The sequence below is a fragment of the Puma concolor genome, chromosome A1 (assembly GCF_028749965.1).
Source record: "Puma concolor isolate L17-30 chromosome A1, mPumCon1.1.hap2, whole genome shotgun sequence".
Lineage (NCBI taxonomy): Eukaryota > Metazoa > Chordata > Mammalia > Carnivora > Felidae > Puma > Puma concolor.
In genome coordinates this window covers 209,478,055-209,622,233 of record NC_141667.1, presented here as the reverse complement: position 1 = coordinate 209,622,233, position 144,179 = coordinate 209,478,055, and the positions used below count along the sequence as shown (strand labels likewise).

At 34.4% G+C, this 144,179-nt stretch overlaps 1 protein-coding gene across 1 annotated transcript; it reads left to right on the top strand.

Annotated features, from left to right (window-relative positions):
* Positions 1 to 33,237: 33,237 nt before the first annotated feature.
* Positions 33,238 to 113,280, top strand: LOC112860807 (NEDD8 ultimate buster 1). The gene is given in 15 exon segments (XM_025924025.2): positions 33,238 to 33,480; positions 40,505 to 40,582; positions 46,019 to 46,074; positions 111,820 to 112,109; positions 112,112 to 112,158; positions 112,161 to 112,303; positions 112,305 to 112,358; positions 112,360 to 112,408; positions 112,411 to 112,484; positions 112,486 to 112,811; positions 112,814 to 112,852; positions 112,855 to 113,020; positions 113,022 to 113,131; positions 113,134 to 113,174; positions 113,176 to 113,280. Coding segments are annotated over 15 exon segments (1,821 nt in total).
* The last annotated feature ends 30,899 nt before the right edge of the window (positions 113,281 to 144,179 follow it).

Genomic DNA, 144,179 nt, shown 5'->3' with positions numbered 1-144,179 from the left:
AAATGTTCTATTATTATTCTAATAATTTCCATTACTATTTGTCATAACTACACTTTGTATGAGCCAAGAAAGAAATCAAATATTCTTTTCCTTATTCTGAATTACAAAAAAAGACCTCAAATCAACAAATGCTGTTCGAAATTTATGATTGATGCTGTTCTACAAATTTTACAGCTCATGTAGCACAACCATTGTACTGTAGCCAAATCTCACAGGAGCTCTTTTAATCTTCTGCATCCACTGAGAAGATGGCAAGAATATAATCCTCAAAGCAGAGTAGAGCTAGGATAAAACACAAGTCCCAAACTCACTGGTCCACAGTTCACAGTAGGCTGAAATCAACAGTCACTCTTGGCCTTCTTTTTCTTTCAGCTCTGTCCAAGGGCCATTATACTGCGGCAGAAATATAACTTGAAGATAGTCAAAGGGGAATAAGAAGATCTAATTCAGATCTTTGCAAGCTAACACTGATTTAATTTTCCTTTCACAGCTGCGGTGGTATGAATTTTTTTGTTTGAGCTATTTTGGCAGTTTGACATTGAATACTCAAGTTTTCACACTCAACTTTCATACCCCAAAATGATCATGGCTTATTGTCATTTGGGATATTACTCAGAGATGAGTGTGACTCTTGTGCAAGCTTACTAATTAAGTATATGTAGCTAATTATAAAGTTTATATAATTCAGTGCATTTAGTGAATTGTATCTATTTCTGCATTCATTTTGATCTTTTCAATGTGAACAAAACTGAGTTTCTTTGGTTTAAATATATTCTCCCAAAGAAAGTTCATTAATAATATTGGTCATAAAGATGAAGAATATGTGATAGAGTAAGTAAATAATAGCACCTCAGTTTTTTACAAGCGTGGCATGGTTTGATTATGCATATCCCGAGCTCTATATGAGAACAAGTAAACTGGCTCATAAAGATGTTTTAGACAGGTTGTATAGGAATATACTCAAGTGTGGGTGTTTGAAAAGGTATCATATATTACTTATCATTAAGATATTAATACTTAATATCATTTAATTACTAAGTTTATTGCAGACTTGATATCTCAAAATTAAACAGTCTAAATGCTAAATATTAGAAGAATGGTTAAGTAAAATATATCATTAAAATAAAATATATGTAGCCTTTAGAAGTGAGGTTTATGGAGATTATTACAACATATATTAGTTGAAATGATTTTAGTTGCAATTCCAAAAACCAGACTCAAATTGCCTTAAACAATAATGAATTTATGGACCCATGAAATAGAAGAGTTTAGAACTAGTGCAGGACTTCAGGCATGGCTTGATCCAGAAGCCCATAATATCATCTGATCTTTGTCCACGTTACTCTGCATTTTTTTCAAGCTTATCTTTATGTGTGGCCAATTCCTTAGACTGGTATCCATTATGATAGCCAAATAGCTTCAGGATTCCAAAGTTTCAAATAATTGAACTAACCCTTGGGCCAAGAGATGTAATGTGCTAATTGTTTTAGTCTAGGTGAGGTTGGCAAATTTTTTTCTACTTCGGGCATTCTTCCAGGTACTGCCTCCATTCTCCTCCCAAAAAGTGACCTCTCTCCTTACTTCTAAAGCCATAGATTAGTTTCAACTACTTTTGAATTTCTATAAAGAAGCATTCTTTGGTGTCTGGCTTATTTCACTCCAAATTATGTTGTTTTTGTTTGTTTATTTTTAATTTCAGTATAGTTAACGTACAGAGCTACATTAGTTTCAGGTATACAGTACAATAATTCAACAATTCTACAGATTACTCATTGCTCATCACAGTAAGTATACTCTTAATCCACATCACCTATTTCACATATCCCTTCACTCACTTCCCCTCTGTTGACCATCTGTTTATTCTCTACAGTTAAGAATCTATTATTTGGTTTGTCTCTTTTTCCTTTGTTCATTTGTTTTATTTATTTTCTTTTTATTTTAAATTGTTTTTAAGTTTATTTATTTTGAGAGAGAGAGGGATCACAAGGTGGAGAGGAACAGAGAGGGGGTGAGAGAGAGAATCCCAAGCAGGCTCTGCACTGTCAGCGCAGAGCCCAATGTGGGGCTTGAACTCATGAACTGTGAGATCATGACCTGAGCCGAAATCAAGCATCTCAACCAAATGAGCCACACAGGTGCTCTCATTTGTTTTATTTCTTGTATTCCATGTATGAGTGAAGTCAAATTGTATTTGTCTTTATGTGACTGACTTATTTCACTTAGTGTTATACTCTCTAGCTCCATCCAGGTTGTTAAAAAAAGGCAAAATTTCACTCTTTTTATGGCTGAGTGATATTCCATTGTATATGCATATGTTGTATGTCTAGGTCTATGTCTGTTTATCTACCTATCTTTCTATCTATCTTCCTATCTATCTATGCCACTTATTTATCCATTTACCTAATTGAAGGAAACTTGGGTTGTGTCTATAATTTGGCTATTGTAAATAATGCTGCAATAAACATAGGGGTACATATGTCTTTTTGAATTGTGTTTTGTATTCTTTGGGTAAATACCCAGTAGTGGAATTCCTGGATTATAGGGTAATTCTATTTTAATTTATTGAGAAACCTCCATACTTTTTTCCACAGTGGCTGCACCACCACCAGTGCATAAGTGTTCCTTTTTCTCCACATCCTTGCCAACGGTTATTGTTTCTTGTGTTTTGGATTTTAGCCATTCTGACAGGTGTGAGGTGATATCTCATTGTAGTTTTGTTTTACATTTCCCTGATGATGAGTGATGTTGACAGTCTTTCCATGTGTCTGTTGGCCATCTGTATGTCTTCTTTGGAGAAATGTCTGTTCATGTCTTCTGCCCAGTATTAGGATTATTTGCTTTTTTTGGTGTTGAGTTGTGAAAGTTCTTTATATACTTTGGATACTAACCCTTTATTGGACATGTCATTTGCAAATATTTTCTCCCATTCAGGAGGCTGTCTTTTAGTTTTGTTGATTGTTTCCTTCACTGGGCAGGAGGTTTTTATTTTGATGCAGTCCCAATAGTTTATTTTTACTTTTGTTTCCCTTGCCTCAGGAGACGTATTTAGAAAAATGTTGCTATGGCCCATGTCAAAGAAATTACTGCCTGTGCTCTCTTCTAGGATTCTTATGGTTTCAGGTCTCACATTTAGGTCCTTAATCCATTTTGAGTTTATTTTTGTGTATGGTGTGAGAGTGTGGTCCAGTTTCATTCTTTCATTCTAAATGTATCATATTTTTATCTCTTCAGAATGTAAATTCTTCAAAACTTGGACAATGAAAAGCAGTAGACTAAATGTGTGGGTGAGTTGGTGCATTGCTGTCACTGTTCATGTTCAGTGATGTTTGATATAAGTGGAATATTTTTAGTATACATTACCATCAATTATGGGAAATAACCATGCTATTTCAAAACTGATAATAGTGATATTTAAGGGAAAATGTAATGTTAAAATTTTGAAATGTCATCTAAGGAGAAATGAAATAGTAACAGTAACTTCCTAGTTATTATTATTATTTTTTTTAAATGAGAGAAATTCAGTGCACGGAAAGGAGAAAATAATTTTGGTGGGAAGTATTATTTGCAATTCCATGATGTTAAGAAAAGTAATGATAGAGGAGGTGAAGAATATGTCTATGTAGAGCATTTTCATTAAGTGGAAAAAGCTTGAACTTGAAAGCTGTCAATGAATAAGGATTTTTTTCAGAGTTTAATTTTTTTGAAAAGGTGACTTTTTTCATATAATTATTTAAAGGGTACATTCACGTGGGATGATTGATAATAATAAAAATTAAAAGATCAAATATGTAATATGTCATTTATACACATGCAATTATATGATCCACTATGACCATTTTAAATGTTTTTTGCTCACCTTTCTGAATATTTTAAAGTATATACTTGTAGACTTTGAAGAACATATTAAACTATAGAAAGTTAAAATTGGAGTATTAAAAGATAATTTTTGGCAAGTCAACAATTAAATGAATCTCTGAAGTTGTTCCAGTGTTACTTCCTGTGTTAGACCTATGTTCTATGATTTGCCATTTTGCATTCCAAACCGTAGTCTGATTTGAAATGTTTAATTTATCCTTAAGTAATTATAAGCATTGTAGATATAAGTACATCTCTAAAATCAGTTTAAGAAATAGCATTAAGAAGTACATATTGCAAAATATAGTCTCTGTCTGTGGAACCTTATTTTCTGCATTTCTCATGGAACTCTTTCTCAGCATAGATAGTGCTGTAGTGTTCACATTACATTTCTCAGAGCCATCACAGCTAGATAATTCCCTATGTATCAGTGAATGACGATAATCCTGTGTTGAATTTCAATATCTCCAGTTCTAAGTAATTCAGTAGAGAGTAAAGGTCTATTCTAGATGTACTTTCCTTCAAGCAATGCCACACACTACAGTCATTCAAAAACCTCAGAGACCAATGGCTCAGCAGTACACAGCTCAAACTGGCAATATGCCTGTAGCAGCATTAACTTTTGATTTTTTCTGGTGCTTGTTTTCTATTTTTAATAGTGTACACAAGTGTCAGAATTCTGGCTGTCATATAACGGTAATACTCAAATGCAGTGAGATCCATGACTTACTGCAACCTGTCTGCTTTTCCCCAGCCCTTTCTTAAACACATAACTTATCTGTAACAATTATGATTGACAGATCGTCCCTTAATAATTTTTATACATTTTGAAGGGATGGTGGAACTAAAAAAGGAAAAACACCTTTCAGAGAATGTGCAGTGGATAAGGTGCTACGTGGCTTTCAGCCTGTGGATTTTGTCTAGTTATGCTTGCTGACCAAAGTCCGGTTCAAATACTCTGGAAGATTTTTCTGTGCATCCAGAAGCAAATAAAAATACTGAGAGCCCTGATAACAGATGCTTGATAATCTCAGTAATGAAAGGACGAGGAGATATAAAAATCCCTGAAAAAACTATTTACTTTTTTGAAAGCATATGAAACTAGAGATCAGCCAATAATTCATGCTAACATTGAGAGAAATAGTTCAGGGAATGGTAAGCAGAGAGTTTTATCTATAGATATATTTGAATGTACATAGTTACATGAGAAATGGAATATAGCTACACATCACCCACATGAACTCAGCTTTAAAAAGAAACTGAGAGGGGCGCCTGGGTGGCGCAGTCGGTTAAGCGTCCGACTTCAGCCAGGTCACGATCTTGCGGTCCGTGAGTTCAAGCCCCGCGTCAGGCTCTGGGCTGATGGCTCAGAGCCTGGAGCCTGTTTCAGATTCTGTGTCTCCCTCTCTCTCTGCCCCTCCCCTGTTCATGCTCTGTCTCTCTCAGTCCCAAAAATAAATAAACATTGAAAAAAAAAAATAAAATAAAATAAAAAGAAACTGAGCAATCTAAATAATTTTCTGAATACCCATTTACTCAAACATAAACAATTGTATCATACTATTATCCCTCGATCTTTTTCTTGAAGGTTATTTACTTTTAATTTAAAGATAATTCTAATTAGTTTAGTAATTTGGTTTCCAGTCACATAAACATGACACTCAGGGAAAACAGCAAGAGAAAGGAAGAAATTCTGGGAAAAATAGCCTGTATAATGAGGAAGTGAGTGATCACTGACAACAAAAGGAGGGGAACACAAAAACACAAAAAGCAACATTGTAAGATAATTTTGCACCAAGCTAAATGGCCCTGTATCTTACAGAAGACCCCAAGGCTATAACTGTAGGAATTTCAGCACAGTTACATAATTGCTTCTCAGAGTAACAACCTTGAATATTCAAAAATATTTCAATACTTTTCCTGAGAAATTTAGAAGAATATACAGCTCTCTCTATATATGCATATATGTGTAAAATTTATAAAATGGAAATAGGTTTTTGTTCATATCTTCTAAATTTAAACTCAAGTATTGAACTGCATAGCTGGATAATGAATATTAAATAGAAAATTACCCAAAGGAAAGGGAGGGGGGGGTTATCAGTCCAAAATTTTCTTATAATTCATTTACAAAAAATGACAAAGTTGGGAAAATATTTTTATTTAATAATCTATAAATAACTCCCACATTTTTGTAATTAGAATATTGGAATGATTCATAAAAGGGTGTTTGTAAGTGCCTCAGTGATTGAAGCAAACATATACTAAATTTATGCAACACCTACGCCTTGCCCATTTGAGCATCAGGAGATTGCTGAGTGGATGTTTTGGTAATGTAAGCCTCTGAGGAGAAAACATCCCGACCTGAGGGTATTTTCAGTGAATCTGTGTTCTGTTTTGATATTGAAGCAGAAGAGAGGTAGAATGGACACTGATAGAGTTATCAACTGTAAAGCAAGACCCTGGAAATAGGTGATTGCTTGGGAAATTTCAGTGTTGTCATAGAAATCTCTGTAGCAGGAATATACCTCAAGATTGCCTCATACAACTAGGATGCCTAAGGATGGCTTCAGGCATTGTTCAACTAAAGGGAACAAACAATATGATCAGGACTTTCTTGCCATCTCTTGGTCCTGCTCTTCTCTACACACTGATTTCATGCTTTTATGCTGTAAATGTCTCCTTGTGGTTATGTAAGATAGTCACTGGAAGTAGCTTCAAGTAAAGTCACTTTACATTTCTAATAATGGGTCCTCAAAGGCAATAGATAAGTTTTCTTAACTGGTTCTTGCAGAGAAGGCTTGGAAAGGATTTTGATTAGTCTGGCTCAGGTTATCTGTCTCTTTTTGAACAAATCTCTGTGATCTGAGGAATATGAAACCAACAGACAGTCTGAGTTCAATGCTCACTCCTTGAATGTGTTTTGGAACAGAGCACCATGACTGAAAGCTCCACCAGGTCCACAACTGGGAGAAGAGCAATTTTCCTAAAGAAGAAATGCAAGAAGATATGAGCTGTGTACAGTTCACGGCCTCTTGGAACATTGGTCCTCAAAGGAACAATAAATAAGTGCTTTAAATAGAAGGGAGGATATTTGGCACTTTATAGAAGAAAGCAAACCCATATCCTATGAAAGATACTGAGAGATGGGCTGTTCAAGTCTGAAATGTACAAGACAAAATTAAAAAGAAATAACAGTGATTTTGTGTAGCCTTTGAAGCTCTAATAAACAAATTCTACTAGAGTGGCGGATACCATTACTACTAACTAATATTTATTGAACAGCTATGTTATTCCCAGCATATTATACAGCTTATCTCATTCAACATTAGGCAGAAACTCAATGATATATATTTTATTATTACCCCATATAACAAACGGGCAGACTAAAGCTAGTTATATTAGCTTGCTAGTTATATTAACTTATAACTAGTGAAAGAGAGTCCAGATTCACGGTCAGATTTTATTCCAGACATTATGTTTTTAAGTAAATAGCCCATTCCATTTTTAGTTCCTCAAAGCAGGAATTGTGCTTTTTAAGATCTGTGTGTTCAGTGCCTATGATTTCATCTGGCACACCGTTTGTGAATATGTGCTTGTCTAATAACTACAGAAAGGTTGATGTAGCTCCCACCTTGGAAGCCTCAAAGTTTCCCTTTTGAACTATTCCCAGAATGAAGCTTCCCAAGAAGTAAAGCAGTATTCCCATCTTACTTATTAACAGAGAAAGAAAGCAGAGGAGGTATTTTTACTTAAAATAATACTAGATTTATTTGTCCCTTCATTCAAAACTATGACCTGAGGGCCTTCTAAGTGAGGGATATTGCCTTGGCCATAAGGATGAAAGAAAGATCTCTGAGGAGTTTATTCTGGCAGTAAGGAGGAGATAGATAATAAACAATGAGCCTAGATAGGAATAAATTACTTATACTATTAAGAAAGTGAGTGCTATGGGAAAAAATGGACAAGGTGAGGGGGATCAGGCATGCAGGGGGTTATAGTAGGGCAAGAAGATAGTGATGTTAAATAGGATGTACCACATGAACATTTAGTGTTGATCAGTAATTGCCATGAAGGGGTCAATTCTTATAAAAATAAGTGTATTTTCTTAACTTTGCTTTTAAAAGGTCCTTTCAAGGGGCGCCTGGGTGGTTCATTCGGTTAAGCATCCGACTTTGGCTCAGGTCATGATCTCGCAGTTGGTGGGTTCGAGCCCCGCTTCAGGCTCTGTGCTGACAGCTCAGAGCCTGGACCCTGCTTCGGATTCTGTGTCTCCCTCTCTCTGCCCCTCCCCTGCTCATGCTCTGTCTGTCTCTCTCTCTCTCTCTCTCTCTGAAAAATAAATAAACATCAAAAAAATTTTTTTAAGTCCTTGCAATGGTCTCATTTGACTTTACATTTGGATTTTTAACTCATTATTTCAATGCAAGTATAATCATGTCTTTTGAAAATCTGAATTGGAAAATAATTATTACGAATTTAGATAGTAGTACATTTATAAAAATAAGTGTCCCACCTAACATTTACATCATAGTGACTGAGACTGGAACTGTTTAAATAAACTCATGTAAATGTTAGCACATTGGATAGAAAGAAGGAAAATGTGAGTTCTACTCCTGTTTTTATTGCTGAGTTTCTACTGACATAATAGAAAAAGCATTAAATTTGTCTTCATCCATTAAAAAAATATATTTTTTCTTCATCCTACAGGACTATATGATGAATTCAGTAAGGTATTAATATTTTTTTTCCTTGGGGAAATATAAAAATATCACATCATTTATTTATTAAAGAAAACAGGGGCGCCTGGGTGGCGCAGTCGGTTAAGCGTCCGACTTCAGCCAGGTCACGATCTCGCGGTCCGTGAGTTCGAGCCCCGCGTCAGGCTCTGGGCTGATGGCTCAGAGCCTGGAGCCTGTTTCCGTTTCTGTGTCTCCCTCTCTCTCTGCTCCTCACCCGTTCATGCTCTGTCTCTCTCTGTCCCCAAAATAAATAAACGTTGAAAAAAAAAAAAAAAAAAAAAAAAAAAGAAAACATATTTGGTTTAGGAAAACACTAGAAGATTTAAAGAAAAAGTCTATATTAGAGGACTGTTGGGTTACTTTCTCAAAGGATGATAACTGTGAAAACTCCTTAGTGGTTTACAGTTTGGAAGCTATTAAAAACAAATTTGTAATGAATACATTATGATTTTATCAATACAGATACAATAAAAATGTTTGTGGTGCTTGAAAATGTAGCCCTTTTAAATATGTAAAATTTATCTGGCAAACTTACTTACCTTATTTAGTTAAACCATGAGAAACCTGTTTAACGAAAGATACTTCAGCCAGATGCTCTACAGTTTCTGAATTAGTGAAATCAAAATGAATACTTTTTGGTGATTTATTATCCTGGTCACCATTTAAAAATTTTTTTTTTTCAACGTTTATTTATTTTTGGGACAGAGAGAGACAGAGCATGAACGGGGGAGGGGCAGAGAGAGAGGGAGACACAGAATCGGAAACAGGCTCCAGGCTCTGAGCCATCAGCCCAGAGCCCGACGTGGGGCTCGAACTCACGGACCGCGAGATCGTGACCTGGCTGAAGTCGGACGCTTAACCGACTGCGCCACCCAGGCGCCCCTGGTCACCATTTTAAACTTACCTTTTTTTGTTTTGTTTTTTGGTTTTTGGGTTTTTTTTTTTTTCACTTAAGAATTGACTTCATAGTTGGATGTGTGCTCATTTGTAGACTATTACCATGTAAGAAAACCCATTGGATTATAGTGCATGTAATTCAGTGTCCCTACACAGTCCAACAATGCTTTCATTATTATGAGCATAATAGCATATGAATGTATGAGCTCCTGATAGCATATGTAATGAATATGTGCATGAATAAATTTTATATGTTATAATCCCTATGTTTCTTGGGGCGCCTGGGTGGCTCAGTTGGTTAAGCATCCGACTTCTTGGGCGCCTGGGTAGTTCAGTCAGTTAAGCGTCTTGATTTTGGCTCAGGTCATGATCTCAGAGTTCTATGCTGACAGCATGCAGCCTGCTCCAGACTCTCTCCTCTCTCTCTCTCTCTCTCTCTCTCTCTGCCTCTCCCCTGCTCTCTCTCTCTCTCTCTCTCTCTCTCTCAAAATAGGTAAACATTAAAAAAAAAAAAGCATCAGACTTCTGCTCAGGTCATAATATTATGGGAATTCAAGACCCGCATAGGGCTCTCTGCTGTCAGCCCAGAGCCTGCATCCGATCCTCTGTCCCCATTTCTGTCCCTCCCTGCTTTCTCTGTCTCTCCCACCCTCAACCCCCTCTCTCTCATAAGGGTGTTCTGAAAATTAAGTGGACAATGTAGCTAAAATTCTTTGTCAATTTCAAAGTATATTATGACTGCATGAAACTATTATTTTCCCAACCAGGAAGCAGAAGTGTTTGTTAGTTTGTTTCTTCCAAACCTAGTTCCTGGCATCTAGGTGGGATTGAGTAAAATTTTGTTGAATGTTGAATAAAAGTCTTCTTAATGGAAAAAATTCTAAATGAACCTCTCCCGTAAATGTTTAACACACATACACTCACACAGTTTTTAACATTTCTTGTATGACAGTTTGCTAAATATAGAATCGATACGGCAAACCAGCAGTTAACCTTAAAGATTAAAGGGAAAAAAAAATGAAAAAAAAAAAAATAAAAGGTTACTGCAGAGCACTTGATCCATTCTGTCAAAATGCCAGATGTCTCTTACTCTTTGCTCCTGGATATTATTAAAGCTGGCTTCAAGGCTTCTCGGTCTATCTTTCCCTCATTTTCTTTCTTTCTCCTTGTCCCACTCACAATGCTGGCCGCATTGCTCAATTACTGAACAAATGTAACTTCCTGTCCTCCTCTGCTCAGCCACTTTTATAGCAGCACTAACAGATGCTATCATTAAGACCCTCGACGGGAAATCATGAACTAAGTATATTCTTTGCCCTGCTCGCTTTTTAATTTTCTTTAAAAAGCTAAGCCATCTGCTTTAACCCTCTTAAAATTATAAGTTTCTTTATAACATCAGTCTTGCATTTATCTTAATAATAAATAGATAATTTAAGCCCTAAGTTCAGAAGTTTAATTTGTATAGAGCTATGTGTTGGTACTGGTATAAATTAAATTTGAGCATCATAGGTTGGATCTCATTTTCTGGTAATAATTTCATATTTTAATAGTATACATGTAAACATAAGCATCGTGTTTACCAGAGTTTACCTTATGTAATTTTAGTAAAAATATACTTTTATGAAAATATATTGCAGAAGTGTTGTGAGAGGACTAAATAAATATTGTATTTATGAAAGCTTCAGGGTTTATAACATTACATGGGCAATTGGAAATACTGGTGATTTTTATATTTACATATAAATACTATCAGTGCTAGTCTATTAAAACTAAAATTCCAAGGTGAACTAATATATACAAACTTGGAGCTTAAATATATATAGAAGATTACTAAAATAAAAGAATGGGAATGAGAATGATTAAGAATGCTGATGAGGCTTTAATAACACAGAAGTCAATAAAATACAATGCTCTATCAGTTTGCTATGCTGCTCTAATTACCACAAATGTAGAGCTTGAAGACCAGATTTTCTTTTTAATTTTGTAGTTCTATAAGATAGAAGTCTGACACGGGTCATACTTGGGCTAAAACCAAGTGTTGGCCAGGCAGCATTTTTTTCGGGAGGCTTTAGGGAAAATCTTTTACCTTGCTCTTTCTAGTTTCTGTAGAATACTAACCCTTCTCAGCTGGTGGCCCTCTTTCTCCATCTTCAAATCTAGCAACAGTGCATTTCCTTTACCCTATTTAGTCACATTTCCCTCTGATGCTCTCTTTCCACCCTTCATTCCACTTCTAAGACCCCTTGTGATTATGTTGGGTGTACCTGGTTAAAAAGGATTAATTATCCTATTTGCAAACTATATTCCATCTACAACCTTAATTCTCCTTTACTTCAAAACCTAGCATATTGGTATGTTTTGAGGGTTAGAATGTGGGCATGTTTCAGAGATGTATTTTTGCTTACTGTAAATACACAAAAACCCTATCACAGTATGGTATATAAAATGTAGTGTATAAGAGAGTTGGGTTTTAAATGCATATGATAGAAATTTAGGCAACCACATGTATATACTTGATTAAAAGACACAAGCGCAAATGGAATTTATAGCTTTAGACAAGATGTTGAAATATTTAATTTATAAAGAATTCTTAAAGTCTATGAAGAGGGAGGGAGCCAAACCATAAGAGACTCTTAAAAACCGAGAATAAACTGAAGGTTGAGGGGGAGTGGGAGGGAGAGTGGGTGATGGGTATTGAGGAGGGCACCTGTTGGGATGAGCACTGGGTGTTGTAAGGAAACCAATTTGACAATAAATTTCATATTTAAAAAAAAGTCTATGAAGAAAGTGCTAAAAAGAGAAAACAGGGGTGCCTGGGTGGCTCAGTCGCTTGAGCGACCGACTTCAGCTCAGGTCATGGTCTTGCAGTTTGTGAGTTCAAGCCCCGTGTTGGACTCTTTGCTAACAAACAGCTCAGAGCCTGGAGCCTGCTTCAGATTCTGTATCTCTCTCTCTCTCCCCCTCCCCTGCTCATGCTCTGCCTCTCTCTGTCTCTCAAAAATAAATAAATGTTAAAAAAAAATTTTTAAAAAGAGAAAACAGATACCAAAAAGGAAAAGGTAAATTATAGAAAAAGAAATAAAAAAAATTAAACTAATGAAGCTCAGCATCATGGCAGTCTATCGAATGAGAATTAAAACAAACAAACTCTTCTTTATTGTCTTTAAATTATTAAAACTTTTAATATGATAATGCTGTGTACACATTGGGCTTTAGTAAAATAAAAACTAGGATTTTTCTTAAACATTTAATGTGGAATTTTTAGTGGAATGATTTTCATGATACATTTGAAGTAAGAAAACTTTAAGACAGTTTTTCAAACCAGCTGTATTTCTTTTATACACTTGGTAAATAATCATTATGGTAATTAGTGATACCATAAATTTCCTACCAAATAATCTGGGATGGTGCTGGGGTGGAGAGGGCTCTGGATTAATATTTATGCTTTTCTGTATTCTGAGAATTGCCCTCAGCAAACAATCATAAAATTAATTACCATGAGAATTGTTGCTATACTAAGAACGAGAAGTAACTGAAAGGAAAACAGGCTAGAAGCAGTGTGGAGATTAGGGGTTATTACCAGGAGCTGCTTTGGGGTGCTTCCTCCAACTGTACTATCAAAGCCAGCAGCTTGAGAACAATAATAGGCTTATGTTACTTCCTGCTAAGAATCAAAATAACTGAAAAAATATAATTAATTGTAATAACAAAAAGATCTAAAGTGCATATGAATATTACCGTTGAATACACAATGTCTCCTAAAAATTTGAAGAAGATTGTTTTATGCTTAAAAAAAGTAAACTGATGTTCTCAGTTCCGTCAAATACACTTCAGAGTTTATATATTCTGATAGTATTTTTGGGAATTTTGGGGACACAAGAATAATAAAGCTCATCTTAATCCAATTTTTTCTCTATAAAAATGAGATGTTGAGAAAAAAATGCATAACTTACCCTGAATCAAATTCATTCTAGAAACTTCCTAAAATGACACTGATAATGGAAAAGAAAGACTGCTTTCACTCAAGTCACACATGACCATGACCTGAAAAAATTACTGATAAACTTCAATTACTTTTTTTAAGTTCATTTATTTATTTTGATAAGGAGAGAGAGCATGTGTGGGCATGTGCGTGTGCACGAGTAGCAGGGGGGCAGACGGGGAGGGAGAGAGAGGATCCCAAGCAGGCTCCACATGGTCAGCCCAGAGCCCGATCTCACAAACAGTGAGATCGTGACCTGAGCCAAAATCTAGAGTCAGACACTTAACTGACAGCGCCATCCAGGAGCCCCAGCTCCGATGACTTTAATCACTTCTGTCCAATGCCTCTTGCTTTTTTTCTTTCTTTTGTCTAGTACACTTTATTCTAATTATGAAATCTATCCTTTCAGGATCACTTCTTTTTCCTTGGCATTTGTGAAGAATTGAAATTCATTTTGAGAGCTAAGAATGCCTAGAAGTCATAGGCAGGTTTAGATAACAAGTTGGGTGTTTTGTTATTTTCCCTGTTATTTATTATTTTGCCCTTATCTCTCTGAGTAAAATAAAGTGCATCGCTTCCAGCCTTTTCAGCTACAATAAGAATGGATAAAGCTTTTTAAATAATATGTTCCCTAAAAATCATGTTAGAATAGATTTGGATTTTTTGGTTGTTTATTTGGGGGGTTTTACTGCTGTTACTTTGTGTTGCATAAAATGTGAGATGAGAAGGCAAGAAACCACAAAGAAGTTGAACTTTAGGACTTGAAGACCAGCACGCGTTCCAAATAATTACACTTAGGGAGTCTCTGGGTTTGTGCAAGTATAACCAGTTGTCTTTGATATGCTGATATGTGAAATATACTCTGTTGCTGTATTTTATGCATATATTACTTTTTAAAAGTTTGTTTGCTTGTTTGTTTGTTTATTCAGAGAGAGCAGAGCAGGGGCAGAGAAAGAGGGAGAGAGAGAATCCTAAGCAGGCTCCGCACTGTCAGTGCAGAGTCCTACTTGGGGCTTGATCTCACGAACCATGACATTATGACCTGAGCCAAAATCAAGAGTTGTGTGCCTAACTGACTAAGCCACCCAGGTGCCTCGTATACATATATTACTTTCTAACTTCTCCATAATTAGGTAGATAAATATTTATATTTACTACTAATTTAGTTTCATTCTGTTTTTACACTATCTGTAATAGTTAATCAGGAATATGTGAGTTAGTCCTGTATTAACTGAGCATTGCCACCTTTGCTTTGTGTGGGCAAGACTGCAAATGAGATCAAGAAAAATTCAGAGCACTACTTATGTGATAAATGTAAGATAAGTGTCCTTGTAGAGGAAGATCTCATGGGCCCAGGACAAGTCTGTCATTACCTCTCTCTGTGACTTTAGTTTGTATTTATAACCAAGAAATATGTCAAAGATGCAAAGATACAAAGAATTCTTCCACTTTATTTCCTTTTTATTCCAAAAGGAAATTTGGATTATTTAGATATTACACAAACATACAAAAGCAACTTTTTAAGAAATGCTACAGATGAATGTTTTCATATAATGTTCTTTGTCTGAAATTGCTTTATAGGTAGTAGAAATAATGATCAGATAGGTGGATTTCTGCACACTCCCTGGGTGACTGTTCCCTGATGTTTGGAGGGCTGTGACACTCCTAACCAATTGATCCCGAGGCACTAGACTTATGAACCAGCAGCTCTCCCCTCATTAGCCTTCTACCCTGCAGGCTTTTCACCCCCATCCAGGAGGGCTAAAATAATCAGTATTACATATCACATTGGCTATGTTACACATGTCTTTAAACTGGCTTGTGTTCTCCCTTCAAATCAGATTTGAATTGGTCACCCGGAATGCTAAGACCTCCCGGGTGATTGTTTCTGCCTATCTCATCTTCCCCATGAGTCTCTCTTCTACCTTCCAATTTAAAACAGAATAATGACTTATGATACCTAGACCTCTTTGTTCTTTTCCTCTGTCCTCTCCACAGTCATCTTAATGGATTGGATTTTTATCTTCTATTACAGAAAAGAATGAAAGAATGCTTTACAGTCGCTAGCAGCCTTGTTCTCCAAATTATTTTATAATCTTTGTTATTTTCAGGGAATTATATTCACTCTTCAGAGAAGAACTGATAATACTCTTTATTCTTTGTCTTAATATAAAATTTATTAAAATGCTTTTCTCCAAAATAGTTTAATAAGTTTCTTTATGTACCACCCATGGTTGAACACGATGTTTCTAGGGGGCATACACAGGTACACTACCCATAGGTCAAGAGACGCCTTTTCTTAGAAAAAAACAAAAAAAACAAAAAAAACAAATTCACTCTGCTCTACTACAAATAATCTTTTTGGGTCATTTAGAAACAGTTGAAATGTCAACTTTCTTTTTAAAAAAATGTTTCAGCAATGCAAAGGTCAGGTTACCTCTGCATTTAAATAGAAGAAATAAAACATTGTACCCATTAAGTTTATACTGCTGAAACATCTAGCCTCTGGAAACATTTCATTTGAGGACAGAAAAAGGTAGAAAAGACTGATGAAATAATACCTACTTGTTAGGTATTTCTTTATCTAACATATAAAATACATAAAGATGAATTCTGTAGATATAGATGAATCAAATATTACAAATTATTAACAGTGATACAGATAGAGGCATATAAATGTAGTAGAAGAATTGCACACACATGCATACAGGCACAGCTATATATTGAGAGTGATTAAGTTAGAATTATGCAGGGATATTTTAGAGACATAGAGAAAAAGGGGAACGAGAAAGAGCAGAAAGGAGAGGAACAAGAACAACAAAAATGTATGTTAATCTAAACTCAGTGGGGGAGGAAAAATAATTTTCCTAATACTGTTCACCTAAAAAGTATAACAGCCAATTATTTTAGCGGCAAAATGCGTTTATTCAGTAAGAGCAGAGGAATTGCAATACTGGACATGAGGGCTATGGCAAGCTATAGGCAAGTTCAGAGATAAAAGGGATGTTACTGTATAATAGGGGGAAGTTAGGAGGGCTGCTTTGAATGAGGGACCATTGGAGAAAAGCAAGAGCTCAGGGTGGTACTCGCTTTTCATTGGTTGAGTTGTGGTACTTACTGGTCAAGCTTGTTGCCACATAAGGAGAAATTCTTTCTTCCTCCTGCAGGAGTTGTAGGGTAGGATTCTCTCTGTTGGGAGGCAAAGTCTCTTCCTGTTGGGGTGCAATTGATAACAAGTGGTAGGGAATGAGAGCTCCCCTTTTAGGCCTTCCCATGCCATTTTAAATGAAGTTTGTTTTATTCACTTTCATATTTTTTTCTGGATTCTGTGGCTGAGATCTCCTCCCCTCATAATCAAAAATTAATAAGTGGATGACAAATAAAATTTGATGAGCATGTATACCTCTTGTATACTTGGGAGAAACCCAGGAAAACTGAGTAAAACTCCCAGAATGGTCCAAGCTACCATCATAAATACCATCCACAGCTATTGACAAAAGACAAAAGAAAGAAGTTGAAGGTCAGTGAAGAGAGATTGTCAAGAAAGCACAGTGACCAAGGATAAGGTGGTTGCAGATTTAAGTGTGTGGCTTCTTTATTGATAAAAATTTCTTGTGATTCAGAGTCACCCTTTTCTTCCTGGTATATTGAAGGGAGACACCCATACAAATGGAGATTTCTCTTATAAATGGAAATTTCTCTCATCAAAAAAAAAAAAGTACCTTCCATTTTGTTTTCAGAGATTCTGTTGTGTCTGCAGTTTTGAAAAAAAATAATAATAATCGGTTCAAAATAATCCTTATGCCAAAGAGTCATATTTTGGGGTGGCATGCTTTGCTACCCTTTCACCCTATAATTTTATGCATGAAGAAATAGTGATGAGACTTGATGCAAGACAGGACAACTAGGAAAAGACCAGGAGTGCCTTTCCATAGTACGCTGAGTATAAGAGTCACAATCCTGGAGGCCAGCGCCTAGAGTGAGAATCAGGACTCCGCTTAGAGCATTTGATATGCACCAATACAATTTTATACCAGTTACTTAATCTCTTAGTGCTTTAGTTTCTTCATAAAATAGGCATGATAGCAGCATGCTTCTTACATGGGAATATTAAGAGAACTAAAAGTGTGAAATGCTGCGTCCGCTGTTGGCCTTCTGGGCACACTCTCAGGACTGTCTACATTAGCTCTCCTCACACCTGTGTCTCAGTCCACTCCACACCCTGTAAGGCATACGACCTGTCTATGTAGTTAGAAATTTGCAAGCTCTACTTCTATAACCCCACAGAAGGTAGTAGTACTGAATTGATCAAAAAGCTTTTATTTAACATTTAGTAAAATTAAAGTATATAAAATCAACTTTTTTGGAATGTTAAAAACAATTACTACTTTCAGTGAAATAAATTTACATTTACAGTAAATAACAAGTATAATATGTTGTTAGTTTTGCTATTGTATCCCAGATTGACAGTTTTCAAGTTTAATTTTATATACTTTTCAATATTTGTTGGCAAAGGCTTAAAATAATCAGGATCAGCATGAACTACTGTCATAGAGAGTGATAATTTCTGGGTTCAAACCTACTTTTCTGATCCTTTTCTCCTCTTTCTCTTTGCCAGCATCCTTTAAGATGAATAATTCTCCGAGGCAACATTTCTACATCTAAAGCCTAATAGGCCTTTCTCTTTTCTTTGTACTCTTTGTTAAAAACCTTTATAATGGAGAATACCTTTTTTTTTGTATCCTGCATTTTCCCTTATCTGAAGAGAAGGCTGCCTGCAGGCAGTTCCTTTGAGTTCTAGGAGGTTGCTATAACCTTTGTGATTAGATTACCAGTGATCTTCTACTTTTCCTGCATAATGCATTTCTAAAACACTAAAACACAAATGAAAGAGAAATGAGCCAAACAATAACTTTTCCTAAGTTTGGTTGGGGTGGCAACCAAACTCCAACTTGTTCTGTTCTCAGAGGGAATTTCACTGTCACTTCTATAATATTTGGGAATATTGTATGTTTTTGGTTTAGCTTTGTCTTTTTTTTTTTTTTTTTTTCTGTACTTTAAGACACACAGCGGACTAGCTTAAAAGAAATGACACATTAAAGGTAGAAGATAACTAAAGTTGCTAAAGCTAATGATTTATATCTTTGATGGAATTTTTTTAGTTTGTGGGTTTACTCTAATATTTGTATCATTACTGCTTAATGTTTTAAAATCTGTTTCAACTACTTGATAAGAATTGAAGAACAAAATGCATTAAAATACACAAAGAATTTTGCAGATCACTAATCTACCAAAAATGTCAAAACACATGTTTTGTCACTAGTTTGTAGTAAAGGAGAACAAAATATAGCACCCTCCAAAAAATATGCCACTTTGGCATAAGGATTATTTTGAGCTGGTTATTTTTAAGAAATAGCAGACATAAGAAAACCTCTGCAAACCTAGTACAAGTTACCCTTTGGTAAGAGACAATTACATTTATGAAGGAAATCTTAATTGTTAGGGTATCTGTCTTTCTATACCAGGAAATTTGCACTCTGGCCAAATTTCTAGAAACCCTTATCAATGGAGAAAGTAGCTACTTACGTATGCATAACAACCATACCCTAGTTTACTGTGTTTTGCCTGATAACCTCCCATAACTGCCTTCCCACCCCCACAGCATCTTCTTTTGTCTTTAGCTAGAGATAGTATTTAAGGTGGTGGCTTGGGGCATTTTGGGGAATAACTCAGTTTTCATGGTTATTTCCCATATATACAAGAAGTATACATGTTATTAATTTCATATTTGTTTTTCCCCTGTTAATGTCTTTTTACTATGGGGAGGGGTGGGGAAAGAGGACTCAACCAAGAATCTAGAATGGGAGAGGAAGAATTTTTTCTCCCCTACAGTTTTATCTACCAAGCTAGTGCACAAAATGTTTTCTAATCAATACATTAATATTAAATTCTTTGTGTGAAAGATTGATAAGTCAAGGAATACCCACATTCTACATTTGGAATGAAATTTCTGGAATTACAATAGTGCCACTCGTCAGTTTGAGGTGGGGAGAAAGAAAACAATAAATTTTCTTGGGTAAGATAATGACAGTTCCTTCAGTATATGAAAATAAGCTAGAGTTTTATTAGATGAAAAATACAGTAAAATAAATTTTTAAATTGCTTATATAGAAAATCTTCTTTCCCGACGATATTATACAGAATGTGTCTAATTTAGTTTAATTTTGTTATTTGTTGTTGTCATCATCATTGTTTTCAATTTAATTTGGATCATGATGGAAGAGATAAGTACAGAATTTGAAATAGTATATAAGGTACCAAGAGCACAAAACATTCATATGACTGTGGCATTGTATATTGTTAATTACTGATGCTATACTTCATCAACTGCCAATAATCCACCGAAGACAGAAAGACCTTTCTGTCTTAGAGTATAATTGTAGAGAGATTTAAATTACTTTATTTCTCTTCCCATTAAGGATTACACATTCTTCTTGTGATATAGGCTTATAGGGAAAAAAAGAAATGGAAACTTTTCCTTTCTCAAAGGGAAAGAAATGCAAAAATATAGTAGCATAAAAAGTAGCCTGTTATTAAAGCAGTATCACATTTAAGATATTTTGGAAAATACTGTTTTTCTTCTACCCTTTTGTGCATGATCCAGATTTCAGAGAAATCATCAATACCAAAGCCAAAGAGTATATGATGGTAAGAGCTATATATTAAAGTATAATTGACATACAATATCCTATCATTTTCAGATATATATCATAATGATTTGATATTTTTATATCTTATTTCCAAAATAAGTCTAGTTGTTCTCCCTGAGCTGTATATTACATCCCCATGACTTATTTATTTTGTAACTGGATGTTATTACCTCTTAATCCCATTTACCTATTTCACTTGCCCATGCAACTCCTCTTTCCTTTGATAATCAATATTTTGTTTGTTGTGTTTATGAGTTTGTTTCTGTTTTGTTTTATTTGTTCCTTTGCTTTATTTTTAATATTCCACATATAAATGAAATCATACAATGTTTGTCTTTATCTGACTTATTTCGCTTAGCATGATACCCTCTAAGTATATCCATGTCGACACAAATGGCAAGATTTCATTCTTATTTTATGACTGAGTAATATAGTTTTGGTTGTACACACACACACACACACACACACACACACACGAATGCATGCACACCACATCTTCTCTGTACAATTTTCTAAATATAGAAATTTAGGTTGCTTTCGTATCTTGGCTATTGTAAATAATGCTGCAGTAAACATAGGGGTACATATATTTTTTTTTTGAATTGGTGTTTTGTTATCTTTGGGTAAATGCTCAGAAGTGAAATTGCTGGATCATATGGTAGTTCTGTTTTGATTTTTTGAGGAATGCTATACTGTTTTCCATAACACCTACATCAGTTTTTATTCCCGCCAACAGCATATGAGGGTTCCCATTTTTCCATATACTTCCGACACTTGTTCTTTTCTGTCTTTTTGATAAAAGCCAATCTGGCAGGTGTGAGGTGGTATCTCATTGTGGTTTTCATTTGTATTTGCCTGATGTTGAGCATTTTTGCAAGTGCCTATTGGCCATTTAGATGTCTTTTTTTCAGAAAAAAAAATGTCTATTGAAGTCCTCTTCCCATTTTGTATTCAGGTTGTTCGGTTTTTGATAATAAATTATGTAAGTTCTTTATTTTAGATGTTAACTTCCTATTGGATATACGATTTGCAAATATCTTCTTCCATTAAGTAGGATGCCTTTTTGTTTATTTTTAATGATTTCCTTCTCTGTACAAAACCTTTTTAGTTTGATGTAATACCATTTTTTAAATTTTAGCTTTTGTTTCCTGTGCCTGAGGAAACTGCTCTAAAAATTTTTGCTAAGATTGATATGAAAAAGCCTACTGCCTATGTTTTCTTCTACAGGTCTTACATTCAAGTCTTTACTCCATTTTGAATTTTTTTTTATATATATAGTATAGGATAGTGGTACAGTTTTAATCTTTTGCATGTAGCTCTTAAGTTTTTCATTAACCATTTATTGAAGAGACTGTCTTTTTTCCATTTTTTGTTCTTGCCTCCTTTGTCATACGTTAATTGACCAAATACGTGTGGGTTGATTTCTAGGCTTTCCATTATACTCCATTGATCTGTGTATTTGATTTTATGCCAGTACCATAGTGTTTGGATTACTATAGCTTTGTAGTGTAGTTTGAAATCAGGGAGCATGATACATCCAGGTTTGTTCTTCTTTCTCAAGATTGCTTTGGCTATTTGGGGTCTTTGTCATTCCATACAAATTTTAGAATCATTTATTCTAGTTCTGTGAAAAATGTTATTTTGATGGGGATTGCATCGAATCTGTAGATTGCTTTGTGTAGTATGGACATTTTAACAATGTGAATTCTTCCAGTACACAAGAGCAGTGTATCTTTGCATTTATTTGTGTCATCTTTAATTTCTTTCATCTGTGTCTTCTGGTTTTCAGAGAAAGTCTTTACCTCCTTGGTTAAGTTTATTCCTAGGTATTTCATTCTTTTTGATGCAGTTATAAGTGGGATTTTTTCTTAATTTCTCTTTATGAAAGCTTGTCATTAGTTTATAGAAATGCAACCAATTTCTTTATGTTAATTTTGTATTTTGTGACTTTACTGAACTCATTTATTAATTCTTAGTGTCTTGGTGAAATCCTTTGGACTTCCTGTATATAGTGTTACCTGCAAATGGTGACAGATTTACTTCCAATGTAGATGTCTCTTCTCTCTTTTTGCTGCCTAATTGCTGTAGCGAAGATTTCTTTTTTTTAAATATTTTTTAGTGTTTATTTTTAAGAGAGAGAGAGACAGAGTGTGAGCTGGTGAGGAGCAGAGGGAGAGGGAGACACAAAATCTGAAGCAGATTCCAGGCTCTGAGCTGTCAGCACAGAGCCCAACATGGGGCTCTAACCCATAAACCATGAGATCATGACTTGAGCCAAAGTTGGATGTTTAACTGACTGAGCCACCCAGGTGCCCCTAGCTAAGATTTCTAATATGCTGTTGAATAAAAGTAGTGAGAGTTGGCATTCTTGCCTTTTTCCTGGTCTTAGAAGAAAAGCTTTCAACTTGTCACCATTGATTATGTATAATGCTAATTATGATTATGCTTGTGGTTTTGCCATACATTTATTATGTTGAGGTACATTCCTTCTGTCCTCACATTGTTTAGAATTTTTATCATAAATACATATTGAATTTGGTCAAATGCTTTTTCTGCATATATTGAGATGATCATATGAATATTATCCTTTGTTTTGTTAATGGGATGTATTATATTAATTGATTTATGGATGTTGAAATATTCTTGCATCCCTGGAAAAAATCTCACTTATTCATGGTAGTTTGCAATCATTCCTTTCTCTTCCATTTTTTTGGAACAATTTAGAAATATAGGTATTAACTCTTTTTAAATGTTTGGTAAAATTCACTAGGGAAGCTGTCTCATCCTGGACTTTTAATTTTGGGGAATTTTTAACCAATTTTTAACCAATGACTTTCTACTTCTTCTTGATTAAGTCTTGTAAGGTTGTGTGTTTCTAGGAATTTATTTCTCCCAGGGTTTGTCAATTTTTTGGGCTATAATTATGCAAAGTAGACTGTTATGATCCTTTGTATTACAGTGGCATAATTCTTTCATTTCTGATTTTATTTATTTGGGCCTTCTCTCTCTCTCTTTCTCTCTCTTTTTTTGTTGATGAGTGCAGCTAGAGATTTATCAATTTTGTTTATTTTTTCAAGAATCAGCTTTTAGTTTCATTGATCTCTTCTAGTTTTTGTGTGTGTTTATTGTTTTTAGTGTCCGTTTATTTCCACTATGTAATTGTTTCCTTCCTCCTACTAACTTTGAGATTTGTTTGTTCTTTTTCTAGTTCCTTTAGATGTAAAGGTAGATTGTTTATTTGAGATTGTTTTTGTTTCTTGAAGTAGGTCTCTATTGTTATGAACTTCCCTCTTAAAACTGCTTTTGCTGCATGCAGTAGATTTTAAAAGTTGTATTTTGCTTTGGTCTCAAGGTATTTTTTGATTTCCTCTTTGATTTCTTTGTTGACCCATTGGTTGTTTAGTAACATGTTTTTTTTAGTCTCTACATGATGTGGTATTCCAGTTTTATTCTTGTAACTGATTTCTAATTTCATACCATTATGGTTGGAAAAGATGCTTGATATTATTTCAACTTTCTTGAATTTATTGAGACTTTCTTTGGTCTAAAATATGATCAGTCTTGGAGAATATTCCATGTGCCTTCAAAAAGAATGTAAATTTTTCAGTTTGGGGATGACATGTTCATAAATCTGTTAAGTCCATTTGGTCTAATGTGTCATTTCAGGGCAATGTTTCCTTATTGCTTTTCTATCTGGATGATACATTGATGTTAGTATGGTATTAAAGTCATCAACTATTATTGTATTACTGTCAATTTTTCCCTTTATGTCTGTTAATATTTGCTTTATATAGTTAGGTGCTCAGGAATTAGTATTTAATAACAGCAGTATTGAGTTGGTGTATTGATTATATATATTGAGTTTTATTGGTTGGACCACAAACATTAAAGCCAGAAAGCCTGGCTTATAATTTTGGTCCTACTAATGGATTTTCAGACAATTTGATCCCATCAGTAGCTGTGCTACATATTTCTCTAAATCATTTTCAGTTCTGTAATTCCATGATTTTGTGATAAAATATTCAAATTCCAACAGTGTAGTTAACTCACCACTATATTATTGCAATGGGGTGGCATAATGTTCATACATATGTGATTTACATAGAGGTGTTCAGAACGAACCTCCCCAAAATATGCCACTTTGGCATGTGGAGTATTTTGAGCTGAGGGCAGTCAGCAGACTCTGGAAAAGCTTTTACTTCTCCCTTAATTGGCATAAAGAATTTAGACAGGAAGCTTCTTCCGGAAAAAAAGCTATTTGCAGAGATAAATTTTGTATCTAGAAAGACATATCTGTATGACAGGGGAAACATCTAATTACCAAACATTTTCCTTTCTTATCTTCCTGAGAACATTATCCTTCTCCTCTTTGAAGCCCTAGGCACCTCCATTCCTTAGCTCAGAATGGCTTATAAGCATCAACTGCCCAACTTACCTTTGAGACTCATGACCTATGGGGCTCCTGTATGTATGTAATTAAATTTGATTTTCTCCTGTTAATCTGTCTTATGTAATTTTTATTCTTAGACCATCCACAGAACCTAGATGGGTAGAAGAAAAAAAAAATTCCTTCTTTAAAATGTAAATAAACCTTTTACAAATTTCATATTTCATGTTACCTACTTAGACATTAATTAATAGATTCAACAACAACAAAAAAACACTTTTTTAAAGAGGGACTACATACAAACAGTACATTGGCATGGGGTTATAATACTGGGTAAAGTAAATAAATTCATGCTCTTGTCTGCAAATATATCTAAAAAATTTAAAAGTAAATGTGATTAAAACAAGACAGACTCAACGTTTTGAGCAAAAATAACACAAATTATGTAAACCGATGGAATATTATCTCATTTTGTCTTCCCAATAACAATTTAAAGTTTTTAAATCACTGTTTAAAAAATGAATGAAATGAGACCAGAAAGTTTACTTGACTTACTTATGGATGATCAGATACTTAGCACTCAATCACCCATATCTGATAATCCAAATATATACTTTCTAACTTTACCACTCTTTATGCAGAAACAAAATTTATTGTTAATTTTATATACCTATACAAATATATTTATTTTAATAAGCTTTTAGTAAAAATTTTTCATTGCCTAAGTAAATAATAATTAAAGTTTTAGATATAAAATACAGTGTTTTCTTGAAATTTATTAGAACTTTTTTTTTTTTTATCTCAGACATGGTAAAATGTAATTTCAACATGGTACATGCTCTATCAGCAGGGTCCTCTGAAAAACTAAGATGAATATAGCCCTCAAAGACACATGATGGATATGTATGTGAGGGGATAAAGAGTGAAATTGATTTGTATAATATATATATATATATATATATAGTATGTAATATTTCTATAAATTATAAATGTATATATAATATGTAATATATATAATATAAATGCATACATATATATAAAATCAGTGATGTCTTAGTATATTGAGTTTATAATTATATTGCTGCATACATTATCACTTTAGATGAGTAAATTTGATTTCCTGCAAGAAGCATATTCTACATAAACGCAAGTAACAGTGACTTTCTGACAATACATAGTGACTTTTTGTAATAAATTGCCTCTAAAACTTAGCTTCATCAAAACATTACATCAAAACGATACACATTTATTTTCTCACACTTAATTATCTGATTTACCTTATCTGATAGCTTCTGGCTTGAGGACTCTTGTCAGCTTGGGCTGTGGCTCTCCTGAAGCCTCTATTCTGAGGATGAGAATCCTCTTCCAAGATCATTTATATGGTTTTTTACTGCAGCTCACAGTATTTTGTCACACAAGTCTCCACACGGCTTCTTTAAAAAATGGCAACTGGCTTCTGCCAGGATGAGTGACCCAGATAGAGCTAGAGAGTATGTGCAAGGTGGAAGCCACAGTTTATTGTAACCTAACATTGGAAGGAGCATACAATATGAGATCACTTCTATCATATTCTACCACTTAAAAGTGTGTCAATAAGTCCAGCTCATATTCAAGGAGAGTGGATTGTAAACATGTGCAAAAATTGGGACTTGGGGAGCTTTGAAGGGCCATCTTAAAGGCTGTCTACCATAATCTTATTATAATTTTGATTATAAAAGCTTATTTTATAAACTAATTTTAGTAGCAGTGACATATGAAAAGCATTTATCTTCCATCAAAAGGTAAGGATTAGTAAATTAGGGAAACACTCCACAAATTCTCTGCTATTTACTATTTCATTGTTTTTGAAAACATTCTGGAGCTCTTCTTAAGGCTATAAAACTCAAATCACTCATTTTCCAATCTTTTTGCCTCATTATGCTGGTGAGCTGGACCACACACATTGTTTTATATTCCTCTCGCCCTGTGTGTGTTTCTCTATAGCTATTGTTTTTTAAATTTTTATTCCAGTCCTATATGATAAATCTGGAAAATGACTGTATCATGGGCTGCTTCTAATTATATGGGAAAGGGTATGATGTGATCAAAGGGAAAAATCTCTGAAATCTTCAGTGTGAGCCTGTTAGAGTGTCTGCACATCCGCACATGGTTACTATGTTCCCCATAATATCCAGTGAATGTTGACATAGAAATTTAATCTGTGGTTCCAATTTAAGTAAAGGTTTACTTAGACTCTGAAAAAACAAACAAACAAAAACCAAAACATTTTCGGAAACTAAAGGCCTAGAATATGAGTTTAGCTTCCAATATACTAAGGAATAAAGAATGTCTTCATATCATAGAAAAAAAAAACTGATTTTATGGTTGAGTAATATTCCATTGGTATTTGTGACAACATGAATGTACGTAGAGGGTATTAGGCTAAGTGAAATAAGTCAGACAGAAAAAGACAAATACTGTATGCTTTCCTTCTATGTAGAAACTAAAAAAACAAAACAAATGAATAAACAATCAAAAAACGGAATCAGACCTATACATACAGAGAACAAACTGATCATTGCTAGAAGGGAGGCAGATGGGAGGATGGGCAAAATGGATCAAGGGGCGTGGGAGGTACAGACTATTATTCTAGTTATGGAATTTAGTTAATTCCAGCTGTGGCATGAATAAGTCACAGGAATAGAAGGTGCAGCATAGGGAATCTAGTCAATGGTATTGTAATAGCTTTGTTCAGTGACAGATGGTAACTACAATTGTGGTGACCATAGCATAAGGTAACAAATTGTTGAATCACTATTTTGTACACTTGACACCAGTGTAACATTGTGTGTCAACTATACTCGAAAAAGAGATAAAAAGAAAAAGTTGATTTTAAATTTCAAGGGTCATGTAAAGCCATCATGTCGTAAACTTCATTAATTAATGAGAAGGTTAATTTATACCACTGAGAAGATACTCACTAAACAGGAATTATAATAGTTATGTATTTATTGGTTCATCAAAACTGTCATAATTAAGTGATAATTTATAAAATATAGGATATACAGTTTATATAACTTATCAGGTTAAAAGGGAAAATCCAAAATCGCAGGCTATTTTGTTATAGAATCCCTAAAAACTACTGATATTTGATTCAACAAATTTTCCTAGTGATATATTATACATGCACATCAATTACGAGTGAAATTAATTTTTTAGAATACATTTGTAATTTGATTTAGGCCAAATTTTTCTATTTTTAAAATGAGTTTTAAATTGTGCCTTTTCTGAAAGGTTTGAAATCAATTTTCCAAACGAAGTTTACTTCAGCAAAAATTTTAAAAGTTATTTGTTTTATTACAGCCGTATTTTACCTTCAGATATGAAAGATCCCTTAAAGCTCATTATAAAATTGAATCCTGGAGAAGTTCCAGGAGTTTTATGAAGTCATTTACAGAATTATTATCATATCTAATCCTAAAAACAAACTTTTCACTCATATATTTCTTCCTAATACATACTATTGTATATATTATTTTATATGGAATTATTTTAGGAAGTGATAAAAAGTAAAATGATTCACAAGTAACTTAATACCATCAACTGGCAATATATTCGATTGCATATGAAGAATGAGAGATAAATACCTCATCATGTTAGTGGGCAACACCATTCGATATTAAAAAAAAAAAACATGAAGAGTCTTAGAAAGACCCTGTGTGATGTAGGCATTTATAGCCAATCCAGAGAACACAACCATCGATGGAATTCATGGATATTAGAATTTTCAGTAATCTTGTTATTTGAAAATATGGGTTCCATCATGTTACTTTATATTTAATTTCCAAAACATGTTTCCATAAAAAACTATAACCTATAGACTGTAAACACTATAAATTATAGACTTTAAAAAGCAGGAAAGCACTGCAACTACTACATTTATTATGGTGTCAGAGTTTGAAGTTGGTGTTATAAAAAATGTCAGACTGAATAACAATCTTACGTACTTATTGGAAATGGTTCAAGGCATGGGTTAAGTTCTGCTAATAAATAATAACTACGTCATGAGTCTCAATTCCTTAATTTTCACTTAGATATTTTATATCTCCTGATGTTTTTACATCCTTGACGATTTATGGAGAGTTGTGGTAACCTTTTACTAAGTTAGTAAAACTTCCCTTTCTTAGAAAGAAACCATATTTTCCTTCATAATACACAAATAAAAAGTGAAACCCTATTGTTATTTAGAACCCACAAGTCCTATTTTTTCCTGAGCTGAGAGCACAATAAACAATTTATATATATTTTTTTGTTGCCTACTGGAGCCAAAATAGAGCTATTTAGACCACATGAAATAAAATAACAAGAAGATACCTACTCTTAGGTACCTTACAATGCAATGCATTTTCCTTAAAGTGAAAGAGCATTTTCTATTTTCTTTCTGCTTATTTTTTCTTTTATACTTAATATCAACTTGATACAAATTAATATTTCCCCAGGAGATATGGCAATATTTGCTACTTATTTATGCCCTTAACTTTTATTGTCATGTTTGATTCCCTGTTTAAAATGCTTATTACAGAGCAGATTCAGGAGTATCTAGCTCCAATGTATACAAATCAGTGGGTAACGGATATAAAGAGTGATGACCACTCATAGTGTATTAGGTTTCTTTTTTTTTAAATATAATTTATTGTCAAGTCAGCTAACGTACAATGTATACAGTGTGCTCTTGGCTTCAGGAGTAGATTTCCATGATTCATTGCTTACATACAACACCCAGTGCTCATCCCAACAAGTGCCTTCCTCAATGCCTATCACCCATTCCCCCCACCCGCCCCATCAATGCCCATCACCCATTCCCCCTTCCCCCCCCATAAAACCTCAGTTTGTTCTCAGTATTTAAGAGTGTCTTGTGGTTTGCCTCCCTCTCTGTTTGAAACTATTTTCGCCTTCCATTTCCCCATGGTACTCTGTTAAGTCAAATTCCACATATGAGTGAAAACATATGATATCTATCTTTCTCTGACTTAGTTCACTTAGAATAGTACCTTCCAGTTCTACCCACATTGTTGCAAATGTTAAGATTTCATTCTTTCTCATTGATAAGTAGTATTCTGTTGTATGTATAAATCACATCTTCTTTATCCATTCATCAGCTGATGAACATTTGGGTTCTTTCCATAGTTTGGCTATTGTTGATAATGCTGTTATAAACATTGGGGTACATGTGCCCCTATGAATCAGCACTCCTGTATCTTTTGGATAAATTCCTAGTAGTGCTATTGCTGGATTGTAGGGTAATTCTATTTCTAATTTTTTGAGGAATCTCCATACTGTTTTCCAGAGTGCCTGCATCACTTTTCATTCCCACCAACAGTGCAAAAGGGTTCCCCTTTCTCCACATCCTTGCCAACATTTGTTGTTTCCTGAGTTGTTGATTTTAGGCACCCTGACCAGTGTGAGGTAGTATCTCAATGTGGTTTAGATTTGTATTTCCCTGATGATGAGCAATGTTGAGCATCTTCTTCTGTGTCTATTGGCCATCTGGAGGTCTTCTTTGGAAAAGTGTCTATTTATGTCTTCTGCTCATTTCTTCCCTGGATTATTTGTTTTTTGGGCATTGAGTTTGGTAAGTTCTTTATAGATTTTGGATACTAACCCTTTAGTGGATATGTCATTTGCAAATATTTTCTCCCTTTTTGTCCGTTGCTTTTTGTTGATTGTTTCCTTCACTGTGCAGAAGCTTTTTATCTTTATGAGATTCCAGTAGTTCATTTTTGCTTGTATTTCCCTTGCCTTCGGAGATGTGTCAAGTAAGAAGATGCTGCAACTGAGGTCAAAGAGGTTGTTGCCTGTTTTCTCCTTTAGGAATTTGATGACTTCCTGTCTTAAATTTAGGTATTTCATCCATTTATAATTTATTTTTGTGTATGATGTAAAAAAGCGGTCCAGGTTCATTTTTCTGTATGTCACTGTCCAATTTTCCCAACACCTTTTGCTGAAGAGATGGTCTTTTTTCCATTGGATATTCTTTACTGCTTTGTCAAAGATTAGTTGGCCATACATTTGTGGGTCCAATTCTTGATTCTCTATTCTATTCTGTTGGTCTATGTGTCTGTTTTTGTGCCACTATCATACTGTCTTGATGATTATAGCTTTGTAGTATAGCTTGAAGTCTGGAATTGTGATGCCTCCAGCTTTGTTTTTCTTTTTCAACTTTACTTTGGCTATTTGGGGTCTTTTGTGGCTACATACAGATTTTAGGATTGTTTGTTCTAGCTCTGAGAAGAATGTTGGTGCAATTTTGATTGGGAGTGCATTGAATGGGTCGAAGACTTTAGGTAGTATTGACATTTTAACAATATTTGTTCTTCTGATTCATGAGCATGTAATATTTTTCCATTTCTTTGTGTCTTCAATTTCTTTCATAAGTTTTCTATAGTTTTCAGCCTATAGATCTTTTATATCTTTGGCTACATTTATTCCTAGGTATTTTATGGTTCTTGGTGCAATTGTAAATGGGATCAATTTCTTGCATTCTTTCTGTTGCTTCATTATTGGTGCATAGAAATGCAGCTGATTTCTGTACATTGAATTTATATCTTGAGACTTTGCTGAATTCATGTATCAGTTCTAGCAGCTTTTTGGTGGAGTTTTTTGGATTTTCCATGTAGAGTATCTTCTCATCTGTGAAAAGTGAAAGTTTGATTTATTCTTTGCTAATTTGGATGCCTTTTATTTCACTTTGTTTTCTGATTACTGAGGTTAGGACTTCCAACACTGTATTAAACAATATACATCCCTGTTGTGTTCTTGATCTCAGGTTGAAATCTCTAAGTTTTTCCCCATTGAGGATGATGTTAGCTGTGGGCCTTTCATATATGGCTTTTATGATGTTAAGGTATGTTCCTTCTATCCCAACTTTCTTGAGGGAATTTAATCCATTCAAATTCAGAGTAATTATTGAAAGATATGGATTCAGTGTCATTGTGTTATCTGTTGGTTTTATGCTTGTGCTGATGTCTCTAGTCCTTTGTAGTCTTTGCAGTGTTCCACTCACAGAGTCCCCCTTAGGATCTCCTGCAGGGCTGGTTTAGTGGTCATGAACTCCTTCAGTTTTTGTTTGTGTGGGAAAGCCTTTATGTCTCCTATTCTGAATGACAGCCTTGCTGGATAAAGGATTCTTGGCTATATATTTTTCCTATTCAGCACATTGAATATTTCCTGCCACTTCCTTCTGGCCTACCAAGTTTCAGGGGACAGGTCTGCTACTACCCTAATGTGTCTACTCTTGTAGGTTAGGGCCCGTTTGTCCTTAGCTGCTTTCAGAATTCTTTCTTTATCTCTGTATTTTGCTAGTTTCACTATAATATGTTGTGGTGAAGATCTGTTTTGTTGATTCTGAAGGGATTTTTCTGTGTCTGCTGGATTTGGATGTCTGCTTCCTTCCTTGGATTAGGGAAGTTCTCAGTTATAATTTGTTTAAATAAGCCTTATGCCCCTTTCTCTCTCTCTCTTCTTCTTCTGGAACTCTTATGGTACAGATATGCTTGCATTTCATGAATAACTTAGTTGTCTAATTCTCCCCTTGTCTTCTAGCATTTTCTTTCTCTTTTTCTCAGCTTCATCATTTTCCAAAATTTTATCTTCTGTTTTACTTATTCTCCCCTTTGCTTCCTGCATCCTTGCTGTCACTGCATCTAGTTTATTTTGCATCTCATTTACAACATTTCTTAATTTGTTGTGACTATTAGTTCCTTGATCTCTACAGCAGTAGATTCTCTGCTGTCTTCTATGCTCTTTTCAAGTCCAGCTATTAATTTTATGACTATTCTTCTAAATTCTTGATCAGATATATTGTTTATATATGTTTTGAGCAATTTGCTAGCTGTCATTTCTTCCTGGAATTTCATTTGAGGAGAATTCTTCCATTTCATCGTTTTGGCTAGTTTTCTGTCCTTTACGTGTTTTAATAGCTTGTTATATATCCTGTACCTGGGAGCACTATTATATTAAAGAGGGGTCATACACTGTCTAGGGCCTGGCACTTCAGGTGTTTTTGGAGTGTGCTGAATGCTCTCTGCTGGTTGCTTTATCTCCCTACTTAGAGTGGTGATTTGGACCTTCTATTAGGTATGCTTTGATTTCTTCATTGAAGTAATCCTGGAAAAACTTTAAAAGGGGGTAGTGGTAGAAGAAGGCTTATCCCATACAAAAAGAGAAATGATAGGGGCACGGAAAAAGAAAATAAAAAGAAAAAAATTAATCAAGCAGATAATCAGAGAAGCTATATGGCTTAATCCAGAGAGAGAGAGAGAAAGAGGGAAATAAAGAAGAAAGAGATACAGAAGAAGTGTAAAAATAATAGATTAAAAATGTCTGCTTAAACAAACCAATAACCAGAATAGAGAAGGGAAGATATAAGAGGAAGAAAAGAAAGAATATAACAATAATTGACCAAGAACCAAATCAGAAAATGCAAAACCGGTGGACCTATATCTGATAGTGCCTTGGAACTGGTCACTGTCCTGTTCTGGAGGAGGGCCCTCTTGTTTGGTGAATCAAGCTTGCTCTGGTAGATAGGCAGTTACCAGACACGTACAGGGTGGGGTTTGGTGTAAGCAGTTCCTACCTTCATTGGGAGCCCACTGTCCTATTCCCTGTAGCCCCACTGGGTTGGTGATGATGAGAGAAATCGTGACACCCCTGTCACTCCTTCCCAGACTGGGTGTCCCAAACCACTCTGTTCAGGCCATCCTCACAGTGCCCCAAGGGTGCAAGCGGGCCAGTTTGTACCACTCCACAGCCCGCTGCAACTGCCAAGTGCTTGGCTGGGATTCAAATCCCGATGTCTTAAAGGATCCTGCTCCAAACGCCCTGGTTCCAGGGCAATGCCACTCTGCTCAGCTGACAAAGGGTCTCTGGCTGGTGGGCACCTGCAGGGTCTTTTGTCCTTGGAGACACTATATACCTTCTTCAAACAGAACTCAAGGGAGGGGACTGCTCTCCCAGTGCACCTCTGAGCTCACTACCAAGCCTGGGCCTGGCTCCCCTCCTCCCCAGACCTGTGCATAGGGCGGCACTTCCCAGTCTGGAGGAAGTCCTGCAACCCTGTATCATCACTCCTAAGGTTGTTTGCAAACTAGACACTGGCTCTCTCTCCATTTTTTCTGTTTCCTAGTCCATGGTCCAGAGAGGTTTTTCTCTTGTCCAAATAGAATCCTTTTTGGATTCCACAGCCTCTCTTTTTCTTTCTTTTGTCTCTCCACAGAAGGAGAAACCTTCCCTCCGTGCCTATGCTGCTCATTTTATCTCTCCCAATTTGTAATCATGAACTCATGGCCTGCCGAGCTGTTCCCCCGTGGACTCCTGGTGATGATGTTTCAGTCACTTGGTAGCCCAGATTCTTGGAATTCCAAGGCTTCTAGCTTCCATACTATTGTGTTTGAGGAAAGAGGGACCTTTGCCCCCTCCCCCCACTTCTTTGCCATGTTGACTCCTTCCCCAGTGTACTTGGTTTGAAGAAAAGTACCTCATTTGTTTTTATGTTGGATACTAGGTTTCTTTAACAGCTGACAGTTTTCAAATTGTACTTGTTGGTTGAGCAAGATGAAATATTTTCCATAAAGTTTATTTAAGAAGTATAAGATACAGTTTCATTAAACTGGAATTAATGTGTTCACTTGATACACTTAAAACTCAGTTAATATATTTAACAGTATTTAAGAAAAAGCATTTTGAATAATAAAAATTCCAGATAACCTCTGAACAAGACAATGGCATTCTTTTTATTTGAAATGAATATACAGTTGCATTTCTGAGTAAGATAGAAATATACTACTTTACCTCTTAAAAGTTTTCCTTACTTTAAAAACTTTTTTGTGGGTAAATGACATCACTAGTCCTTAACAACAAATTAACTCAGAAGTTGGCACAACAACTTCTTTTGATTTCGTCCTGCTTATGATAGGCTTACAATTGAGCTATAAAGAGCATTGCAGGCTCAATTACAAGTTATGGCACAAGTTATGTTCACCCATGGAAGGCAACCTCAGGAAAAGAACATAAAGTGGGAATGAGAGCGGGTTCAAAAGCCAAAGGAAAAATGAAATGAAGGTTAGAGATACATAAAAATCTACCAAATCAAGGAAACAACATGAGATTAAATAGTTTCAACGAATTTAAATACATAAGGTGAGAAGTGTCCATGGGAAGGAGATATAAGGAGCAAAGGGATTTAGAAGAGTTGAAATCTCTTTAATAAAATGATGAAACTGACATTAGTGTAACCAGTTCCTACCAAGGCTGCATCAGTCTGTTTAGCAATTTGTTCACTAGAAATTTAAGTGAGTGGCAACAAATGATAAGGAGGGAACATCTGTAAGAATCAGGTGATAAAAGGCTAGGTACTTCTATTAAGTTTGGATGGCAAATTGAAGCCACCAAAGAATTTTAATTGTTATGTGTATCGATGTGTATTTATATTTTCATTTTAAATTAATATATTTTAGTTTTTATGAAATTGATGCACAAATATTATTAAAAACAAGATTTAATAAATAGCTTTATAATGAAAAGTAGTAGACTACTCCATACATCTCACCTCTGCTTTGCAGAGTAATATATCTTTAATTATTTTATGGTAATTTCTTTTTGTTTCTAATTACATTAATTTCATTAAGTAATATGCTTTGCCATTATATATTTATTATCTATTATAATAAATAAGAATTTATCTTATCTCAACACATTTTACTACATCCACCCAACACATATTGTAGGATAGATATGTAATTAACTTTGTATCTTATAGTATTTCCTTCATAAATTTAACGAATACATTCACCTTTGTTTCTTGTACCTGCAATACCACCTAGTCTTGTTTTATCTACAATACAGTTGTCTAGTTAGAGTATTTGCTTTACAACCTTCTAGAACTGTCGTCTTGCTTCTTGATTACCTCTTTTTGCCTCTTTTCCCTCATTTATGAAAAAGCAATAAGAATAGAACATACATTATAGAGTGGCTGTTAAAATTCTATGAGTTTGTGCATTAGAAAAAACAGTAAACTGGCACACAGTAAGGTTTTTTTTTTTTTCTTTAATGTTTTTATTTATTTTTGAAAGAGAGAGAAACAGAGCACGAGCGGGGGAGGAGCAGAGAGAGGAAGACACAGAATGCAAAGCAGGCTCCAGGCTCTAAGTTGGCAGTACAGAGCCTGAAATGGGGCTCAAACTCATGAACTGTGAGATCATGACCGGAGCTGAAGCCGGATGCTTAACCGACTGAGCCAACTAGGCGCCCCAGCACATAGTAAGTTTTTAATAAGTGATAGCTATTGTTAGAGTTTTCACTCTTTCATCAATTCCAATATACTCTTTTACTATTGATTGTGGATCATATTTTAACTGTTAGTGTTTTTCCCTAGAATATAAAATAATGGTGTATCTTAGAAATGACTGACCTTTGGATTCCATGCTATAATGGTGTATCTTACATTGACTGACTGTTAGATTCTACAAAACATTCTTTGTCTTGTAATTATTGATAGTATTAAACCTATATATTGAATCAAATTTGAAAATAAAAAATGGTATGAATATTATCAATGTAAATACAGTTTGTGCAAAGTTATTCAAATACTGTGATTGAGGGTTCCTGGGTGGTTCAGTCAGATAAGCATCCAACTCACGGTTTTGGCTCAGGTTCATGGTTTGAGCCCCGCATCAGGCTCTGTGCTGACAGTACAGAGCCTGCTTCAGCTTCTCTCTCTTTCCCGCTCTCTGTGCCCCTTCCTTACTCATACACACACACTATCTCTCTCTCTCAAAATAAATAAATAAAACTTGAAATAATTAAATACTGTGATTGAATTTTCTTTATTTTTTCCTATATTAAAAATATTATTAGTTACTTAGAATTGTGAAATGTTAGAATGTTCTTTTCCTCTGGAAACCTTCCTCCTGGACTTCTTCCATCATTTTGATTTAATCTTAACTCAACTCTTATTAGGAGAACAAGAGAGGTGTTCGTTGGGCACCATTTCACTGCTCTCCTGTTTTGATCCTTTGTTTCTTCAGTTAGTTCCATAAGAAAATTCAAATTTTGATGAAGCACATCATGCATAATGTGCCAAGAAATAGATTGTGAAAGGTTTTTCTCTAAGGACTTGTTTTTATGTGCAAAATGTCTTTATTTTGCCCGTATTATTATTCAGTAATTTAAGTGAATTTCATAATTCTATATTAAATGTCTTGTTTATTTTTTAAACTGCTTTCTGGCATCGGTGCTGCTGATGGGAAGTCTAATTTCAATTTAATTATCATTTATAATCTGTTTTGTTTTAGGTAATTTGGGTGATATTTTGTTTGTTTTTATTTTTTATTTTTCCTTCCAAGAAGCTTTAATAATCATCGCTCTATTAGTGTTCTATAATGCCACAGTGCATATGTTGAATTTTGTTTGTGCATTTGTGTGTGTGTGTGTGTGTGTGTGTGTGTGTGTGTGTGTGTTCTGTGAACTCATTGATCTCTTTTCAGCTATAGAATTTTATCTTTTGTTTCTGTGAGATTATTTTGCATTATTTCTTTGGTATTTGATCCTCCTATTTTTTCCTTGCTTTTTTTTCTTTCCAAAACCTATCTATTTATAGATTGTTATACCAGATAGATTGTGTTCTACATACATTGTTTTTTAGTATCATTAACTATTTGTCTCACTTCCAAGAGATTTAACTAATTGGTGATAGACATGATCAAATTTGTGCTTTAAGAATGTAAATGGCCACTGGAAATGATAAAATACCTAGGAATAAACAAACCAAAGAGGTAAAAGAACTGTACGCTGAAAACTATAGAAAGCTTATGAAAGAAATTGAAGAAGACACAAAGTAATGGAAAAAAATCCCATGTTCATGAACTGGAAGAACAAATATCGTTAAAATGTCCATACTGCCCAAAGCGATCTAAACATTCAATGCAATCACTATCAAAATAAAACCAGCATTCTTCACAGAGCTAGAACAATCCTAAAATTTATATGTAACCAGGAAAGATCCCAAATAGCCAAAGTGGTGTTGAAAAAGAAGACCGAAGCTGGAGGCATCACAATTCCAAACTTCAAGCTGTATTACAAAGCTGTAATCATCAAGACAGTATGGTGCTGGCACAAAAAGAGACACATAGATCAATGGAACAAAATAGAGAACCCAGAAATGGACCCCTAATTGTATGGTCAACTCATCTTTGACAAAACAGGAAAGAATATCCAGTGGAAACAAGATAGTCTTGGGGAAGCTGGGTGGCTCAGTTGGTTAAATGTCAGACTTTGGCTCAGGTCATGATCTTGAAGTTCGAATTCGAGGCCTGCATCAGGCTCTGCCTGACAGCACAGAGCCTGGAGCCGGCTTCAGATTCTGTGTCTTCCTCTCTCTCTGCCTCTCCCCTGTTCATGCTCTGTCTCTGTCTCTTTCTCTCTCTCAAAAATAAATAAACATTATTTTTTTATTTTTTTTCAATTTTTTTTTTCAACGTTTATTTATTTTTGGGACAGAGAGAGACAGAGCATGAATGGGGGAGGGGCAGAGAGAGAGGGAGACACAGAATCGGAAACAGGCTTCAGGCTCTGAGCCATCAGCCCAGAGCCTGACGCGGGGCTCGAACTCACGGACCGCGAGATCGTGACCTGGCTGAAGTCGGACGCTTAACCGACTGCGCCACCCAGGCACCCCAACATTATTTTTTTAAAGAAAAAGACAATCTCTTCAAAAATGGTATTGGGAAAACTGGACAGCAACATGCAAAAGAACAAAATGGGACTTTCTTACACCATACACAAAAATAATCTCAAAATGGATGAAAGACCTAAATGTAAGACAGGAAACCATCAACATCCTAGAGACAGGCAACAATTTCTTTGTACTTGGTCACAACAACTTCTTTCTAGGAGTGTCTCTAGAGGCAAGGGAAACAAAAGTAAAAATGAACTCTTGGGACTTCATCAAGATAAAAAGCTTCTGCACAGCAAAGGAAACAATCAACAAAACTAAAAGTCAGCCTACGGAATGGGAGAAGATATTTGCAAATGACATATCTGATAAATGGTTAGTATCCAAAATCTATAAAGAACTTATCAAACTCAACACCCAAACAACAAATAATCCAGTGAAGAAATGAGCAAAAGACATGAACATACACTTTTCCAAAGAAGACATCCAGATGTCTAAGAGACACATGAAAAGATACTCAACATCGCTCATCATCAGGGAAATACAAATCAACACCACAATGAGATACCACCTCACCGCAATCAGAATGGCTAACATTAACAACTCAGGCAACAACAGATGTTGGCGAGGATACAGAGAAATGGGAACCTTCTTGCACTGTTGGTAGGAATGCAAAGTGATGCAGGCACTCTGAAAGACAGTATGGAGATTCTTCAAAAAATTAAAAATGGAACTACCCTATGACCCAGCAATTGCACTACTAGGTATTTATCCAAAGGAAACAAAAGTGCCGATTCAAAGGGGCACATGCACTGCAATCTTTATAGCAGCACTATGAACGGTAGCCAAACTGTGGAAAGAGCCCAAATGTCCATTGACTGTTGAGTGGATAAAGAAGTGGTATATATATATATATATATATATATATATATATATATATATATATGGAATATTAATCAGTGATCAAAAATAATGAAATCTTGAAACAAAGTGGATGGACTTAGAGTGTATTACGCTAAGTGAAATAAATCAGAATGATGAATATCATATGATTTCACTCATGTGGAATTTAAGAAACAAAAGAGATGAACATAGGGGGAGGGAAGGAAAAATAAGATAAAAAGAGAGAGAGAGAGAGAGAAACAAACCATAAGAGACTCTTAAGTTACAGAGAACAAACTAAAGTTTGCTGGAAGGGTTTAGGATGGGAATATGGGTTAAATGGGTGATGGGCATGAAGAGGGTACTTGTTGGGATGAGCATTGGGTCTTATATGTAAGTGATGAATCATTAAATTATACTCCTGAAACCTTTATTACATACACTATATGTTAACGAAATTGGATTAAGTAAAATAAAAAAACAAAAATAAAAATAAAAAGGTAACTGGCTGCATTGTAGAAAACTGTTAGTAGTCCTTTCTCCAAAGGGTTTTGCAGGAGAAATGAAAATACCCAGATAATAAGCTCAGATTATTTTCATCCCTCATAAATCTTCCTTCTATCCTTTTCTAACTCTGAGAACATTAACTCTTGCTCTTTATATGAAAAAAAGTTTCCTAAAAATTCAATTAAAATAAAGTGCTTCTGACAGACCTAGAATAAGCATATGTAGCCTAAGCTAAAAATTATCTCTGTTATACTATTAAAGATGTATATCTACATATAAACTTGTAGGAAAGGTGTAGCTGATAATCATCTCAGTTTAAATAACATTTTAACGCCATTTCAATGTTTAAGTAGTAAAAAGGAAGTAATTTTCCTGGAAATCTGTAATATATAGTGTTATGCAAGGAATAAAAGAAATATAAATCTCAAGGAGTTCATAGTGTATTGAGGCTTTGGATATATGAACAAGTAAGTTTAATAGAATATTTAAGTGCTGTGAAAGAAACATATACAAGCAATACTTGAAATTCAGAGAATTAATGCAGTAATTCCCAGGTTTGTTTTGTGGGGCTTTGTTTGTGGTGAAGTGGGCATTAGGAAGTGAAGATATTATAAGTTTCTTTGAAGAAGTAACTTCTTAATTAATTAATTCGTTCTGGATTGGTAGGATGGTACATGAACCCAAAGACCAGATACAGTGAATCACATATATAACTCCTGTGATAATCATATTCCTTATTAATTGAAAAAGTATAGCAAGCTCAGTATTTTTTTTAATATCTCCAGGTTCTTTCACTGATGGGTTTATGAAACATAATGTTGAAAATTGTGTTTGAAGAGTAAAGGTGAGACGAAGTTAATCGGCCTTGAATGTCAAGCTAAAGACTTTGAATCTTATAAAGATGGAAATATTCAGGTGAGTTATAGTATATTTAAAAAAAAAAAGTGTGGTATTATTATAATGTAGAGATGTGAATTAAGAAGTCTTCAAGTAACTCTTAAATCCTAAAAAATTTCACTATATTATTTCAGCATAGCACACAAACCATATAATTTACTCCTAAAATATAAGCTGCCATTCATTCAACTTCTACTAAATTTAAAGAGAATAATAAACATGACACTGGAAACACACACCCTATTGATAGTCTTGCTTTCGACTTTGATCTTCAACTGGAATTGCAGAAATGAAATTTATGGCTGGGCTTCTTTTAATGATTAGAATCAGATTGGAACCATTGGAAAGGATGCCTAAGATGGTATGGTTTTATTATTGTCTGTGTAACCATATGGGAGTTTCACTCTTTACTCTCTGTCGAGTTGATTTATGCCAACACATTAGCATTATTTTCCTAAGTATATTTTTAACAGAGGGTTACCATGTAAGACATTTTGCATTGTTGGACTTAATCTCTGGAGAAGAGAAGTAAGTATAGACCAAAATGCTATAGAACTGACAGAATCAGGAAGAAAATTTCATTGCTCAATATGTTATTGCCTTTTTTTACCAATAAATTTCATATGGATATATCAAGAATATGTAATTTACTACAATTTCATAACTGGAAGTCAGATGGCATTACTTAGGCTAATCAAATGTGATTTAAAAACTTTATCTGCCTACTGTTTATTCCATCTGTTTGCTTGGTTCTTACCATATATCTTAGCATATGAAAGCCGCTTCAATGTAAAAAAAATAAGGCTTTAACATTTATTTTTATTCTTTTTAATTTTTATTTTTTAATTGAAGTTTAATTTACATACAATGTTATATTCATTTCACGTGTACAACACAGTGATTTGGTAATTCTGTACCTTGTGCTGTGCTTGCCATAATAAGTGTAGTTACCACCTATCACCATATGTTACTAAATATTATTGACAATAATAGGTGAAGGGTACAAATTTCCAGTATAACATTTATTTTTATATGTTCTTTGCAATGGTCAACTTGGAGGAAGTTCACTGAAAATGCACAAAGTTGCTTCTCTGTGAATAGTATTTAACAGATCAATATTTTATAACATAAATATGGATAATTCAATATTTTGGAGGGATCAGTCTCTGGATGCCTTCTAGCCATGAAGAGTCTAATCTCTTTCAAGTTGAACTACAGCCATTTATGTTGGCAACTGACAGAAGAAGACTTTGACTTTTCTCCAAATGTGCTTGGGATCTGCAGGGCTTGTAGGAAGTGGGAGTCAAGGAGGAGAGATTTGCCAGTATTGACTTAAGCACACTCTGGAGAAATACTGAATTAGGCTGTTGAACATTTCGTTAGCTGCTGTCCCTGTTCAGTGTTTGGGATCAACTCATTTCTCTCTGGTTAAAAAAACTTTACAGGAGTATTTGCAAGGGCTGTGGTCTGCCAGGAGGCAGTAGAGAAAGCTTATTCTACTTTTAAGTGTATGCTGTTTTAATATTTACAGTTCATATGTAACTATCAATACTATCTTATATTTGGTTATTTTATATAAGTCTTTACATTCCTATGGCAATATATCACTTCCTAGTTTCATGTCTTATGTTCTTAATCATATGGAAAATTCATTAAAAATAATCTTTATTTGGGCAATGTGCATTTAATTTAATTACTTTTCAGTCTATGGTTGTTTCCCACCTCCCCCTAAATCCTTGAAAATTAAGTTTTTAAAACTGTCTTTTACTTTCACATTGGGTAAAGGTGACACATATTAATAAGGATTTCATCATGTGATATATTGGAAGAATAAACACTGTTTCTGGATCCATTTCTTCGAAGTTATGATTATCCTTAAGAATCAAATATGTCAATAATTATATTTCAGATTATTTTCCAATAAACATTTTTAAAATATTGAACATGCTTAAGTTTAATATAATACAAATGTAAGTTGAATATTTCCAGTTAACCCAATACTGGGCTAATTGCCATTACAGACACAGAAAAATGTCCAAGTTGGTTCATGGTATCGATCTATCTATCTATCTATCTATCTATTAGTTATCTATTTCCAATATATCATATCCATGGACTTGGAAGGTGGAATCCTAACGATTTACATATGAAGCCTTCCCAATAGGGCTCTTTGGATGTCATATTTTAAGGACAACAGCTGATATTTCTAACATAAACCCTGGTACTTTTTATTTTTCATACAGAATCTCTCTTCAAAACGGTGTTCTCTGTAGGATTGCTCAATTTTTCTTTCTCCTGATGAATAAGAAACCACTTTTGAGGGACATTTATTAATTTATTTTCTATTCAGGAAATTCAAATTATAGATCCATGGAAATTTAGGGATGAAAGGTTGCAAATTCAACTCTCCACATCAGACTAACATTGAACTACTGACTTAATGTTCCTAAGCCTCAGTTTCTTCATCTATAAAATGAGTAAAATATTAAATGTGTTATAGGGATACTTGTGAGGTATAGAGTGAATGTGCTAATAAACAGTGCCTAGGATAAAATCTTATGCATAGTAAGTGCTCAACTCATGTTATTTTCCTCTTCTGTTACTCTACATATAAGGCAAATGGTCTAACTTAGTAAAAAACAACATAGTAATATATCCTAAATAAGCCGTGATAAGGAATGTGTTTATCTTGATCTTGATCTTGAATCTAAGTGATGTTGAGTGCCAGCCAAAATAACAAGTTGATAAGAAAGCACTGAATTTATTCTTATAGAATAAAAGAAAGAATTGCTTTATCAGATTAAAAAAAATAAGTTTCTTTCTTTTTGAGAGAGAGAAAGAGAGAGAGAGACAGAGTGCGAGCGGGGGAGGGACAGAGAGAGGGAGACACAGAATTTGAAGCTGGCTCCAGGCTCTGAGCCATCAGCCCAGAGCCTGACGCGGGGCTCGAACTCAAGAACTGCAAGATCATGACCTGAGCTAAAGTTGGACACTTAACCGACCGAACCACCCAGGTGCCCCTGCTTTATAAGATCTTAATAGCATCTCAGAGAGAGGGAAAGTAAATTTGGTATTATGAGGTTTTGAAGTCTTCGACCCAGGTATTTAACTGTATAAGGGGTCATAATATAGTGGTTTAGAACTGAAGGGCACATCAAAGTGAGGATTTTGTTTTGATGTCTTTAAAGAGTCCTGAAAAGAAAATAATTGTTTGATGACATCGTTTGCAGAGTTGAACAGTTTGATGTTCATTTTAGGAGAAAAGAATAATTACCGAAAGGAATACCAAAATTACTCTCAACATTTTCCATCCTGGACACAACTTTACTATATTAATAGAGACAGTGGAAAACAATACTGTATTTTTTATATAGTTGTTTTTTACTGTTTATTTTATTTAATTAATTTATTTATTTTTGAGAAAGAGAGAGAGCGAGAGAGAGATTGATTCAGAGTGTGAGCAGAGGAGGGACAGAGAAAGAAAGACACAGAATCTGAAGTATGGTCCAGGCTCTGAGCTGTCAGCACAGAACCCTACATGGAGTTCAAACTCATGGACTGTGAGATCATGACCTGGGCTGAAGTTGGCTGCTTAACTGACTGAGCCACCCAGACGCCCCTAACAATGTTGTATTAATGTAAATAGTAAAATCTTTGTTTTAGGGTGGTTTGAGGTCTCGTTGTCTTCCTTTGTGGTCATTTTTCAGCCTAAGCTAAATGATATATCATTAATATATAGGGGTATGATTAATCCAGATAATGACAACATGAGGTATCATACTCTCATTTCAAGTTTCCTGTTAATGGTTGTTTAAACCTCTATATGTGCCAACCTTTCTTATTTATTTCTTATGTATATTTATATTTATATATATACCTATATATAAAAATATATATGACTATATATATGCTACATATAAATATATATGATATATAACTATGTATATACTATATATACTGTATATAGTATATATACACTGTATATAGTATCTATACACTATATGACTATATAACTATATGTAGTTCTATTATTTATATATAATGTATATTTAATATATTTATATATAATATATATATATTTATATAATGGAATATATATGTATATGTGTATATATGTGTGTATGTGTATATATATATATGTGTGTGTATATATATATATATATATACATATACATATACATATACATATATATATTCTATTATAGTCCAGTACAGCAGTGAACATGTTGAAGATCACAAGTTGAAAATTTCAACATAGTCAACTGAGAGAAGGATTATCATCAGAATTTATAGTCCACTTCTCAGGTGCCAAGGGTGTCTGAAATAAACCAGGAGAATAGAATAAAAATCCTGTAGAATAACACCATAACACCAGATATGGTATTATTCACCAAATAATCTATTTTTTTTTCATTCTTTTCTTTGATTAGCAGGTCTTTTTGTAATAGTGAAAATCCTAGTGAACATTGCGGGAATATAAGCACAACATTCTGTTCCCCTGAAAGGCCAAAATTATATCTAAATTGATTTTCCTCTGAACCACTGCTTATCCAACTTCATGAATCTCCCAGGTTCTATAGTCCGGTTGGCATTATCTAACTCTGATATTCTCTAATCCACAGCACCTGGGATCCTACTTGGTGGGTAAAGTGTGTAAGGAGAAAAGAAATCAATCAAAAATTTCCCTTGAATAATTAAGATGTTGGCTCTCAACTCAGAGCCCATTTTTTATTCTTCTTAAATTATTATCTATTATCTTTTATCAAAGAGGGTAAACTGATGGTAAAAATTGGACCCTGGTTGCCATGTCAGTAAATGTTTTTTTTTTTTTTTTTTTACTTCCAAATTTTAATTTAAATTGCATTTACTTAACATATAGTGTGATACTGGTTTCAGGAGTAGAATTTAGTGATTCACCACTTACACATAACATCCAGTGCTCATCATAACAAGTGCCCTCCTTAATACCAAACACGCATTTAGCTCATTCCCCACCCACCTCCCTCTATCAACCATGTCAGTAAATATCTTGAAAGAAGGAATTAGTTGAACAAGTTTGTATTTAGTCAGCAGATGGCTTTTGTGTCACAAATATAACACCGGGCATAGAAAGTCATACAATGATCTGTTCAGGACCAAGATACTCCAGTAGGATTTCTGAACAGTGTAAACAGTGTTAAAGTGTTATGGCACAACTCCTTTAGAATTGTCCACTGCCAAGAAATTAACTTATAATGGTGAGATCGTTAGGTAGATCTAAAGCAAAAGAGAAGTTTGTCTTCCTTGTAAGATCTGTGAAGTTGAGAAACTCCAAATACACACCATCTGTTTCCTTTTTTTCTTCCAAGTTCTATTTCTTAACAGTTCAATTAAAAACTAGTTCCCACATAAGGTCTTCAAGTCATATTTTATTGAAGAAAGTAATCTACTTTTCTATGAAAATTTGTCTTTTAGATGCTTAGACATTGGGATGTCTGTCCTGTTGTGTTTGTCATCTATAAAAATCACACGTAGGTTGAATCCAGTTAATCAGGAAATGAACTGACTCTTTACAAATAACCAATATTAAGAGAAGCTGAGTGGTTGTCAAAAAACTGTGTGTACAAATTCGACAGTTTATTGTTATGATTTAGCCAGTTCACCAGCCAATTGTAGTCAAGTATTGAACTCATAACAAAAAATGTATAAAGAAGTAACAATGTTAATAATAGAGACTTACTCTATAGTTAACAGAATTAAAAGTAGCCTTAAGCCAACCAAAGGGGAAAGAAGATTACTAGAAAAATGAAGAACCGGGGTGCCTACGTGGCTCAGTTGGTTAAGCATCTGACTCCTGGTTTTGGCTCATGTCATGATCTCATGATTTGTGAGATCGAGCTCCATATTAGTTCTGTGCTGTCAGCACTTGTGGTTCTCCCTCTCTCCATCTCTCTCTGTTCCCCCCCCCAAAAATAAATAAATATACATTAAAAAAAATGAAGAACAAAAGAATGAAGATCAAAATGTAACAACTCTTGGTTTTGTTTTCTGAATCTTGAGTGAAGACTATCAATACCTCACGTAGTTGATTTGGTCTGGGAAGTGTTGGGTGGAATCTGTCTCCTTACAGAGGTCATAGGCTTCTGGAGTTTCCCTAATAATCCTCAACTTGAAGACTCCAGAAGGAATTGTCTTCTAGTGATTCAAGGATGTTATATGCCTCTTTAATTGGGAGATATGGACCAGTTTCCAACAGATTCCAAGGCAGATCTCTAGGTTTTAATTAATGCAAAATTTCTTTTGAAAGAAAGTGAAGAAAGGCTCTCATAATTGTTGATGACAGCCCTGGGTGCATTGCTAAGTCACCTGTAATTCGAGCAATGTGTTTTTGCAATAATATGGTGTTTATAAATGGAGATGATACATCCAAACACATGTTGCTGCCTGTTACTATCACATAAAGGGAGAATTGATGATACCCAGAAGGAGCTGATCTCATTGTCATTAATCGAGAGTAATACTTATTTTTTTTTAATTTTTTTAAATAATTAAAACAAATTTTTTAACATTTATTCATTTTTGAAAGGCAGAGGGAGACAGAGTGTGAATGGGGGAGGGGCAGAGAGAGAGGGAGACACAGAAACAGAAGCTCTGAGCTGTCAGCACAGAGCCTGATGCGGGGCTTGAACTCACGGACCATGAGATCATGACCTGAGCCGAAGTCGGCCGCTTAACCGACTGAGCCACCCAGGCGCCCCAATTTTTTAAAATAATTTTAAAAAATGTTTATTTACTGGGGTGCCTGAGTGGCTCAGTTGGTTAAGCGTTCAACTTTGGCTCAGGTCATGATATTGCAGTTTATGAGTTCAACCCCTGAGTTGGGCTTTGTGCTGATGGCTCAGACTGTGGAGCCTGCTTCAGATTCTGTGTCTCCCCCAGTCTCTGACCCTCCCATGCTCATGCTCTGTCTCTGTCTCTCAATAGCAAATAATCATTAAAAATTTTTAATTAATTAATTAATTAATTAATTAATTAATGTGATTATTTATTTTTTGAGAGAGCGTAAGCAGGGGAGGGACAGAGAGAAGGGGACAGAAGATCAAAGCGGGCTCCATGTGGATAGCAACAAGCCCCACATGGGGCTCGAAACCATGAATCGCGACATCATGACCTGAGACAAAGTCAGACGATCAATTGACTGAGGCAACCAGGCACCACAATCCAGTGGTAATACTTTAAATACATCTAAGTTGGAGAATCTCCGAGAGTTTTGCTACTTTTCCTTTCATAATTACATTTGATATCTCTACTTTTCTCAAAATTGCAAAACTTTGTAAAATTTTTGATATGACATTTCAGTAAAATGGGTACATCTGTCACTAAAGGATGCTAGAGAGACAGAATGAGATTTCTTGGATTGGTAACACAAAGTACAGTCATTGTTACTTATGAAAAATTAAATGAATGAAATTTATTTTTATAAAATTAAATCATACATATATATATATATATATATATATTCTTTCAAGTAATTATCACACTCTTAGGCAACAAGAAGGTTCAATCAATTCTGAGAGTAAGAAAACAATTGTAGACACATATACAATAGCCATTCAGGTGATAGTTATGTGAAAAAGAACTAATCAGGGGGTTGCTGAGGTTTGGGCTCTTGAACCTTTAAAAATTTTTTTTAATGTTTTTATTTTATTTCTGAGAGAGTGAAAGAAACAGAGAGAGACAGAGTGTGAACAGGGGAAGGCAGACACACACACACACACACACACACACACACACATACACACACACACAAAATCTGAAGCAGGCTCCAGGCTCTGGGCTGTCAGCACAGACCCTGAAGCAAGGCTTGAACTCATAAACTGTGAGATAAAGACCTGAGCCTAAGTCAGACACTTAACCGACTGAGGGCTCTTGAACCTTGTACTCACCTTTAGAGTTTTACCAAAATTATGCTGGTGACAGATGAGACAAACACTATAGACACCCTCAGAAATTTTAGTGATGTTCCCCCCAGTGTTGATTGAATACAGTAGTCTTGTGGTAGGCAATTTCATGTGTAGTTGCATGCTTTCATTTGTGGTACCCCAGTGCTCCTAAGCAGCCATCTTTGAAGATTATTCTCATGTAGCCTGCATTCATATTTTTCCCAGTACCTTTGTTTCTGACTCTGGTGCAATGACTCTGGTACAATAGCCTTTTGAAGCTTTTAAAGGATTTTTCTCTTTGGGTATGTAACCAGGATGTTAGTGAATGCAGTCTGTCTAGCAAAATGAACATCATGAGCATTTTCTCTAGTTTTTAGGTTATTCCCTTAATTCCACCTTTTAGTGAATCATGAGGGCGCACAAAAGTTCTTTAATGGATTGGCTACTTGTAGATATGGTCAAAAACCCTCTCTTCTTTTTAAAGCATTCCAAAATTATGGTCAATTCCCAAAACTTATTGTATACATTACATTAATTCTCCTATCTCCAGCTAACTGACAAGCTGTGGTGAGAACATTGATTTCTACTTTCTGCGTAGACTTTGCCTCAGACAGGAAGTCATATTCTTGGGGTAAAGTCAAATCTATTGGGGACATACTAAGGGTGTTTTTCTGTTTTGGTCTCAAGATATAACCAAGTCTTAATATAATCAACCAAATTAAGTCTGTATATTATAAAAGGGTTTTCCAATAAATCTCCCTGAAATATAGCTCATGAATAAGAGGTTAGACAATTATGATTTTCCCTTCTCTATGTAATGATATAAAAGTGGCAGGATTAAAAACATTACAATGATGAATAGAAAATAATAGAATTTCATAGAAGTAAGCCTGTTTGCTAAGAAATGTGTATTTTTAGGGGCGCCTGGGTGGCACAGTCGGTTAAGCGTCCGACTTCAGCCAGGTCATGATCTCGCGGTCCGTGAGTTCGAGCCCCGCGTCAGGCTCTGGGCTGATGGCTCAGAGCCTGGAGCCTGTTTCCAATTCTGTGTCTCCCTCTCTCTCTGCCCCTCCCCCATTCATGCTCTGTCTCTCTCTATCCCAAAAATAAATAAACGTTGAAAAAAAAATTAAAAAAAAAAAGAAATGTGTATTTTTATTGAGCAACCATTATAAAACACGAGGGATCATCAAATGTAAAGGAGATGCTAAAATAAAATTGGCGGTAGCGTTTGCTTAATTATCTGTCATGACTATTACCTGTAGACAAAGTGGATAGGCTTTGGCAGGGAGTCAAGAAGGAGTCTATAGTTAGCTACTTGTCTGTGGTCATTCTCAAAACATTAATCAAGAATGTTGAGGGCTTGTCCATAACTCTGACATAATGAATAAGTAGAAAGGTTCATGATAATTAAGTAAGCCTACATCAGATGTTGAAGAGCTAATTTCATACACACACACACACACACACACACACACACACACACACAGACACAAATATGTCACTTCTTAGGTTTTCAGGGAAGAGTCTCCCTTGCCATAAATTTGGTTAAGTCATATAGTGTTTTGGTGATTTCAGAAAAGTTAAGGCCTATTACCTGTGGAAGTCAATAAGTCTATCTTGAAAGTGTCTGATCCTGGAAACTAAGCAGGGTTGGACCTGGTTAGTACTTTGATGGGAGGAGTCAATAAAATCCAGGAATTCCTTTATCTTTTTCTTTTTTTAATTGATCTGGGATAGTTTGAATGGTTGTAGTGACTCAGGAATAAGAGATCTATCTTCTTGGAATAAATCATACTCTTGGGGGTAAACTTTATTTAAGAAAACATTTAAATACTCTTTGGAAATCTTTTGCCCTTTCTAAACTGTAATAGTAAGTAGATATATACAGTCAATCTTAGAATTTTCCTTATCTTTAAAACACACAAAAATAGTCATACACATATTGAATAAGAGTAGAATCACAAGGAAATGTAATGTTTCCTTAAGGTCTTAGTTGAGGACTTGTGAAAAGCAGTAAAGTTCCTTACTAAATCCTTGGGATATTACAGTCCAGGTATTTTTTGCTTTTTGCTTTTTTTTTTTTTTTTCCAGGAGAAGGCAATTATTGCCTATATTGATCTAACTCTAGAGGGACACTAAAGAAAGCAGCACACAGATCAACAACTGCAAAATATGCAGAATCAGGAGGTACTGAAGGTAAAACAAACCTCAACTCTATAATACAGTGAAAAACTAAGACTATTATATTTATTTATAGCTCTCAGTTCCTAACTAAACAGAGATCCTTGCTTACTGGTTTTGATAGGGAGGATAGGAGTACTCTAAGATCTAGTAAAGGTAGGTTGAGTTCTTCTCCATTATTTGGATTTTGACTGTTGGTTTTAGTCTCCTTTTACCTTCTGGTTTAAGAGCTAATTTTGTTAGGTTGGCCAGAGGTTTACATGGGTCAATAGGAACATAAATAGATTCAGCACCCAAAATCCAACCCCCAAAAAAGTAAACCTTTTTCCCCCCATCAAGTGGTCAGCACCTCCTTGAAGTCCTCAGTTTGGACTTAGTTTAGGCACAAGGGTATTGGCAAGTCAGTGACCAAAATAGCTATTATCTCATTATGAAAAGGGATAGCCTCAGGAATTTCAAGATCACAAGGAGAGCATTTACACTGGTAATTCCACCTGCCAGGTAAAAGTCTCATAATTAGGTTGGTGGGTGCAGGGCCAAAAGGAAAGAAGAATGTTTCTTGTTTATAACGATGAGATAACAGGTTGGGACTAGAACACAGGGAATGTCTGAGGATTATGTTTATCAGAGATACCCACAATCTAAGAGTTTACTGAGTCTGAGAGAGAGAGAGAGAGAGAGAGATTATGTAACACTGTTTGGGTTTAAGATGATAATGTAGTGCCTCTATCAGTGAAACTTTTTCAAAACTGCCTTTAAAAAAAAAAAAAACAAAGGAATTTTTGTTTTTACTTTTATTTTATAGCCTTGTTGAGATACGTTTCACACACCATTAAATTCACATATTTAGGGTAAACAGTTCAGTGGTTTTTGTGAATTCACAGGAAAAAAATACATATCACCAAAATCTAATTCTAGAACAGTTTTTCAACACCCCCCACCAAAAAACAAAAAACAAAATAAAAAACAAAAAACTTTGTACATATTAGATGCCATTCCAAATTCCCACCTCTTTCCTACCCAGCACCAGGAACTAGGATCTATTTTTAGTTTCAATGGATTTTCCTATTCTAGATGTTTTATATAAATGAAATGATGTAATATGTGGCCTTTAAACTGTCTTCTTTGACTTAACATAATACTTGAAGCTTTATCCGTGTTGTGGTGTGGTGTGTATAAACCCTTTTTTTCATTTCCAGCCGATATTCCATTGTATCAATATACTACATGAAAAAAAAAATCCATTCATCAGTTGTTGAGCACTTAGGTTGTTTCCACTTTTTTTAGCTGTTATGAATAATGCTGTGTGCTTTTGCACATACAAAAAAACTTGTACATGTACAGGTTTTTACCTGGATATGTTTTTGTTTCTTTTGGATATAAATCTAAGAGTAGAATTGCTGGGTCATTTGTAACTGTATTCAAGATGTTGGGGAACTGAAAAACTGTTTTCTGACACACTGACAAAGAGTCTGTACCAATTTTGCATTCACACTAGGAACTTATATGATGGTTCCAAATTCTCCACATTCTTACCGACATTTGTTCTTTACTGTCATCTTTTTTAGCCACCTAGTGGGTGTAAAGTGACATCTCATTGTGGTTTTGATTTGCATTTCTCTGATAATTATGTTGAGCAACTGTTCATGTGTTTATTGGCCATTTGTATATTTTTATTTGGGGAAATGTCTTCAAATCACTTGCTCGTATTTTAATTGGATATTTTATCTATTGTTAAGTTGTAAGAGTCCTTTATATATTCTGTAGAAAAATATCTTGTTAAGTATATGATTTGCAAATATATTCTAATACATGAGTTGTCTTTTTACTTTCTTGATAATGTCTTTTAAAACACTTTTTTTTTTTTTTAATTTTGATGAAGTCCAGTCTGTGTATTATTTCTTTGCTTGGGTTTTGGTGTCATACCTAAGAAATTACTGCCTAAGTTTGTAAAGATCACAAAGTGTTACTTCTGTGTTTTATTTTAGAAGTTTTATTCTTTTAGCTATTACATTAAAGTAAATGATCCATTTTGAGGTAATCTTTGTGTGTCATGTGAGAACAGGGTCTAAATTCAGTGTTTTGCCTATGGATATGTATTTGATTCAACCTAATTTCTTGAAAAGACAATTATTTCCTTATTAAATTATCTTGGCACCCTTGTTGAAAATCAGCTGACTGTATATCTAGGGTTTACTGCTGGATTCTCAGTTGTAATTTGTTGATCTATATGTCTACGTGTAAGAATGCATTGTCTTAGTTACTGAAACTTTTTAGTTTATTTTGAAACCAAGAAGGATGAGTCATCTAAATTTGTTCTTTTTAAGAGTGTTTTGACTATTCTAGGTGCTTTGCATTTCCATATGAATTTTAGGTATAGCTTGCCATTTTGCTAAAAATAAAAAAAAATAGCTGGGATTTAATAGGAATAGTGTTGAATCTGTACATCAATTTGGGTAGTATTATCCTCTTGACAGTGTTCATTCATTCAGTTCATGGACATGAACTCTTTCATTTATTTAGATCTTTTTAAGTTTCTTTCAATGATTTATAGTTTTCAGTGTACCAATCTTACATATTTTTGTTAAATTTATTCTTCATATTTTAATCTTGTAGATGTTATTATAAGTAAAATTGCTTTCTTAGTTTGACTTTTGGATTTTTTTTATTGTTAGTAGATAGAAATGCAGTAAAGGTTGTATTAATCTTGTATCCTGTCACATTGCTAAATTTGTTTATTAGTTCTAATAATTATGGTATGTTCATTATGGTGTTCAGTATATAAGATCATGTCATCTGTGAATAGGGATAATTTACTTCTTCCTTTCCAATATGGATGCTTTCTAATTCTGTTTTTTGCCTAATTTCCCTACCTGAAACTTCCATGTTATTGTTGAATATAGGTGGCAAGATAGGATACATCCTTGTTTGGTTCCTGATTTTAGGTGTAAATCATTTAATCTTTCACCATTAAGCTCGAGGCTAGTTATAGGTTATTTGTAGATGTTTTGTCAGGTTAAGATGGTTCCCTTTTATTCCCAGTCTGTTTTTGTTGTTGTTGTTGTTGTTGTTGTTAATCATTAAAAGGTGTTGGATTTTTGTGAAATGATTTTGCTGTGTCTGTTGAGATGATTATGTTTTTTTTAATCCTTTATCCTATAAATATGGTATATTACATTGATTTTTGGATAGTAAATGACTCTCTCCTGTCTCGGAGAAATACCACTTGGTCATGGTGTGTATCCCATTTTAATTGTTGTTGGGTTAAGTTTGTAATTTGTTGATGATTTTATGTCTATGTTCTTAAGGGATGTTGCCCTATTGTCCTTAAGGGATGTGGTTTTCTTGTGATGGATTTTCTACTCTTGGTATCACCATAGTAATGACTTCATATAATGAGCTGGGAAGTGTTCACTCCTCTTCTATATTTTGAAAGAAATTGTGATATTAATTCTCTAAATGAGAATTAATCAATTTCATTGATTTTACCATTGAAGCCATCTGGTGCTTGATTTTGTTGAATTTTTTTTAAATTATTAGTTCAATATTTTTACTTTGTATAAATCTGTTTAGATTATCTATGTTTTCTGGGTTCAGTTTTGGTAGTTTGTGACTGTCTAGCAATTTGGCCACTGCACCCAAGTTATCTAATCTGTTAACACACAATTGTTCATAGTGTTATTTTATAATCCTGTTTTAAAATTTCTCTAAGAACAGTAATAATGTTCCCTCTTCCATTCTCAATTTTAGTAATTTGAGTCTTTTCTCTTTTTTCATGGCACATTGAATTACATGTTTTCATTTCAGTTTTCAACCTTTTTACTTTTTTAAATGTTTGTTTATTTTGAGAGACAGAGAGTGCCTATGCACTTGTGCGAGGTGGGGAAGGGCAGAGAGAGAAAGAGAGGGAGAGAGAGAGAGAATCCCAAGCATGCTCCATGCTGTCAGTGCAGAGCCCCGCTTGGGCTCAATCTCACAAACCGTGAGATCATTACCTGAGCCAAAATCAAAAGTCAGATGCTTAACTGACTAAGCCAATCAGGTGCCCCAGTTTTGACCTTTTTAAATATATGATTTTTATTTCATTGATTCTTCTTACTGCTTTCTATTTTAATAATTTAAATTTTAATCTTTATTTTTATGCTTTAGATTTAACTTTTTGTTCATTTTCTAATTTGTGTGGTAGAAGGTTGATTAATGACTTTATATCTTTCTTCTTCTTTCAGTATAGATATTTACAATTATAAATTCCTCTGTAAGCACTGCTTTTGCTGCATCCCATAAAATTTGATATGTTGTAGTTTTATTTTCTTTCAAGTCAAAGTACTTTTTCAATTTCTCTTGTTATTTCTTCTTTGACCATTAGTTACTTAGGAGAATGTTTTTCATTCCATGTATTTGGGAATTCTCAAAGTTACTCCTGTTGATGTTTTACTTAATTTTATTGTGATCAGAACACATAATAAATATGTTAATGTTTCAATTTTCCGAGGCTCCTTTTATGGTAGAGATTTTCCTACGGGCTATAAGTTAAGATAAATTTATTGACTGTATTCAGATTATAATGCTTTTAACAGACCATCAGAAAAGGTGTGCTCTCTCTGTTGTTTGCAGTGCTACTGGTCTTTGGTATCACATCAATGAGCTGAGGAGGTGGGAGATAAGGAAATAGTTCCAAGTTAAACATCTCCAAACCTACTGTTTTGGTTTAGTGATTTTTATTGGATAGATGATTTTCAACTCATTCTGTGGCTTTGATTAATGGCCAGAGTTCTGATATGGTTGATTTTAGTTGTCTTGCCCATATATTTGTTCTTATAACAAGTTCACTGAGGTACTCCCTAATCTGTTCTGAAAGTCATTTTCTTAAGGTTGTCTTTGAATATTTTGAGAAAATTCTCTTTTTGAGGTTAAGAGAACAATAGGAAATTGGTGCTTACTTTTTTAGTAACAACTTCACTGATCACTAACTTATTTTATTTTCTTGGCTAACACAGGAAACTTTAAAAAAATTCTTTTTCTCCTGTATACAGTATCTAGAGACCCTGTTTAAATAAACAAGGATAGAAATTTTTATTTTGATTTTTGTTTGTTTTAATTTTTTTTAATGTTTATTAATTTTTGAGAGAGAGAGAGAGCACGACTGGGGGAGGTGCAGAGAGGGGGCGGGGACAAGATCCAAAGCAGGCTCTGTGCCAGCAGCAGAAAGACTGGTGTTGTTCTTGAACTCACGAACAGTGAGATCATGACCTGATCCAAAGTTAGGTGCTCAACCAACTGAGCCATCCAGGTGTCCGTTGTTTGTTTTATTCTTATCTGTAATACCATCAATTTATCAGAGTTATAGTCTGCTTTGGTTCTAAGATTCTGAAAAGTTTCAGCAAAGTATTGGAGGTTTGCCTGTGGGGTAATTTCTGATTCTAGTTTTTATTGCATGTTAAGTTTCCCACTTTTGACATAATATTAATAAAACTTGAGGAAAGAGCTAAGATTACATATATTTTAGGTTTTACTTCTGAATGTTGTCTATTTAAAAGTGTTAAAGAACTATTCCTAAAGTCCCAATGATTCAACCTTTGATTGCTTAGAGGACTAAATCGTGACAAAGCTATTTCACAGGAAAGATTTTGAAGACAGACTTCAAAATATCTTGTCCAACATCTACAGTTTTATCCAAACACTTGTTAATTCCTATTCAGTTTAGAGTCTTGTTAAGTCACCCTTGGAATCTCCCCATTCTTCATTTTCCATACAAGGTTTTGCAACTGAGATTTCCACTAACACAAATTAGTTGGTATATGTCTAGAAGCCCTGGATTATATATTCTTTTAATTAATATATGTTCTTCTGCAGATTTCTTTCTATATTTTCAAAGTCTTTGATGATGGCTGTCAATTAAGTAAAACACCGAGTCTTACATGGTCCTTCTTTGTTTTGAGAGTTATTTTACTTTAAGAAGTAGTTGACATTTGGGGCTTTGGCAGGCCTAGGGGAAAGGAGAGGGGTGCAGATAGAATTAGGTGCAGAAGGAAATGAAGAAGCAAAGAGTGAGGGAAGTTATTAGTTAGATAAAGCATTTAGATTCTAGTTATGATGTAGAGGATCTAAAAGAAAGATAGTTTTAAGTTTTTTATTATATATATGTTTCAGAATTTTTCTTAGCTTGGCCAAGGAATAGATTTAGGAAGCAATTTTTGGATCAAATTTTTTGGAGAATGAGTTTTATGCAAATAAAAATAGACAATATTTTTGGTAAGATGTCCCCCCCATCTTTTCATTTTGAACTCAAATATTCAAAGACTTACAGTTAAAACAAACAAACAAACAGAACAGTCTTTGATGTTGTTTACCAAAATTTGAGTGGTTTCATAAACATTTAAATGTTTTCTTTTTCCCAAATCGAAAAATACAGTTATTTACAATTTGAATATTCTATTAAAGTGTTTTCAGGAATAATAAATTCATGTTGATAAATATAAAGAAATAGTAAAGTTGTGTTAAAGTACACAGAGAGTTAACTGTGTGAGTGTAAATCATTTCAGGTTTTGGTAGAAATGTCCAGTAGGTACAGTTAAACATATAAGTAGATGCAATTTCTTGCCAACAGTTAAACATATAACTAGATGCAATTTCTTACCAATTATTTTTTTTCATAAAAATTAAACAGAAGAGATGACTAGATATTTTATGAAAAATATTGTAGATAGCTTTGTTTTGTTCTGTAACTATTATCAGATGTATACTATATTTATATAATTTTCAGATGCATACTATATTTATATAATTTTCAATTCAATAAATATGAGATATAAATGTTTATTATGATAAATGCTACTGTACTCATTCTGACCGTTCATGAGCCACTTATAAAATATATTGTTAACTTTCAGTGTTATTTTGCAAGGCAGTTGATTAAGCATAAAGTTAAGTGTGGTGTGAACAGGGTAATGGAGAGATAAAAGGCAAGGTCCTGTTGTATGATGGCATTGTAAACATGAGCTCTTTTGAAGATTGCCACTTTTTGTTGCTGACTGAACCTAATCGCATGGCTGATTGCATGAATTTCTAAAAGCTAGAGGCTACACATATCTGCATGAACTGTAGGAAACCATGCTCTATATATTTAGTTATCAAATGAAATACATTGATATTATAAAGGACTAAACATATTTTATACTTTCCAACACCACTCTAAGTGTCCATGTCTGTAAAATGTAGATAAATAATGTCTGCCTAAGAGGATCTTCGTATTTAAGTCACTTAGGGTAATATCCACCATTGTTAGTTTCTTAGCTTATACCTTTATCATTGTCCAAATGAAAGTGATTCTAAATTGACCCCAACTTATATGACTATTAAGTTCTTGGTTCTCATGGAACTTCTTAAGATGGAGAGTCAATTTCTCATGTCTTCACACGTTCATTGACTATACTTTACTCTTAGTTAATCTTGGATATTAATGTATAGTTGACATTCATCTAATTTGAGACTCTAAGAATATTTGATATAAACCTAAAGAAAGACCAAATTCAGTGATTTTCTTTAACAGTTATTGTTGGTCTCCAATCTCTGCCTGTGGGAAACTGTGCTGTGTCATGTAGTGTCCTTGTTCCATAGTCTTTTTTTTTTAATGGACCCTGGAAACAAAGTTGGGCTAGTTTAATTCTCTAGCATCAATTTGTATATGTTCTTCACTCAATCTCTCTCTCTGTCTGTCGTTATTAGTAGTAGTTGTAGTGTTACCATCATCAGCAACATTTATTTATTTTATTTTTTTAACATGAAATTTATTGTCAAATGTGTTTCCATACAACACCCAGTGCTTATCCCAACAGGTGCCCTCCTCAATGCCCATCACTCACTTTCCCCTCCCTCCAACCCCCCCACCCATCAAACCTCAGTTTATTCTCCATTTTTAAGAGTCTCTTATGGTTTGGCTCCCTCCCTCTCTAACTTTTTTTCCGCCTTCCCCTCCCCCATGGTCTTCTGTTAAGTTTCTCAGGATCCACATAAGAGTTAAACATATGGTATCTGTATTTCTCTATAGGACTTATTTCACTTAGCATAACATTTTTAAAACAGCTAGATTTATTTTTTTTCATGTAGAAACACTTTATTTATTTGGTGTAAGTATAACTTTATTTTTATTTCTTTGTAGTGTTATATTAATTTCAGATATATAATATAGAAATTCAACAATGTCTTAAATTATGCATATGAGTGAAATAATATGGTATTTGTCTTTCTCTGAAAGACTTATTTCACTTAGCATTATACATCCTAGCTCCATCCACATCATTGCAAATGGCAAGATTTCATTATTTTTAATGGCTGAATAATATTCCATTGTATATATAAATGTCTTCCAAAGAAGACATCCAGATAGCCAACAGACACATGAAAAGATGTTCATGACTTACCGTCAGGGAAATGAAAATCAAAACTACAGTGAAAAATCACCTTACACCTGATAGAATGGCTAAAATCAACAACACAAGAAACAGCAGGTGTTGGCAAAGAAATGTAGAAAGGGGAAACCTCTTGCACTCTTGGTGGAAATCTAAACTGGTACAGCCACTCTGAAAAACGGTATGGAAATTCCTCAAGAAATTAAAAATAGAACTACCTTACAAACCAGCAATCACAGTACTGGGTAGAATACAAAAACATTAATTCAAAGGGATACATGCATCCCTGTGTTTATAGCAAGATATGGAAACAGCCCAAGTGTCCACTGGTTGATGAATGGATAAGAAGGATGTGCTGTAAAACTGCTAGATTTAATGGCAACCTCCTCTGAAAATTTTACTTGTCCTTGCTTCAGGAACTGCTAGGTGCAAGTCTGACCTTCCTATCCAGAAACTTAGATATCTACTTACCAGTGTATTTTGAAAAACACTAAATAGCATCCTTTACCAAAAATATCTCAACTATTTTTCTTCAGCATCTAAAATTTTATTTACCAGAAGTAGTGTGTGGTATAATGGAATTATCTGTGGACCTAATGCTAGAAAACCTTAGGTTATATTCATTTCCACATCAAACACTGTATCTGGGGCTAGTGGAAAGTCATCTGACACATTTCCTTGCCTTAAAATTGGGACAATCTTGATAGTTTAATGTATTGAGGTATAGACTGAGGAAGAGACCTTTCCAGAAAGTGGGGCACCTAGAAGGATGGTTTTCCAAGGGAGAACAAAGTGTATATCAAGAAGAACTGAGAACATGCATATAATTCTCCACAAACACACTATTAGCTTTGGGGTAAGACTGTTCTTTGCAATTTTAACTGTCCCATATTGCAGATTATTTACCTTTATCAGCTCCTACTCCACTAAATGCCAATAGTGACCCCCTTTCCATTTATATTGACAAACTAAAATACCTAGACCTGTCTCTTTGAGGAACATACTTCGCATGGTTAGAACCTCAGTTAGAGTAGTTGGAAGAGGGGCACCTGGGTAGCTCAGTCAGTTAAGCATCTGACTCTTGATTTTGGCTCAGGTCATAATCTCATGGTTTGTGAGATTGAGCCTTGTTTTGGGCTCGGGCTCTGTGCTAACAGCACGGAGCCGGCTTGAGATTCTCTCTCTCTCTCTCTCTCTCTCTCTCTCTCTCTCTCTCTCTCTCTCTGTCTCTCTCTCACCCCACCTCCCACTCTGTCTTTGACTCTTCCCTGCTCATGGCTCTCTCTCTCTATTTCTCTCAAAATAAATAAATTTTTAAAAAAGAGTAGTTGAAAGATATATACCAAGAATAATAGATACCCTAAATAATGAAAGTAGATATGAGTGTTAGTGAATATTCTGTGAATATTCACAGAAAGTATCGTGGGAGGAAAACCACAAAGATTCAAAGACACAGTGAGACTAGAGGCAGCATTATTATTTGCCTTCTCAACTACAGTATAGAAACTGCATGAGGGCAGGGATTTATTCACAGTAATGCATTCACATTTGTATCTCTAGGGAATATCAGAATGCCCCAAACGCAGTAGATGTTCAACTAAGAATATGTCCAATAAACAATTAATGGGTATAAATTATTGGTACGACTTAAATGAATTCTCCCATTTTTAAGAATTTTGTGTTTTTCTTTTTTTTCCAATATAATTTACTCTTACACACTTAAATTTAGTCTTGTTTTCTATTTGTCATTCTTGTCTTAGGTTTTGAAAAAAAAACACGTATTTATCCACTCCACCTACTGATAGCCCTTTGTATCTCATCTTTGTGGACTACCTCTTCAAGTTTTGGTATATCCAGTTGCCTTGAGATACTTTCTGAGCTTCCAAGAAGTTGATTATGATATTTAGTTGATTATGATATTATCCTCTTCTTGACTACTGAGTCCTGAGCTTGGTAATTCAACTCCACTGAAATGGAAAGACTTTAGACATAAGTCACATTTTAAGATTTTTCACAATTTGTTTTAATTTGTATAAGTTAATTCACCGGAGCCTTTCCTAAATACATGAGGGAAGGGATGATATAGAAGGGGAAATTCAAAAGTCAACCAAGAGTCCAAGGTATAATTTAGTTGTCTATTCAGCTAAAACTAGCTTCTAAAATAGATGAATTTTTTTTTTTTTCAGAGAGAATCAAAATAGTTGTTCAGTGTAGCAAGACAGCTGCTTACTTTTAAATTGAATACCATTCTGTGCTCAGTTTGGGGAGCAAAGACCTATAAAAGTGGTTTACCGGTTCCATTCCAGCACAGGTAAATGTGTCACATGGTTAAACAGAACTCTTACCCTTAAACAAAGCTATAAAATGATAATCCAAGATTCTTGCTATTTTCAGTCATATATGTCATAGTACAAAGAATAGTTTCATGTTTAAAAATTAACACCAAATAATTCTACATTATCTGGATTTGTTGGCATAGCAGTTGTTCTTTGTAAAAAGGTCTACTTATTTAGTATAATTTATATTTGTTAGCCTGTCATACGGTCATTTTTTTTATTCTTTCCATTTTTCTGTTTCATTTGCAGTCTTTTGTATAGTGACCACCGAAATATGTTTCTAACTTAATGTCATTTAAGTGTATTTTATATATTCTTTAACACAATCTATATTGTAGTAAATTTATATTCACTCTGCAGACTCTCTCTTTTCTAATTATAAGGTGAATTTAAAATGTTTTATTTTAGTTAATGTTTAACTTCTAAGCCTGTCTATCTTTATTTTTCTTCCCATATTTCAATTTATTCAGCTTGAGAAGACAATGTAGCAGGTTGTACAAAAAGCATTCTTGTTGAAAATTCCCAGTAATGATAAATGAGTAATCCAATTCCAATGAAATAAGTGAATCTATAAGAAGGGAATTGCTCTATATATTAGTTTACTGTTATCCACACTTCTACATCACCTTTTGGGTTGGTGAATTCGGAATTATGCATATGAATAACACCTTTCCCAGCTGTCAATTCATTATTGCTAACCCATAATATGGAGTAGTAATATTTATTGTCCATTACATTCATCTCTAAATGTAGAATCAGATTTGCTCATTAGTTCTCTCATCAGACACAAAGTCCATTTAAAAATGAGTCATGTTACATGAAGGCATAACATATTGTCCTATAAACTCTGGATATCTTATTTTGAAGACCTATTGTTAAATGAACTGCAAATCATTTCTTGATTATACCTCTGATGGATGGTGTGAAGAGAGTTTTGTCTCAGTGGTTAGATATATTTCTGACATGCAGATAAGGTATATGAGCATGTTTTAGTTAATGCAATTGTTATGATGAGGCTGTTGGAAGAATTATAAAATCATAAAAGGCTGGAACTTTTGGGAAGCAGTAAATAAAAAAAAATCTAACAAAGAGCCTAAATAATAACTTAAAAAAAAACTTGTTTAGAAGTAGTTTTCCTGAGCAAACTATGCCAGAAATTATTTTAATGCTTTGCTAATGGAAATATTCACTCCCCGAACCTTATATTATATATATTTGTCTAACACCTACCATATAACAATTCAAGTATGCAGTTAATATTATAGTACATAATATTATAATTTATATTTATAGTCATCCTGATTTTCCTACAGTATATGAACGATGGGTTTCTGAAGGAAAAAAAAAATAGTAGTCCCAGAACTTTAGATATGAATCTTACTTGGCTGAGAGGAATTAGAAACATTTAATTGCTTCAAGATGTGCAGGAACTCAGTTCAGCAGTGGTGGAGGCAGGCCCCATTTCTCTGTCTCCTCATTTTGTCTGACTTTCTGTGTCTGTTTCTGCATGTTAGGAAGGTCAGCGGTTTCTCTTTCTCTTAACAATAATAGTGTTATGAGTGGTCTATAAGTAGACCACTGCACACCTTGGTAAAACATACCTCACCCATGCTGGAGGCTGAACCCTGTCCACAATAGGCAAAGAGAGTCTCTGCAGACAACTGGACTGAAAGAAAAAGAGGCCAAGTCTCAAAATCAGAGCATACGCAACACACATAGGCCTGGGGGAGCAGCTGACACTGAACTGCAGGGCACTACAGGACCTCTTCATAACACTATTATTGTTAAGAGAAAGAGAAACAGCTGACCTTCCTAACACACAGAAACAGACACAGAAAGTCAGACAAAATGAGGAGACAGAGAAACATCTCCCAGATGAAAGTACAGGACCAAACCACATCATGGGACTAAAACAAAATGGTTAGAAATAATATGCTTGAGAGAAAAGTTAAAGTACTGATCCTAAAGAAACTCACTTGACCAGAGAAAAGAGTGGAGGACATCGGTAAGATCCTTAACACAGAGATAAAAAAAAAAAAAAAAAAACAAAAAAACAAAAAAACAAAAAAAAAAAAACAAAAAAAAAACAAAAACAAAAAGCAACCAATCAGACATCAAGACCACAATAAATGAAATTAAAAATATATATGATGGAATAAATAGCAGGCTAGATGAAGCAGGGGAGTGAAATAATGACCCAGAAGACAAAATAATGGAAAGTAACCAAGTTGAGCAAAGGAAAGGAAAGAGAATCATGCAAATAGAGTAGTCTTAGGGAACTCAGAGACTCCATCAAGTGTAACAACATTTGCATTATAGGAATATCAGAAGAAGAAGAAAAAAAAAAGGGGGCAGAAAAGTTATTTGAAGAAATAGTTGAAACTTCCATAATCTGGGGAAGGAAACAGAGGCAGGTACAAAGGCACAGAGATCTGGGAGGCACAGAAATCTCCCCAGAAATTCACACCAAGGAGGTCCACACCAAGATACATAATAAATAAATTGGCAAAAAGCAATGATAAAATTGAATAAGTTTTAAAAGATGTGAAGTATGTTTCTTTCTTTGAAGGTACTTTACAATGTAATATGTAAAATAATATTACATTTTATCTTTAAATCAAGTATCTTTAAATGAAGTATTAGTTCATTTTTGCATCTGTTGGATATTTACTTTTTATTTGTAAGGTTCAGTGAGCCCAGTAAATATATACCTTTTAGTTTTGGTTTAACTCTTTTAGATGTGTGTTTCTTAGTACAATAAATATTTTCCTCCAGTTCATTGCTCAGTTAATTGTTGAGGTAAATTCAGGAACTATTTCATCTGATTAAATTTATGACTTTTATTTGTCTTTGAAAGCTAACTAAGGGGAATGTTTTTGAAGAGATTTGTGGAGATACAGCTAAACATCCCATAATATACTGTAGAAGCAGAAGCAAAGTTCAGTCTGTTAGAGACAGATAACCATATCATTATTATACCTGTTCTGTCTTCAGGCTGAGTGTGAGTGTTTTGGGTCCTGATATACTTCTTGTCCAGGTCTGTGAATCCTTCAATGCCCAGTACCAGAGGAAAACATGTTTTTGGCAGGAAAGCATGTTCTTATGTGTCATTCTTCCAAGATGAGTGAACACTTCTAGCTGGGAAATATAGCCTTATCTACTAAATAAGCACAGCCTCTTATTCATTAGGCTACAGCATCTACCTAGGTAAGACCTTCATTCTGTGGTGACACACGCCTGATGGAGAGCAGAAAGAAATGGAACAAAGACAAAGGAAAATTGGGGATCACTGGAAAGCATCATTATTTTAGTTTTTGAAGATAGTGTTATTTCAGGAATGGCTAAGACTAGATCATGAAAGCTCAACTTTCCTCATTTACCAAATAGAGCTGTATTCCTTCATCATTTGAGGATAGCAATCACAAATATTAACTCCAGACTTACACTACCTTGTAAATTCTAGATTTAGTACTTTTAACTCTGTGATCTTAGGCAAGTTATTTACTTTCTCTGCCCCAGTTTCCTAATATGTAAACAAAGAAAATAATAATCCCTGTGCAATAGTCTTACTTGATTGATTAAATGGGTTATTACAGGTAGAACTCTCCAAACATTGTTATTATTCAATAAATATGAGTTATCATAGGGTGTTGCTGTCCCTTGGAAGCTGGTAAACTCCCAAAGGAATAAAGCATGTTCTGTAAATCACCTTCTGTCAGTAAAATGACTACCACTGTTTGTAATCACTGTCACAATGAATCATAGCAAACTAAAGGAAAAATACTACAGAATATTTCAAAGTCTTATTTAAATGCTTTGCTAGAACAAAGACCATAGGGTAGCTGAAGGAGGGTTAAGATATAGTAAATGTATAATGTCTATATATAACAAACTATAATCATATGACTCTTTCACATGATTGCATTTATTTTACACTTTTTTTGTGTATTATGCATGAGCTTATTGAACACACAAAAAATGAGTCTAGGATATCCCTCTTATATTTCACTGATGAGCAATTATTTGTTCATTCATCAAGCATTTAGAGAAACTACCGAGTCAGACATCACGCTGCTTAACTTTACTGGATCATCAAAGGAGAAAAAATAAAAGCCGTAGCCTTACAAAGATGGCATTCATTCATACGTTGATACATTCATATATACATAATGAGCAGTTATACCACACCAGATACAAGTATAGCTACTGTATATCCAAATGGATCTGAATACACACCATGTGGTCCAGTAGACCAGTTGCCAATTCACAGCATTGTATTAGCATATATGTCAGCAGAATTTAACAATCTGCTTATTCACCAAAAGTGAAGTTGACCAGATAGAGGGACAATTACTCCAGGTTGAGATTATAACAAATTGACAGCATAGTCAAGAAGAGGAGCTGTAGGTGTGCGTGGGTGGCTCAGTCCATTGAGCATTTGACTTTGGCTCAGGTCATGGTCTCATGGTTCAGTTTGTGAGTTCCAGACCTGCACTGGGCTTGCTACTGTCAACGCAGAGCCTGCCTAGTATCTTCTGTCCCCCTATCTGTCTGCCCCTCCCCTCTGTCTCTCCTGAAGTAGAAATGAAATGATCCAAATATCACACTGCCATAAAGCACTGCTATGGTGTTAAATATATATACAATAATGACCTGAAATAGATGAAGACAAACTAATATGAAGAAACAACAATATTATAATAAACATGGTATTTAAAACCTAGGCATTAAGCTTTCTTCAAATGAATAAGTTTAATGTAAAAAAAAAAAGGACATATTTCACTTAGCATAACACTCTCCAGTTCCATCCATGTTGCTGCAAAAGGCCATATTTCATTCTTTCTCATTGGCAAGTAGTATTCCATTGTGTATATAAACTGCAATTTCTTTATCCATTCATCAGTTGATGGACATTTAGGCTCTTTCCATAATTTGGCAATGGTTGAAAGTGCTGCTATAAACATTGGGGTACAAGTCATATGGAGAAAGACAGATACCATATGTTTTCACTCTTATGTGGATGCTGAGAAACTTAAGAGAAGACCATGGGGGAGGGGAAGGAAGAAAAAAGTTAGAGAGGGAGAGAGCCAAACCATAAGAAACTCTTAAAAACTGCGAATAAACTGAGCATTAATGGGGGGTGGCAGGGAGGGGTGGGTGGGTGATGAGCATTGAGGAGGGCACCTGTTGGGATGAGCACTGGGTGTTGTATGGAAACCAATTTGACAATAAATTTCATATTAAAAAAAAGGATAGTACCTATAGGTATATACATCATCTGTTTTTACAAAGGTTCTTTCCAAATCTTGTTGAAAAAAAATAGTATATTCTCATTAGATTACTCTCTTAAATTATTTTATTTCAAGTTCATGAAACTCAATTATCAACTCTAGCAATGTCCTGGTTGCAAGAATATACAAAGTATCATCTTAAATATTTTGGACTACGTATATGAAAGTATATAAAAATTTTACCTACACACAAAATTTGAAATTAAAAAAAAAATAGTAATAAATTTAACGGTTGAGCTCTTTTCATTTACAATCCCTAATTTTATATTTATTTAGTTCTTTTAAAATTTGAGTATAACTGTGGCGCCTGGGTGGCTCACATGGTTGAGCATCTGACTTCAGCTCATGTCTTGATCTCGCCGTCTGGGAGTTCGAGCCCCGCGTTGGGCTCTGGGCCGACAGCTCAGAACCTGGAGTCTGTTTCGGATTCTGTGTCTCCCTGTCTCTCTGCCCCTCCCCTGCTCACATTCTGTCTGTCTGTCTGTCTGTCTGTCTCTCTCAAAATAACAAATAAACGTTAAAAAAATTAAAATTTGAGTATAGTTGACATATAATGTTACATTAATTTCAGGTGTACAGCATAGTGATTCAACAATTCTTATATTTCACTGATGAGCAATTATTTGTGCTCGTTAGCGCTCACTATGGTACTTACCATCTTTCACCTTACAAAGTTATTACCATATTACTGACTATATTCCTGATGCTGTGCTTTTCATCCCTGTGACTTCTTTATTTTATAACCAGAAGTTTCTACCTCTTAATATATTTATTTAGTTTTTCTGTTATGATAAATACTGATTAAGCCAAGTACTTGTGAAACATTTTGAATCCTGTATTATCTTAAGGGACATCTTTATCAATTTGTGTGTATGAGTGTTCAGCAGATACAGTTATCCTTAAACAACAAGAAAATGACACTTCAGGACTATCTGATTTTTTTTTAGCTAAACATAATGCCAATACCAATAGGTAAAGCAACACTGGTATAATGCCAATGTTTGCATTCTTTATAATACTACTAGAGATCAATATTTGTTTGGTATTCTGTAAAACACCTGCATTTCTTTCACAGGATATGCTGATGAATGTCTGTTTTTCCACAGTGGAGAAGTGAGTGTTCAGTTATATTTTATAGAAAATTGATATGATTTCACTATCCTCAGGCAGACTTGTAATTCTTACTTTTTGATGGAGTATGCATATGATGGATTGCATATTTTGTATGAGGCAAATATCAATCACATTGATATGGAATTTTTTTAAAAGACATTAAAAAATTTTAATACACATTTACTTTCTTCATATATCATGCAGAATGGACTTAAAAGGTATTTGTCTTTGTAGATATATGTTCATAAGACAGAATTTGCAGTTGCATGCAACAGAAATTGATTCTGAGTAATTTAGGCATTAGGAGAATTTACTGATTGATTATTAGGTAGCCCATAAATTCACCAGCAAAATAAAAGGACAAGGCTTAGCAAATGAGGAAGGAAAAAGGGAATCTAGAGAATAAGGACTGCTGTCTAAATCATTTCACAGAAGCAATCTGGGAGGACCATTTTTCTTCCAGTGGACACAGATTGTTTCAGCTTGTACTACCACAACCACAACTACCAATGTCACCAACCATAAATTGACTTTGCTGCCATTTTTGCTATGGATGACCCTGAAAACTGATATGGCTTCCATTGATGTCGTTATTGAATTTTTTGTCTCTGCCTATTTTAGTCAATAGTCCAGATTAAAAGATCCACATAAACATGTCTGATTGGGAAAAATTTATACAGTGGGGAATTTCCCATATATAAGAATGGTATTAAATTGCTTGACAATAAAACAAGTAGAAACATCCAGTACATTTCATGCTACGGTATGCCACAACCGATATACACGATTTTTCCCCCAGAGGGTAATTCCAATAAAAAAAAAAAAAGCAGCAAAATGTATTCCTAAAAAAAAATGCAATGATATCTTCTCAATTAAGCCTCACATAACTAGTTTAAAATTAATTCCCTCTCCGGGGCGCCTGGGTGGCTCAGTCGGTTAAGCGTCCGACTTTGGCTCAGGTCATGATCTCACAGTCTGTGAGTTCGAGCCCCGCGTCGGGCTCTGTGTTGACACCTCAGAGCCTGGAGCCTGCTTCAGATTCTGTGTCTCCCTCTCTCTGCCCCTCTCGTGTTCATGCTCTTTCTCTGTCTCAAAAATAAATAAAATTAATTTCCTCTCCAAAGAAGATTAAGGAAGGAAGGAAGGAAGGAAAAAAGGAAGGGAGACCATCAATCAAATACAAAATATGTAAATGTGTATCTCTTGGCTGCATTCAGGTCCAAGTTCAGAATCTCTCGGTGATGTATATTTCCCCTCTGGTTTTAGTCCTTATACTGTCATGGTATTCTGCAACCTATAGGCAAAAATGTTAAGAGAAGAGAAGGAAAGAGAAATTATTTAAAATGCCTGAACTTTGGGGCACCTGGGTGGCTTAGTCAGTTAAGCATCTGACTTCAACTCAGGTCATGATCTCATGGTTTGTGGGTTTGGGTTTGAGCCCCGTGTTGGGCTCTCTGCTGACAGCTCAGAGCCTGGAGCCTGCTTCAGATTCTGTGTCTCCCAATCTCGTTGCCCCTACCCCACTCATTCTCTCCCTCTCTCTCTGTCTCTCTCTCTCTCACAAATAAACCATAAAATAAACAAATAAACTGCCTGAACTTTTATTTTTCAGCAATTATAAGCTGACATCACCTTTACACTCAAGCAGTGAGCATGTCCATAATGGAGATCTATGCAAGGGATTCCATGGGACAAAGATTTTCTTAAAGATCAAGCGTATTTTTATATTTTATTTTATTTTATTTTATTTTATTTTATTTTGAGAAAGAGACAGAGACAGAGAGAGCGAGAGAGGGAGCAGCAGAGAGGGAGAATCCGAAGCAGGCTCCAGGCTGTCAGCATGGAGCCTGATGCAGGGCTTGAACTCACGAACCGTGAGATCATGACCCGAGCTGAAACCAAAGTCAGATGACTAACTGACTGAGCTACCCATGTGCCCTGAGCCTATGTTTAATAGTTATCCCTCAAAACATTGTTCAAGTCTCCTTCTCTCCAGTCTTCTAACCTTTTATCTTCTAAGTCCCAGTTCAAAATCATTCATTACTTCCTATACATTAATATAGATCCTTATCTCAAGATCCTGATAGTATAGATCCTTCTCTTTATTTCCAGAAAAATTAGCAATATTCTGCTCAGATTTATGTTTTCCTCATTTACAGATCTTGAATTGAATTGAACCATAGCAACAATCTCCTTCCAAATGGTTTCAGTATGTCATTAAGAGTTGTTTGTGAACCAGATTCTAGTTTGTTTGTTTGTTTGTTTAGAGTCAACTAGTCATAGGCAATTACCCTTGAAATCATATGTGGGAGACTAAGGATGCAACTTAAGTTCTATCACTAGGCCAAGATCTGTTTTTCAAAAGAAGAACATTATAAAGAGGGAATATCTTGGCTTCAAAACTAGTGGACTCCATTGTAAGCCTATTAGCAGGGATTTCTGCATCTTTACAGTATCCCTATCCATCGGAGGCATTTTGATATTCAGAACATTTTGATATTTGATATTTAATTGTTGATATTTAAGTACTGAATAGCAATGCTGCTTTTTTATAGGTTTGCCCTAACCAGCTGGGAAACCTTGCACTGAAAGCCACCCAAAGCTACGAATCTCTTATGTCATTTAAGGAATAAATGAGAACATCAGAATGCTTAGCTTTCAAAAATGAAGCAAAGTCACCTATATTACAACTTTATTAGTAGTCGAGGGTGTAAGATGCAGAATAGTTCTTCACTTTGGAGGGGATATGTAATATTTCTCTGGAAATAACCAGAAAATTTGTTAGGGTAGCAGGTCATGGGTGTTGTCTTGGACCTCTAGCATGCATCTATCTTGTCAAAGCATTTAGGAACAGCTCTACAGATTCATATAGTATTATTTAACTTAAATAATCATTTATAGTAACGTTTTGTGTAATTTTTATATGACAAGGATACCTTGAATTTATAATGGTTTAAAGCCAATAAATTTTAGAGCAAGGTAGGAAATGTATATTGCTGTCTCTTACAGATAAAAGGCAGCTAGTTATCCTATTCTCCATTTTGGACAAGAGATAAAAGTGTTTTTATCCTAATAAGTGTATACTGATTGCCAGGGACTGTTTGATTTGTTCAAGCGATAAGTTCCTATCAGGAACAATAGCTGTAATTACATTTGCAGGTGATTAATTGTAAGACAATCCACTGCCATTCTCAAATATAATCTATCCCTGTACTAGAAAGTACAAATGTGGATGTGATAAGAATCAATATTCTTGAACCCTACAATCCTTCAATATGACACTAATTCTTCTATTCCCCTTGAAGTTATAATATTGGTATTAAGTTGCTATTCACTATTTTGTTAGTGGGAGTTCCAAATCTTTCCACTTGACTGTTCTACCATCATAACTATTATGTCTATATCAAGCAAACATTGTGGGTGTTCTTCCAGTGGGTAAAAGTATTTATTATAGTAATACATATTGGGGATAGGAATAAATATAGTATGGGTGATAGCTATGAGTTAAACTACCATGACGTGGATTTAGAACAAAATGAAGTTTATCTTCTGGTTCCATTACGTCTGCTCTTACCTATGGATCACAGAATTATTCTTAAATCTTTAGGAATTAGTATTATCTCAGAATCAGTGTCCAATAACACCTCAAGGATCTGAATATTGCACCTAGTGTAAACAAGAGGTCTAAAACAGTTGAGAGAATAGCAGCATTACTTGTGGATGGCCAGAGAATTTCCATTTTTCTATTGCTCTTTGTGTTGGGAGGTGGGAGAAAAGTCCCACCTGTGGATGATTTTTGTGCCCATGTGCCTCTGTGGTTTAGAATGAAGTGATCAGAATATCGTCTAAAAAATTATCCACATAGTATACCAGGTAAATATATCTATTTCAGATTAATAAGGTCTAAACTGAAGTAATTAACTTTATAATTTGTAATGAATAAGTATGTTTTCAGAAATGTAGTATAAAAATACAGATCTTGGCTAGAAGATGTGTTATCTATCGATGCAAAATCTAAATTTAAAAGGCTCTCTAGTCTACACACCTAATATCAGTGAATATAATCTCTCTCAAAAAAGCAAATGAATGACATAAATAAGAGTATTTTAATTTTATTTCAAAATAATCAAGTGAAGTTGTTTTAGTAGCTAAAAAATTCAGAAGCAATCTTGATAAATCTAGAAGAGACTAAACTTTGTTATTTAGATGGCTCAGGAGAGTTTATGCAAAGGTATTTTGGCTCACTGAATATATTTTACACTTACTCGCACTATTATTTTAAAGAATTTTACTACTCATACATTTTCTCTACTAGAACACTAGTATAAATACATTGAGGACTCTATGAAGTAATTGCATACTCTAGGGGTTTAATTAACAACAAAGAAAATATATATTAATGACACAGGCTGTTTTCAATTAATAACTTATCTAAATTAATTATTACTATTATGGTTAATATTAAATGTATATTGTTCAAAACATGACTAGACTTTCAAAATTAATAGGAAGAAAGTATTGTGTTCTACTTTATTTTATGTATTTAATCTTAAAAGCTGAAAATAAAATTTATGAATTACAATATTTGAAGCTAAATTTTATTAACATTAACAGTAAATATTTCATTTAATTATTTTTTTTTGTTTTCCCTTATTTATAGTCTGGCATATTATATTTGTTAAATAGCTGTATTGTCAAAGAGGCTTTTCTAATGTTAAACACCCAATGACATTTTGTCTTCTGAAATGTATAGTCAGTGATTGGCTTAAGGGAAGAGTTACACATTTCTTCTGTTTGCTTTTTTCTTTTTTTTTTTTTTTAAGAGTTATACTTTTCTGAAGGAAAACAGGGTGTTAGTGCCCCACGATTTCTCAGGTTATTAAATAGGAATGTTAGTAAACATAAAAGGACTACTGAGAATGTTTTCTTTCTCTGGAGCCTTTAATTAACAAATATTTAATGCATGTCCCTACTTTACCAGTCTTTGTGGTAGGTACTGGGTATGAATACTGTATAAAATAGATAACAGCTCCCACTTTCATGCAGGTCATATCAACACCACTTTTTTGACTCTCTTCATTAAACCCTGTTTATTCTTTGACTACCTTTTGGAATCATGTTTTTTTTTCCTCCACACCATTCAGTTAAAATTGATCTTACTGTATTTGCTAATGACACCCTACTTAGTATATGTGTGAACTATGTTTATGTCCTCATAGTATTCGATGGCTATGAATTTGACATTGTGGAAATGCTCTTGTGTTTTCTGAGAATTTTTAAAAATATTATTTCTTTTATTCTTAAACAATACTCTATTATCTGTGTGTTTTTTTCTTTGCTTCTCTTCCTCCACTTGCCTCTTAGATGATTATGTTGTATTTCAAGACTTTCCTAAATGCTTTACTCTTTCCCTGTGTATATGTACACCCTCTTTTTGCCTTAAAACCTATAAAAGAGGAGAAAATTCAGAAGATTCAGGAAAGCACACAACCAAAACTCACACAATTTTGATGTCCAGTGATGGACCTTTCATGGACTTAAAGCCAATAAAAAGGCAGTTTTTCCTGCTGAATTGCTTTCTAGTCCTCAAAGGAACTGATTTCAACGTGCAATTGCAGTTCAGGAGAGGATGAGAACAAAGGCAATCTATGAATATTTCCCCCGGGTGTTCCTAGAACCCAGTGAAAGGATTTATTCTGAGAAATAAGCATGTGTGCATGTGGACAGAAGTAACCACATACAGTACAGGCTGAGGAAAATTTTGTGACTGTAAAATTAGGTGAAGAAACAAAATATTTTACAATGGAAGTGGTGGAAATTGAGGTGAAATGCTTTAGTAGACTATTTGCTTACAAAATTCTTAGTGGCTCAAAAATTTTTTACACAGCTAATTTTATGTATGTTTCTCATTTGAATTTGTGAGAATTCTGTACTTTACCTATTACTTAGGATATTCTGAGAATTTTTTAAAAATATTATTTTTTTATTCTTCAACAATTCTTAAACAATTGGGAAGAAGGATCTGCCATTTTTTGAATCCCTAAAAGAATTGTCAACTTTTTCTTTCCTACTTTGTCTCCTCTCATTCTCTACAATACCACTGAACTGCCTTGTGCCCATGTCACTCCATGTTCGCTGCTCTTGTCAAAGTCTGAACTGACGTCTGCCTGCTAAATTCAATGTTCTGTTCTTGGTTCTCATCTCACTTGCATTCTCAACATTATTTAGTATTTTATCACTCTCTCTTTGAAACATTTTCATTGCCACACTTCCAGGAATCAAACTATCGTGTTTGTCTTTGTTTTTCACTAACTGCACTTTTTCAGCTAGCTGCACTAGCTGCACTTTTTTTTCTCACCTTCCTGTTTCTTTGATTCCTTAATGTAGGAGGGGTCCTTGGACTTTTCCATCCAAACTCACTTGCATGGCAAATTTATTTGATTCTGAATAAGTATGTTAGGCCCATAATTCTCCTTTGAAATTCAGACTCATTTACCCAAATGTGTCTTCAGTTTGTTCACTTCAAAATTGGGATAACCCAATCTAAATTTGCAACCAGCCCCGTCAACCTATTCCACCATCCATCTTCTTTAACTTAGATGTGGTTAAACATCTTAAATTACCTGTAGTCATCTCTTTTGATCACACTGCATCCTATGTGTCAAAATATCTGGCTTCTTCTTCCTTCAAAATACAACGGAATGGATCTTCCACTTCTAACACTGGTTCCATCCTGGTAAAGCTGCTGTTATCTTTTACCAAGATAGTTGTGATAACCTGCTATATGGCCTTCCTGCTTAAACCCTTTTTCTTGCAGTAAATTCTTGGCACACTTGTAGGAGTTTTCTTTTTTAAATATACATCAGTCTGTCACTCATGGTTTTCCATTTTATTCAGATAAAATCAAAGTCTATACAATAATCTATAAAGCCTATATATATAGGGATTCTTTATGTCTGTGACAGAATTTTATCCTATTCTCTCCCTTGATGATTTATTTCTATTCATTCTGACCTTTTTTAGTTTTCCAGTGTCCTCCTTTCAAAGGTTCCTCTTGGCTCCTGACCTTTGTACTGGCTATTGGCTTTTTTTCAAATATCCATGACTTATTGCTTCATTTCCTTTAATTTTGGCTAACATTTCACTGGTCATTGAGGCCTCGTCTGACTGCTTTTTTTTTTTAAGTTTATTTGTTTATTTTGAGAGAGACAGAAATAGCATGAGTGGGAATGGGGCAAAGAGAGGGAGAGAGAGAATCCCAAGTAGTCTCTGCTGCCAGCACAGAACCAAGAGTGGGAGGCTTAGTCAACTGAGCCACCCACGTGCCCCTAATCTGACTACTCTTAAAATAGTATAATCCACTTAGTATAATCCACTCCTCTTATTCTGTTTTCTGTTTTTCCATGCCATACATAATCTTTTAAATATACTACCTAGCTTACCTAATTATTTTTTTGTCTTCGCTAACATATGTCTTCTCTAACATGTAAGATCTATGATGTTAAGCATTTTAATCTGTTTCCTGCTGAATCTTCGCCATCTAGCATAATTCTTACTACATAATTGTTGAATAATTGAATTGACTGGAGGTCCTGAGATTACAGAAAACTCTGTATGTTATAAAGAACATTGGAGGGGTACCAGCTTTGTCTTGTTCTTGGCCACATCATTTGTGCCTAGCAGCACCAAGAACATAAGAGACCCCTAGTAAATATATGTTGATTTAATAAATGTCCTCTATAACAAGTGCTATAGATTAAATGTTAGTATCCCCCAAATTCATATGTTGAAATCCCAAGCCCTGAGGATGAGGCCTTTGGGAGGGTGGGGATTATGATGTTTGTACCATCATGAATGGGATTAATGTCCTTATAAAAGAGGCCTGAGAAAATTCCCTTGCTCTTCACGATGTTAGCTTCAACAGCCATCAGAGAGGATGGAGGTCCTCACCGGATATCAAATCTTCTTGTGCCATAACCTTGGATTAATAAATCCATTATTTATTAAGCTACCCAGTTTATGGTATTTTTTCTATTGAGTAGACTAAGGAAACCATTTTATTTAGCAAATACATTGACTATATATTATATATACATCTATATTTTGGTGCTATAAATATGTTGCCCAGATATTTGTATTTGATTTTTACCTAATTAAAAGTATATACATACTTATCTTTGAAATAAAAATATATTCCCCTATGTTTTAGAGATTTGAAATAGATATAACATTTTATACATGTGTGACATATATAGTTCTGTGTGTGTGTGTGTGTGTGCACGCATGTATGTGAGTGTGTTGTATACATATATATGTTATAGTTTGGTAAGTTGTATCATCTTAAAATTAGCCAAGAAGGAAAATATTGTGTAAATGTTAATTGGCAGTTTACATATACAAACATATAGAGATAGTGTAATTTTAATATGATTAATCTCACATATTTATGACCACTATAGATTCAATCACAAGGAATCCACTTAAAGCAAGATAAAATATGAAAAAATTATATCATTATTGAAAATAACAAAAGTCTATATGATTATAAATAGTAGTCATTTTTGCTTGTGTATCAACTAAAGTTTCCAAACAAGTAATCCAACTCTATAATTAAATTATGCAATAAAAGGATGGAAATGGAGTTCATTTAACAAGATTCTTCTTTTCTGGTACATTTGCTCCTTTCTCCTTGGCTTGTCCCTTGATATTGTGTCCTGTTTTATGAATGTCACATTAGCTGATAAAGAATCAGCTGAAATCTGAAGAGAGTGGGAAACACCTGTCACATTGTTGAATTACTCTAAATATTTCCTGTTAATGAGTAATGCATCTCAAAATTATATCCATATTTTTTCTTGGTCTATATGAATATCACATAAAATAACAGTCTGATACTTTAGTTTTGGTTCCTTTTTTAATTTGAATATTTAAAAATGAGACATTACACTCCTTTGTTAATGACACAGTTATTCAACTAGTTCATTGATTCATTTATTCTTGAAAAATATACTGAACATTTAGGAGCTGTATACATTAGCAAATCATATTTGGAGCTTACCTATTTTAGAGAAATTTATAATCTAAAAGCAGAGGCATATATGTATACAACTAATTATAGAATACAGACAGAAGTGAGTTCAAAGGTGAAGGAATATAAAAACAGATGATAGGAATGAAGAGGAAGTAAAGATTATATTGTAACAGAAGATATCAACTAATCTAAAGACAAATATTTATATGTCCAAGCAAGAGAAGTCAGGAGTTTTAATCAAAGCATATAATAAGCATTAGTGGTAGGTGTTTGCCTAAAGAGATTCCATTTTTCATGCTGGCATCTGGACTAGCTCTGAAGAAATTGGAGAAAGGAGGGGATGTCTACGGAGGGTCTTGCCTATCTGGCTGTCAACTGCCCAAGCCCTGAGGGGAGGGTACTTGGAAATGAAGTTGATCCTCTTGTGTCTCCCTAGATAGCCTAAAGTTGGGAATTTTAAAGGAATGATTGCATTGACACTGAACATTTTGAATGAATGAAGTCTGAAGTACTAGGTCAGAGTCTTGTGGTTCTTCAGTGGAACAAATGATAATCCTTTCATTATGGACATGGGGAAAAATGGGGGATTGTCAAGGAGAGGATAGGAGAGTGAATGACAGAAGAGGCACTCATATATTTCAGACAGTGTCCATTAGTCAATGAGTAAAGAGTATTTCAAGTTTTAACAATAAAACACAGGTTTTCTTGCCATTGCCTAAATATCACCACTTTGAGGAAGAGTTTCATATCATAAGAGCAAGAGTGTCATTGAAGCCAACTTTCGAATACTTTTATTTAAAAGGTATTGAATATGGATGGGATCTATCAGGGAATAGAATATATTTATGCAAATTCCTTTGTAATGTCTGCTAAATTTTTCACCGCAAAACTTTTTTTTAAATTTATTTATACAACATACTCAAACATGTAATTCTAATTCTAACAGGAATCTTTCATCCCACGCATAGACACACACAAACAAATAAAGAATACAAAGAATTGCTATTTTGGTCAATAAAGCCCATATTTGAGTAACAGATGAAACTATATTGCTTTTTTACTATGTTGACATTTGGCTTGCTTCTTTCACCTAAAATTCAGAAATGCTTAATTTCAGATAAACTTAGCATGTTTACAAATTACTCAGCAGTTGATCTCCATCATAGATATTTTATGGATATATAACTATAATATCAATATATTCTGAGAATAATAAACATTAAATAAATAACCTTAGTGGATTCATTATGAAATATACATTTCAGAAATAAATACATTATTTTATTCACAGATATCTTTTGACCACAAATGAATACCAGAAATATATCCATGTTGATGATTTTTAATGTTTCCTCAGTTAACATTATTAGCTAGTGTTGATAGGAATGTATCTTCTAGAATAGCATATTTTATTACCAAAATCTATCTTAAATAATAAGTAGAATTTTTCAACAAATTCTGTCTTCCTTTAAATTAATCTTTCCTTTCCCAATAGGTTAATTTTCTGTACTTTGTATCTTCAAAGGAGAGAGTTTGTAACTTCCCAATATAATTTATTTCAGAAATATGTAATAGATTATAATAAGTGCAGTAGAAAACATACTGTAGTGTAAAAGATTGTGAAATTCTTTTCTAAAATTTAGAGATGTGAATGATCATTGATGAATCAATCATGCACATTGTGTTTATATAGTTTGTATATATATTATAGGCAATAACTAAACTTATTCTTTGTGTAATTAAATTTTATTTGTGAAGAGTAAAAATATTGTGACAGTGCTTTCAATAAACGTAGTCATTTTTGTATGTAAGTACAAACAAGGTAAGTAGTAATTTTCCTTTACTGTCATTGCAAACAACGTAAGGCCTAGTTTAAGACTGCTATACACTGTAGAGTCACACTTTATTGGAAATATTGACTATCAATAGTTATGTCTTTTCCACTTATTTCAGATCAGGTCTTCAATGTAATTTTTCTTTCCTGTCAGTATGGTGAGAGTAATAACAGAAGTCTGTTGTTTATATGATATATATGCAGTGCATATGTATGAAGTCCCAGAAAGTGTTCTTCAGATTATTGCTTCTGTAGCCCATTTGGGAGATTGTTATAGTGCCAGTTTCTAGATCCAATACCACGAGATTTCTGATCCTGTAGGTCTAATGAAGTCTAAGGAACACACTACATTTTAAGACACACTGGTTTCATGGTGTATTAAAAAGCAAACACCCACAAAAGGATAAAACACATAAATTAAGAGTAAATCTTAGTTTTTCTTTTACTTAAAATCATTTAAACAGAATTATATTCAATAAAGGACATAATACATAAAAATAAAAGAATTTTATCCTTTCATTCACTTGAGGGAAGAATTTCACTTGAATTTTTCAGTTCAGTGAACAAATATGTCTTAAATACTTTCTATGTAACAAACACTGAAAATATACAGTTATGTCAGTATAGTCAACTGGAAATAAAAGTGTGAATTTATTTTTTACATATGAATTTCTGTATAAATTAATTTCAGTCTTTTCTGTAACAATGTGGAATATGAAAACAAAAGAAAAATAGTCTTTTTTCTTTTGTCTTTTAAAATGTTACTGTTTGGGGCGCCTGGGTGGCGCAGTCGGTTAAGCGTCCGACTTCAGCCAGGTCACGATCTCGCGGTCCGTGAGTTCGAGCCCTGTGTCAGGCTCTGGGCTGATGGCTCAGAGCCTGGAGCCTGTTTCCGATTCTGTGTCTCCCTCTCTCTCTGTCCCTCCCCCGTTCATGCTCTGTCTCTCTCTATCCCAAAAATAAATAAACGTTGAAAAAAAAAATAAAATGTTAGTGTTTTAATATATTGTCAGTCAGTAATGGAAGGAAGAAAAAAATGCATGATTAAGCCCACCTGATGAACTAACAAAACTCTAAAAAGAAGACTGTGCCTGAATACAGATACTGCTTATACCTTTAAAAATATTTGCCTATGAAAAAGTTAAACATTTTAAAGCTGTGAAAACTAATATTAGCCAGCCATAGATTCACTGTTCATATTTTAACAAAAGTTAACTTTTTTGCCAAAGTCAAAGAAAAAATGTGAGTTAACTGGGAAGATAGGAAAGGTAACACACCTAATGATATAACCCTGAAGATTCACTGGGTTATGCCATCCTCTCACCTTGAGTGAAGATGAAAACTGACTTGCTTACAATCAAGGGAGATAGGATGTCACTCCTATGAGTACATCGCATTGTGTAAGACTCCATTATAGTAGACTATAAAGAGAGGCTCTACTATTGGCCTTGAAGAAGCAAGCGTCTAAAATCACTCTGGGGATGGGGTAAGAAATTAACTTGGAAGCCCTCCTTTCAAGAGCCTTGTAGTTTTCTAATAATCAAAAATATATTCACATATTTAGTGTAATAATATAAATATGAATACCAGTGCATGCTTCTTACATAATCGTTTATCATAACTGAAAGTACCTTTATTGTGAATCTGTGGATGTGCATTAAAACAAGGTTGAAGAAGAAACTAACACAATGTCAATAGGAATAACCAAATGAGCATGCAATTTTATAGGTCTCAAAGCACATGATGTTTCTTCTATTCAGAATATTTTCCCTCTTGATCCTGAATAGCTACTTTACTTGTGTTCAGTTTTACAAATCACAGAGCTCTTTATCATTCAAGATTTCCATAACTCTACTCATCTGCAGTAACTGTGGCTCCTACTCTTGCAATATTTTCTTATCATGATGCACTTTTACCAGTATCTGAGATTATTGATAGATTGTTCTGAAGAATTTCCATAAGAACTTAAGCTCCTGTAAGAACAAAGACTACATTTTTCATCACTGCTACCCTAGCAGTAACATCTCAGACATGGTAGTCATTTAAGGAATACTTGTTGAATGAATAGAAACCACAAACACACTGCTAAATTTCGCTTGATGCCTGCTACAGCTGTAAGTGGTAATGATAGGAAAAACGCCTAAGAATATCCCCAAAGCAAAATATCATTGAAACAATTTAAGGAAAAAAGTCTACTAGAGTTAGGATATAATTCTGGCATGAAAATGATGAAATCTGTGGTTTTTCGACAGACTTACTAAACATGAAAGAAAATATGAAACGCCCTCTAAAACCTTTAATTTCATAATTTAGAATGCTTTCTAGACCATTTTGGATCTTTTCTTTTCTTTTCTTTTCTTTTCTTTTCTTTCTTTTCTTTTCTTTTCTTTTTTAGATAGGGAGAAAGATTGGGAGGGACAGTGGGGTACAGAGGGAGAGAGAGAAAGATAATCTTAAGTGCTGGACGTAGGGTCTGATGTGTGGCTTGATCTCACAACCTTGAGATCCTGACCTAAGTTGAAATCAAGAGTTGGACACTTAACCAACTGACCTACCCAGGTGCCCCTAGACCTTTTTAAAATTCATTCTTTCTTATTTTTAAAATTCATTCTTTCTCATTTCCTATTTTCTGAATGGAATTAAATATGTATGTATATATGCATTATTGTGTATGTATATATATATATATATATGTGTGTGTGTGTATATATATATATATATATATATATTAGTACATTTAAGATAAATAATGGCTACTTATATAGCTTGTATTGGAGGGAAATACCAATGGACTCACCAGATTTACTGCCTTAAAACAAATATAATGCTAATTAGATTATATAAGGATAGTTTCAGTTTTTGTCTTTAATAATGTAAACTGATTTGTTAACTTCAACTCAGTCATATGTATGTTTAAATATAAATGATCTATTTGCATTGTGATGTTTTAGTTCTACACTTTTAAAAACAAACATTTGTGTTTTTAATAAAATCAAGATGAAAAGACTTGATGCATTATTTTATGTTTGTGAAGAAAATGAAACAACATGCTATGTGAGGGTCACTCATAATTATATAATGCATGTGAAATATACTGCTATGAATCCCAGAATGATAAAAATAATAGATTGATGACAACAACAAAAGCATTATTCCACTTAATGTTTGTTTAAACTACAAAAGCAGATTTCAGTTTTATTGAAAAATAATTGATATACTTTACTGTATAAGTTTAAGAAGTTGAGTTTGATGGTTTGATTTATACATATTGTGAAATAATTACCCAAATAGATTCAGCTAATATCCATCATCTCCTATAGATATGCTGATAAAAAATAAATGAAAAAAATTCTCCTTGAGATGAGAACTGTTAGGATTTACTCTGTTAACTTTTCTGTATATCATACAATGGTGTTAACTATAGTCATCATGTTGTACATTACATATCTAATACTTTATCTTATAACTGAAAGTTTGTACCTTTTGAGCATCTTCCTCCACTCTTCCCTTCCCCCACTCTTTGTCTCTGATAAACACAAGTCTGATCTTTTGTGTTTTTTAAATTTAAATTTTTAAAGATCTCCACATATAAGGGAGATCATACAGTACTTGTCTTTTTCTGACTTATTTCACTTAGCATAGTGTATTCAAAGTCCATCCATGTTGCAAACAGTAGGCTTTCCTCATTTTTTATGGCTGAATAATATTCTATTGTGTATTTGTAACACAACTTTTTAAGTCCATTCATCCATCAGTGAACACTGAGGTTGTTTCCATGTCTTGGGAACTGTAAAAAATGGTACTGTGAACATGGGGGTGCACATATCTTTTTGTAGTTAGTGTTTGCATTTTCTTTGGATGTATACCCAGAAGTGGAATTACTGGATCATATGGTAGTTATATTTTTAATTTTTTAGGATTCTTCATACTGTTTGTTTTCCATAGTGCCTGTACCAATTTATAATCCCACCAACACTGCACAAGGGTTTCCTTTCATTCACATCCATGCCAGCATTTGTCTTTTTGATGATGGCCATTCCAGCAGGATTGGGGTGGGTGACATCTTACTGTGATTTTAATTTGTGTTTCCCTAATGACTAGTGATATCGAGCATCTTTTCATGTACCTGTTGTCCTTCTGTATCTCTTTGTTTGAAAAATGTCTATTAAGATTTTTTGCCCATATTTTAAATTGAGATTTTTTTTTTTTTTTTTTTTTTTTTTTGCTATTGAGTTGTATGGGTCCTTTATATATTTTGGCTTTTAACCTCTTATCAGATATATGGTTTGCAAATATTTTTCCAATTCCATTGGTTTTATTTTTACTGTGTTCATGGTTTCTTTCGCTGTTCAGAAGCTTTTTACTCTGATGTAGTCCCACTTGTTTATGCTTTTGTTCTCTGTACTTTAAGGTGTCATATCTTAAAAGTCATTACCAATATCCATATTGAGCTTTATTCCTATGTTTTCTTATAGGGGTTTCAGGGTTTCAGGTCTTATTTTCAGTCTTTAATCCATTTCAAGTTAATTTTTGTGAGTTGAGTAAGATAGTGTTTCTGATTCATTCTTTTACATGTGAACATCCAACTATCTTAGCACCGTTTATTGAAAAGACTCTTTTCTGCATTGGGTATTCTTGGCCCCTTGTCAAATATTAGTTGGCCATATATACTTCTGCTTATTTCTGGGCTCTTGATTATGTTACATTGATCTATTTGTTTTTATACAAGTAATTTTTCTATTACTATAGCTTTATATTATTGCTTGAAATCAAGGAGTGTGGTGCCTCCTTCTTAGTCCTTTCTCATGATTTCTTTGACTATTTGGGTTTTTTTGGTGATTCCCTATACATTTTTTCTACTTCATTTTTGAGATGATAACCTAAAATTTAAATATTTTAAATAATCATCCACTAGGTGGTGAGGAAATTAGAGTTTGTGATGCGCTTCCAAGAATTTCATTCGGGGGAGATAGTCTTTCCAATTTCTGGTGCCATGGGCATAAAGACACACTCTTTTTTAGTAATTTCATTACTCCTGACTATATTTAAGATACAAATAAATTTATGCTCATAAACCTTACTTTCAAATAACATGTATCAGGACACTTTGATTTTTTTCTGTAAAATAATATTGCAATTCATCATTTAACCTAAAGTATTTTCTTCTAATTTTATTTTAGAGGAAGTTTTTCTATTTATGCAATAACTAATAAAGAAAAGTTCTACAGTCTATTCATTTAACCCAAGGAACAGTAACATGGAATGAATCAAATACTCATTGAAGGTGACTGGGATAGAGTTTAAGGAAATAAGAAATGTATATTTTTATGTATACCTCTGTTCCTTCCCCTGGTGTCATCTACACAGTAGAACCATAAATTACCATCCATTCACTGCTTCATTTTATGAGTAAAAAGGTGTGAGGATGTTCATTCAGTTGGGAAATCAAATTGACTTCATAACTCCATAGTGAAATCATGGGAAATGCTACATAGTTGCTGTTTTGAAAATATATTTAAATTTATGTATGCATTTTCAGAAATATTCATCTCATCTCTACACATTTAATAAAAGCAATTTATTCCAATATAAATCATTTTGCTGTCATTGTAATATCCTCAGGAAATAGTTCAAATTTAGTTGATGTTCTAATATGGGAAACTGAGGCATCATGAGATTAACACATGAGTTCAGTTTTGCTTCTGACTTTTTTTTTCTACTGTATAGGAAAAGAGATCATAGTTTTCTGTCATCCCGCCTATTCTGTCCTATTCAGGAACATTTCTGCCTACACCTGTTGACAAACCCTGGGTCATTTACATACATACTTTCACATGTTTAGTATGTAGGAGATAAAATCACCCACATATAGCTTAGGCAGTAATAACATATTTGAAAATAAACTCTTGATTCTTTTCTTTACAATCTATGCTGCATAGTGTTTTCCATGTTTGTCAATAGAAGCTCTATCCTCCCAGTTTTTTCAGAAAAAAATATTTTGAAATATATACATGTTCAACTCATTCTTGACTCCTCTCTTCCTTCATATTGTGTTAGTCAGGAATTATTGTTGATGGTACTTTCAAGATATATCCAGAATCTGACCTCTTCCTGTCACTTCACCCATCACATATATTCATCCCTGCAACCCTGTTAGCATCCTAAAGATATTTAGCTGAACAAAATCTCACAGTCTATTAGGAAGTGGTGAGGCTTAAAAACAAGACGTCTGGCCAGAGCAGTATAGGAAAACAAAGTATAATTCTAAGATTACAAAGGGCAGAAATAAATATAAAGGACAGAAAATAAAGGGCAGACTCAGCATAAAGTTTATTTTTTATTCTTATACTTTAAGTAAGATGATAGATTAAACTCAAAAAGTGTTCTTTTCATATTTGTATAAGCACCTGACTGATTTGCATCAATATGTGCTCAGTGCATATTCACAGATAAATTTTAGCTCAGTTTCTTGGTAAATATCTATTGAATATTTCAAAACATGCACTAATATTGACACTAAGGTGTTTTCACATAATGCCTATTCTGATGATCACAACAGCCCTGCAAATTTCTATTGCTGTTCATTCCTCATTGCCCATGAAGATGCTGTCTTTTCTGTATGTTCACGTAATCCTAATCCTCTGTGCAGAGGTTTGGCAAACTTTTCTTAAAGAATCAGATAGTATATATAAATATATAATCTTACTTTGCTTGCCATGTAGTCTCTGTGGCAACTACACAACTTTGTCAGTGCAGAGAGAAAACACTCATAGTAAATAAGTGTAAGTGAATGGATAGGTCTGAGTTCCAAGCTAACTTTGTTTACAAAATTAGATGGCAGGGCAGATTTGGCCCATAGGCCATAGTTGGATGACTGCTGTACATTATAAAGGTTATGGCAGTTCCAGTTATAGAGAAAGTGCCCTCAAAACTTTATTGAATTAATGCTTATATTAGTTTGGTAAGTTCATATAGTTTTACAAACCTGGGAGGAATAAGGATTTTAAAAAACATTGTGAAATTTTTAACATTAAATCAATAGGAAAGTAAGTGAATATACCAAATATTTCCTTTGGCCTTCTAAAGGATTATATTAAGTAATACAATATATATCATAAACATCTGTCTCTATAGGATTAGTTGATGAAACTTAGTTTATAGCCTTTTAAATTTATGTCATTGTACATAAGCGTGTGTAATATGCTTATAAAAGAATTTATAAGTTGACCTGTTTGCTATAATTCAGAAAAACAAACTGATATGGCAAAATATCAAATGAGTTTCTTCCATTTTATGTATGATTTAGAGTAAATATAGCACATATTCATATGCCATGTTCAGGCTATACCTTTGTTATATTTTTTATTGTTAAGTAGAAAAATACATGCAGGATAATTTTGGTCATGAAAATTGATAGAAATATTTTAAATATCATTTTCCAACATATAATACCATTTGCAAAAACATTCCTTACTTTGGAACAGCTAAGTGCACTTAATATAATTATTTATGTGTTTAATATACTATAACTAGGGGCATGTTTTTATGGTAGCTATCTAGTTTTGATTATTAAGGATGTTATAAGCACCACATGTTTAAATGCAGAAAACAGAACAGCTAAATTCAAAGGCTTATGAGTAGTGAAAAATAAGCTAGCTGTTCACATACCCCTGGGGCTATGGATTAGTTACTGTGTATTTCAGTCCCTTACTCTTGGTATACTTTTGAAATGTATTGTATATGATTTGTATTGAAAATCTTGGGTGTTACATTGATTTTATTCAAGGATTACAGTTCATCCAAGTTCAGAGTTGTTATCTTGGTATCTAAAATTTCTAAAATTGCTTGCCAAGTTCTAACAACAAGCTGTATAATCCCAGATCAGACACTGCCTCCTGTGTATTATCCAACAACAAATTGGGTAGAATAGAATATCAGTAAATTAAGTATCAGAGTAAGCATTTTTATGTACAATGCAGATTTATAATTATAATTTATTTAATCACTAAAAGCAATCATCGTTATTATTTTTTTTCTTATTTGTCCTTTAAAATTTTTAGGCTTAACACAGCTCATGCCAGCTCAATTTCTTACTAATTAATTTCATAGCAAGTGTTCATTCATTAACATGATGCTGTATCCCTAATTCATATTCCAAATTTGATTTACGTTTCAATATGATTTGAAAAGAGGAGATTTGGTAAATTTATTAATGTATATTTCTTTTATAAAGGTCAAAAGGAAATATCTTACCCTCAATCATAGCCCACAATAATTATGTTTTCAATGTTTTGCTTAAAGTTTGGGGGAGAAATATTATCAACTCTTTCCATCAAAAGCAAGAACAATGATGCTAGGTCTGTTGGTTAAAGGTAAATGCATAATACAGTCAATGTAGACATAGAGGTGAGGAAGGGACAGGAATATTAAACTTTGTTATGCCTTCTTGTATAAACAAATACAAGAATATCAAAGTAAAAGAGTGAGGGACGATGATTGCTGAATAAGGTACTTTTCAGATTGTGGATGTTATGTTTTTTATTTTTTATTATTTTTGTGACATTGTTGTTGTTTTTGTTGTTGCCGTTTTATGGATTGAATTGTGCCCCCCAAATTAATATGTTGAAGCCCTTTATCCCCAGTGTGACTGTGTTTGTAGTCAGGGCCTTTAAGGAGGTGATTAAGGTTAAATATAGTCACAAGGGTAAGGCCCTCATCCAATAGGATTGGTGTCCTTGTAAGAGGAGGAAAATACACCAGAGATGTGCACATAAAGAAAAGATCATGTACAGAATACAGTGAGAAGGCGGCCTACTGCAAGCCAAGGAGAGAGGTTTTGGGAGAAACCAAACCTGCTGAGATCTTGATCTTGGACTACTAGCTTCCATAATTGTGAGAAAATAAAGATATTAAGCATATGCTAGCTTTAAAATACCTAGTCTGTGATGTTTGGTTAGGGCAAAACTTGTGGACTAATTCAATAAGTGTATAACATATATATGGGATTAAGTATTGCTTAATGAATTTCCATATAGAACATAACCCATGAAACCACTTCACATATTAAATTACATAAATTTATCAGCACCTCAGAAACTCCAGAAAGTATCTTTCCATTTACTCCATAACCAAAGGACACACACACACACACACATGCACACACATAAATAAAACCTGTGTTATACACTATATATATATATATATATATATATATATATATATATATATATATGTATATCAGTTTATGATAAGTACTCTTTTATCTCTAACTTATATGTACTTATAAGTACTCTTTTATCTCTAACTGATATGTATATCAGTTTATGATAAGTACTCTTTTATCTCTAACTTATTTAGCTCAACACTGTGCTTCTGAAATTCATTTTGAATTGTTGTTAATTCCTATATTTTACTCATTCTCATTAGCTTTTACCATCTGTTAGATGAATGTAATACATACATTTATTCATTCTACTCTTGATGGACATTTCAGTTTGAGACTATTGCAAATAGTCCTTCTTTGAACATTCTTATATATATCCTAAGCTGAACAGATACAGTTATAACTGATATAGCTAATGTAAATATAATATACATATATATTAGGTATATAACTAGACTTAAAATTGCTGGGTTCATATATTCTTTTGACTAGATTTATAGTATTATTGCTTCATTTGTGACCAAGACCAAAGCTGGAAGAAGAGACAGAAGAATGTGGAATCTTGTCATGTTCTGTTATGAGGATTTTACTGTAAGGCTACCTATTTCTTCTTAGAAATAGGTCCCATTGGTTTAAAGTCATTAGAAATGATATTAGGATCATACATGAGAAAGTGTGCATGTGTGTGTGTGTGTGTGTGTGTCTGTAATTAGTTTTGGAATGTGAGAATAAGCCTTGCATAAATTTAATCTCTTCTGAGTCACTTTCTTCTATATGTCCTCATATGTTGTATTTTATAATTTTTTTAACATTTTTATTAATTTTTGAGAGACAGAGCATGAGCGGAGGAGGGGAGGAGAGAGAGGGAGACACAGAATCTGAAGCAGGCCCCAGGTTCTGAGCTGTCATCACAGCGCCTGAGGTGGGGCTTGAACTCACGGACCACGAGATCCTGACCTGAGCTGAAGTTGGACGCTTAACCAACTGAGCCACCCAAGCACACCCTCATATATTGTATTTCAGAACCTTTATTGTCATGTCCACATAAGTTAATTTCTATGTCTCCTTTGTCACTATGCTACTAACATGCATAAGCATTATCATATCAGTGTTTGCATCAATGTTGGAGGGTAAATTAGGATGTAGGAACCATGTCTCTTCATTTAAAAATATGAGATATTATTTAGTAAAAGCCCAAACTAAATATTTCATTGAATAATTTAAAATAATTCATAATTAAAATTTTTTTTTTAAATTTTTTTTTTCAACGTTTATTTTTATTTTTGGGACAGAGAGAGACAGAGCATGAACGGGGGAGGGGCAGAGAGAGAGGGAGACACAGAATCGGAAACAGGCTCCAGGGTCTGAGCCATCAGCCCAGAGCCCGACGCGGGGCTCGAACTCACGGACCGCGAGATCGTGACCTGGTTGAAGTCGGACACTCAACCGACTGCGCCACCCAGGCGCCCCCATAATTTAAATTTTAAAAGATGTGAAAAAATACTTAATAAAAGCCAGCTTCCCTTCTTTACATTTTTTTTTTTTTGTCAGACATTCATTGTCTGTCATCTTAGTGATTGGAATCTTTTTTGTTTGTTTGGTTTCAGATTGATGTATCCCAAGTTTCTCCTTACCGGTATTTCCATTTAATTTGATACCTGAGATATTTTCTACATATAACAAATACTATCGTATTTTCCCTTGTGTCTCTGTTATCCAAAAGAATCCCTTCTTGACTCCATATTTGCTCTCTAGTTTAAACTTGAGTAATCCATATTTGGCCTAGCATCATCTCCCTTTTCTATCTTTATTTTTTTTATTTATTTATTTTTTTCAACGTTTATTTATTTTTGGGACAGAGAGAGACAGAGCATGAACGGGGGAGGGGCAGAGAGAGAGGGAGACACAGGAGGCACAGAATCGGAAACAGGCTCCAGGCTCTGAGCCCTCAGCCCAGAGCCTGACGTGGGGCTCGAACTCATGGACCGCGAGATCGTGACCTGGCTGAAGTCGGACGCTTAACCCACTGCGCCACCCAGGCGCCCCCCCCTTTTCTATCTTTAATGCATCTTCAACACTTTGACTTCCCTTCATTTCATTCTGTGGGACATAGTTTTATCCCTTGGTTTTTGTTCTAACATGGATATTTACAGCTCTGACTCCTTTATGTTCAAGACTGGACATTTTCTAAGGTTATCTCTTATGTTCCTTTCTTTTATGTACTTGCAAGCTGTCTCTTGACTCTCTCATCTGTTCTTAAAATTTAAATACTGCATCAGCATAGAGAATATAAAATTGCATTCCAATTTGAGTTCCAAAACACAAAGACTCAGATCTGTTGTTGATGTGAAATAAAACACTTCGTCAGGTACACAGATGATGGAAATAGTCTGTCCCACTGCGGTCAGGTGTAGTCATGGCATGTTAAGCACACTCATGTTTTGGTCAATTCTACTTGTAATAGTTATAAGTTCAAGAGCTTTATAAACCAAATATGTTTGTGTTGTTTATCACCTGAATCATCCTAAGGAAATTAGGTTCTCCACCTGAATCCTATGTTTCTCATTGTGAAAATGGGGAAAATGACACCTATTATGTTGTGATGACTTATATATAATTGTGGTATTAGTAACATCTCCGAATAGGAGCAGCAAATTGCTCATAGTCAGGTACAAGAATCATGAGAATACTTTCTTTCTCTCTTTCTCTACCAACTTCAAAAATGCGAAAACATACTTGAAGGCTGCCTGATAGTCCAGCAAGAAATCGGGGCTATATGGCTTTCACTTCCTCTAGGTCCTGTAGAATTTATTACTTTAAAAATGCAAGGACTAGGGCTGGACTTCAGGTATAGTGTAGAATGAGCACAAAACTTATATGCAGGCTGTGGCTGTGACTTTAGACAAGGCACTGAGATGTACAACACTTCTTTCAGTATGAGTTGTCCCAAGGACATTGTGGTTTAAATGCATTTCTGAGTACCAGGTTCCAGATTTATGTTTCTTTCTCATTGTTTAAAATGAGCTGATTTAAATCTTACAGCTTCTAAACTTGAGGGCACCATATTTATAAAATTGTTATATTGTGACAAATGTTTTAAAAGAGTAAAACCTCTTTTTTCTCCTTAAAAAAAAAAAAATTGGTAGCTTAGCTCTGACACATTACATGATTGCCTGCCTAAATATCTTTGTACTTCAGATTATAAACATTGTTTTATAGTATAAAATACTTAAAGGAAATTTAATAGAAATGCATTTTATTTGTTAGATAATTAGTCGGTTGCTTTTGAAAAGGAACAGTTCATTTCAGTATAAGGTAGCATCCAGACTATGAAGAAATGTGAAGCATTTGATAGCCTGCTTATTTTGCTTTTATTTTGCAAGTCTTTTGCATACTCATACGGGGCTTGCAATCTCTGACATTATCCAGGGACCTGAACTATCATTTCTTGAAAAAAGATGGATGTTTACCCTGCTTGGGAGGCACTTAACGTGGCAACAGCACAGGCAGTGTAAGTGACCTCTCTCTGGGTGGAAGCCTCGAGTGTATACATAGATTAATGTGCTTCTCCAGAGAGTGATCACTGGGCAGATTCTTATTAGTCAATTTATTCAGTTGATTAAAGATGACTAATCATATTGTATTTTGAAGAACTCTCTTAGTTATTAATTTGAGCCACAGAAAACAGGAGAGCCAGTTCACCTTAGCTACAGAAATTGTGTGCAGAGAATTAGACACTGCACATTGCCACGCATGGGCACTGGTTAAGCATGGGGAGGGAATATAAAGTTTCAGCTGTTATGTTCTGTCTAGGTGCAATTGCAGATAAGCCTTTGAACTTTAAGGCATATAGAATCTGTAGTTAATTGATGGAAAATTTACCTTCTTCTCAAGGTGCATTTTGCAAAGTGATTGTAAAGGTGCTTGCTGAATGCAAAACAGATTTAATAGATAATTTGGATTGCATTGACTTTACACTCATTGTGATTTAAACGGAAACTTATGCTAGCAGGATTGGATTTTAACATTATATTGTTTTGTGAATGTATCTGTGGATTGTAACATTAAATTGTCTTATGAAAGGATCTGTAGATATTGATATAGAAGTGTTTATATTTTGCAAGAAAGGTTCGATGTGACATACTATGCTTAATTTGAAGTGCAATTCTTTTTGATGATAAACTATTTGCATAGAAAATCATAATGTTATTAAGACAAATATTTTTAAACATAAAATTCTTTAAAAATAATCTTTAATTCTGTCAAATTTCTGACAAAGTATGAGGCAAACCATTGTATCTCCAGAATGTCTTGTAGGCATGGGGTTAGGGCCGTTATCGACAGGGATGTTGTCCTAAGTCTGTGTTTTCATAGGGTACACACTTTTATTTTTTAAGAGATCCGTAAAAATATCTTATTTTAAAGTTATGTAATTATTTAAAGCATTAAGACAATGTAGGACACTAACAGAATGATATTTGAAAATCCCAATTCTAATGCTCAGAAGTAACAACAGATTGGGCATTAAGTCAACCAGGCATATTTTAATATACTGATCTAGATACGCTAACAACTACTTTATGAAAACAGAATCAAATTATATATACTATATTTACTTTTAAAAATGATGAACGATATGGGTTTGTGTAAGAAAGCCTCAGCATGTTGACTGCATGCCCGCTGCCTTCTCTGTCCTCTGAATCCCTTCAGATATATCGTTATGATGTAAGCAAAATCATGGGCAATGGTCTAGACTGGGAGGGAACAGTTGACACCAGAGGACAAAACCTAGTGACCAACTGTGGAAAGCCCTGAAACAAGAATAAGACAGCATTTTCTAGAGATACTTTGGCCCTTAGGGATGTAAGAAAAAGAACCATTTTGGCCTGAGTGAATATCTGTGGAAGGACCTGCTGACATACTCCCAGTGATCCTAAGGCTGAGGACCAGGGTTCGCTCTCTTGACCTCTACAACTGTTGCTGATGCAACTGTGCAGGTGACGAGAGAAAAGAACAGAGGCAACCCTTTCCACTATTGTTTAGGATTCTAAACATGTCAGTTCCAATGTGTGAACGTTTTCGTACTTGCCTTTTGATGCATATTATGAGAGTTTCTATAGGATATATATTTCAAAGTAAATTACAGAGGTTTCTAGTTGTCTTCCAGTATTAATCATCTCCTTTTTAAGGTAACATTGGATTTCTTCATGTTGCATTGGGCACATGGTTTCTCAAAATATAAGTAGACTTTTGCCCAAGTTGTATTCATATGTGCCTAAGTACTGGCCAATAAAAATAAGATACTATAATATACTGGTTTGTCAAATTAGCCTCAGACAAATCAAAGATCTAACCCATGATTAAACTTTACCAGTAATTTAAAGTACTCAGATAATCGCAAGGTGTTATAAAAATTGGTCGAGGACTTACAATGAGCTTCCCAGGCTACTTCTCATTGCATCCAACTTGTTCTATCCTGACTTCAGTGTGAGCTTTCAGGTGATGTGTGCAACTGCAAATCTTACACAGAAGAGAGTCATTTCAGTTATAAAACATTTCCATTTTATATTCAGTGAGTGATAGAGCTTCAGTGACATTTTCCAGGGAACCATTCCCCATAGATCCATAGATTTTATGTTTGTTTCTTATAAACAATCCTAGACAACCTGCTAAGTATCTCCTGCTAAATGTGTCCCATAGATACAGACTCTGCTGCCTGCAAATATCATTAGTTTGCTTGCCAGGAAGTCTGTGATTAACATGCCTAAAAGGACATTAAAACAGGTCACTGACTTCTTTCTTTCCTTTAAGGTGGATTGGATTCTTAACTCTTTCCTTCCCAGATGTATAAGCAGAAGCAGTCCCTAAATCCTAGGCAGTATCATTTGCATTAGAGAGTTTTCTTCTTCTTTCCTCATTCCAAGTAGAGTGTGGATGTAGTGGATGGAAATCCGCCAGACCTTTGCAATGGAAACTTTTTGCCAAGTAGACGAACAAGATAAAAAGAGTCTGCATCCCTGTAGAATTGCAGGGACATAGCAGTACCAGCATGCCAACTTCCAGCCTTTCTCAGTATCAGGGAAAATTAACTATCTGTTTAAACTCCTGTTATTTAATATGTTTTGAAACTCTCATATGACTCTAATGACAAAACTGAAAAAAATTAGAACCCAGCAGAATACTGCACATGACAGAACCTATACATGGCTTTGGAATAAGAGAAGAAGATAGGTTGGCAATCTGATGATGCTTGTTAAACAATGGAAGTCACATTATGATATTAAAAATATTTATTTATTTTGAGAGAGAGAGAGAGAGAACAAGGGAGGGGCAGAGAGAAATAGAGAGGGAGAATCCTAAGCAGAGCCCAATGCGGGATTCGATCCCATGAACCATGAGATCATGACCTGAGCCAAATATGCTTAGCCAACTGAGCCACCCAAGTGCCCCTATTACATTTTTGGATAGAGTCACAAGCAGAACTAGGGGGAATAGTTGAAAATCAATAACAGCCTTAGTTGTCCATTTTTTTCTACTTCTAATCCTTCAAGAGAGAAGTACTCTATTAGAATTAGATAGTCAGTCTTTACATAGAGAGAGAATGAATGAAGCCTTATTAAAGGAAACATAATTGGTGGCTAAATGTGTAGTTCGGAACCTTGGCAGATTGAAGAAATGGCTTTTTTACTCCAAGCCATATCCTTATATAGATTTTGGTTGGAACTCAGAAGACTTAGCAGTTAGTAAGATTAAATATTTCTGGCTTACATCCTGCTGGGTGTGGCTATGTTACTAAATTTTGCCAAAAAATGTAAGAAGATCTAATTTGGGAAATTTGGGGGAACTGACCTTAAATGAAAGGGACATTAGAGTATCTTTTTTTTTCTAATTTTCTGTTGGTTGAATGTTAATATAATTTCTCGAGCTCCAAAAACAACTTTAGAACCTGACTTGGTCTTGGGGATGGAAGCCAAATACGGTAGAGCAACATGAATGTAGAAGCCTGACATTCTGACCAAATTGATGCCCTGGTTTTCCACACTTCTCGGATAAGGGAGAAAATCAAATTCTAATAAGAAACTTATATTATTTGAGTTGCTTCTGATACTCAAAATAAAACCCAACTAAGGAATATTTGTGAGAAACAAAGTGCTAAAGAAACACTTACAAAAAGACGGTCAAGAAATATTAAGAGAAAATGACAAATAAACAAATACACATTCCATTTACATACATGCCAATTCTGTGTTGAAAACACTAAAGATAAGGTACAATAATAAACTAATAAAGGACAGTTTATCCTTCCCAAAATTAAAAGCCATATTCACCAAAGAATCCAGCTAAATATTTATGATCAGAATTATTTGAAATGCATGCTTCAGTTTACATTAGTATATTTGATTAGCTAATATAAACAATAAAAATCTAAAAGTCTGAGGGACAAATAAAATTGTAAGGAATTAAAAACAAAATGAAACTAGAAATTTGGGGAGACAATTAAGCACCCAAGTCAACTTTCACTCCGCTGGTGTCTGCTAAATCCTAGATAAGTTGAGTTTTTGTTTCTGTGGATGAAGAAAAGGTCTAGGACTCACTCAAGTTCGAGAATATAATTGGAAACTAATAAAAACTTAGGATTCAATGGGATGCACCTGTGTAAATTACTATAAAAAATAAATCTACAATACAATGATAAAAACTACACTTTTCCATTCTGATAGTACTGTATGGACTGATGCTAGAGATAAAATCCTCCTGGACATTTATAACCAGGAGCCCATCCTCACATGATTTTGTATTCTAAATCTGTGCTACTTTTTGGTCAAAAATACCTAATAAGTGAATTTATTTTTTTTTTAATTTTTTTTTCAACGTTTATTTATTTTTGGGACAGAGAGAGACAGAGCATGAATGGGGGAGGGGCAGAGAGAGAGGGAGACACAGAATCGGAAACAGGCTCCAGGCTCTGAGCCATCAGCCCAGAGCCCGACGCGGGGCTCGAACTCACGGACTGCGAGATCGTGACCTGGCTGAAGTTGGATGCTTAACCGACTGCGCCACCCAGGCGCCCCTCTAATAAGTGAATTTAAATGAACAGATTCCTGGGTTAGTAGTGCTTTAAATGACTGGTAGAACTGAATGCATCTGTATCTATATATCTATCTATATCTATATCTATATCTATATCTATATCTATATCTATATATCTATATCTATATCTATATCTATATCTATCTATATCTATATATCATCTATATCTATATATCTATACCTATATAGATATATAGATAGATATTTAGGTATTTTTTTGAATTTTCAGTTCACTGTCAAAATCACAAAATCAACATGGAAACAAGACATGCTACAAGAAAGTTAACATAGATATTAGAGGGGCGCCTGGGTGGCTCAGTTGGTTGAGCCTCCAACTTCGGCTCAGGTCATGATCTCACGGTCTGTGAGTTCAAACCCCGTGTCGGGCTCTGGGCTGACAGCTCGAAGCCTGGAGCCTGCTTCAGATTCTGTGTCTCCCTCTCTCTCTCTCTGACCCTCCCCCATTCATGCTCTGTCTCTCTCTGTTTCAAAAATAAGTAAACATAAAAAAATTAAAAAAAAAACCATAGATATTAGATAGAAGAATGAGTCCTGTAAGATTTTAGTTATATAGAGCGTCCAATAAAGATTATAAAATAAGCATGTTCAAATGAACAAGAAACAAGAGATAATAATGAGTACAAAAAACCTTTTAAAACTTTTAGGAAAAAAATGTCATAGTAATCGAAATGTAAAACTCAATAGAAGAGTTAGAGAGCAGATGAAAGTGAGCATACGATAGAACTAAAACATGAAAGTCGTGCTAAGAAATTATCTAGAACACGTAATAATGCAACAGAGATAGGAAACAGTAAGACACTGAGTCACTGATGATAGAAAGAATGGAAAGTCCAATGCCTTTTAGCTTGATGTTACTTTAGAGGTAATACAAATAATGAGAAAGAAAGAAGTGTGTATTCCGGCAATGACTGGAAGTTCTCTAAAATCTAAGGCACTGTAATTTTACCAAATAAGGCCCATGAACCTCAAACAGAATAAATTAAAAGAAAATCAAACCTGGACATACATAATAGTGAAACTTCAGAGAAACAAAGATAGATAAAGGGAACCAGAAAGAAAAGACTGATCACTTAGAAGAAGGGCAGACCCATGGGTAACTTCTCAGACATCAACAACAGCAGTTAAAAGTTAGTGGAATAACATTGTCAGTGTCCTCAGAGAAAACAACTGCAAAATAACCATACTCTGTTTATTTTTTTTTATTTTATTTTGATTTTTAGAAATTACAGTTGGATTTTGCTAACCTCCATGGATAGGATCATAATGTTTAATTTCTTTGATTGGTGTATGCATTGAATCATATTGACGAATTTGTAAGGTTTTTCTCTTTTTGCTACATTGTAATAATCAATTTTCTAAAATTTAATTAGGACTTTTCCATAAGTCAGGTAGTATATAGTTTCCTTCTCATTAATTTCTTGTATTCATTCTTTATCAAGTTTTAGAATTAAAGTAAATCCAATGTGTTTTTTAAATGTATTGAGCTTTTCTTTTTTGTTCCATGGGGTAAAGTAATATCTATGCTTGCTTCAATAAGCGATGGTTTTTCCAATACTTAGCCAGTTACAGTGAAGTAATTGTTCTTCAAATATATTTTCTTGCCCTCCTTTGTACCTACCCTATATGCATCCTATACTCCAAACGTCCAAATTTATTTTAACGTAAGTTCATGACTAGACTGTGTGGGATGTCTTTCTTTAGTGTTAATGTCTTTATTTTGAAGAATCATTCCAAAGGCCATCTCCTTAATTGTAACCTCCCTAAACACCACATTCAGACACATGTATACTGTCTCCATCGCAATTCACATATCCCATTAGAGTACCCCAGTGGAGTTATTTGTTCAAACGTCTTCCCAGTCCTCTGAACAATTAGTTACACTATTGGATCCTCTGAGTTTTTGACTGAGAAAAACAGTTGGTAAATAGACAATCACTTTAGACACCACAAAGTCTAATGTATTTTTTCAGTACTGTGCTTCTCAGGTTTTGAAAACAAGAGATAGAGAGAACTGAGAAGCATCCTTTTGATTAACAGAAGCTGACTACTTTTACAGAATTAACTTTTTTAAAAAAAGTGTTTTTTTTAACATATATTTATTTTGAGAGACAGAGCATGAGCAGGGGAGGGGCAGAGAGAGGGAGACACAGAATCAGAAGCAAGCTCTAGGCTCTGAGCTGTCAGCACAGAGCCCGACGCAGGGCTTGACCTCATGGGCAGCGAAATCATGACCTGTGCCAAAGTCGGGCGCTCAACCGACTGAGCCACCCAGGTGCCCCTACAGAATTAACCTTTTTAAAAATTTCCCCATGTCAAGAAACACAACAATTAATGATGCCATGTGTCATATTTGTCTTTGCCAAAACTAAATATAGAGTTTGTACATAGTAAGCAAAAAAAAAAAAAAAAGAAAAAAATGGTGTTTGTGCCTGATGCATGTCTAGTCAGTAAGCACAAGTAGCATGGCAGAAAACTTTGAGGAAAAATAAGAACTATTAGAAATCAAAATGAGAAAATATTAGCCTCACAATCTTTCAAGGTGATCCTTCTTACATATATATGAAGATGGATTTTTTTGCAAGATGAATTTAGAACTACTTTGCATATTTAAATTTGATTTTCCTAAAAGAGAGAAATTGCATTAGTGTGTTTTGTGTGTCTGTGTGTGTTGTGTATAAGAGAGATTAGACTTTTAGCATCATTGTATCATTGAAGATACTTTCGAACAAAAAGCAATGACAGTGAGTGAAGACTATGTTAATGTTGTACTTTACCACAAGAAGTGAGCTTTTATCTATGTGCATTGCTAGATCCAACAATCTTCTTAAAATTATTTGGGACGTAAACCCGGGATTCTACTATTGAAATCAATCCTCCAATCCTTGGAGCACATTGTAATTTACCTTTTTATACACATCTAGTTAAGTAGTGACTTAAATTTATAATAATAAAATTATAAGTCAAGGTGAAAGTATTCTGAAAGTGACTTTCTATCATTTTCTACTGTGCCTCATTTTTGATCTTGAACACTATCAGGATAGCGCCAAAGCTTTAATTTAAAAGTTTGAGAAGCAGTTGGCAAAAAGCATTTTGAGCCTGAAGCAGTCATCGACACCTCAGGAAAATTTTGAACATCTCTGAAGTGTTTCTAAGGTATGATGTAGGGACTCATATTATTTTCTCTTTTTTTAAGTTTTTTTAATGTTTATTTATTTTTGAGAGACAGAGAGAGACAGCATGAGTTGGAGCAGGGCAGAGAAAGAGGGAGACATAGAACATGAAGCAGGCTCCTGACTCTGAGCTGTCAACACAAAGCCCAATGCGGGGCTCGAACTCACGAACTGTGAGATCATGACCTGGGCCAAAGTCAGCTGCTTAACCAACTGAGCCACCCAGGAGCCCCAGGACTCATATTATTTTCATTCAAATTCAGAGGGATAAATAAATTTCGTGAAGGGCCCACAAAATGTACTTTGGATATCCCAATAACACATCAGGCTCACTGGTTTAATAAGAGTTCTCAAAATTTGATCTTTGATCTCATAATTGTATTTCTGATTGTGACATATTTGTATCACACAAATGAGTCAGCAGTTTTATTTTTTAATTTATTTACTTAAGTTTATTTATTTATTTTGAGAGAAAGAGAGAGTGAGTACAGTGGAAAAAAGGCAGAGAGAAAGAGGGAGAGAGAGAATCCCAAGCACGCTCCCCGTTGTCAGTGCAGAGCCCCTATGCAGGGCTGGATATCAAGGACCACAGGATCATGACCTGAGCCGAAATCAAGAGTTGGATGCTTGGGGCTCCTGGGTGGCTCAGTCACTTAAGCATCTGACCCTTGATTTTGGCTCAGGTCATGATCCAACAGTCTTGAGATCAAGCCCCATGTTAGGCTCCAAGCTCAGCGAGGAGCCTGCTTGGTATTGTCTCTTCCTCCGCCCCTTCTCCCTCCCCCCAAATAAATACTCTTTAAAAAATTTAGATGCTTAACCAACTGAACCACCCAGGCACCCCAAGTCAGCAGTTTTATAGTGATCTTGAAAGAGTACACTCTCTCAAATGTCTAAATATAAAGACTTCTTATTTGAAAATATAAGTGGAAAGAGTTCCAATAAAGTGGAAAAGAGTTGGAATAAGTAAATAATTATTTTGTATACTGGCTTTTGAGTTTTCTTGAAACTGGTAGTATATTTCTTATCAAAAGCACATTATAACATCTAATCTTTATTTATCTACATATTAATTAGGAAACCAAAGTGTATACTAAGATGTTATGATGAGCAGTGGGTATTATATGTGAGTGATGAATCACTAAATTCTATTCCAGAAACCTATATTACACTATAGATGACTTAACTAGAATTTAAATAAAAATTTGAAAAACAAGCGTATAGTAAGAAAGGAATCTGTTTTTTAAAGGCTGAAATCAAATCAATGTTTTCTTGCTTCACTTGATTAAAGAAGCAAAATCATTCTAAGCATAATATTTTTAGGCAACCACTCCTTTTATTTTAAGAATTAATGCATATTTTGTATTAAGTTGCAGCTCAAAGTACTTTTCTGTTATTCTACACTAAATATGCCAGGATGGCATCAATAATTCTATAATACGTTGTAGGAAAAGCACCAACTCTGAATTCAAACATGTTGGTTTGAACTCAAGTTTTGCTGTTTACCTTTAGGATGATCAAGGAAAAATTACTTACTTTATTGGAATCTAATTTCTTTATTTTTAAATTGTAAATACTAATAGTAACAAGGGCTCACAAAAGACCGCAGGGGAACTAAGTATTGACCAGATTATGGTGCAACCCATCATCTAACTAAAAGTTAAAACGGATGGCTACTAACCAGAGATCTTTTGCTATCAGATCAGGAACACACAAAAAGCTCATATATTATATTAAAGCTCATTATATTCATTTTGGAGAATCAGAGTCATTTAAGAATATTTCATCAGGTTTATTTTTTATTTTAAACTTAATCTTAACTCTTAGGTAAGTAAACCTAACTTTTTTTACTTGATTTTCTTAAAAGGTCAGTATTCTTGAGGTTTTTAAGTAATGAATACTCAAAACAATTACAGGTATGATTTATATGTTTTTATTTTAGTGTAAGGTAAACTTTGAGAAGGTTGATGTATTTAAGTGTCAAATGTTAATGTTTTAATTTCTTAAAATATGCAGAAGCAACCATTTTTACAGAGCATCTGAGGTTATAAATCAGCCCTGTACTATAAATGACAACTCTGTCTCCATTATCCACACAAGTATTAATTGTAAACTCCTAATTCCTTTTTTGTATTTGATGAACAAATATTTTAATATAGTAAGAATTTCTTATGCAAAATGTCTTTGGAAAACCAAATATGTTTTTGGTGGGCTTTTAATATTCTCAGAATATGTACTTAGGCTTTTTAAATGCTACAGTCATTCATGATTTTAATAATGTTTCTATGGTTTCCTTAACATACACCAGGTAAAGCACTATTCTCTGTATTTTGTATGTAGCTTTTTCTTTGGTGCATTTCATGAGTTTTAATGGAAAAACAATGTAAACTTGAAAAATAATCACTTTATGCAAAAAAAAAAAAAAAGAAAAAACCCATAAACAAACAAACAAAAGTAGGCAAGGAGGATATTCACCTTTAAAGATGAGAACTTAACATCTTACTTTATAGTTTCTAGAATTTAATTAATTTGAGAAGTTGCTAATAAATACTATCCATGGTAACAGTCATATAACCAAAGTATGAGATAGAAGCAAGAAAATAAAAGAATTCATATTATGAACAGTTATTATGTTACAAACAATTGACATTTAATCCTCACAGCAAATATATTTGGTAGATACTATCATTCCCACTTTAGGGATGATCTTTAGATTTAAGGATGTTAGAGATTTTCGTGGCATATAACAACCCCCTCTCAGAGTACGACAAAGCTCACGTCTAATATCTTTGCATTGTAAAGAAAGAAAAATCCAGATTAGTTAAATTCATAATCAGAATCACATTTTTAAAAAATTACCCTCTTGTTCAAAGTAGGTAGGAAAGGTAGGCCCATGTAAACATTATGAGTGGAGTTGTGGAGAGACTAGAAAACCCCTGAATATTTATGGATGTGAATATTTCAGAGAATTTAAGTCATTGCACATATATTTTTTTTCACTGAAACTTTGATGTTTTACTATGAATCTTGAGCCCAGGACCAATCCAGATATTGACAGAAAGGGTTTGAGCGAATCTAGCTCACTCTTACCAATAAATAATACTTATTTTTACTTTGATTTATATTTGAGTTTGAAATTATGTTCACTTCATGCCACAGTTGTCAAAACTGGATTCTATAAAATCTCTATCTGAGAGAGTATTTTGGTGGTACTGTCTGCACAAGTAGGGCCTGCCTGATCACGTCATACTCACCATATAATGCACTAGGCCCTGTTAACAGGCTGACGTCAAATGCTTTCAAATTCTTCATTTCCATTTTCTTTCAGTGTGAGGCCAATCTAACCCTGTAAAAAAGAAAGAGAGAGCAATAGAGAGAGAGAGAAAGAGAAAGAAAGAAAGAAAGAAAGAAAGAAAGAAAGAAAGAAAGAAAGAAAGAAAGAAAGAAGAAAGAAATTTTATTTTCTCGAAGTTCTGGAGGCTAAAAGTCTGAGATTGAGATGTCAGTGGAGTTGGTTTCTTCTGAGGCCCCTCTCCTTGGCTTGTGGATGGCTGCCTTCTACCCCTGTCCTTACATGGTCTTTCTCTCTGTGTCCTAATATCCTCTTTTAAAAATTAAAAAAAAAAATAATTGAAACATAGCTGACATATATCATTTCCAGGTATAGCATAGTGATTCAACAGTTATATATGTTAAGAAATATTCACCAAGACAAGTGTATTACACAATTATTGACTATATTCCCTATGCTCTACTTTTCATGCCCACAAATCTCTTTAAATATGTATTTTATCTCACTCTTCAGACTTGTTGGAATATTATGTATTTTCTTTTGATATTTGATATGTATAGCATATTTTTTTAACGTTTACTTATTTTTGAGAGTTGGGGGAGGGGCAGAGAGAGAGGGAGACACATCATCTGAAGCAGGCTGCAGGCTCTGAGCTGTCAGGACAGAGCCCAACGGGGGGCTGGAACCCTTGAACCATGAGATCATGACCTGAGCTGAAGTTGGAGGCTTAACCGATTGAGCCACCCAGGTGCCCCTGTATAGTGTACGTTTTTAACAGTCATATCACCACACTGATGGATTTCATCACTTGGGAGTTGTGGACACCTTTTGTTAAAACTGGATAGGACAGGCATCAAGGAAAGTAAATGTGGAGTTTTTCTGATACTGCCAGGTAATGGTATTGACAAAGATTGTCTAATTCAATAAGAATCACATGTCCAGAAGTAAAGTAAAAAAAAAAAAAAAAAAAAAGCGATAGGTGAAATGAACATAGTAATGGTAATATAGGAGAGTAAACATCCTATAAGAGGAAGTGAACACCAGGGAGTTCTAGCAGAATACCTGGATTGTAGAGTTCTGTTGTTGTCATTTGTTTGTTTTGATAGTCAGTGCCTAGTTACATATATGTATTATCTTAAATTTCTGAGTCATTTCTTTAGAAGGTATAGTTTTTTGACTTTATTTACTTCATATACATCTACATTTCTAGATCTGAAAGATGACTCCTCAAAAGTAATATCTGAAAATAAAGACAGCAGACTCTTGATAAATTAAAGCAGTACTAGATTGATTTGATGATAAAAATTACTTTAATTCTAAGCAATGTAGTTTACACTTTAGTAACTTTAAGGTGGTGGTGGGATATGGATGTAATGATTTTGTGGAAAAAATGTAATTATTCCAGAGAAGAGTAATCATTAAATTCTGGATAGATGAATTGTTTCACAAGAAAACAATTTGAGATAAGTCTAGTATGACTACAAGACACTGAGGGCCTGGACCACATCTGGAAAAAAGGAATAGATGCAAGATATATTACAAAGTTAGCATTTCATGCCAGAAAAGATACGAGTAAATAATTTATGAACAAGCTGTGCATGTACTAAAATTGATAGAAGGCAGGTAATAAGTATAGTCACATCATTGTTTTACAGCTACACCTTGTATTTTCAAAGTCCATTTCTCATTCTCCTGTGTCCTTTCACTTGAATTATCTGACTTCTTTGCTAAGATGAAGTTTCATTTTTGATTCTAATATTTGTTGAAAGAAAATGCTTACCTATATTATATTTAAATTTTTTATAGTACCATTCATTAGTTGTGTGTTTCAGTATTTTAGCAATAATTGATCTTTTCAAATGAGAGATATAGACAATGATGGTAGGTAGGTAGGTAGAAACAGAAATACCCCGTTACAGAGGAGAAGAGAGAAAAAAACCCTATTAAAAAGACTTGGCATTCAAATCTTAGTAGCAATTACTTGGAGGCGTTCATAGAATGGGTTTTAATAAATATTTTCAATTTATTTAAAATATCAGAATGGGAGACATGTTAACAGTCTCAATGTTTAGACATGTGCTAATTATTTAACTAATCATAATTTCCTCTTTGTGAAGTTGAGTTAATTTAAAATAATTAGATCACCATGTCCATTTCACATTTTGAGCCTTCCTAGAATAAGCAATGAAATGGCAAATGAAATTGAAAAATGATGGCGCCTCAGCTCTTTTCAAAAAATAAATATACAACCAGAGCATGTAAAGCCACTGTCACTTCATATAGTAGCAATCTAGGCTAAAATGAAGATGAAACAGCTTTCCTGGCTGAAATGAAGATATCAACTGCATTAAATTAGATTTTTTTGGTACTTAAGTGAAAGACAGTTTTTCCAGTATCTGAATTACCTGCCTTAAATCACTTCATAAATTGGACTAAACAGTATTGAGTTTGAGGGTTGTTTTTCTATTCCCTTCTGTTGACACAAAGTTCAGTGCTCCATTTCTTCTTTAACTATGAGAGAAGCTGTAATAACAGAGACTATAGAAGTAATGTAGAAATGAAACGTTTCAAATTGCATTTGTGTCCCCAATGTCTACTTTAGACTTGTCCCAAGAAAAGCACACATTTTGAAGTAGTTTTAGAGGGCCCTTCTTTTGAATGGAAAATAATTTATTTCATGAGGTACACATTTTCTCTTTTGAAAACAAGAGGAAAATAATTTCCTCTTTGTTCACTTTTCAGTGTAATTGTGTAGAGAATATTGGTACTTATACTGATGACCTCAATTTCCACAATGTTAGAATAGATAGTTTAATTGCAAATACTTACATATTTGCAAAAGAGTACATATACTCTTACTGTTAATCTTCTTAATATTACCATGGTGATGGTCCTCTGAATCCAAGTTTATTGATCTGTACGTAAATAGGGAGGTGAAAAGAAATTTCTACCCCAACTCCTCCCATTATGCTATCATTACATAGACATGGGAAAACTGTTGTAAATACGCTCATGATACAAAGATAAATAGATTTATGAAAATGAGAACATGGCAGGCAGTAGTAGTGGGGGAATAATTTAATATTCATGTTATCCTCTAAATAATATTGGAAAATCAAAAAAGAAATTCTTAATAAATGTATTCTGAATAATAACAGGAACCTCAAATTTCTATTATTTATATATTATTAAATCAGTTGTAAACTTTTAATAAAAATTATTTCAAGGGGGATTGAGTGAGATATTACTTTAATCTAGTCTTATGTCATAAGATCTACAATACTGTTTCATTAACCTCAACACTGTACTTTCAGAACCTACTAAACTACTGAAAACATATAAGTAGAAGTTTCTCAATGAATGCCTATTGAATTGAGTTTATGGTAAAAAGGTTGTTAGTGAAATTGAAGAGTGATTACCAAACTCTTTTTACCAAACATTAGTCGTTTACCGAACCTTTTTTTAATTTTGGCTCTGCATACTGATACCAACTTTACAACCCCATAACTTATATACCTGATTATTTAAAAAACAAATATTTTTATTCAATTTAAAATTAACTCTAGGTTTTAAAAGATTTAACAGTTTGGTCTTAAGCCAGATATATATTTTCCCTTACATTAGAATTTTCCAAAGTAAAACCAAGATACCTGAACATCCAACTGTATCTTTATTGGATTTAAGTAGTACTTAAATCGATAACATTCTAGTTTAAAAGAGGCTACTTGACTTTCAAGGCATTTAATTAAAGCTACATCCCATTAGTTAGAATAATCTAAACTTGACTTCATCTACTAAGTCATTTGGATCATTTTATCAGATCCTTCCCTTCTGAAGATTGTTGATTTACTTCTTCCTTATAGATCACACTTTACTCACAGAATATCCAACCCTTAGTCATTATATGTTTAATTATAAAATACATAAGACAATGAAAAATTTTCTTAGTCTCATTAATGGGTATATGTAAATTCTCACACATGTAATTTTTGTCTGAGATTGTAAACATTCTTATTCCCCAAATCCCATCTTTAGTCCTGTGTTGTCTCATAGCACACACTGTCCCGTGATCATTTTTCCAATAACAACAATGGCAGTAATGGCAGTTACTATTTATAAAACAATGGCTATGTCCTAAGCAGTGCTTAGGACTCAACATTATTATGTTTAAATTGATTGTCATTAGGTATTATGGACCGTTAGTTGTTTTAAGATAAAATTACATATTTATTTTTGTAGTTTTAAGATAAAACTACATATACATATTTATGAAATCATATTTAGGATGAACAGATTAGCATTACAAACAAATAAAATAAAATGCGACCATCTGGAAACAGCCATGGTAGAGCTGTGTTTTGCTTTGTGTTTTTTTGTTTTATTTTTAATTTTATTTGAGCATGTAGTGTATGTAGTGGCCTTCTTTTTACCACTTGGGCCAGTACTTTTTCTCCAGGCTCTGTCTATTCTTAGGTATCATTATTTTTCCTATTTTTACAATCAAGGGGAGAAAATAGAAACTTATTAGCTTATTCTTTTGAATGTTTTGAAGCAAAATCTTTTACATATGTAGATTACTGGCCATTTGTATTATTTTCCCCTAATTTTCTATTTCTTTCTCCTGTTAGATATGTTGCCATTGTCATGGCTACATATGTTTGGGTTTTCCAATGATATATTGAAAAAAAAAAAACAAACATTGTCTTAGTGTCCCAAAAACATTAACATAAATAGGTATTTTTTATTATTAAATTTTTTTTAACATTATATTTTATTTTTGAGACAGAGAGACAGAGCATGAACAGGGGAGGGGCAGAGAGAGAGGGAGACACAGAATCCGAAACAGGCTCCAGGCTCCGAGTGGTCAGCCCAGAGCCCGACGCGGGGCTCGAACTCACGGACCGTGAGATCATGACCTGAGCCGAAGTCGGACGCTTAACCGACCAAGCCACCCAGGCGCCCCCATAAATAGGTATTTATTGAATAGTATTCATGTGTCTGACACTGTTCAAGAGATAAGGGATAAAACAGCCTGCATAATACATATGGCCCCTCCAAATATGGGACTCATAGGCTAAGGGGAAGTGACATTATATATTTATAAATGGCATTACTACTCTGAAAGAGTAGCCTCGAAACCAGAAACCAAAGCAATTCTAGGAGGATATAGTTCCAAAGTATTTGACAATTTTCTTTGTTCAGTCTTAGAAAGGTCTTTTCAGCAAATTTTCCAGAGTTTATTTATAATTGCTGATATAGTTTATTTTCCTAAATTTGGCCTCCCTAGTGAGGAAACATTATGTTGATATTTTAATGAAAGAACAAATTACACACCTGCTCCCCCTTCTCCTCATCCTCCTACCCAAGTGTATATTTGAAAAGAAGACAAAAGCATATGTATGCATCCCTGTTATAGCTATTTGGAGAACTTGGCATAGGACTACATCAATTTCCCAATATTTCACTCCAGGATTAGTTTCATAAGGTTTCCATAATAAATTACCACAAGCTGGGTAGCTTAAAACAGCAGAAATCTCTTCTTGTAGAGTACTAGTTGCTAGTAATCTGAAATCAAGATGTCTGCAGGACCATTCCTCTGTGAAGGCTGTAGGGAAGAATTCTTTCTTGCCTCTTCTTAGTGAATGGTGATGGCCAGCAATCCTTGGTGTTCCTCAACTATAGCCGCATCACTCCAATTGTTGTCTTCATCTTCACATAATCCTCTTACTTCCATATCTCTGTGTCTCTCCAAATCTCCCTCTCCCTATGAGGACACAGTCATTGGATTTAGAGCCCATCTGAATGTAGTATGACTTCATTTAGCTTGCTTACATCTGCTCAGATCACATTTACAAATAACGTCACATTCACAGGTTCTGGTGGACATGAATTTTGGAGGGCACACTATTCAGCTCAGTAATGAAACCACTCAGTCACAAGCAGAGCTAGATAACTGTGACTTCTAGTTGGATAAGGACGTAAGAACCCCATAAAACCAAGAGAAAGCTGCTAAATTCTGCATAATTTCCTCTCAGTAACTTCATTTAGAATAAATATTTCTTGTCTTTGGTAAGGAGTGAAAAAGGGAGAAATACAATAAACTTTTGGGAAAAAAAAGAATCCATTCAGAGAAATTGATAATACAGTCAATTAAAGAAAAATCTAGCGTCTTTGAAAATAATTTTAAGGTGGTATAAGGCCCACAGAATCAAATCTTTCTGGTTGTGTTAACAGATAAATTGTAGCTGAATCCAGTGTCCATGCTCAAAACCAAATTAAGAACTTCTGTAAAGGGGCATATAAGTGGCTCAGGCAGACTTTGGCTCTGGCTGTGATCTCACAGTTCATGAGTTGGAGCCCAGAGTCGGGCTCTGTGCTGACAGTTCAGAGCCTGGGGCCTGCTTCAGATTCTGTGTGTCCCCCCTCCTCTTCCTCTCCCTGCTCCCTGGCTCGTGCTCTGTCTCTCTCAAAAAAAAATAAACATTAATTTTTTTTAAGAGCTTCTGTAAAAATTAAGGGACTTTTCTTGATGGGGGGGAGAAAGGAATTCTCTAACCCCATCCCACCATTCTATAGGTAATGGAGTTTCAAAGAAATTTCCACACTTCTCAAACTAACCCCTGAGTCCCCAATTTACCACCTATTGGCACAGTGGCTTTGGGCAAGTTGTTTTATCTATGACTGTGCTTTCTATTGTGAGTCTCCATGCATCCCAGCCTTCATTAAAGCATACTCCGTAGTTCGATCTCTGATCATTTCTGAAGGCCATTAGCCATAAAACTCTTGTCACCTGAACAACAGTAACTGAATGCCCCAGCAGCACTTTAAATTTAATACCATCTATTCCGTAAATTTCATCTTTTTAGCCTGAATCCACATCCTCTCATGTCTCCTAAGGTAATGGCATGCTTTCCTTTAAAGCTTAAAGACATCAGGTCCAATGAACCCATCCCATCAATTTCTTGACAATATCTTTTGATTATATTATTAACAGTTTTGATATTGAAGTATCTAGCATTTAATGAACACTTTCTACATGTCAATAGCTATTTTAAGCAATATTACATATATATGTGTATGTGTATATTTGTACTATGTATGTGTTATATATGAGAATTATTTAACTCTCAAAAAAACCTTATGAAATAGAAGCTATTAGTCAACATATTCTAATGACTATTTCATATTCTAGTTGAAATATATTCTAGGTGAAACATGTTCTGCTGAAACATATTCTAGATGAAAAAAATAATACATACAAAGTCTAGTTTATCTAGTCAAGATATACATCTAGTTAGTGAAAAAAAAAAAAAGATTCAAATTCAGGCAGGACCTATTTAGAGCTGGAAAACCAAGTAAATACTCCTCATATTATTTATTACAATTTATTGCCCTTTATTCATTTTTACTTATTCTGAAATTTTATCAAATGAATCACCTATCAGTTTCTGCATTAAACATACATTTTCTTTTGTGATTTTATTCATGTTTCTTTCATTTTCATGAGATTGTCCTCCACTGCATTGACATAAATGTTTCCTTTATCCATAAATTTTAATTAACTCAATCCTTTCCCCTTTTAACTCAATCCTGTCCCCTTTCCCTGGAAGTTATAACTTTTATTGTGAACTCATAACATCTGTTATAGTATATTATATTAATTTGTATTATAATAACTAAACTGTCGAAGTTACTAAGTAGTATATGTTCCAAGCACAATGCTTAGCCTTCTACATATATGTCAAACTGTATATTATTTAATTTTCAAACTGTATACCAGGTACTATAATTATTTCTACTTTATAGACAATAAAACTAAAGTTAAAGTTAAAATAATTTGCCCAACCTCACATTAGGAGTAGAGTCAGGATTTTAAGAGAGAGTTCAGTGCGATCAACTATAACATATTGTGTTTACATGGGAAATGCATGGCCATTGTCCAGAAATTTGAATTCTTTTATGGGAGATATGACAGACAAAGTCTTATAAGTAAAATAAACATGAGTAAAATAAAGTTTCAATAAAGTCCAAATTAATTTATCATTCAAACTGAGACATTTTGGAAAACAAAGTTATGCCATTGATAATTATGTCAAGTCAACATGTTTATATCCAGATTTGGATTCAGAGTCACCCTGAATAAATGGAACTATAAAGTAGTTCATTGTCAATACATGAAAATTAGATTTCCTGCATGCAAATCATTCTTGCACCAGTTTCTGAACCTGTACAGAAAGAAGCAGAATATGTTTCCAAATGTCTCAGATTGCCCAGACCTCCATCCAACAGGGATATTTTGGCCTATTCAGAGTTTCTAAGCTTCTATACCTTGGAGACACCTTAGTTAATGTGACTCATTTTTTAGTGAATCTAGAGAAAAACCTTTTATTCACTGTTATTACAAATTTACATTTTACCTTATCAATCTGTCTTATCCACATTTTGGCACAGAGTTTCTAGGATTAAACATGTGCTTTGTCCTTATTCCTTGCCAAGTTCCTGTTATTACCCCTTATATTTAGAGACCTAACCTGAAACTTTTACCAGTATGATAAGCATACTGTCTCTCTTTCATTGACCAGAGCTTGTTCTCATATTTAGGCTCCTAGATTGGATCTTGTTGATATTGACAAGTCAATTATCAATCCATCTTATTGAGTGTTCACTCATTTGAGAAATAACATTTGTGCTCAGCTTAACACTCAGAGATCTGCTGATACAATAGCAAACAAGATGGAACCCCTACTAACAAGGAGCTATTACAATCAAGTGGTAAAGACAATAGATACTAAAGTTAACAGCTTCCTCTACCAAACCTCACCTACAAGGCTCTACTTTGAGAGAAAACATTTGCAGTTGGGTCACTTTACTTTGTACCCATATTTCCCTGCTGGATATATTTCATATTGTTCATATATGCTTGCTCCCTGCTACCATGGTAATTTAATTATGCCCCACTACTTTGAGAGAAGCTTAACAGATAGGACAGTATACTTAGTAAGGAATGGTTGAATCCCAAGTACATAGAAGTTAAAGGACAACTTTTGTTTTTCTTTCTGCTGGTTTTGTATTGCCCATATAAAAGCAAACATATGTCCTCAAATATGAAAAATCACCACAATGTAAACATAGTCAAGAATCTTATTGGTGGAAATTAGAAAATCGTATGTGAACATCTTTAATCCTGGATTTACAGCTTTCACAGTTAACTTCCTAACTTTCAGAAATCTCATTCTCCAAATAGGTAAAATCACTGTATTTTATTTTTTTAAGGTAATGAGACACAAATGCAAAAGTGAATGGAACATCTGTTACAGGCACTGGCATATAATCAAAGTACATTGAACACGGGGGTCCTCATGTGTAATGAAAACAAACCACGGCTGCCTCTGCATCCAGGTACTTGGTGGGTTGCTGCAGAAGCCCTGATGGTGCAGGGTGGCACGGAATTCAAGCAAACCTGACCTAGTTTTTAAGGGAAGACAGAGTGCAACTTTGGGGATCTTTGTATACAGTTGAAAATGAAGAAGTTGGTTTGGCATTGAAGGACCTTGCTAAGGACTCTGACAAGCTAGTAGGTTGCAAAAGTAAAGCAGGAAAGATAATAGAAGAAGTATGTTAAAAAGCAATTGAGCATGAAACAGGAAATGAAAATTATAAGACAATAGGAATTGCCACAGTTGAGTATTTTCACCTTCAAGACTAAGAAAAGGTAAAAAAAACAAAACAAAAAAACCCACTTGTTGGAGGACTGGTTGTATATTAAAAGCAGAGAACTGAAGTCTAACAGAGCTGAAACCTTTGGCTTTCAATAAAACTATATCAAAATTGTCATAAATGAGAAAGAACTTCAATTAGGAGAAACACTTAAAGAACGAATAGTAACACAATGTAAAAACTATAGTGATCTAACTAAAGCAGTCTGAAGAGGATGTGAGATAAACTTCAGGTTGGAGAAGAAGAGGAAAATAAAGCCAAAATAAAAGAATAAGAAGAATTTGGAGGATTTATAGACTATGAAGATTATCAGAGAGGGTTGAATAGGTGGTAAATCCAGAAACAACATGCAACTAACCAGACAGGCAGAGCAACCAGAATTCCTCCATCAGAAAGAAAAGCCCTTATTTTACCTATGGGATATCATCAATAGGGCAGAGCTTTCCTGAAAAGAAAATAATATGGAGTAGTCTTGCTGTGTCTGTTGGACACTGACACATTTTCTGAGTGTTGCAGAGAACTGAATAACTATGCAGTGCTCCAGCTGGATACAGCATGGAGCTACTTCTACTTGGAACAACTGGGATGCTTTGAAATTGCAGGAAAAAAAAAAATAAAGTTATCCTAGAACTCCTTTAAAATTGCTGTGATGAAAAACTATCAGAGACTGAACCACATAAAGGAAATTGTGGGAAAGAGAAGGTACTGTTTTTAAGACTTACTTGCTTCTGGGTGTCTGAAATTATCATGATGGAAATGGTGAAGAACTTTGTGAGTATCTCAATAGGGCACATCAACACTTTAAACAGTCCTGTATTGATCTGTCACAAGTTCACAATTTGTTGCAGTTGGGAGTTACTGCTGAGGAAGCCTGGCTTGGACTAGGCATGTGACAAGCACATGGATCGGGTAGCCACCCACACTAGCAACCAAAGAGAGGACTTGGCCCAAATAAGAAAAGAGGACAAAGAAGAAAAGACGTTAACTGGAGAAAATACTCTTTGAAAGGAATGGGCTACTCTACTACTGTAGCCAAGCATGGCTCTCTATCAGGCCCTGAGGATTGCTCTCAGCAATCACCAGGTGTGTTGGTTAAATGATTCAGATCCTGATACCAACAACCGTCAAGAAAGCCCTCTGTAAGGGGTGCCTGGGTGGCTCAGTCGGTTGAGCGTCCAACTTTGGCTCAGATCATGATCTCATGGTCTGCGAGTTTGAGCCCCGCATCAGGCTCTGTCAGAGCCTGGAGCCCGTTTCAGATTCTGTGTCTCCCTTTCTCTCTGCCCCTCCCCTGCTCATCCTCTGTCTCTCTCTCTCTGTCAAAAATAGATAAACGTTAAAAAAATTTTAAGAAGCCTTCTGTAAAATATTAGCCAGTTGGTGCATATGGGCATTGACATGGTAGCATCATTCTGAATTTCTAATTTTGACAGTTGTATCTTCAAGTCCAAAAATCTTCACAAAGAATTTTCCTTATTTCGGGTTCCATTTAAGAAATATTAGTGTTTGTCTAGACACTTCATAATAGTCCCTCTTAATATATTTAACTTTGTCATGTTAAAAAATGGTAAAATAATCAAAGCAGATTCTCTCTCTTTCAAATCTATGACTTAAATTATATTATGTATGGCAAAACTTTATAGTATATCTAGCCAAAAGATGGTTTTAAAAATATGAATATTTTGTGAGAAATAAAAATGCAAATAATATTTGAATCAAATTATGATTACTTCAAATGAATAAAGATATTTAAATGTAAACAGTTGCTCATCTAGTTTCTATGTTGGCACTAAAAATGCATAATTTTATTTGCCTCTGAATTTCAATGTTTAGTTACTATAATAAATTACTATTACATAATTTTTCCATTTCCAATTTGTGGCGGCAAATAAAACATTAAATATAATCCATGTATTCTTTTTGGTTTACTTATCTATGTATATATTTTGATTCAAATTCATAATATTTTTAAATCATCTAAAAATTAAATAATAGAACTATTTCTTTTATTTCTTCTACAGAACTTGATGGCTATGGATTTTGTGCACTTAGCCTGTTATGCAAGATGGGATTTTTAGAAATTATGATTTTAATATATGCAGACCATCCTCAATTGAGAATAGGTGGGGTTCTAAAAAAATTGAATTGTGTGAAAGTTTCAACAATGCATGGAACACATGATCTCAAATTAGCAATGTTATATATGAGGCTGACATTTTTATTATTTTGCCTACCAAAGTTATTATTTCACCTCAGTAATAAACTGGAGCCATAGTAATGTGTTGTATGCCTTCAAACGTAAGCAACCAGAATGAATTTATTTCTATGATAAAATATATTCTTAAATTTAGCAAGAATAGTCACTCTGTAGCTCATTAATCACTAATCCCCAACAGGTCTCTCCCTGATAAACCCTCAAGCTCCTTTTGCTGACCCCTGCCATCCTGGCTACATGTTGACTAGCAAGGGCAGGCACAGAGGTTATAGAGGAAAATGAATCATAGGCACCAGGATTTTGAATATAGGAGTAGACTGATATCCGGGAAGATAGAGAAAGGAAAAATGGGTCAATATTGAGAATAGATCTCTTTCACCTTTCTCAGAATATCTCTTCACTTGCCTCTTCACTTTCTCAGAATATCTCTTCACTTGCCTTCCTTTTCCTTTCCACTCACACTCCCAAAGATGACCACAGTTTTCTCTACTATCATCCTTGGTTATTAGGCTCTTGTTCATTTTAGTGCCTTTATTCAAAACAGTTGTCACTGAAGTTTTTAATTAAAATTTCTTTTTCAAAGCTAGAGCATGGCCTTTAAAGTTTTTGTTTCATTTTCTATTATAATAAATAGCAAAGAGGAAACGAAAGTATCTTAAACTTTGAACTCCTTCTTTTTAGTCATATAATCTATATATAAAAAGGTATCATTGTCTTCATGAAAAAAAATTATTTAATACAATTTGTTTGGGCACACAGCAGTTCTAGGCATTTTCTTATGGGGAATCTGGATAGTCTCAGCTGTTCTCCATATGTCCTAAATTCTTCTTTTGGAACTAGGTGTCTGGGCCAGGGATATTTTTCTCATGGAGTTGGCTGTATCACAGGATAGAAATCCCAACTGCTCATGCACTTTCTAGCCATTGGTCAACTTATACTTGCTAACATTCAATTGGCTAAAGCGAATTATTTGCAAAATTCAAAGTCAGGGGGTGGAAAAATATCTTCAACATTTTAAATGGGATAAACATCTAAGTCAAATAGTGAAGAGTATAGCTGTGTGGATGCATAAAATAGTGAGGCCATTAATATACCACAATTCTTCAAACACTATTTTGATGGCATGTTGGAGAAAAGAATTCTGAGATTCATTTAGGATTAAATGGGGTAGAAGGTGGACAATAACTTTTGTCTTATTTTTAAAACTTTTATTTTTTAAAAAATTTATATTTGAGGGAGAGAGACAGAGATAGAGTGCGAGAGGGAGACAGATATAGAGAGAGGGAGACACAGAATCTGAAGCAGGCTTCAGGCTCTGAGCTCAGCACAGAGCCTGCCCGGGGCTGGAACCCATGAACTATGAGATCATGACTTAAGCCAAAGTCGGGCGCTTAACCGACCGAGCCACCCAGGTGCCCCAACTTTTTCCCTTCTAATAAGAATTTAGAAACAGATTGATTCTAAAGGGTGACCAATATTTCTGTAACTGATTGAGGAAGGAAGAATGTGCTATGAGAAATGATCAGATTGGTAAAAGACAAGATAGTGGAGAAATTTTGGTCTAGGCTTTGGTCTAAAAAGCTAGATGATTGTGCATTTAATTCTGTATGTAATAGTATGTATGTAATAATAAGTTATGGAAGATTTTGAACAGAGTAATGGCATACTGGCTTACTTTATGAAAGGAACATACTGGCTGCTATTTTGGTCTGAGTAATTGGAAGCATGTAGTTTTCATTTACTGAGGGCTTGGGTACTTAAACATAATATTATTATCCTCTATCTAAACACTGATATTTTGTATTTAAAAATACATTTACAAAATCAAAAATACTTGAAAGGTATTTAAAGTTATCAGCTAGGGGTTTGTTTCGGGGTTTTTTTTGGAGTTTTAGATATAATTTATTGAAAAAGTCATTTTTTGTTGTTTCTCTGGAATCTTATTCCTTTATGATCACTTTATTTTTTTTTCTTTGCAAATTTTTATTTAAATTCTAGTTAGTTCACATACAGTACAATATTGATTTCAGGAGTAGAATTCAATGATTCATCACTTACATACAACCCCCAGTGCCCATCACAAGTACCCTCCTTAATACCCATCCCCTATCTAGCCCATCCCCACCCACCTCCCTCCATCAACCCTCAGTTGTTCTCTGTCACTCAGAGTCTCTTTTTTTTTTTGAGTTTATTTATTTATTTTGAGAGAGACAGAGACAGCATGAGTGGGGGAGAGGCAGAGAGAGAGGGAGAGGGAGAGAGAGAGAATCCCAGGCAGGCTCCATTCTACCAGTACAGAGTGTGAGGTGGGGCTCAAACACTCAAAGGCATGAGATCATGACCTGAGCCAAAGCCAAGATTCAGATGCTTAACTGAGCCACCCAGGCACCCCATTCAGAGTCTCTAATGGTTTGTCTGTCTCTTTTTTTCCATATGTTCATCTGTTTTGCTTCTTAAATCGCACACGTGAGTGAAAATCATTTGTCTTTCTCTGCCTGACTTATTTCACTTAGCATAATACACTCTAGCTCCATCCAAGTTGTTGCAAATGGCAAGATTTCATTCTCTTTGATGGCTGAGTAATATTCCGTTGTGTGTATGTATGTATGTATGTGTGTGTATACATAATCTTTAGCCATTCATTAGTAGATGGGCATTTGGGCTCTTTCCACAGTTTGGTGATTGTTGCTAATGCTGCTGTAAACATTGGGGTGCATCTACCCCTTCAAAGCAGTATTTTTCTATCCTTTGAGAAAATACCTAGTAGTGCAAATGCTGGGTGCAAATGTAGGGTAGTTCTAGTTTTAATTTTTTGAGGAACCTCCATACTGTTTTCCAACATGGCTGCACCAGTTTGCATTCCCACCAACAGTGCAAGAGGATTCATCTTTCTCCACATCCTCACCAACATCTGTTGTTTCTTGTGTTGTTGATTTTAGCCATTCTGACAAGTATGAGGTGGTATCTCAGTGTGGTTTTGATTTGTATTTCCCTGATGATGAGTGATGTTGGGCATCTTTTCATGTGTCTGTTAACTATTTGTATGTCTTATTCTTTGGAAAAATGTCTGTTCCTGTCTGCCCATTACTTACCTGGGTTGTTTGTTTTTTGGGTGTTGAGTTTGATAAGTTCATTATAGCTTTTGGATACCTAACCCTTTTCCAGATACGTCATTTGCAGATATCTTCTCTCATTCTGTCAGTTGCTTTTATTTTTGTTTATTGTTCCTTCACTGTGCAGATTTTTATCTTGATAAAGTCCCGATTGTTCATTTTTGGTTTTGTGTCCCTTGCCTCTGGAGATGTGTCTAGCAAGAAGTTGCTGGCTGAGGTCAAGGAGGTTGTTGCCTGTGTTGTCCTCTAGGATTTTGATGGTTTCCTGTTTCTGGGTTTTTTATTCTGTTCCATTGATCTATGTGTCTGTGTTTGTGCCAGTAACATACTGTCTTGATTACTAAAGGTTTGTGATGTAGCTTGAATTCTGGAATTGTGGTGTCTCCAGCTTTGCTTTTTCTTTCTCAGGAATTCTTTGGCTATTCAGGGTCTTTTGTTGTTCCATACAAGTTTTAGGATTATTTGTTCTAGCTCTGTGAAAAATGCTGGTGGTATTTTGATAAGGATTACATTAAATGTATAGATTGCTTTGGGTATTCGATGACATGATACTCTATGCAGAAATCCCAAAAGACTTCACCAAAAAATTTGCTAGAACTAATACGTGAATTCAGCAAAGTCACAGGATATAAAATCAAGGTACAGAAATTTGTTGCATTTCTATACACCATAATGAAGCAGCAGAAAAAGAAATCAGGGAATCAATCCCATTTACAGTGGCACCAAAAATAATAAGATACCTAGGACTAAACTAACCAAAGAGGTAAAAGATCTGTACTCTGAAAACTATAGAATACTTATGAAAGAAATTGAAGAGGACACAGAAAAATGGAAAAACATTCCATGCTTATGGATTGTAAGAACAAACATTATTAAAAAACTAGGGAATTTTAAACGTAAAATAAGAGTGAAGAGGTTGTTATTATATACTAATTCCTATAGCTGCTTGCAAGGCCACAGGTGGTATTTTCAACTGCTTTTCTCTTTTATCTATGCCATGTTTCCTTTGCTCTCAAGCAGCACCACAGAATACTTTATCTGGTAAGCTATTCCAAAATACCTCATGCATGTAATTTGTTTTTTGGTTTTTGTTTGTTTGCACAAGATCAGTGGGCACGCACAGTCTTAGATTACAAGGAGTAGACCATATACTCTCAAGTAGGTCGTGGATATGATCACAAGATTCACCTCTTCATTCTATTTTTCACCCTCTGGATCCTTGTATTTTGTATGGAAAGAAAAATGATGCCCCATATTAATCAGTTGCTATGATTTAGGATAAGAAAAAAAAACTTTCAAGTTGTTGTCACCATTTAGAATATTAGATACGTATTTTATATTAATTCCAGTGTACTCTAGGGCAACTACTTCTGAAAGATGGAATACATGTCAAGATTGGTGAGTCCCATGAGTAATAGTGTACAACCTTGTATCTTTAATTTTAAAAATCATTTTGGTCATAAGTATTGTTGGTTATATCATAATATTAAATAACACATTTAGTAATTTTCATAAGGTAATGCTTTCTAAAGTGTAGGGTGTATAATGGTGATTTCCAATCAGTAATGTCTTTTTCAGGGTGGGAAACATTCAGTGTAAAAAAAAATCCACCATACTCTTTGATTGTCTGAGGGGATGATGACACATGGAATTGGTTCATGTCACTGGAAAATTCTACATCTACTAGTGTTGTCAATCAGGTCAGCCTTGATAAGGGGAAGTCAATATTCGGCTATGTACAGTATTTATCCCTGCTGCCCCTATCACTTGGTTCATGAGTCCTTTGTGGGAAAACTGAGTGTGGCAAGGTAAAGGGTTACTTGACATTTATAGGCTTTCCTACAGTTGAAGGCTTTTTTGAGCATTCATACAGGACGAAGATATCACACTCTTGGAATATTTGAAGCTGAGCATTTGCATCCCTTTTTCCTAAAGCTGATCATTAGATTTCTAATATTGCTCTTAAAAACTCACTTAAAATATAGTCTATTAGCCCCAAATGTTAGACATCCTTACCTCTAACCATCTCTTCTTTCTAATAGAGGTGGCAGTGAGATATATCATTAACATTTTCAGCCCAGGAGTATCTCACCAAAATATTGCATGTTGTGCTGGTGCTAGAAAATTTTAGAGGTCAGTCTTTAAAATAAGACTAATTTTTTTCTGCATTATCTGTATATTTGTAATGTCTATGAAGCCATAAGTGTAGATTGAGGAAAGTGATAGGGTGGATATTTTAGGCTAATGAGCTGTGTGCTCATGCAACCTACTTGTGCCTTCAAACTTATTTGAACCTAGCCTCATCTCTAATGTTCAATAATAAATATTGTTCACTGTGCATACAACACCAGCTCGTGATGGGCACTCAAGTGATATCACCTGGAGTGATCACCTGGTATCTCAGAGTAAACCATTCAGTTTATGTTAGTGCTCAGAAAAGCTAGGAACAACTTTTTAAAAAGGTATCTTTCCTTATTTCCCCAAGATATCATGGATTATCTCCAGAACTCTAGAGGCATCTACTTAGGATTTCCAGTAAGAGTTTCTTATGGATTAAAGAGAATTCTACTTTGTCATATACTTGTTCGGGTCACTATATATAATCATGAAGATTGGGCACTGTCTAATTCCAAGGAATCTCCCACATTTTTGTCAGCTTTGAATGGTATCCTTGGAGTTGCACAGTGAATGGAACTAATGCAGCCTGAACATTGTACCTGTTGCCTCAAATAGTCCAGGAGTAGAGATGAGTATATCACTGTCTGGAGAAGATTGAGAACCTTCACTTCCTTTAGATTCCACATAAAGTAGAAAGCTTCCAGGTTTCCCAATATACATTTGTGTCCAAAATATCAATTTGTCTCCAAATTGTTAAAATATGGAATAGGTATGATATATCTTTTGCAATAATAAAATATGCTGAGGGCAGTACTTGGTACTTTACCTTGGATAATTTATTATAATATAAACCAAGACTACTTGACCTCTAAGACCATCATTGAATTGGATATCTTAACTTTTTGTTATTCTTTTATTAACTCATAACTTGGGATATTTGGTGTTTTGAGAATGTCTGGTGATTCTAGCTTTCCAAATGTTAGTAGAATGCTGTCACAGTGTAATTGAGAGTAGGACCTCCTATGGCATGATAAGATGATGATCAAAGTCTTTTTGGACTAAACTGTGGCCCAAGTCAGGGAGTTGACATTATAAGCTGAATGTGTGCTAATATTACTGGCAGGTGAAAATATAGTTTCTAATAATCTCTGCTTGTTAGGATGGGTACAAGAGGACATTATAGATCAATAGCTACATACCAGTCAAGGGCTGTGTTGATTTCTTTAGTAAAAGTAGACATCTAAATTAACAGACGAAATTGAATTAAGTTTATAATAAGCTTAATGTATTAAAAAAAACAGTATCTCATCTGTGTTCTATTTAGGGAAACAGATAAGTTACATATAGGAATCACCATCTTTCCTTGGTCATCTAAAGCTCAATAGTAATGTTTATGATGACTGCAAGAATATGTTATTGCTTTTGGCTTACGGTTTGAAAAAAGAAAGCAGTTCCATTGGGTTTCATTAGACTCTTCCTATCATAAATGCTATTTTATATGGGTAACTACTTCAACCATAAATTCAGAAACTAGAGATTTAACAGCCCACCATACCAATTATGTGTCAGGTGAAAATTTAATTTTCCCTCCTCAGTGCACAACGGTGTTATCCTGGACCACAGAAATAAACATTAATTTAGAGATGGTATCCAATATAATCAATTTCCTAAATTTTGGTTATTTCCCTTTTAGCAGTGATTAATGATCCTGGTGAATGTTTGCAGGTGAATTTCTGTAGTGATAGAAGTATTTATAGTACACATTTGCATGTTATTTCTCAAAATTACCTATGATTATTCTATTTCTAGATACTCTAAAGTCTATGAAGTAACTCAGGTATAGGAACTGAAATTAGGTATAGAAATGATTCTTAATGTCAGTGCTCTGTTTGCCAAACCTAGCATAAACTTTGGTTGTGAATAAGGCAGAATTTATTTGAAATATCAATCTCAGTCCTATAGACTCCATGATAAATTAGCAACCTTCCTGTTTGATAATTCCTGTTTATCAAATCAGTCTGGTGATTTGTCTGATCTCATTTCTGGCCTATCCATTTTGTATCTGGGGTTAAATTTCAAGTGTTGCACCCCATCAACAAGCCATCCCCAGGAGCAGTGCCATTCCTGCCTTTTCACAGATGCATGTACTCTTCTCACTAAAGGTGTTCTCGAGGCTTTGATGAGTGTAATGTTTTCTGGGTCTCTTTAGTTTGGGGAATAGTTTAAGATATTATATGTGAGAAATGCATCCTTAAGTCCTTTTCTTCCTTCATCTACATATTCAAAGGCATTTTTAGGTTGTCCACTTATGTTAGTGTGAATGATCTTGCATCAAGATTTTGGTAACCATGCAAGTAAATTAAATGATTGTTTCTATGCAAGATTATATATATATATATTATATATATATATATATATATATATATATATATATATATATATAACACACACACTGTATTCTTTTTTGATACAAGCTTTTTTCTCTGGCATTTGAATATGTAATTTCATACATCTGCTGGAATCTGATTTTAGTTAAAGATAATAAGAGAGCTGTTGAGTATGGAAAATGGGAAGGATTGAATTCTCTTTGGAAGAAACGGCTTTGGTCAAATAATTTTAAGATTTTTGAGTAGGACAGGAATAGTCGCATAAGACAGAGGTAATGTCTCAGTTGGAAATAAAGGTTAGAGTCTGGATATTTGGTGTATTTTAAGACATCCAAATCTCTCAATAGGTCCTTATGCCTACATTCAGGGTTTTATTCTTTTCCTTATCAAAGCTTTGTCACATTTGATGCATTGTCAGGTTGTTAATTCAACCTACATAAATTGAAAACCCTTAGGATCAAGTTTTAGTTTGATTTTCATCTATCTCAGCCTAGAGGCAAAAAGAAATGAGAGATACTGAAAATCCTTGGTTGTCTGTCTGAGTTTTGAGCTGAGAATTTAGAACCTTGAGCTTGTTACAGTTTTCTTTAAGCTATTCAGAAAAATTAAAAGCAACCAGCCCACCCTAGAGCCTTGGATTCCTCATACTCTTCATTCTGTTCTTTTTAGAGGTGACTCAATCTCTCAAAGCCTTGTCATTAATAGACACTTTATTCTAGGTGACCACAGGTAATAATTTAATTAGCTGTTTTTCCGCTAAATGTCATGGGCTGCCAGAATCCCATGTCTTAATCCAACTGGAATCTTCTCTGCCTTTAGCCACAAACCATAAAACAAATGCCACCTTCCTATCATGTTCCTAAAGTTTTCTGACCCACAATTAATCCAGTTACCAATTTTTATATCATTCAACAGTCTTAACTGAAAATGATCAAAGCTTATTATATATTATTAACTAAGTGATTCATTAAATATTGAGTAACTCAAAATATTTTTGAGGGCCAAGGACCTCTGGTCTAAGGTATCAGAAACAGTACCTCCGAAAATGAAATAATCCAAAATTTCAATTATATTGTAATTTCTGACACCTCTGTCAGGAAATTAACCCAGGGGCCATCTAAAGTGTAACCTGTCACTGATGAGACAGAGACAGAGAAAAAGAGGGAGACACAGAGAGCATGAAAGAATTTAAATCCTGGAAAACTGAAATGATTGAATGATGTTCAGTACACTGGCAATCCTTGTTTATTGTTCAAATTTAAGTCTAAAACCTTTAAACAGCTGCTTATGAGTTCTTTATAGGTTTGTTGGCCTTTTTGGAATTTTTAAATTTAGACTGGTAGAGTGGAAAACAGACCTCCACATTGGAGGGTAGCTATTGCTAGACTACAGATATGGAAACTTTGGTTGCTATTGTCTACATATATGGGGTCAAAGTCAAAGCCAGCAAATGAGGAAGGGTTGGCAGGAGTAATCTACTCTTGATAGATCTTAATTTGATCCTTATTTTACCCTCTACTCCATACTGTTTTTACTCAGTATGTGGGATTTCTTTTTTTTTCTCCCACAGGAAAACACATATAGAGTTCCAAATTATTTATTTATTCTTGTACTATTAAAAAATAATTTCAGTAGAGCTACCACAGTGTTATATTAGTTTTAGTTGTAAAATATAGTGATTCAACAATCCCGTACATTACTCAGTGCTTATTATGATGTGTACTCTTAATCCCCATCACCTATTTCACTCATCCTCCCCACCCAACCTTCCCACCCACCCACCTCTGGTAGCCATCAGTTTGTTTTCTAAAATAAATAAAAAAAAAAAATTAAAGTTTATTTATTTTTTGAGAGACAGAGAGAGACAGAGTGTGAGCAGGAGAGGGGGAGTCACAGAATCCAAAGCAGGCTCCAAGCTCTGAGCTGTCAGCACAGAACCCAAGGTGAGGCTTGAACTCATGAACTGCAAGATGATGACCTGAGCCAAAGTTAGATGAAGTCAGATTAACTGACTGAGCCACCCCGGTGGCCCTGTTTTCTATAGTTAAAATGTTTCTTCATTTCTCTCTTTCTCTCTCTCTCTCTCTCTCTCTCTCTTAATCTCCCTCTCTCTTTTTCCTTTGCTTATTTGTTTTGTTTCTTAAAAAAATTTTTTTTTGTTTATTTATTATTGAGAGACAGAGAGAGACAGAGCATGAGCATGGGAGGGGCAGAAAGAGGGGGAACAGAATTGGAAGACGGTCCCAGGCTCTGAGCTGTCAGCACAGAGCCCAACGAAGGGCTCAAACTCATAAACCTCTAGATCATGACCTGAGCAGAAGTTGGATGCTTAACCAACTGAGAAACCCAGGTGCCTATGTTTTGTTTCTCAAACATACGGTATCATGTGAAATCATATGGTATCTGCCTTTCTCTTCCTGATTTATACTCTCTAGCTCCATCAATCCATGTCTTTGCAAATGGCAATATTTCATTCTTTTTGACGGCTTTTTTGTAGCTGAATAATAACATATATATGTATATGTTATTTATAATATTTATTTATTTTTATAAATAAATTTATTTATTTATCCATTCATCTGTCAGTGGAGACCTGGGTACTTCTATATTTTGGCTATTGTAGATAATGCTGCAATAAACATAGGGGTCCATGTATCCCTTTGAATTTGTGTTTTTGTATTTTTTGGGTAAGTACCTAGTAGTGTGATTGTTGGATTGTAGTATCTGGGGTTTCTAAATCCTAAATGCTAAATCCTAAATCTGTATATGAATCTGTAAAGGCTCAAAGCCTCTCTTCCTAAGTGAGTGTCTATCAATGCCTAGTTTTGGTAGGATTCTTTCTTACTGTAAATATAGTAGGGAGGTTTGTGTACCACTCTTTTATCTTGATTTAAGAGTTAAGTATCTAAAATGCAATTGCAGAGTTTAAATCAGCTTTATAAATAAGAGAAACACAATGATGAAAATTAAATCAATGTTGAGCAGTTATATTTTACTCTATATTCCCAGTTTTCATGTGTTACTAGGAGTACTTTTTACTTTACTTTTAACCTTTAAAATTGTCACAATGATTAACCAAATGAACATTTCCATGACTAAAATTTTTTTGAGAAAATATATAGTTGCCAGTGCTTTATGCTACTCCCCTTACACTAAATTTGACCTCATATGACCTTGGAATTAAATTGGATTGCCTGATATTTGAGGTGAGAGACCAAATTAATCTATGGCAATAAGCATCGAGACAATAGTTGGCTACCCACAATCAGTTCACCATTTTTAAGATCACCAGTAATGTTGAAAAGATTAAAAAATCTTTCTGTTTCTAATTTCTCATGAGTTTGTTCAAATAATAATCTAAAAACTCTTTACATTGCAAAGATTGATTTTGAAATTGTGATTCAAGTCATTTGTCTCTTCCTCATCCATTTCATTTTTTTATTAAAAATTTTTTTATTTTTTTAATTTTTAAAAAAAAAAATTTTTTCAACGTTTATTTATTTTTGGGACAGAGAGAGACAGAGCACGAACGGGGGAGGGGCAGAGAGAGAGGGAGACACAGAATCGGAAACAGGCTCCAGGCTCTGAGCCATCAGCCCAGAGCCTGACGCGGGGCTCGAACTCACGGACCGCGAGATCCTGACCTGGCTGAAGTCGGACGCTTAACCGACTGCGCCACCCAGGCGCCCCTAAAAAATTTTTTTTAATGTTTATTTTTGAGAGAGAGAGAGGAGAGGCAGGCTGCAAGTGGGGGCGGGGCAGAGAGAGAGAGGGAGACACAGAATCCAGAAGCAGGCTTCAGGCTCTGAGTTGTCAGCACAGAGCCTGACACAACGTGGGGCTTGAACCCATGACTATGAGATCATGACCTGAGACAAAGTCAATCGCTTAACCACCTGAGCCACCCAGGTGCCCCTTCATCATGCATTTTCGAAACTTAATCAATAAAGTGATTTTTCTTTTAATTTGGAATGTTAAAAATGAGCAGCAGATTCAGAGGTCTTTCTGAAATTTGCACTTCAAAAATAATAATTTTACTTCACATATTAGGAGCAACGTACATTTATGTAAAAATGAATATATTTAATTACATTAATTTACCTGTCATCTGAGTTACTTAAGCATACAAAATTGTATTTGCATTTTTTATATTATATTCACTGTTTTTTTTTTTCACTTTTGCCTTTCCAAACTAGCAGTAAATGACTTTTTTAAAGAGTGAACCTAACTTCTTATCAATGACCAAGTGAAATAGGGTTAATATTAAGTATAGGATTTTTTTTTTCATTTATTCCAATCACTCCTTTTTGAGGATTGAAGGAAGAACTAGAATTTAGTGTTAACGTGTATTTCTGGCTGGCTGGGAAAGTCTTCTTTAAAAATAATTGTTTTAGTAATTAATGACCGTGGAGATTGTAACTTCTCTAAATTCACGACCTTGGTATTAAGACACAGAAAGAGGTTGCATGTGGTCTGTAACTGACCTGTAGAGATGGTTAAACAGCCACACCATGAAACCTAAAGGTAGTAGGTATGAACTGTGTTAGTTTGCAAGGGCTACCATAATGAAGTAACCCTGACCTGAGGGCTTCAATAACAGAAATATATTTTCTATTGGTTCTGGAAGCTAGAAAGCTGAGATCGAGGTGTGGCAAGGTCAGTTTCTTCTCAGGCCTCTCTCCTTGCCTTGCAGGTGATCATCTCCCTGTGTACTCACATGTCCTTTCATCTGTGTATGTGTCCTATTCTCCTTTTCTTACAAGGACACTGGTCATATTGGATTAGGACTCACCCCAATGACACTTCATCTTAAACACCTCTTTAAGGAACCTCTCTCTAAATACTGTCACATTCTGACATACTGGGGACTAAGATTTCAGCATGTGAATTTGAGGGCCACACATTTCACCCTATGATACCAACCAAAATGTTCACAGAAGTCTTCATCCACAGATTTTTTGAGCCCCAAAAAGAGCACACACTAAGCCATGCCCAAATTCTACCACTTGGGATAGCAACCTTTCTAGTGAAGAAGAAATTATATTTTGGGCCTTGATGTGAATTACAAATCTCTGTTCACTAATTCAAATTTATCATTTTTGTTCATATTTGCCCTCCTTGCTCAAGTAATTGATTCTCTGATAAGTGGTATACTAGTAAATGTAATGGTAGCCTATCAACATGCACAATACAGTATCATTTCTTTATTGTTGTTTACATACACATTTATTCTTACTTTTTAAAATTATTTTCAAAGTTTTTGTTTTTAAATTTACATCCAAGTTAGTTAACATAGAGTGTAATGATGATTTCAGGAGTAGAATTTAGTGATTCATCACTTACATATAACACCCAGTGATCATCCCAATAAGTTTCCTCCTTAGTGCCTTTTGCCCATTTAGCCCTTCCCCCCACCCCCACCTAACACCCCTCCAGCAACCCTCAGTTTGTTTTCTGTATTTAAGCGTCTCTTATGGTTTGTCCCCTTCTTAGTTTTTATATTATTTTTGCTTCCCTTCCCATATATGCATCTGTTTTGATCTTAAATTCCACATATGAGTGAAGTCATATGATATTTGTCTTTCTCTGACTTATTTCGCTTAGCATAATACCCTCTAATTCCATCCACATTGTTGCAAATGGCAAGATTTCATTCTTTTTGATAGCCAGTAATACTGCATTGTATACATATACTGCTTCTTTATCCATTCATCAGTCAATGGACACTTGGGCTTTTTCCGTACTTTCTCTATTGTCAATAGTGCTGCTATAAACATTGAAGTTCATGTGCCCCTTTGAAGTAGCACTCCTGTGTCCTTTGGATCAATACCTAGTAGTGCAATACTGGGTCGTAGGGTAGTGTTATTTTTAATTTTTTGAGGAACCTCCATACTGTTTTCCAGAATGGCTGCACCAGTTTGCATTCCCACCAGGTGTCCAAAAGGGTTCCCCTTTCATCGCATCCTTACCAACATCTGTTGTTGCCTGGGTTGTTAATTTTGGCCATTCTGAGAGGTATGAGGTGGTATCTCATTATGGTTTTAATCTGCGTTTCCCTGATGATGAGGAGGAATTTGGGCATTTTTTGATGTGCCTGTTACCCATCTGGATGTTTTCTTTGGAGAAGTGTCTATTCATGTCTTTTGCCCATTTCTTCACTGGATTATGTTTTTTTGGGGGGGTGTTGAGATTGGCAAATTCATTATAGATTTTGGATACTAACCCTTTATCTTATATGTAATTTGCAAATATCTTCTCCCATTCTGTCAGTTGCCTTTTAGTTTTGTTGACTGTGTTTTTTGTTTGTTTTTTGTTTTTTGTTTTGTTTTATCTTGATGAGGTCCCAGTAGTTCATTTGGCTTTTGTTTCCCTTGCCTCTGGGGACATGTCAAGTAAGAAATTGCTGTGGCTGAGTTCAAAGAGGTTGTTGCCTGTTTTCTCTTCTAGGATTTTCATGCCTTCCTGTCTTACATTTATGTTTGTCATCCATTTTGTGTTTATTTTTATGTTTGGTGTAAGAAAGTAGTCCATGTTCATTCTTCTGTTGTTGCTGTCCAGTTTTCCAAACACCATTTGCTGAAGAGACTGTCTTTTTTCCATTGGATATTCTTTCTTGCTTTGTCAAAGATTAGTTGACCATATGTTTGTAGGTTCATTTATAGGTTCTTTATTCTGTTCCATTGATCTGTGTGTATGTTTTTGCACCACTACCATACCAACTTGATGATTACAGTTTTGTAATACAGCTTGAAGTCTGGAATTGTGATGCCTCTACCTTTGGTTTGCTTTTGCAACATTACTTTCGCTATCTGGGTCTTTTCTGGTTCCATACAAATTTTTAATTGTTTGTTCTATCTCTGTGAAGAATGCTGGTGTTATTTCGATAGGTATTGCACTGAATATCTATATTGCTTTGGGTAGTATTGACATTTTAACAATATTTATTCTTCCAATCCATGAGCATGGAATGTTTTTCCATTTTTTTGTCTCTTCTTCAATTTCTTTCATAAACGTTTCATAGTTTTCAGTGTATATATTTTTTAATTCTTTGGCTAGATTTATCCCTATGTATTTTATGGCTTTTGGTGCAATTGTAAATGGGATTGATTCTTTGATTTCTCTTTCTGCTGTTCATTATTGGATATACAAATACAACTGATTTCTGTACATTGATTGTATATCCTGCGACTTTGCTGAATTCATGAATCAGTTCTAGCAGTTTTTTTTTGGAGTCTTTGGGTTTTCTCTATACAGTAGCATGTTGTCTGCAAAGAGTGAAAGTTTGACTTCTTCCATTACAGTTTGGATGCCTTTTATTTGTTTGCGTTGTCTGATTGCTGAGGCATAGTATCCAACACTGTGTTGAATAACATAAATGACTTTCTTATGTTAAAAATATCACACCATCACAGTACACATCATAGTATATCAGGATTTCTTCTAAATTATTATCTATCACTATTATAAAATATTTTTTAATTAAGCTTTCCAACTGGAGAGATTTTACTAATTAATAAGATATTACCTTTATAGGTATACTTTTCAGCTTTAGAAAATATTGAATCATCAAGGAATTCTACAGTTCCTCACAGATGAAATTTATTAGTAAGAACTGTATGTCCTCTGAAAAATGAACTTCTTATATCAGTAACTTACTTGTATGATTCAATTTAGTTATGATATTTTTCCAGAGATGAGCTAGGTGAAGAATATATACAGAAAGGATTCCTCCACCTTATTTTACCTTTGCAAGTGAGTTCTAGTCATATGTTCAGTATTTATTAGGCAAAAATAATTTTTCTATCAGATAGTTTGGTTGTTGATCATCAGATAGATGATCATTTCATTTTGCTTGGCATTGGTGTAGATGAGCTACATTCAGGGCCTTTTGTCCAATGATTCTACTAATATCACTGTACAAGCCTTTTCAATCACAGAAAATGTCTAGGTGTGTATAATCATTGGTATACATCTCTAGAGGATTTGATAAACAGATCCCTTCATTTTCCTTTGACTACTATTACCATCCTTTTTCAGATATCACACTCTTATTCCTACCCTTTTTCCATCAGGCCATTCTTATTCACTTACTCTTCTAGAGTAATCTTCAGTTTTCCCCTGGATGAGTGTTCATATTCACTAGCACAGCTTTTATTACAACTATGGAGCTGACAATTATGAAGTACTTATTGCAACCTCAGACTTCGTTCTGTTTTTGAATTAGCTATTCAGTGACCTACTGAACATTTTCACTGGGATGTCCAAGAAGTGTCAACTCAACATGCTAAAAACTGATCTCTGGATACTCCTGTCACTGTCTGATTTTATAATAGCTAAATTCCTCGGGGCAGAGATTTCTGTGTTGCTGGACAATACTGTTGAAATTATCCAGACCCTCTCTCTAATCCTCTAAGAGGCTTATAATGGTTTATTTGGGGTGTATGGGGGATAAGGGAATGCTATGGTTTCTGGAGAATAGATTGATATGTTATCATACAAAGCCAGTAATGCCAAACTTAAACCAGGGAAAGAGTAAGCACAACAGTTCAACAAAACTCTGATTTCACATGTTCTAATTTTTCACTTTCTCTGCCTTCATTGCCAGACACAGGGTGAATATATATACTTGCCAAGGATGTATCAGGAAAATAAGAGGGAAGAGGCTTACGACCAGTATTTTAAAATCTGCACTATGACTAGGAAAATGATGGTATTATAAATTGTTTATCTAGTAGTAATACATTTTTTAAACTCAAGGTTGCTGAATATGTTTGTCCTAATAGCAGATTAAGTAAATTTGACCCATCCTCTTATGGAAAAAAAAAGGCAGATATAATATTAATAAAATATCTTGATGGATGAATTGTCGAACTAACAAGGAATATAAAAATTATAGGTCAAGATTCAGGAAAATATGAAAACCTACAGTGGCTCTATGCCAACTTTGACAAATATGTTTCTAATTTTAATTTTTTGTAATGTTTATTTATTTCTAAGAGAGAGAGAGGCAGACAGACAGAGTGTGAGCTGGTGAAGGTCAGAGAGAGAGACACACGCACACAGAATCTGAAGTGGGCTTCAGGCTCTGAGCTGTCAGTACAGAGCCCAGTGCAGAGCTGGAACCCATGAACCGCGAGATCATGACCTGAGCCGAAGTCGGACGCTTAACCTACTGAGCCACCCAGGCACCCCAATATGTCTCTAATTTTAAATGAGACTGCAGAGAGGAATAAGTGAGTAGAAGTTTGGCAGACTTGTAGGTCTAAAGGGATAAAAAATTAGAGTTCAATAACTAAAAGAAAAGGATCTGATAGACCCCAATATTTTGGATGCAAAAGCCCAAAGGCCTTTGATACAGGATTAATGGTAAGCAGGAAATGACTATCCTTCACAGCAATCGAAATCAAACACCAAATCATCTCATACCTTATTTAGAATATGGCCACGATGGTTATTGCTCCCTCTCCTAACTGTCTAGAAACATACATAAAACATCTCTGGAATAGTGTAAGTACACCTGAAGTCAAATTATTTTCACAGACAATTATCGGTACATATCCATTATGTAACATAGCATTGTATAAGGGAAAAAAAACACCTAAATAATGAGACTCTAGTTCTTTGAATTGTGAGAAATAAAATTGTAGAATATTTGTTTATTCTTAAACTAAATAAAATTTGAAAATCAGCCAATATTTAGAAATTACAAAGTTCTAGAACCAGAGAGTAAATTTTAAATTTCAAAATAAAATAATAATGTAATGACAAAATAAGTGTAAGCAAGAATAACAGTCCTTAACAAACCTGAGTTAAGAGCAGATGAGATACAACTGAAAAGATAATGAAAGTAATTCTAATTTTTCACCAATGGAGTGTTAGAAGGATAAAAGGAAGAAAATAGCACAGACTCAAAACCTTCAAAAATGATTGCTGAGAATTTGCTGAAACATCAAGTCTTTCTGCTATCATTTGAGAGGCACAATGAACTTCCAGCAGGAATACTACAAAGAAAATAACTCAAAACATACGGACTTCGGATTTTCCTTTCCATTTTTCCTTCCAAAATACTTGCATGAGTAAACCTTTCTGGGACAATGGAATCTGGAGGACTCATAATTTCTTTCAATAAACCATTATTTGTTCTATGTTCAAAAAAAAAAAAAAGAAAAGAACTTAGAATCTCATAACAAGACTATTGACATACATAGTAAAGGACAAAAATCTCAAGTAGCCAGAATAAAATAATAGGTTACCTCCATGCAGATCGGTCTAATGTGTGACTTTTCAATAGAGACAGAGCCAAATGATCAAGGGATAATTTTTAAGTGCCAGAAAAAGACTGCCAATTAGAATTCTACAGCCAGTGAATAAACAAAATAGTTTCAAGCAAATACAGAGATAACATGACTGAATTAAGAAAGCACTGGATGCTTTCTTTAGTCAGAGAGAAAATGATTACAGGTAGAAGCTCAAAGATACGGATTGAAGACTAAAACTTTAAATCTGTAAGTAAACATAAATTAATATTCGTTACACAATACATTAACAATGTGTTATGGAGTATTATACAAAAGAAAAGTTAAATGTGCAGTATCATGAAAGGCAGAGTTGTACTAGTAAATAATAACCAACAGAAAGATGATCAGGCTATATTAATATCTGACAAATTAGACTTTAAGAGAAAAAAATATGAGTAGTCAGAATATATATATTCAGTAGTGTGAATATATGCATGTGAAGGAAATTGGATATTTTAACACATCTTTCTCAGAAATGAATAGAACAAACGAGTAAAAAATCTATAAAGATATACTTGATTTGAAAAGCAATATTAACAAAACCGTCATAATTGAGGCTTAGAGGGCACTGCATCCATACCACTGCAGATTACACATTATCTTTAAGCACACATGAAACATTTACAATGTGACCATATGCTGAGCCATAAAACATGTTTCAAAAACATCCAAAGGACTGCAACCATACAAAGAATATTGTGTGACACAATAGAATTAAGATGTGAATCATTAACTAAAAGGAAAAATAGAAGATCCCCATGCCATTCAAAAATAACAAATACACTTACAAATATCACAAAGATAAAAGAAGAAATCACAATGGATATTGGAAAATATAATGAATTGAATGAGAAGGAAAATACTTTACATTTGTGGGATTTAACTAAAGACAGATTCAGATAAGAATTCTTAGACTTGATTGAATGTATTCAAAAATCAAAGTTGAAAATCAACAACATCATTTCTTTAAAGAAATCATTAAAATGAATGAAACTGAAATTCAGAAGAAAAAAACTTAAGAAAAACACGTAAAGATATATGAATTGCAAGAACAAACAAATAAGGAATGTAAAACATATTGAAGACAAAAATTAGGCAGCCAAAATCCTTAAAATAACTGATAGACAGCTGTGAAGCTCATCAAGTAAAAAAATAAATAATGCAAGCACAAACTACATTAAACATAAAAAAATTGACATCTACCCTCAAAACTAATGCCAGAAAAAGTGCATATTACAATCTTTTTAAAAATTATCCTGAAAGTTTAAATCACGTGAAAAAATGCCTAGAGAAATAAACTAGCAAAACTGACACAAGAAAACACTGAACTTCCTATACTATAAATTGAATTAATCCATCAATCAATTGTAAAATACTTTCCCACAGGGAAAACATCAGTCCCCTATGGCTTTAATGTTGAAGTTGCATTTCAAAAGGAACATTTAAGAAGAAAAAAGAACAAGAGAGATTTCTTCCAGGGGCGCCTGGTTGGCTCAACCAATTAAGCATCTGACTCTTGATTTTAGCTCAGGTCATGGTCTTACAGCTCATGAGTTCAAGTCCTATGTCTGCTTGGAATTCTCTCTTTCCTTCTCTCTCTGCCCATTCCCTGCTCTCTCTCTCTGTCTCTCTCTCTCTCTCTCTCTCTCTCTCTCTCTCGCGCGCGCGCGCGCGCGCGCTCTCTCTCTCAAAATAAATAAACATTAAGAAGATAAACAAAAGAGATTTCTTCCAGGAAGAAAAAACATCATCTTTTCCTTGACTTAGGTGAACTGAAACACTGGTTGTTGCTGAGTCTATTTCCTGGAACCTACTCTTGGTGAACGTGCTGTGAAGGTTTTTGAAAGGACAGTAAAGGATTTGAAAAGTTACATAAACTTAGTTGATAACGTAGTGGCAGGGTTTGAGAGGATAGACTCCAGTTTTGAAAGTGCTACTTGTGGGATCAAATGCAATCAAACAGCATTGAATGTTACAGAGAAATAATTTATGAAAAGAGGAGTCCATAGATGTGGCAGACTTCACTGTCCTCTTGTTTTAAGAAATTGCTGCAGCCACTTCAACCTTCAGCAAGCACTACTCTGAACACCCAGCAGTCATCAGAATGGAGACAAGACCCTCCACTAGCAAAAACATTACAACTTGTGAAAGTTCAGGTGGTGATTAGCATTTTTTAGCAATAAAGCATTTTTTACTTAAGTACACACATTGTTTTTTTAGACATATGCTTAGTAGACTATGGTATAGTATAAACATGACTTTTATGTGCACTGAGAAACCAAAAGGCTTGTTTGACTTGCTTTAATGTGAATTTGGCTTTAGTGCAGTGGTCCAGAGCAAACTCACAATATCACCAAAGTATGCCTGTACTGTTTATATTGGCTATTGTTTTGGCCCCATATCCTAATGTAGAACTCTATTTCATGCTACCTTTCCTTTTGGTGGTAAGTATCATTTTAAACCAGAAGCTAAGAATGCATCATTTCAAAAGGAAACACAGTTAAGCATATGTCCTCTACAGAACTATCTATATCTGTGTATAGTAATATGAAAATACGTATAATACATATTATAAAAAATATCCACATGTAATAGACATATATGCTCTCTACTTGAAACTCACTATTCAGTGTTTCATAATTTTATCTAGAAGATTGCTCTTGGAACAAAACTAAAGGTTTTTGGGGGGAGTGAAGGACAATGAAACCTTTCTCTTCCATCTCGCAACTCATAATCCCAGAGTGAAGGCTATTACTCTACTATTGTTCAGTCTGATGAGCCAATCTTCAAAAACATCTGCAATTACATTCTGATTGTTAATGGCTTATGGTTACAGCTCACTGTATAATGTCTCTTGTTTTTAATTTTACTCCCCCAAAATTTGATTCATAAGAGTATATTTTTACAATGCTTGAAGTGATGATGCATGCATGGTTCATTGATATCTGAGTGAGTGAATAGGACATTTTTGGCTAACACTGTTTATTTTGTTTCTTTGGTGGTTAGTGTCATCTTGTCTCTTTATAGGTAGAGTTGAGCTTCCCTCTCCTGAATATTTGAGCATTCCTTTTTCTAATATTTGTTTGACATATGTGCACAGGGCAACTTGGTTTTCCATCAGGTTTTCATTAGAAATTGTTGTACAATTACACGATCACATGTAACTTAGGATATGTATTTTCTTGGGTCCACTTGTAATGGTCCTAATTAGTAATGAATTCTAATGTGATGACAAGAAAATATTGGCTAAAACAAAATTGTTCTATTTAGTGGACTATGCAGATTAATGATGTATGGCAATGCCAAATTATTTCCAAGAATGTGAAGAAATACAACACTTTTTAAATACTATCCTAAAACCAAAAAAAAAGTAAAAAATAATGAATAAGAGGGCTCTTTAACAAATGTCTAAACTCAGTCATAATGCATGGGGATCGAAACAAAATAAGAGAGTATCCAGTTTCACACTTTATACTGTAGTTCAGTCTTTCCTGTAGGTGAAAAAGATGTTTCAGCTTTAAAATACTATGCACAGGGGCACCTGGGTGGCTGTCGGTTGAGCATCTGACTTCGGCTCAGGTCATGATTTCACGGTTCACAAGTTCAAGCCCCACATCGGGCTCAGTGCTGACAGCTCAGAGCCTGGAGCCTGCTTCAGATTCTGTGTCTCTCCCTCTCTGCCCCTCCCCTGCTCATGCTCTCTCACTAAAAATAAATGTTAAAAAAAATAGTATGTATAGCATTACTGTCAACAATACTAACTTAACCATGGTCGTGGTGTGTATATGTGCACACAAATGTGTGAGTGAGTATGTATGTGTGCTCATAATCTATTAATAATGAACAGTTGATCTTATTTATACTCCTTATGAAGGTCAGTAAATATGATTTTTCTGTTTTTTTGTGTAAGAGGATGGCTCTTCAACTCTTCATAGTGTTCCCTTTTCTATTTTTTACTCCTCAAAAATTGATTCATAAAATTGTTTTTGTAGTCCTTGAGATGCATTGGTTCATGGCTATCTGAATAAATACACGAGGACATTTCTGACTACATTTAAAAAGCATGTGTTGGGGCACCTGGGTGGCTCAGTCGGTTAAGCGGCCGACTTCGGCTCAGGTCATGATCTCGCAGTCCGTGAGTTCGAGCCCTGCGTCGGGCTCTGTGCTGACAGCTCAGAGCCTGGAGCCTGTTTCAGATTCTGTGTCTCCCTCTCTCTGACCCTCCCCCGTTCATGCTCTGTCTCTCTCTGTCTCAAAAATAAATAAATGTTAAAAAAAAAATTAAAAAAAAAAAAAAAAGCATGTGTCATAATAGAGCTTGGTCAAGAATAATGACTAAAGAAATTGTTTATGAATTGGTGAAAATTTTATAAGTAAAATTAATATTTAACTGTTGTGTATAGTTCGGTAGGCTTGAAATCTGGGATAGTTTCTCCACCTTATTCCAAATAGTTGGGGTGGCATTTTAGAGCATGGTGGTCAGCTGTACTTTCTGCTATGTAACTTTAGTAGTAGAAAAATATGAGCAGATTCTTAGAAAACATTGACAAATAGTGACAGGTAATATACATGATATGTTTAAGCCTCCTACTAAATCATAATAAGTAAATCTAAATAGAAAGACCCAGAATTGATGATGAATAAATATTGAATAAATATTGACCTTTCAATAAAAAGTAGCTTAATGTGAAATAGTCAATCTCATTGCAAGTGCATATATATAAATGCTTAGGTTTATAAGGGGGTTAAGGAAAACTTAACCAGTCATGAATAGGTTCTCTAATAGCATATCATTTCTAGTTATAAAGTATTTTTAAGTATAAATAGCATTCAGGTGTGAAATTTTAAATGAGCATAACTAAATCTAGAGGATGATGGAATAGATGCTTTAAATATTTAATAAACAACAATACATTTTTCATGGTAATTTGACACTTATAATATAACATACCTCAATTAAGACTCTTTATTGCTTCAGGTACTGAAAGATTCATACTTATTTTGATATGATGGGTTCATAGTCTCTTACTTTAGGGGGATAAACCCAAATTGAAAATGAAAATGCTTTTGGTAATTATCTGTCCCAATGGGCAAGCACTTCAAAATTCTCCTCTTAAATACCAACAGAACACTTAATAAATAGGTTCTGGAGATATGATAATATTAAAGTTGTCAAGGAAGGCCTATCACAAAGTATGTTTTGGTAGTTTTCCTTTATTACTTTAGTTATTGTGCTTTAAAAGGCAACTTGGGAAGATTTTCCTAATTGTTACTACTAAATACTAATAGTGAACAAGCATAATAGATTTTGTTTTTGTTTTTGTTACTCAGATGATAAAAATAACTGTTGTATTATTATTTAGAATCCCTTATTAAAAATGCTTGGGGGTAAACAGATAGAGGGGATTCCATTTATATTGTAGTTTGTACCTCACTTAAGAAGCTTTTGTAGCTTTTTTTTTTTCACCTGGGCAACTATTCTATAGTGTGAAAGATAAAATTACAACAAACAAAACATAGCCTAATTTATTTACTGACTAGCCACAGAAGTTTGACTTAATTATTTTCCATTTAACTATAAAAGAAAGGACCACTTAACATAGCAAGCAATTTTATCAATTAAGAAGTAATTCATGTTTACTATTTAACTGACAACTTTTTCTCTCCTTTTGAAATAATTAGTTAGTTTCTGTATTATTCTGTAAATTATAATTTTGTTATAAATTTTGCTTTTGAATTTTGTCACCCACCTGTTAGAACTTAAATAAATACATGACAACTTGTTTCCTTATAGCACAGCTTCTCACTCTATCCATTTTTCCTAATAAAATCATAAATTGTTCAAAACACATTCAAATACATTAGAACACTATTATACTGTTTAAGCTATTTAGTATGCATTTATTCATGTCCATAATGAGGATAAATGGGTGTTTGACTTGAATTTCAACTTCAAATTGTGTGTCTGCAATAGAGTTTATCCCAAGATGTGAATTTTTCTTTTTTGCAAATAACTCTCTTAGATTTAATAGACATTTGCTGTGTATTTGGATGAAATTATTACTTAAACCATTTGATCTGCCAGGTGTTAATAGGCAAATACTAAACATACTTGTGTGCTTTCCAATTCCCCTTTGTTTATTTTCTTCATCTCTATCAGCTGTAGACATAATTAAGGGAAAGCCTTTGCAAAATTACTTTTTACACAATTAAAGTGAGTTTTAGCAGATTGTTCTTGAATATATATACATATTTATACATATATGTGCATAGTATATACATACATATTTTCTGAATTAGGCTAGTCATAGTTTATTGTCAGTTTTCAATATAAATAAGAGTTATTTTTTAATTGCTTAAATGCTGCCTATCATACCTCTGTTTAACATATTATATCTTCAATAGTGATGTAGAATTATTTCTTATGGGAAATGGGAAGCTTCCAGAAAGACATAACTGTTCTTTCCTATTAATTCATATCACACTACTGAATTTTAATAAATCCTGGCCAGTTTATTAGTCATTAATAATGTTTTCATACAAGCGAGCTAAATACTAACTCTAAGGAAGCAGCATGCCACTTATACCAACAACCAAACCACAGCTCTCTTTTAACGTGAGTTGCTTTTGTACACATACATACACCATGATGAAATAAAGAGGAATTTTGCCTCTAATAGAATCAAAAAAAGGAAAGGGAGAAACATTCTTTGATTATTTTGATATTTTTTTTTAATTTTTTTTAACGTTTATTTATTTTTGAGACAGAGAGAGACAGAGCATGAATGGGGGAGGGTCAGAGAGAGAGGGAGACACAGAATCTGAAACAGGCTTCAGGCTCTGAGCAGTCAGCACAGAGCCTGACGCGGGGCTTGAACTCACGGACCGGGAGATCATGACCTGAGCCGAAGTCGGACGCTTAACTGACTGAGCCACCCAGGCGCCCCTTGATATTTTAAAATTGAGGTATAATTGACATATAACATTATAAGAGTTTCAGTTTACAGCATGATTTGATGTGTACACATTGCAAAAATGATAACCACAAGTTAACATCCATTACCTTACACAGTTAAAATTATTTTTTTTTGTGATGAGAAATTTTATTAGCGACTTTCAGTATGCAATCTAGTTTGTTTTCTATAGTCAGCTTTCTGTACATTACATCCCCATGACTATTTATTTTATAACTGGAAGTCTGTGCCTTTTGATCCTCTTTACCCATTTATTCTGTCTCTCTAATCCTGCCTCTGTTCTCTGTATTTGGGATTGGTTTTTATTGGTCTGTTTTTATTTTCATTTATGCTTTTGTTTTGTTAGATTCCATATAGAAATGAGATCCAGATGTTTTTTTTTTTCTTTCTCTATCTGACTTACTTCACTCAGAGGTCCATAATCAGAATGACTTAGAGGTCTATCCCTGTTGTCACAAATAACAGTATTTCATTTTTATGGATAAATAATATTCCATTGTGTGTGTGTGTGTGTGTGTGTGTGTGTGTGTGTGTGTGTATCACAGTTTATTTATCCATTCATCTGTTGATGGACACTTAGGTTGTTTCCATATCTTGGCCGTTGTAAATAATGCTGCAATGAACATAGGAGTGCATATATCTTTTTGAGTTACGTGTTTCCATTTTCTTCACATAAATACTCAGAAGCAGAATTGCTGAACCATGTGATAGTTCTAGTTATTATTTTTTGAGGAACTCCAATACTGCTTTTCATGGTGACTGTGCCAGTTTATATTCCAATCAACAGTGTACAAGAGTTGCCATTTCTCCACATCCTTGCCAACACCTGTTATTTCTTGTCTTTTTGGTAATACTCATCCTCACTAGGGTGAGGTGATATCTCATTGTGGCTTTCATTTTCATTTCCCTAATTGTTAATGATGGTTGAATATCTTTTAATGGCTATCTGAACATCTTCTTTGGGAAAATGTCTACTCAGATTTTCTGCCCATTTTTTAATGGGGTTGTTTGTTTTTTTACATTGAGCTATAAGAGTTATTTATGTATTTTGGATATTAACCCCTTATCAGGTATAAGATTTGCAGATATGTTCTCTCATTCAGTATATTGACTTTTCATTTTGTTGATGATTTCCTTTGCTGTGCAGAAGATCTTTAGTTTGATTTAGTCCCACTTGTTTATTTTTGCTTTTGTTTCTTTTCCTTTTGGTGATAAAGAACTTATTGGTGTTTTATAGTTTTACACCCTATGTTCAAATCTTTAATACTTTTGTGTATAGTGTAAGCTAGTGGTCCAGTTTCATTTTTTTTAAGTAGCTTTCCAGTTTTATAAGCACCATTTTTTTTTTTAATTTTTTTTTCAACGTTTATTTATTTTGGGGACAGAGAGAGACAGAGCACGAACGGGGGAGGGGCAGAGAGAGAGGGAGACACAGAATCGGAAACAGGCTCCAGGCTCTGAGCCATCCGCCCAGAGCCCGACGCGGGGCTCGAACTCACGGACTGCGAGATCGTGACCTGGCTGAAGTCGGACGCTTAACCGACTGCGCCACCCAGGCGCCCCTATAAGCACCATTTTTTGAAGAGACTGTTCTTCATACACTTATATCTTGGTTCCTTTGCCATAATTTAATTGATAATATATGTGTGCCTTTATTTTTCAGCTCTCTATTCTGTTACATTAATCTACGTATCTGTTTTTAGGCCAGTAGTATACTGTTTGTTTACTATAGCCTTATGGTATAGTTGGAAATTCCAGCTGTGTTCTTCTTTCTCAAGATTACTTGGCAATTCGGAGTCTTCTTGACTCCCTAAAATTTTAGGATTTTTTTTTTTACTGTGAAAAAGGTATTGTGAATTTTTGTAGAAATTATATTGAATCTGTAGATTGTTTTGGATAGTATGCACATTTTAACAATTTTAATCCTTCCAATCCATGAGCATGGATTTCTTTCCATTTATTTGTGTCTTCTTTATTTTATTTTATTTTCTCTTATTTTATTTTAGAGAATGTGAGTGGGGGAGAGGGCCAGAGAGAGAGAGAGAGAGAGAGAGAGAGAACCTTAAGCAGACTCCATGTTCAATGCAGAGCCGAATGCAGGGCTCAATCTCACAACCCTGGGATCATGAACTGAGCTGAAATCAGGAGTGAGCTGCTCAACTGACTGACCCACCCAGGTACTCCTTCTTCCATTTCTTTCAGTAATGCCTTGTAGTTTTTAATGTATCGGTCTTTTATATCCTTGGTTAAGTTTATTTCTAGGTATTTTACTCTTTTTCATGAAATTATAAATGGGATTTTTTTCTTGATTTCTATTTCTGATAATTTGTTATTAATGTATAGAAGTATAACAGATTTTTAATATTGATTTTGTATCCTACAACTGTACTGGATTATTTTATTCTAACATTTTTATGGTATGTCTTAAGGATTTTCTATATATAATAACATGTCCTCTTCAAATACTAACAATTTTGCTTTTTCTTTTCCAATTTGGATGAATTTTATTTCTTTTTCTTGCTTAATTGATCTGGTTAGAACTTACAATACTATGTTGAATAAAAGTCCTAAGTATAGGAATCCTTGTCTTATGTCTGATCTTAGAGGAAAAGCTTTCAGCTTTTCACCATTGAGTATAATGTTAGCTCTGAGCTTGTCATATATGCTCTTTGTTATGTTGAGGTATAGTCTTTCCACAATCACTTTGTTAAGAGTTTTTAATCATGAATGGATGTTGAATTTTGTCAGATTCTTTTTATTCATGTATTGAGATGATCATATGATTTTTATTCTTCATTTTGTTAATGCGATGTGTCACATTGATTAATTTGTGAGTGTTGAGACATTCTTTCATCCCTGGAATAAATCCCACTTGATCATGGTGTGTGATCTTTTTAATGTTTTGTTGAATTTGGTTTGTTAATATTTTGTTGAAGATTTTTCATATGTGTTAGGGTTATTGGCTTGCATTTTTCTTTTCTTGTGGTGTCCTTGTTTGATTTTGGTATCTGAGTTATGCTGGCTTTCTAAAATGATTTTGGAAGGATTCTGTCTTCTATATTTTAGAAGAGTTTACCAAATAATTAGTATCAATTCTTCTCTGAATGTTTGGTGGAATTCATTAGTGAAACTTTCTGGTTCTGGACTTTTGTTTGTTGGGAGGTTTTTGATTACTGATTCAATGACTTTTGTTAAGGTTTTCTGTTTCTTCATGATTTGGTCTTGGTAGGTTGTGTATTTTAGGATTTTTTCAATTCTCGGTTTTCCAATTTGTTGGTGTATAATTGTTCATAGTCGTCGCTTATGATCCTTTGTGTTTCTGTGGTATCAATTGTAATGTCTCCTTTTTCATTTCTGATTTTATTTATTTGAGTCGTTTCTTTTTTCTTGGTGAGTTTTACTGAAGTGTTGTCAATTGTGTTTATTTTTTCAAAGAATCAGGTCTTAGTTTCATTGATCTTTTCTATCATCTTTTTAGTCTTTATGTCACTTATTTCTGCTGTGATCTTTGTTATTTTTTTTCAAATGTTGGACTTTGTTCCAGCAATTTCAGTTATTTGAGGTGTAAAGTTTGGTTGTTTATTTGAGATTTTTTCTTTTTTTTTTTTTTTTTTTTAATTTTTTTTTTTTCAACCTTATTTATTTTTGGGACAGAGAGAGACAGAGCATGAACGGGGGAGGGGCAGAGAGAGAGGGAGACACAGAATCGGAAACAGGCTCCAGGCTCTGAGCCATCCGCCCAGAGCCCGACGCGGGGCTCGAACTCACGGACCGCGAGATCGTGACCTGGCTGAAGTCGGACGCTTAACGACTGCGCCACCAAGGCGCCCCTATTTGAGATTTTTTCTTGTCTCTTGAGTTAGACACTTATCTCTATGAACAGCTCTTAGAACTGCTTTTGTTGCATTCCATTATTTTGTCATGTTGTATTTGCATTTTAACTAGCTCAAAGTAGTTTTTAATTTGTCTCTGATTTCTCCTTTGACCCACTCATTTGTTGTAGCATGTTGTTTAATTTTCACATATTAGTGATTTCTCAGTTTTCTTCTGTAATTAATTTTTATTTTTGTACCATTGAGATCAGAAAAGATGGTTGTGATCATTTCAGTCCTCTTAAATTTATTAATACTTTTCTTCTGATCCATCTGGAAGAATGTTATAGGTGTATTTGAGAGCAATGTGTATTCTTTTGTTTTTGGATTGAAAGTTTTGTATTATTTGTTGAATCCATCTGGTCTATTGTTTCATTTAAGACTGTTGTTTCCTTATAGATTTTCTGTATGGATGATCTATCCATTTGTGTAAGTGAGATATTAAAATCACCTACTAAAATTGTGTTGCTGATTATTTCTCTCTTTAGATCTACTGATATTCACTTTATATATTTAAGTGTTTCTATGTTGGGTACATAAATATTTACAAATACCAGAAAAATAAAAAAAAAATATGCTGGCACCTACCAGACAGAGGGAGAGCACAAAGTTGGTGCCTTCCAGTCTCTGTCCCTGGATATAGGTATTCCAGTAGTCTACTAGATTTTTGTATTAAATTAGTTGCCTGCCCCTCAGGCCAACACATTAATATGAGCAAATGAGCCTCTTTCTCTTAACATTTGAACATGATTGTTTGCCCCTGAGCTGGGTCCTGGGTTTAGTGAGTCTTAGTGTATAAGCCATCTAGGGGGCCACATAGGGGCCTTTTCTCATTTACAATAGTCCTTGGTCTTATGGATATGAATTCTATTGGTTTTTATTTTTGTTTATTTTTTTATTGCAATTAGTAATTTTATTAGCTGTGATCATGATTTGTTTATATACTTTATGTATTCTTAGGAATTGCATCATTTGAAACAGTAGAAGAAGGAAGGAAGAAAGAAATATGACAAAATATCAACACATATTCAACATAAATGGTGTTTATACAAGTGTAATTTAAAT